Below are 112,633 nucleotides of genomic sequence, written 5' to 3'. Positions count from 1 at the left end.
CAAGTAGTCTGCATCAGGAATATTAAGGAAAGGAAAGAAAGAACAGGAGAAGGAGACAAACAAAAAGGAAGGCTGAGAGGCAGAAGATACAGTGTTGAGAGCTCAATGCAAGTTGCAACAAATGATCTGACTTGCCCTGTTCTCATCTTGCTAGTGATATCCTGAATCGCCAGCAGATGGAGATATTACCCCAGAAAACGAGGTCTCTGCCTGCCCCCTCCCCCAATCCTCCAATTTCTTACTTGGAAAGAATCAGATTTTCCTTTTCTGAAAAATAATGCTAAGAGAATTCCAGAAGTCTCTGAATTTCCAAACTAAATTTATAAACAAACATTTTGTGGTAAATCTTGCCTGTGATTACCCCTGACTCTAATTTAGAAGAGGTCACTATAGCTTTTGGCTTTTTGGTCACTGACTGAGTAGGTCAGTGAAAAAGGGGAGAGTGAAAAAGTTGGCTTAAAACTCAACGTTCTGAAAACTAAGATTATGGCATCTTGTTCCATCACTTCATGGCAAATAGATGGAGAAACAGTGGAAACAGTGACAGACTTTATTTTGGGGGGCTCCAAAGTCACTGCAGATGGTGATTGCAGCCATGAAATGAAAAGACGCTTGCTCCTTGGGAGAAGAGTTAGACAGCATATTAAAAAGCAGAGACATTACTTTGCCAGCAAAGGTCCGTCTAGTCAAAGCTATGGTTTTTCCAGTAGTCATGTATGCATGTGAGAGTTGGACTGTAAAGAAAGTTGAGCGCTGAAGAATTGATGCTTTTGGACTGTGGTATTGGAGAAGATGCTTGAGAGTCCCTTGGACTGCAAGGAGATCCAAAAAGTCCATCCTAAAGGAAATCAGTCCTGAATACTCATTGGAAGGACAGATGCTGAAGCTGAAACTCTAATACTTTGGCCACCTGATGTGAAGAAATGACTCATTTGAAAAGACTCTGATGCTGGGAAAGATTGAAAGTGGGAGAAAGGGATGACAGATGGTTTGATGGCATCACTGACTCGATGGACATGAGTTTAAACAAGCTCCAGGAGTTGGTGATGGACAGGGAGGACTGGCGTGCTGCCTTCCATGGGTCTCAAAGAGTCGGACACAGCGAAGCATCTGAACTGAACTGAGTAGGTCATCTTGCCCCATTCCAGTTCCATATGTATGTATGTATATATATATGGGATCTGCGTGTTTAGAATCATTGTTAAATAATTAAACAATATAGGTGTATACTACAGTCCCCTTCCCATTAATATTTTCCTTTTGATAGAATCTCTGTCACTTTGAACTCTTGCCTGTGGGAATCCTGGGAGTCTTTGCTCTCAAGCAATGTGTCATATTCTTCACTCTTCCACTCAGCTATAAAGCAGCCAATTCTTAGGGCTTTCACAGACATTGACTGGTAAAGATGTACCTTAACAGGGAAAGTCTTGGACTTTCCTGGTGGTCCAATGGTTAAGACTCCCAACTTCCACTGCAGAGGGTCATGGGTTTGATCCCTGGATCCCTGGTTGGGGAAATTCCACATGCCTTGCAGTGGAGGGAAAAAAAGGAAAATACTCTTGTACAACAGTGCTCCACAAACTTGAAGGGCAAATGAGTTACCTAGTGATCCTGTTAAAGTGCAGATTCGAGTTCTCCGGTGATGTTGATACTCTTGGCCCAAAGATCACACACTTTGAGTAGCAAGACCATATAATAAGTCCCTATATGCAGAGGGGCAAGACACTTCTCTCAAGAACTATAATTGATTCCTTGTATCTACTAAAGTCTTCTTTGTCACTTGTTAACCATGATTTAACTCTTCCTGTTTTATTTAACCCTCCCACATTTACAGAGAATCTGCTATTTGTAAACTGAATGCCAGTTAAATTTAAGCAACTTTACTGTTTTTAAGCTCCAGTCCCTATGCTAGGCTCCTAGGATTTGTGATGATTCAAACTTATTCCTTGGCTTGTCACTCATTTCATTCAACCTTTATTGAGGGTCTACTATGTTCCAGGCACTGCTCCAGGAGCTAAAGATTCAGCAGTGAACAAAACAAACAAATGTGTTTATTTTCAAATCTGGGAATATTTGAAAGAAAAACTAAATGATGATAGTAGCAGATTCTAATCTGTTGAATAAAATAGGAATCCACAAGTCCACACTGATTGATGTAAATAAATAAATAGGAAGTGTGATGAACAGGATATTTACTTAGTCTATATGTACCTGCCCACAAAATACCTATTAATTACAAAGGGAAAACAATACTGTGGAGAAGCCTGGTTGATAACCACTTCAGTTAAGTGATCAAAGTTACTATCAGCAGTAATGGAACAAATTGAAATTGTGTACCAGCTCACATGATATAATGAGAATAGCATCATATCTGTAATATTCCTGCCAAAGATGCATGAACTGAGATTCATAAGTTGGAAACATTAGACAAACCCAGATTGAGAGACATTCTACAAAATAAGTGCCCTATAACTGGCTTTTTAAATTTAAAATTCAAAGTCAAAATAAGAGTGAAGAATGTTCTGGGCTGAAGGATACTACAGAGCTATGATAGCTAAATGCAACATGTGGTCCTGGGTAAGAACTTTTGCTATAAAACATTACTGGGACAGTAAATGAACTTAAATGGGGCATGATGATTATATGGTAGTAATGCAGCAATGTTAGTTTCCTGATTTTGACATCTGGGTTGTAGTTATTTCTGGTGGGTCAGAGGTAAAGAAACTGCCTGCCAATGCAGGTGATGTGGGTTTGATTCCTGGGCTGAGAAGATCCCCTGGAAAAGAAAATGGCAACTCACTCCACTATTCTTGCCTGGGAAATCCTGTGAACAGAGGAGGCTGTTGGGCTACTGACCCCGGGGGTTGCAAAAGAGTCAGATGCAACTTAGCAACTAAACAGTTGTAGCTACTTAGGGATCATTGTGGTCTGTAGGAAATATTACATGGTCTTCAGGGTGATGGACATCAGGTTGATAACTTGGTCTGAAAAGATCAGGGCAAAAACAAGATTCTTTGCACTATGCCTGCAGTGCTTCGGAAAGTGTGATTGGGTAATTAGAAGAGTGACATGTGCTCAGGCAAAGGGAAGCTAGGGTGTTAAAGGTGATTTGGATCATCTTGGAGGTATGCGTCGGGGGGGAAAGAGGATGAGTCTAGGAAGAAGGCAATTTGGAAAACAGATAATCTGGTTCTTTCCTTTCAATAGTATTTCCCTTTGGGCAAAAGGGGCCTTGGCCCGGGTCATGCTCAAAGCTCGGTAGGCCATGCTTTGACTCTCATTTTATTCTAATAACTCCCGATAAAGGATGGAGGGAAAGTTGAATCCATAAGAACAAAGGGACATGCCCATAAGATTGGGTTCTTCCTTCCAGTCCACCCCAGAATCCTTGAGCCTTCTGGGCTTCTCCCTTGGTCCATCTTCACAGGGTTGATTGAGCCACAGGTGTATGCACGCCTAGGCCCAAGAACTGATCATAGCTGTTTACAGGCTTGTGGACCAAGCTTAGGGGTTTAAGGACTGATGTCCAGGTGTGTGGATGGAGGACTTGGAGAAATGCTGCTCTCTGCCAGTCACCACATTTTAGCTGGAGCTGAAGGATTGCCTATTAGTGAATTCTAAATTTGAACTCGGGCTTTCAGATCTTAGTATTAATAAGACATATTTACACAGTAGTAGAGACAGACACTGGAGAAGGAAATGGCAACCCACTCCAGTGTTCTTGCCTGGAGAATCCCAGGGACGGGGGAGCCTGGTGGGCTGCCGTCTCTGGGGTCGCACAGAGTCGTACACGACTGAAGCGACTTAGCAGCAGCAGCAGCAGCAGAGATAGACATGGAGACGGCAATGGCACCCCCCTCCAGTACTCTTGCCTGGAAAATGCCACGGACGGAGAAGCCTGGTGGGCTGTAGTCCATGGGGTCGCTAAGAGTCGGACACAAGTGAACGACTTCACTTTCACTTTTTCACTTTCACGCATTGGAGAAGGGAATGGCAACCCACTCCAGTGTTCTTGCCTGGAGAATCCCAGGGACGGGGGAGCCTGGTGGGCTGCCGTCTATGGGGTCGCATAGAGTCGGACACAACTGAAGCGACTTAGCAGAGATAGACAATACCCCACTTAGATTGTGCAGAGGAAGAAATCCCACACAACGCAAGGCTTGTAGACGCGAGCACCCTAGCAGCACACAAGGTGTAATGCGCTTTCTGAGTGCTGGGCCAATCAGGTACTGCACCTTGGAGAAGCTGGCAGGGCAAGGTGAGGACGGAGGCCACGCCTCTTGGAGAGGTGGGGCGAGGGTGGGCGGGGCAGGCGCGCCTAAGAGCTTCGGAAAAGGGCGCTTAGGGGGCGATGTCCTGTGGGGCGGAGCCACGCGTCTTTGCATGCGCGGGGCGGTGCCCGTAGAGACCACGCCTCTTCCGGTCCGCGGCACTTCCTCCGCGTGTGGCTGCCGCTGTTTTAACTCCGGTGATTGGCGGCTGGCGAGGTGAGATGGCGGAGGAGGTGTTTCCGAGCGCGAGGTGGCAGTACTGTAGGGAGCCCGACGACAGCCAGAGCGCTCTACTGGGTAAATACTGCGAAGCTGGAGCAGGTTTTCCTGTAACTTCCTCCCCTTCCGTTCCGGTACCGCTACAGCCCTCCGCTTCTCACGTCCGTCCAGCCGCATTCCCGGCTGGGTCAGGGCCCTGATAGGCTCCATGACTCCTTGGGGCTCGGCCAGGGCTCTCCTGTCATCTTGTCTCTCTGTTACTACCTCCCAGGTGGATGAGGGCATCCCAGTTACGTCCTCCCCAGGGCTGGGGCTGTATGTATCCAGGACCCTGTCATCCCCTCACCCACCAGGTCTCACACCTGCTCCATTTCCTTCTCCCCATTGGCCAGGGATTCCCTCAGCCTTTCTAGGTTTGGCCGAGGTCTCCTTAGTCAGCCCCACTCCCCTAGTTATTCCTTCCCGTGGAGGCCCGTCCCCAGGGATCCCCTCATGGCTCCAACCCCTCACCACCCCAGGACCACCTGGACCAGGACAGCTTTGGGTTAGGACCCGGGCTTCCTTGCCATCCCCATTCTCCGAGTCGGTCACTCCCTCCCCATTGACGATTAATTTCCTCCCCACCATACTCTGGATATTTCTGCTCTCATTTCATTCTTATACTGTAATCTTACAGTCCAGTTCTCCAATGGGAGGCTACAGAATCCAGGCAACATGCGCTTTACCTTGTACAAAAACAACGACTCCACAAACCCCAGGAAGAGGAGTCAGCGGATCCTGGTAAGTGCCGCTGTGGCCAGTCACCTCCACTCTGCAGACCTCAGGAGGCCCTTTGGGTGTGGGTTGATGTAGGAAGGATAGGAGAAAAGAGGGGGAATAGCAGGTGAACCTTTGAAGAATATTGTGCCCCAGCAGGCTGGGGTGTGGAGACAGGCCCCATTCAGTTTCACACTGGTGGTGAAGTGATGGCTTTTTATTAATTTGTTCAATCAACAAGCATTTATTGAGTCCCCAGTGTGACCCTGGACTGTAAGCTGCTGGGGAAATAGCTAAGTCAGACCTGGACCCACTCTGAGGAAGCTCATACTATAGAGCAGTGTTTTTCAACCTCGGCACTATTGACATTCTGACCCAGATATGTCATTCTTTGTTGTGGGGGCTGTCTTGTGCATCATTGGATATTTAGTAGCTTCCCTGGCTTCTGCCCACTAGTAGCACTTCCTAGTTGTGGCCAACAGAATGTCAGACATTCCCAGATATCTGCATTCCCTGCTCTAGAGAGGTGAGAACTGAATGTGAGGAACTCATACATAAGTAAACAAAGCTCGGGGTCCCAGGGAGAGAGAGTACAGAGCAGGGCAGAGTGAGCTGAGTCAGTGAAGGCTCTGCTTGCCAGAATGTCTTCCTGGGGGAGGGTGTATGGGAGCTGAACCCTGAAGGATGGAGGAGGGTTTAACAGCTGAAGTTAGTATTGCAGGTGAAGAGGACAAACATGGGGAGAGGGCAGGGAAGCTTGGCTCTGATTAAGGAATGAATTCACCACCTCCATGGCGCTGAGGGGCTTCCTTGGTGACTGGCTCAGTGGTAAAGAATCCACCTGCCAATGCAGGAGACGTGGGTTCGATCCCTGGGTCAGGAAGATCTCCTGGAGAAGGAAATGGCAACCCAATCCAATATTCTTGCCTAGAAAATTCCATGGACAGATGAGCCTAGTGGGCTATAGTCCATGGGGTTGCAAAAGAGTTGGACACAACTTAGTGACTAAACAGCAATAGCAGTGATCCTGAGAGCAAGTAAGGAGCAGTCATGATAGAGGTGGGCAGAGAGGTTCAAGAAAGTGGGCTTTATGTTGCCTGCAGAATCATTTTGTTGCATGCCTCTAAGCTATGGAAGCCTAGGGCCCGTCTCCGAGTCCTGAGGTGCAGCTCCACCAAGAACTTTCAGACTAGCTAGAAGCCAGCACTACCTGGAACTTTTCAGAAGTCCTCTTGCCTTTCCACCAGGGACACCCCAGACTCACTTAGAGATAGTGGAGCTGGATCATCTCAAAGAGGTTCTCTTGTCTCATCCACTGCAGTTTGGATTCTAAAGCTTCTGCAAACTTGGGAAAGGGCGTCAAGATGTTTACTGTCTTTCAACATTGGTTGTAATGGACCCCTTCCCTCCTCTACATTTTAGGCAGCTGAAACAGACAGACTTTCCTACGTGGGAAACAATTTTGGGACTGGAGCCCTCAAGTGCAATACTCTGTGCAGGTAGAGATGGGGAAATTGACTGTGGGAAGTGGGAGTAGCGGCGGCGGCCGCCCTGGCGCCGCTCTTCTCTGACTTCGTTTTAGCTGCAGCGGGGGAAATCCAGAGGGGTTTACCAGATTCCTGTGTTCCCAGACCCAGGGACCTTCACATCAGCATGTAGACATTCTCAAAATTGAAAAGTGACTTACATTTATTTAATTTCCTAAAAACCTCATTCATTTGTAATTTTTTTAAAAGTTAAGATGTAATTGACATATAGCATTAGTTTCAAGTTATGATAAAATGATTCAATGTATGTAATGCTGCAAAATGATCACAACAATGTCTAGTTAACATCCATACAGTTACAGTATTTTTTTCCTGGGATGAGAACTTTAGAGGCTTACTCTCTTAACAATCTTTCAAATATATAATGCAGTATTATAGTCACTGTGCTGAACATTATACCTCCAGGATTTATTTATTTTATAACTGGAAATGTGTGCCTTTTAACCTTGATTAGTTTTGACCACATCATTAACTTGAAATATTCTTTGTTTATAGCTATCTTGTTCCTAAAAGGCAGCCGTCTCCATTATTTTTGGATGTGTGATTAACACACCAAAGTTTGCCAGAAGTCTGCCTTGGAAGTAACCACAAGAAAAGGGTTTAGTAGTGTCCAAGGCTCCAGAATTTCTGTCTAGTTCTGGAAAGATTACTGACTTGGGCAACTCCGCCATTTACTGATCTCTGGTTTTCTTCTTGGTACAATGAAGATTGTTCAGCGTGTTCAGTCTCACTGTCAGGCATTGCATAATGCAGTGTCCCTATGAAGATATCCATCCATGAACCACAACCAAGGCCCTTTTAGAGTCATCTCCCCCTTCCTCCACCCCAGCAGCTGATAGAACTCCGATGAATGTGTTTGTGCTTGAAACTTTTATCATCTCTTTTCAAAGCTTTTCTAGTTTAAACTAGTCTTCTCGTAATTACCAAAGTTTTGTATTTGCCTCCATAGAATTTACCCATGGAGTAAATTCTAGTGTAGTTCTAGATTGTTATATCCCAAAAGGTTTTACCACTACACCAGTGACCCCAAATGTGATTGGCTATAAGAATCACCTGGTGACTTCCCTGCTATCCTTCCCGTTTCCCCTTCATTACCCTCTGCTTGCAGAAAATATCTGCTGTGGGGGATTATTGTTACTCATGTGTAAGTGGTGCCTTTTAAGCAGAAACAAGGAGATTGCATAAACAATACCTTTTGAATGATCCATTGTCACTGATATTCCTTTTTTATTTAGGCACTTTGTGGGAATTTTGAATAAGACCTCTGGCCAGATGGAAGTATATGATGCTGAATTGTTCAACATGCAGCCACTGTTTTCAGGTAGGTTCTAGTTATGAAGGCTCAAGGAAAGGCTGAATATTTTAGGTTTGCTGGATGCATCAGTTTGACTTGTAAACTACATTTTGTAGCTGTTTTTTTAAAGGTTTTTTTTTTTTCACTTGACAAAGTTTTAAAAGTGCTTTTACTCAACAAATATTTATTGATGACCTACTATGCCCCAGGCACAAGTTAGGGGCTGTGAATATACCAAAACAGACACAGATTCTGTCCCTACAATGTTTACAGATTGACAATCAAAATCTAATCTTAGTTTAAGCAAGTTGAGCAATGATCAGAGCAGAGTAATGGAGGGCAACTCTGATACTCTTTTTCATCGAGGGCCTTTCTTAATTCTTAATGGTTCTAGTTGGGGTAGAGGTTTCAGAGTCTCTGGTAGGTTGTAGAAGTTGCTTATAGGTTGGACAAAGGTTGATGCAAAGTCTCTACACTTTGTAATTTGGGAAGAGATCTATTTTTTCTCTAACCCACTGGGAGAAGTTGCAATACCTCTCTTCTCTGGCATTTTAGAATGTATTGGGCTAGAGTGGGATCTTTGAAAATGATAGATAAGATGGTCAAACTCAAGGGGCTCCTGTTTCTAAATCTTAAATACTGAGAACCATGGTTGGGGAGGGAATTAGATAAGGATTATTAGGATCATTGTGAATCTGCTTGATACCTTCAGAGGCATTAGTTCTATTCTGGCAAAGCAGTGGTCTCAGCGTTTCTTGTAAAGAACCAGAAGTACTTCTGAGAAACATACATAATATACAAAAAATATGAGATTTTGCATATAATTTTAAAGGGCTCTTACATCCCAAAGGTCATCTGTGAATTTCCTAGCGGTCCATAGTCTTCTAGGTGAAGAATTTCCTCTTTGCAAACAAATAAAACAACATATAAATTATCCGTCAAATGCTCTTCTAACTTCCAATGAACAAAGAAAATTGTTCATTAATTTGTTATTTAAACACATTTGTAAATATTGATTAATTCCAACCAGCATATATTAAAAAGACACACACACATTTATTGGGTCCTTACTATGCTCTGGGCACTGTTGTAAGCACTTTCAGTGCATTATATCGCTTACTTCACTTTTTAATCAATGATGAACCTGAAACAGAAGTTAAATGACTTTGGCAGGAACATAAGTAAGAGACCTGGGATTTAAATGCAGGCAAGGTCACTTCAAAGCTTATACTCCTGTCCACTAGATTATTGCCCCTTATATGAATACTCTGGGAGATCAGAGAGCTTCATATAAAATAATACATACCTCATGTTTATGCTTCCTTTTAGGTCTTAAAGTTAAAAAAAAATTTTTTTATTGAAGCATAGTTGATTTCTAGTATTTTGTTAGTTTCAGGTGTATGGCATATGATATATATATATTGTTTTTTTGGCAGATGATATTCCAGTATAGCTTATTACAAGCTATTTGGTAAAATTCCCTGTGCTATACAGTAAATTCATGTCACTTATCTATTTTATGTATAGTAGTTTATATCCCGGAGAAGGCAGTGGCAACCCACGCCAGTACTCTTGCCTGGAAAATCCCATGGACGGAGGAGCCTGGTAGGCTCCAGTCCATGGTGTTGCGAAGAGTTGGACACGACTGAGCGACTTCACTTTCACTTTTCACTTTCATGCATTGGAGAAGGCAATGGCAACCCACTCCAGTGTTCTTGCCTGGAGAATCCCGGGGACGACGGAGCCTGGTGGACTGCCATCTATGGGGTTGCACAGAGTCGGACACGACTGAAGCAACTTAGCAGCTGTAGCAGCAGCAGTTTATATCTATTTTTAATCCCATACTCCTAATTTGTACCTCCCCTACATCCAGAGGCTCGTTTTCTCAGATCATGTGCCAGGCTGTGGTATGGAGAGCCCATGCAAACCTTCCTTTCCTTTCACATCCCTTTGAATGGGCAGTGGTGGGGTCCCAACCCTACTACCTGGTTACCTGGAAATCTTTCTTCTGCCAATTTTCAGTTAGTTTTCCACGAGAACTGTTCCGCATATAGATGTATTTTTGATGTATTTGTCAACGGGAGGTGATCCCCGTGTCCTCCTCCTCGGCCTTCCTGATCCCTCCTCCTCATCCCTTTTACAAGAAGGGCAAAGCTGTATACTGGAAAGAGCATAGGACTTAGTTTCTAATCTCATCTCTGCATTGCCTAGGGCAAGTCATTTCACCTGGAGGCCTCATGTTTCCTTGGATCCCTTCACTTGATTCCATAGTTTATTCTCCAGACCCTCTATCTGTATACTGAAGCTTCATATTGAATGTTCATAGTACACATGCATGTTAAGCTCTGGGAAGTCCTGTAGTAGAGAAATCTGGTTTTCTTAGATTAACTGTTAACCAAATATTAAACACTCTTACTGTCTGCAGGCAATGGAGAAGGCAGTGGCAACCCACTCCAGTACTGTTGCCTGGAAAATCCCATGGACGGAGGAGCCTGGTGAGCTACAGTCCATAGGGTTGCTAAGAGTTGGACACGACTGAGCGACTTCACTTTCACTTTTCACTTTCATGCATTGGAGAAGGAAATGGCAACCCACTCCAGTGTTCTTACCTAGAGAATCCCAGGGACAGGGGAACCTGGTGGACTGCCGTCTCTGGGGTCGCACAGAGTCGGATGCAACTGAAGCGACTTAGCAGCTGTCAGCAGGCAAACTTAACAGTTTGCTTTTTTTCTTTGTTTTATGTTTTGTAGATGAATCAGTTGAGAGTGAATCAACACTGGATAGTCAAGCCAAATCTTTCAGAGAAAAGGTAAGTGTGACAGAGCTAAGATGTGAAGCCTAAAGTGAGTTCCTTCCAGGCCTTGAGTTTCTCCATCAGTAATATAAAAACACACAGTTCTCCCTGGGTGCTCCCAGTTCATTCAGTCTGTGGCTCTCTGGACAGTTCCTACCTGCAGAGGCCTCTGTGGCCTCACAGAGAGCAGATGCCGTATCTGGGGCAGCTGTGCACAGGTGTGTGCCAGCATCTGGAACTGGTTGTCTGCTGGGCTGTTGCTACAGGTGTAGCATAGCACTTATTTTCAGGATTTAATCCAGGTTTCAGAAAATACTGGTTATAGCCTGGAAACTTCACATCAAGACAAAGTAAACTTTAGGATTGTCAATGTAGTAGCTTCCTATAGGCTCATCTCATCCTAGGATGGCAGACTGATTGGATCTTCAGGACTGCCTGAAGCACTGTATTGAGAAGGCTGTATTGAGAAGCACTGTGAGGCTGTCTGCAGGCTCAGAGGGGGAATGAGTGATCTGTTAGCAGTGTCTGTTGTGGGTATAGGACTGGAAAACGGTGAGCCGTGTGCCCCAGATTTACTGACCCTAATTCTAGTCAAGTCTTCATTTTACAGATGGAAACACTGTTGATTTATAAATAGTTCATTATAGTTTATAAAACAAGCACTTCAGATCTCTTAATATCTTTTGGTTCTTACAATAAGCCTATGAGGTAGTTTATGAGTCAGCCCAGTTTATAGGTGTGATATTGATGGCTCAGAGAAGCTGAGAGTCTCCTCTCCGTAGTCACACAGTTAGGAGTAGCAGTGCTCAGCCTGTCTCCAGTGACCAAATTTGTCTTTGGCACAGATGGATTCTTGCATTGAAGCCTTTGGTACCACCAAACAGAAGCGAGCTCTGAACTCCAGGAGAATGAACAAAGTTGGCAGTGAATCTTTGAATCGTGCAGTGGCTAAAGCTGCGGAGAATATAATTGATACAAAGGGTGTGACTGGTAAGCAGCTGAAACTTGGGGTTAGAGGCTGCTCCTAGAGATAGCTGTCCCTTCTCTTGAGATCCTTTACCTGCCTCACAGATGGACACGATGGGAATTAGGGCTGTATTCCTTCCTGCTTCTCCCTGAAGGCCTTCTTTGGAATGGACTCTGGGAATTATAAGAAACAGCTGATATGGCCTGCCCTCAGTGAGCTCAGTCAAGTAGTTTTCCTATTAAAATGGGATTTTAGGAAATTTTAGAAAACCTTTCCATACCCTGCTAATTCACTTCAGTCGTGTCCGACTCTGTGCGAGCCCATAGACGGCAGCCCACCAGTCTCCCCCGTCCCTGGGATTCTCCAGGCAAGAACACTGGAGTGGGTTGCCATTTCCTTCTCTAATGCGTGAAAAGTGAAAGTGAAGTCGCTCAGTCGTGTCTGACTCTCAGCGACCCCATGAACTGCAGCCTACGAGGCTCCTCCGCCCATGGATTTTCCAGGCAGGAGTACTGGAGTGGGGTGCCATTGCCTTCTCCTTTCATACCCTATGATTATATAAATATTTTCCTATATTTTCTTTCACTACTTTTACAGTTCTACTTTTGACATTTACATCTTTCTTTTTTTTTTTTTAACTTTTTTTTTAACATTTACATCTTAATGACCTTTTTTTTGGTCTATGGTACAAACCTCATTTTACCTTTTCCAAATGATTAGTGAGTTGTCCCCAACTTCATCTTTTCCTTGTGTAAAAAAACGATTTAAGAAGTCATCTTTATCGTTTTACCACATTCTTAATTGGATTCTGTCTCAGCATTCTGACTGCCTATTCATCTAACAGCATATGATCCTTCTAATTATAGTAGCTTCACCATCCAGTTTATTGTCTGATGGGGCAACTTCATCCTTATTGTTCACAAATGTATGCTGTTGTAACATACTTTTTCTTCCAGATGATCTTAAGAATTATTTTGTCAAATTCCCTCAAAATCCATTTGGGATTAATATGGGGAAAATCAGCATCTTTATAATACTATATTTTCCCATTTAGAAACAGAAATATGTCTCCATATGGTCAAAGATACAGTTTAATGTCTTAAGTAAATTTTTCAGTTTTTTTAATTCAGTTTATTCTCAGCTATTAACAGTAAACTTAATAGCTGAAGACATTTAAAAAGAAAAAAAATTCACCCATTTTCCTGTCGTTCTACAGGACCAGCTGTTACAGTTTTCCTCTCTCTTCTTGTCTGTGTGCATACTTAATTCAGATGTGGTTATTCCTGTATGATAGTTGCAGTTTTATAATTTGATCTTGCTCTTTCACTGATACTACGTGAAGAAGTTCAGATGAGGGGGTTCTGGGCCGATGATAATCTCAAGTGCACAGGTTGCAGAGAGCATTGGGGGACCCAAAGCTGAGCAGGGTGACACTGACGCTGACTCTTGCTTTACTTAAAAGCCCTGGTCAGTGACGCCATCCACGATGAGTCTCCGGGTGACTCTGTCTATCTCCCTCCCTGCCACGCCGATGCAGCCAAGCCTGAAGACGTGTATAAGTTTGAAGACCGTATCCTTCTTGCAGCAGAGGCGCCACCTGATTTCCCAAGTAGGGGTGTGTGGATGGCAGTGCCATGGCCAGGCTCTCTAAGGATGTTGATGGTCCTGTGATCCTCACAAAAGCTTGCCCCAGACGCTTGCTGTTGCCCCGGCACTGTTGCTGGGAAGTCAGCGAGGCTTCCCCAGTAGCTGAGGACAAACCCATCCCTCAGCAAGGTGCCCACAGCTCGGCTCGGTGGGTGGGGCTCATTCTCCACAAAGAGTCAAAATACGACTTTTAAGTTGGCCAGTGCCCAGAATCTAGGGCAGGCTGATTTTATAAAAGGAAATGTTAGAATGTAGAGTTTCCATACTTGTGATTCTACTCAGATGGAAGATGCCTGCAGCAGCTTTGTGATAAGAGAAGACAGAAAAGTCCAGGCAGACCATGAGCTCTGGGCTGGGAGTCGGGAGAACTGAGTCCCAAAAGCTCTGCCCAAACATACTGTGTTATCACCCCCTCTCAGCCTCCGTTTTCCCATTTCTAAGATGAGGCTGTCACAGCATGATCCAGCTAGTTGATGTTTCCACTTCGGTTGGGTTTTTCTTGACCTGTAACTAGTTCTTTCCCCTGTGGAGTATGACGCTCTTCAGAGCCCATCTGAAGCTTTCAGGAATGTCACCTCAGAAGAAATACTGAAGATGATTGAAGAGAACAGGTATCCCACTTGGGTGGATGGAGAGTCTGGGTTGTGGTGTTGGGACACACACTTAATGTAGTCAGACATGAAGGAGGCCTCGGGTGTCAGTCAGGGAGGACATCTGTCTCCAGCATTTGGACATGAGTGAGCTAGTGTTTGCTCCAGTGCTTGGGCTCCTAGGCCTATTGCCCCTAGCCTGTGGGTGGCATTCAAGGGAGAGCATTGGCCTCAGAGTGCAGGGATCATATGGCTGGGCAGAGGGTGGTGAGGCCTTGTAGACGGGCTGAGAACTGGAGCTGACCTGTGTTCCCCCCACAGTGTTACGCCAGGTCCAAGGGCTGGCCTGGGAGTAGGTGCCTGCTGAAGTGATAGTTTATCTGTGGTGATATGTTGAGTGAGCTTTTCTAAAGTTAAATTATATATATAATTTTTTTATTGGTTTTTTAATGTTTATTATTTTTGGCTGTGCTGGGTCTTGCTGCGCAGGCTTTCTCTAGATGTGGTGAGCAGGGGCTAATCTAGTTGTGGTGCTCAGATTTCTTATTGCGGTGACTTTTCTTGTTGCAGAACAGGGCTCTAGGGTGCCCAGGATTCAGAAGTTGCTGCAAGGTAGTTGGGATGCACGGGCTTAGTTGCCCCAGGGCATGTAGGATCTTCCCAGACCAGGGATCAAACCAGTGTCCCTTGTATAGCAAGATGGATTCTTCTTTTTTTTTTTTCATTTCTTCTTGCTCTTTCATTTTTTTTTTTAGTTATTTATTTTTTTGTTGCACTGGGTATTCATTGTGGCATATGGGATCTCATTCCCTGACCAGGGATTGAACCTGAACTCCCTGCATTAGGGAGTCTTAGCCACTGGACCACCAGGGAAGTCCCGCAAGATGGATTCTTAACCAGTGGACAATCAGGGAAGCCCTGAATTATGTTCTTTAAATATAGTATGTTTTATATAATTCAGAGATGATTGCCTCTACTCCCCTCCCCCTTTTTTTGCCTTTTAAAACAGCTTTTCTTATATGATGATAGTGGGGGATTTTTTTGCTTTTGAGTTTTTCTTTTAATAATTTTATCTTGAAAAAATGTTGTCAACCCTAGGTTGGTTCCCTAGATATTTGGAAATTTTACTGGTCAGTGAAATCCAAAGTCTTAGAAAATACATTTTTTCCCCCCTCTCTAAAGATCCATTTCCAAAAGAAGCTTCATTGCTGGTTCTTCATTGTCTTAATGTGATGTGGCTCAGGGCCAGGTACTGGAAGGAGCTCTGGGCTGGGATTCTGGAGAACTGAGTCCCCATCTGCCTGATGGACTATGTGGTCTTCCCCTCACTGAGCCTTAGTTTTCCCATCTGTACAAGGAGGCTGCCACGAGATGACACCGAAGAGCCTTTTATGGCTGCGATTCCATGATTGTGATAGTGGTAGAACAACAGTATGTAACAATAACAGCCAGCACTGATGGGACTCTTCCCTGTGCCAAGCGCCACTTTAATTGCATTGTCTCATTTACTCCACAAAAATCCATAGGGTGAGGGTATTTAATTTAGGGGCAAAGAAACAAAAACAGAGACGTTCAGAAACTTGCTCAAGCCACTGCATGGCAGAGAGAGGATTCAGACCCAGGTAGGTGAGAGCCCGTGCTCCAGACCACCACATCAGGATTGGGCAGAGTGCTGAGTCTTGGACACTGCCTGTGAATAAAGTTTTATTGGAACATAGCTTCAGTCATTCATTCCTGTGTTAATCAGTGGCTGCCTTTGCACTGCAGTGGCAGTGACCATTTGCTCACGAAATGTTTATTTACTGTCTAGACCTTTACTCCCCCTGCACTAAATTCATGCTCCTCCTATTGTAAGGAGCTGGTGGGATGGCCCTTCCTCAGCTGTTGACTGTATACCAGGTGTGGGGTGCCTACTGGCTGGTCTTACACATTTCCCCTTTTCCCTCCCCTGTTGTAGTCACTGCTCCTTTGTCATAGAAGCGTTGAAGTCTTTGCCATCAAATGAGGAGAGCCGAGACCGCCAGGCACGGTGCATATGGTACCTGGACACCCTCATCAAATTTCGAGCACAGAAAGTGATTAAGCGGAAAAGTAAGTCCATGATAGACTTTTTTTTTTAATTGAAATACAGTCGATTTACATTGTGTTTGTTTAAAGTATACAGCAAAGTGATTCAGTTACATATGTATTTATACATATATATATTCTTTTTCAGATTTTTTTCCATTATAGATTATTAAAGGATACTGTATATAGTTTCTTGTGCTATACTGTGGGTCCTTGTTATTTTATGTATACCAGCATGTATCTGTTAGTCCCAAACTCCTAATTTATCCCTCCTTCCCTTGCTTTTCCCCTTTGGTAACCATACATTTATTTTCTATGTCTATGAGTCTGATTTGTATCATTTTCTTTAGATTCCACATAAAAGTGTTACTATATTTGTCTCTCTGTCTGGCTTTACTCATTATGATAATCTCTAGGTCCACCCATGTTGCTGCAAAGGGCATCATTTCATACTTTTTTATGGCTAAGTAATATTCCATAGAAATATATATACTACATCTTTATCCATTCATCTGTTGTTGGACATTTAGGTTGCTTCTGTGTCTTGGCTATTGTAAGCAGGGCTACAATGAACTTTGGGGTTTATATATCAGGATAGGCATTTTATTCTAGTTATTTCCAGTCTGTTATCTGTCTATAACTATTAGACTAATTCTAGTGAAGAAAGCTGAGCGCTGAAGAATGGATGTTTTTGAACTATGGAGAAAACTCTTGAGAGTCCCTTGGACTGCAAGGAGATCCAGCCAGTCCATTCTAAAGGAGATAGTCCTGGGTGTTCTTTGGAAGGACTGATGCTGAAGCTGAAGCTCTAATACTTTGGCCACCTCATGAGAAGAGTTGACTCATTGGAAAAGGCTCTGATGCTGGGAGGGATTGGGGGCAGGAGGAGAAGGGGACAACAGAGGATGAGATGGCTGGATGGCATCACCGACTTGATGGACATTGAGTTTGAGTGAACTCCGGGAGTTGGTGATGGACAGGGAGGCCTGGCATGCTGCGATTCATGGGGTCTCAAAGAGTCGGACACGACTGAACGACTGGACTGAACTGAGAGAAGAAATGGGCATGTCTTTCCAGGTCTTCATTTATAACTGTGTAACAGAGGGGGTACTGCTGATGTGCTGAGAGAACTTGCCAAGCTCTTTCCTCTGAAAATAGGGTCGAGTTGGATTATATGATTGCTCAGAGCTAACATTCACTACTTCTGTTCTATGTTAGGTAAAGTATAACATCCAGTCCAATCAAGTGAATATTCTAGGGGAAGGTTAGAACTAGTTGTATGGGGAGAAAAGTTGGCCTTGCTTGTGAAGGCCTGTGGCACAATGTTGTGTCAGCTCTTTCTGGCTCGGAGGGAAGTCACTTTCTGCTGGTAACCCATGTCACCTGTCACCAGGGCATGGGTGTCTGCCACACATGCACGGCCACCCAGAGTTGGAAATCCAGAGAGAGACACCTGTGATTTGAGGCCTAAGGTGTATACAGTTGTGTTACTGTGACTGGGCACCTGGGGTGTATACAGGAACACCTCGTTCTGCCATTCTTCACAGATACCATGGTTTTTACAAATTGAAGGTTTGCAGCAACCCTGGGTTGACCAAGTCAGCACCATTTTTCCAACAGAGTCTGCTTGCTTTGTGTCTATGTATCACATTTCATTGTTTGTGAATATTTTCAACTTTTACATTGTTATATTATGGTGATCTATGATCAATGATCTTTGATGTCACTGCTACAACACACTGAAGGCTAAGATGATGGCTAGCAATTTTTTAGCAGTAAGGTATCTTTTAATTGAGGTATGGACACTGGTTTTTAATTTTTAATTAATTATTGGACACTTAAAAACACGTGATATGACTGCACGCTTAGGAGACTCCAGTGTACTGTAAACCTAACTTACACGCATTGGGAAACCAGGCAGTTCATGTGACTTGCTTTATTGTGGTGGTCTCAAACCAAACGTGCAATAACTCTGACCTGTGCCTGTACTCATGTTTCTCAGTATCTGCTGAATTCTTATTTTCACATTCCCATCTCCCCTCCTTTCCCTCTCCCTGAGCTTTTTCCACAATCTGTTTCTCTTTCTAACATCTTTGAATCATGTGTCTTTCAGCCCCATTGGAGTCCGGTTTTCTTTCTCGTCACTGCCCTGTCATGAACATCTCATGCACACATATGGTCTGCAGGTGAAAGACACCTGAGCCTGTGTTCGTTTGAAGGTGGCTGTTCTGTTTCACGGGCCCCTTTTTGTCTTCCTACATGCCTCTGTTTAGTCCAAGGGCCCACTGTTATCCTTGTCTCCCAGCTCATAGGTGAGGCATGGCCTGAGAGTTTTGAAAGAAAATGATCAAACTCCATTTTGTCTTGTAGGTGCCCTGGGACCTGGAGTCCCCCACATCATCAACACCAAACTACTAAAGCAGTTCACCTGCCTGACCTACAACAACGGCAGGTCAGGGGGCTTGACTTCTTGGCTTTTGCCTATAAAGGAGAGAGCAGGATTGGGGGGGAGGGGGCTTGGATTGCAGTCCATATTCTCAGAGTCACTGTGCTGAAGTGGGCACTGCTGCTTGGCAGGGTCTTACTTACTTAGTAAACTCGTAAGTGAGTTTAGGCAGCACTGTAGTGCACACTGTCCCTCTGGGAGAAGTTCACATTGAGTCTCTGGGAAGTCCTGCAATAAAGACTACACCAAACACTTTTTCCAGGGATGCCTTCCCAGTGCCCCCAGAACCAGTGTTGTATGGAGAGGTGGTGATGCAGGCAGGGGCAGGCCAGGCGGATGACTTTGGGGAAGCCCCCTAAGCAGCACAGCTGGGCTTCCTTCTTGCTGTTTGCTTGCTGTGTCCTGCTCTGACTGCTTGAAGAATCATGGGCAGCCAAGTGTGGAATGACTGTTTTCCCAGCAGCCCTGCTGAGCAGGCTGGGATGATGGGGATGGTCTGCACCAGTGCAGGCTCCAACTGTGCCTGGGGAAGGTGGAGATACAGCCTTTTTTGTCCTCCCTGGAGGGACACTGGGATCGGCTCCACTGTGTGTGAAGGCTCGGGCAGTGTGACAGGATGAGGGATGTTGCTCAGATTCCTTTTCCTCTCCCCGAGATGAGAAGATAGTTGAATGCATATGGGAATAGGCTTGGATGTTTTTCCTTTCCTTTTGCAGAAATCATCTTGGAGTTTAATTTTGTCTCTTTTTTTCTACCACTGATTTGCAGTTTGCGGAACTTAATTTCAGACTCTATGAAGGCAAAGATCACTGCCTATGTGATCGTACTGGCCTTGCACATAAACGGCTTCCAGATTGACCTGACAATGTTACAGAGGGACTTGAAGCTCAGTGAGAAAAGGTGAGCATGACAGAAGAAAAAGCTCTCTTAGGGAGCCTTGATGTAGTTCTGGTACTGCTGGAAAGCGGGAGACACTATTGGGGGCAATCTTTAGATGAATGAATGATTGAATGGACGGGCAACCAGACATTACTGTGTGTGTTAACTATGCTAGGCACAGTGCCAAATCTGTCATAATCTCCCAGTGATTTCTCTTAAGAATCAGTGGAAGAATCTTTGGTTCAGAGAAAGCAGTGACTTTCCCAGGGTCACTCAGACAAGAAGGGGAATAGTTGGGCTTCAGAAATGCGCCTTCCATTCCCGTGTAACAGAGCAGCCTCCAGTCTCTGAGTTGCTGTCACTGGAAAGAGGGATTCTGTATGATTCTGTTGGGCTAACCTGGGGGTGGAGGTTGTATAAGAGAACGCCAGTTTCAGCTTAGCAGAGAGCACTCTCAGGTGGAAGGAGCTGCCAGAGGAGGTGTCTAAGGCAAGGCAGAGTGGGAGTTTGGCAGGGCTCTCACATTCACGCTTCTCTGAGCAGACTGGAAAGGTTGGCAGAAGTGGCGACCCTTTCAGGCCCTTTCTAGCCTTGGTAGAAGGGATTCAGGCTGAGTAGGGAGCATAACCTCCAGGGTGCTGAATCGCAGGGTGTGTTGGCCTTTGTCAGTGATTAAGGAGTATCTGACACCCAAGGACCCTGGTGGTGGTCCAAGAGCGCCTAGGAAAACAGTTTCATCTGGACTCTTCCAGCAGTCTGGAGCAGGATTACTCTGAGGGCTGTCCACACATGGCCTTCTCACGGATAGTGAGGTTGAACATTAAAGAGAAATAGATTCTTGGAGTCTGTAAAATTCTGGTAAGTGCTTGATCCTTGTCATAGGAAGTAAACAGTTATCAATAGGAGCCAGATAACCTGGTTTTCTATCACTTGTATAGGCATTTTCTAACCACTACACATTGACACAGGAATCTGATGGCTGTCAGCGATCTTGTTGGTCTCTGCTGGAAGCTTTGCTCCTGTGTCCACCTTTGGGATTCTGTCTTTGAGGCATGGAGCACAAATGTGTCACCCTCTCCTGCCTGCCAAGCTTCTCTGAGCATCGCATTGAGGAGACTCTCCCTTGTTTTATGTGTTTCTTCCTTAGGATGATGGAGATAGCGAAAGCCATGAGGCTGAAGATCTCCAAAAGAAAGGTTTCTCTGGCAGTGGGTGGGGAGGAGGAGCACAGACTGGGCACTCTCTCCATCCCGTTGCCTCCAGCCCAGTCCTTGGACCATCAGTCAAAGCGAAGAAAAATGACCTAGAGGTGTGCTTTCCCAGACACAACATTTTTGCCATTCCTTCTGTTCATTTGCATTTTTATTTTTAAAGAAAGAGGGTTAAAGAAGAAGCCTTGCTTTGGCATGGGCATGAAGCCAGATGCCACCACCTGGCAGAAGCAGAAACATAAAGCAAGGCCCTGTTGGACTCTATCTCTCTGCTTTGGTGTCATTGTGACTATAAATGGCAGATGGTTCATGTGTGGGATATGGGAGGGTCGGAGGCAAAAGATCTCTCAGGCTGAACCTTGAACCACATCTGATGGATAAACGTTAACATTAAGAGAAATGTGAAATGCTGTGCTTAGGTCTGAAAGGACCAGCGGCGTCCATGGTGAGGACAATGCCCAGCAGGGCTGGGAGAGGAGGCTTCGGGTCACCAGTGTGATGGGGTTGCCCAAACAAGCTAATTTAGTTCGGGGCTACTGAAACAAAGCAGAACCAAATCAGAAGTGATTAAATCAGTTGTTCAGCTTGGCTCAGGCCACACACAGGTGAGCTCTGAAAGCCAGTGAATTGGTCAGAGCTCAGTACAGAAAACAAATGGTCCTAGATGTTCTTAAGGAGAAAGGAGTTTAACACATGGGTAAAATGGTACAAAATTGTTAAAAAGTTGCAGGAGCTGGTGTCAAGGAAGTTGCTGCTAGAACTACTGAGTTCAAGAACACAGCTTAGGTGGCCAGGCAGGCATGAAGAAGCCACTTGAATTCATGAAGCTTCTTGAATTCAGCTGCTTCCAGAATTCATGAAGCTGGTAACTTGACACTGGAATACTGGTTCAGCCACCCATACTTTCACTATCCAGGCTTCCACCTCCTGGCTTGTCAGCATGGACAGCCCAAAGATCAAGAGGCTGGCCTCCCATCTTGCTTGCTTCCTCTGTGAGTACACATGTAGGGATCTCATTTTGTCCAGAATCCTAGCAGTGAGGGTGTCTTAGAAATAGGTTTTAGCTCTCCAGCCTCTAGTTAGAGGAAGCCATACCAGAAGCAGATGGGAAGGGGTGCTTACTGCCACCCATCTTATCTACCAGGGGAATATGGAGAAGTGTTGCTGTGAGGAACGGGGCTGTGACACAGACTCAGGTATATGGCTGATGCTCAGACTCAGCTCTTCAAAGGTTCTCTTGAGGCAGTGGGAGCAGTGCAGTGTGTGGGGCTCGTGCTGGGGGCCGGGGGCAGTGGAAGAAGGAAGAGAAAACCCAGCTCTTTCTGAAAATGAGAAAGGAAGACGTTTACACAGCAGCTGAGCCATCTGTTAGGGAAGACATGGTAGAAATGGGCCTTGGATGATTCATTCAGGGCATGTGATCCTTGTATTTCTTCGAGTACTGGGGTGCGGTTGTCAGAGACACTTCTAACGCCAGGCCTGAAATGCCCATTTTCCATGTTGTTCTTGTCTGGCTTATCCCCATTTGTGTCTGATCCTGGGAAGCGGGCACTTCCCTCCAGCAGAGGTGTGAGCAGGAAATCTAAATGCCTGTTGTTTTTCTTTATCTAAGTTGTTGCAAAAATCAGGTATGTGACTCTGCATCAGAAAAAATAATCATCCTGATTTGACTCTGGGAAAAGAATCCCTAGTGTGTTTGCGGGTGTCATCATGAATATGTTTAGATTCTGATGGTTTTGACACCTTGAGCCTTAATTTCCAGCAGTGATTAGATCATAGCATATGACCTGGCCTCTGAGCAGCCTCTGTCCTCATGGGGAAGCAGTCACTGTGTGAGTCACTTCCGTCACTCACACTGAGGGGTGGTGTGGATGGGGAAAGGCCTCAAGTGGTAAGTATACTGCTGACCCTTGAAAACATGGATATGAACTGCTTGGGTCCACTTAGACGTGGACTTTTTTCGGTAGTAAACACTACAGCACCACATAAGTGGTTGGTTGAGCCTGCAGCTGTGGAACCATAGATACAGGGGGCTGGCCTGAATCATATGTGGATTTTGCAGCTGTGTGGAGGGTCGGTGCCCCTAACCTCTTGTGTTGTTTAGGGGTCAGCTGTATACTTGTCCTGGGTGACAACAGGTGTGCTTTACTAAGTGTAGGCGATGCAGTCCCAAAAGACTGAAAAGCCAGTTTTCGTACATCAAAGGGTTTGTGGATCAGAAGGCTCAAGAGAGGGCCCTTTCCAACAAGTTTAGAGAGAGGGCGCCTAGCACAGTGCCCAGTATATAAACAGCAGTGTCTGGAGTGAGCCAGAGTCAAGGAGTGGCACCTTCTTTCCTTGGCAGAGCTATCTGGCAGTACACACTTGTAGAATAATGGGATTGTACTAGGTTTTTTCTGGCTCTAAAACGCCATTTATTTACTAGTGCATTCCCAGAGGATTCCTTGATCCCACCAAGTTACTTGTCATAATGTCGCTTGATGATCTCTTAGAAGAGAAACAGACTGTGGGCTAGAGGCTTATACCCTTAATAAGATTTTCAGTTTGTGGAATAACTTACAGAATGTTAACAGAATGAAGTCTGTTCCTTGGAGGGACATGGCCCTGACCTGCTGACACTGTTAACAGTATTGAGATCAAAGAAGGAATATTTAACATCCTTGCAGAGGACTCAACATGAAAATAGCTAGTTAGGTAAAATTTTTTAAAGCATCTTTGAAGAACTTTATTTTTGTATAATGTCATACTCAGAGAATAGTTGCAAGAATAATTATAGTCGTACACAGAGAACTCCTGTATATCCTTTACCCAGGTGCTCCAACTGTTTATGTGGCATCCTATTTATTATTTGCTTTGTACACTTACATATTTCCTTTTGAACCATCTGGGACAGTTTGAGAAAAGCACCCTTTTTATCTTAAGTACTTTAGTGTGTATATCCTAAGAATAATGAGGACTTTCTCTTCCATAAGCACATTACACTTACCAAAAGCAGGAACTAGGATCTGGCCCACAGCTCATATTCACATTTTGTCCATCACACTTCATTGGTCTTATTTCATCTGAAGCAATTCCTCAGCCTTTGCCGTTCCTAACCTTGACATTTTGAAGAGTAAATTAGCCATCTTGCAGAGAATCCCTCAAGTTGCTTTTGTCTGGCATCTCCTTATGGTTAGATTCAGGATACACATTTTTGGCAGGGAATTTACAGACGTTTGCTCTGCCCCATACGCATCACAGTCACAGCATGTGATGTTGGTTTGTCTTTAAGGTTATAATTTCTCCACTTTGGAGTTACTACTTTTCTGTTTGTAGTTAATTTTTGGAGAAATACTTTAAGCCTCTAAATATCCTGTTCCCCATCTAATTATTACCCATGAGTTTTAGCCTGGATTGATCATTTTTGCTGAATGAATTACCATGATGGCTACAAAATGATGAGTGATATTCTCACTCCCATAGTTTCTTACATATTTACTGTTGGCATTCTGTTGTTAAGGAGAAGCTTTCTTTTCTCTTACATTAAAATTTTTTTTTGTTCATTTAGTATGGACTCATGGATTATTGTATGAACAGTTACCAATTATTTTGATGCTCAGATTGTACCACATTTGGCCAATCTGAGTTCCTTCAAGCTAGCTCTTATATCCCTGTATTTTTAAGGATGCTTCCTTAATTTCTGGCACAAGATATTCTAGCCGCCTTGTACTTTCCTGCTCTGGCCCTGGAATCAGCCTTTTATCCAAGGAGCCTGGGTGGATGACATGAATGATTGGCCCAGACTAAGAAGTGAAATGCCATTCTGACAGTCAAGACAGACGGCATCTTTGGCTGCAGTCAGGCAAGAACTGGTTTCTAAGCAGGGGTGACAGGTCACTCAAGCTGTACCAAAGGCCATGCTAGGCTTGATTTCCATTTAAAAGGATGATCACAGTGCATGGGCCCAATGCAGTGGCCATAACTGCACCCTGTGAAGTTCTGGACAGGAAGGGAGAAGAAACCAGTGGAATGAGGGTGTTCCTACTGGGAGAGACTACTCAAGGTTGGAATAAGACCAGCAGGCCCCAGGTGAGTCCACCATGAGGACTGATCAGAGAAGAAACTGCTATTGGAAGGAGAGGGAAGAAGGTGGGTCCAGGGATGTTGTTGGACAGGTCTCAGCTCATGTGCTATTCCAAGACCCAACTCTGGCTCTTGTCTGGTCTGGCCACAGCATGCCCACCATTCAGTATAGCCAGGGCCGCCTCTGGCTACAGGGAGGTCCTCAATAGGACCAGGAGGCCTCGGTGATGAAGCTATATTGGTTTTTTTTTAAGTATGGTTGATTTCCAATGTTTTAGGTGTACAGCAAAGTGATTCAGTCATACATCTATATCTAGCTATCTTCTTCAGATTCTTCTGTTACAGGTTATTAATAAGATATGAGTGCTGTTTCCTGTGCTATTCAGTAGGTTCCTGTTTATTTTACATGTCATAGTGTGTATCTGTTACTCCAAAATTCCTAATTTATCCCCTCCCCCCATATTGGTCTTTGTTGTGCTTATACACTCCCATCAGCAGGCATCAATACTGAGCCTGACTGGCCAGAAGGGAAGGCTAGGGAGGCCGCAGTGTAAGCTGCTTGGGTGGGGAACAGCCAAGACCTGTGAGGTCCACACAAGGGTTAAACCTTCACCTGTGGCAAGGCACCCTCGGGAGGAGACTTAGCTGCTGCAGACAAGCAAGCAACCCCAGGGAAGCACAGCTTCCTTAGAGAACCCTATCTTCTGATCCATGCTTTCTGCAAATAAGAGCTGGGACATACCTCCTGAGGTGTAAGACAGGACTCCTAAACTCTATGTCTTCCTTGAGCTTTCCAAGACCTGCCCGGGGCCACTGGAGTGGATCTAGAAAAATGACCAGATGGTGAGGAGACAGTCTGCAAACTGGCATGTATGAACTGAGGGCAGGAGAAAGTGGACCCGAAGGGGATAAAGATGCTGTCTATAAACCTCTGGAGAGTCACCACAGAGGGAAAAGAGATCCTTTGGGGGCTTCAGAAGGTAAAAGTAAAGATACTGGGAATGGGGTTGGGCTTGTTCCCTTGTCCATCTATCCATGTGTCCAACACTTAGGGAGTTTGCTTTGTATAAAGGACCAACAGGGCATGACCACACATCTTGAAAGGGGGAATCATACATATCATCAGTGTGAATGCAGAGGATTCAGTGTTACCATGGGGATAACGTGGTTGGGTAGGAGAGCCTGGAGGAGGGGCACGGAACTAGGAGATCAGGCATGTAACTAGGATTTGAAGGGGTCAGGAAGTAAGGGTGTGGCTAGAATTTAGCCAGGGTGACAGATTCTGGCTCATTTAATGGCTGTCCTGGTGGCTCAGAGGTTAAAGCGTCTGCCTCCAACGTGGGAGACCTGGGTTCGATCCCTGGGTCGGGAACATCCCCTGGAGAAGGAAATGGCAACCCACTCCAGTATTCTTGCCTGGAGAATCCCATGGACGGAGAAGCCTAGTAGGTTACAGTCCACGGGGTCGCAAAGAGTCGGAAACGACTGAGCGACTTCACCTTAGGTTACCTCACCTAAGGGAAAAATACCCAGATAGAATGGGTTCTCTTGGGCAGGCCTGGCCTGTGTGGGAGAGCAAGCAATGCACTCAACCAATGCTTGCTACTTGAAGCAGTCTCCTTCCAGATGCTTCCCCAGCCACGGAAGAGCCAAGAGAGGATGAGTGGCCGGTGTTCCACTTAGGCCTCCAGATGACGTGGCAGAACATGGGCATTCTATGTGTGTGTGTCCTGGCTGTTCCTGTTATGGAAGCCCTAGGTTAACAGCCTTACTCACACCTCTTCTGCATACAGCCTCTTTAACGTTTGGTAGGGAACCTACTGAGCCTTAACAGGCATCACCATTCAGAACACAGTTCCCTCTAGGGAGAGCAATCAAGATGGTGAAGTAGTACAATGTGAAGCTTACCTCCTCCCACTAACATCAAAAATACATCCACATGTGGGATGGTTCTCACCAAACATCTACTGAACCCTGGCAGAAGACCTCAGACCCCCTGAAAGAGCAAGAAAATCTCCACCTAACTGGGTAGGATGAAAGAAAAAGGGGGGAGGGGAAGGAATCCAGATTGTACCTGTGCTCTTGGAAGGAAGCTGTGAAAAAGGAAAGGTTCCCACACCCTGAAGGGCCCTTCACCAGCAGAGATCAGCCGGAATATAAGGGAGCTTCAGCGCCTCAGAGGAGAGCACAGCCATCAGTCTGCAGCTGCTAGAACAGATAGAGACCCGTATAGACAGTCAGTGCCATGGGTGTGCACTCCCCAGCCTGAGAGGTGTCCACTGGAGTTATGTCCCCAGTCTGGGCGGGGGCTGGGTGCAGAAGCTTAGGCTTCAGAGATTAGACTCCATAAGGGGACTGAGGTGAACTTCTTGGAAACAGCCTGAGGGGGTTGGGGTCTGGTGGCCCCACACCTGAGGGTGTACTCGAGGACGCCTGGGCCACCTTAGAGGGCAGGCACCATTGTGTGGGCAGTGAGAGGGGAGGAGCGAAACCCACTGCTAGAGCCTTTATCACTGCATCAGCTCTCAGGCAGCAAGACACCATCTAAAAGAACAGGATCTGTCACAAACTTTGAAAGCTGCTACCTCTAGTAGCTGACTCGGCCCTTCTGGGCTCCAGGAGACATTTCTCCAAAGAAGATATACAAATGGCCAATAGGCATGTGAAGAGATGCTCAACATTGCTAATTACTAGGGAAATGCAGATTAAAACTATGAGGTACCACCTCACACTGGTCAGTATTCCATTCCTCATAAAGCTAAAAACAATTACCGTATGACCCAGCAATCCCATTCCTGGGCATATATCCAGACAAAACTAATCCAAAAAGATACGTGTACCCCTTTGTTCATAGCAGCACTATTCAAAATGTCCAGCGACAGATGAATGGATAAAGATGTGCATATATACCATGGAATACTATTAGCCATAAAAGAGAACAAAATTACGGCATTTGCAGCAACATGAATGGACCTTGAGATTATCAAGTGAAGTCAGAGAAAGACAAATACCCTAAGATATCACTTACATGTGGAATTTAAAATATGACAAAGGCTGTAGGTCCCTCAGTTGTATCCAACTCTTCGACCCCATGGACTGTAGCCCACCAAGTTCCTGTGTCTATGAATTCTCCAGACAAGAGTAATGGAGTGGTAAGACATTCCCTTCTCCAGGGGATCTTCCTGACCCAGGGATCGAACCTGAGTCTCCTGCATTGCAGGAGACTCTTTATTGTCTGAGCCACAAGGGAAACACCTTATGACAAAACAGAAACAGACTCGTGGACATAAACTCTCAGCCATAAAAATGAAAATTTGCCATTTGTAACAAGGATGAATTTGGAGGGTAGCATGCTTAGTGAAATAAGTCAGAGAAAGACAAATGTTGTATAATAGCACTTATATGTGGAACCTAAAAAATAAACTAGTGAACATAACAACAAACATACTCTTAGCTCTAGAGAACAAATTAGTGCTTACCAGTGGGAGATGGTGAAGGACAGGGAAGCCTGGCGTGCTGCAGTCCATGGGGTCGCAAAGAGTCTGACATGACTGAGCGACTGAACAAGTGGGAGAGGGAACGGGGAGAAAGGTAAGGGTAGGAGATTAAGAGGTACAAACTAATATTAATAAACTACAAGGAGAATAAACTACAGGATATTGTATAGCACAGGGAATATAGCTAATATTCTATAAATGAAGTATAACCTTTAAAAATGCTGAACTATGCTGTACACCTGAGACATACATCCACTATACCTCAGTTAAGAATATTTAAGAGAAAAATTCTAAAACTATCCTAAAAAAAGTCTTTTAATTAAAAGAGCACTTAAATACTAAGTACTGGCTTTCTACTGAGGTGACGTGTGGATGCTAAATGAGTAAACTGGGGAAAACGTGGTCGTGGATCTGAAATCCCTTTGCAGACCATCAGGTCATCCACACCAGGAACTTCAATGTTGCTCTTCAGAAAGCCCATGGGGCAGACAGGCCTGCACCACGGTCCCTGACCTGTGAGGACACAGATGTTAAAACCTGGGATCCTGTGGGAACAAGCTGAATGGGCAAGATAGCCCTGGGTCTCCCGCTGCCTTCAGTGGAAGCTGTGGTACCTCTGGGAGGCAGAAAGGTGATGGGTCTGCATCCAGCGCTCAGGACCCCCAGTAGATACCCAAACCAAGGAAAGTACCCCCCAAAGTGCCTCTTAAAATATAGAACTTTATTTTGGTTGCTGAGATTTTCATAAGCACTTGGTTCACAGAAAAGTCATTTGTTACAAAGTAATAAAAGGCAGCATTTTGTACAGCGACTCACACTGGGGCCACAGATAAGTGCAAAGAACAGTGCTGGGGAGTGGAGGGACCCACACACTTATGCCCCAAGTCCTCAGGGAGGAGACTGAGCCCCTGACTCCCTCTAGCCACACCCTATCCCACCTGGGAGAACAGCACCAGGGGCCTGGCAGAACCTGCCTGGGACGCCAGCTGTGGGCATACAACCATGACCTTACCAGGCTGCTGAGGCGCCGCATGAAAGGCTAGGTTGGCGGGGGACTGTTCAGGCTGAGCTGAGCCTGCGTCAGGCCCCCTTCCTTGAATAGTGGGTCTGAGACTGCCTGGCTCTGGAACCTTCACACATTCACAGTTGAGCTTAGCAGAGCCTTCCTGTCCCTCTCCTCAAGCTACTAACCCTCCCCATACCCTGGGCTGGGGACACAGGTGGTGACCTTCACGGAGCTTACAGGTGAGTCAGTGGACAGGGTTGGACCTGGGTAATTTCTAAGCAAGACAGAGTGTACCCTGTGGGGGCAGACAGGGCAGAGGAGGCTCAGAGGGCACAGCGCTGCCATCCGCAAGGTGTGTGGAGCCTGGAAGGATGGGTGGGACCTGGGCGTGCATAGCTGGCGAGGAGGGCGCGCCCGAAGGTGAGGAGAGCGTGAGCCAAGGCACAGAGTGGGAAACCACGGTAGGGTCTGTAAAGGCAGGTGGCTGGTCATCCATGAGAATGTGGACATAGACAGGGGCCCCAGGCACCTCCATCTCCACCTGTCTGGCGCCCAGCAGTGGCGGCTGGTCTGGGTGTGCTTGTGGGATTCAAATCCTCCCTATGCTGCAGGCACTGAGTCAACTATGTCCTCCTGAGTCTGGGGGCAACTAGAGGGTGGAGAAGTCAGGTGAGTCCTTGCACTGCCCAGCCCTCACCTGCACACCTAACCACTTGAGGGAAGCCTCCACACGCCCCTCTTGCTTTCCCAGTTGTCCCTGAGGCAGCCTGCCAAGAGAGGCTCCTTATCTCAAGCCCCTCCTCCCTCAGAGGTCCACATCCAAGAGAACTGTGTCCTTGAAAGGGGATGACTCTGGGGTTCTTTCCATCTCACTGGAATCACTTCTGTCCCTTAAAAGTAAATTCATTCTTCCCTGAGAAGATTCTGGGTTTGGTGTATATAGTTCCCTGTAACTCAAACAGAAAACCCTGGCCAAGGTTTCAGAATCAATTTCCCCAACTCTTTATCATCTCTACAAGAGCTTGAGGGACTAGAAACCTACCAATTTCTGTTTCCTTTTTCTTGAAAAATAATTCCATGGTTGGGGATCTGAGATCCTGCAAGCAGCACGCATGGCACAGCCAAAAATACCAACTAACCAACACAAAATCCGAGCTCCTTCCTGCTGAGGGCTATGGAGCCAAAGGGCTTTGGAGATATCTTGTTCTCAGTCCCCAAAAGACTTGAGAGCCTGCTTTTCAGGGAGGAGGAGACAAGATGAGCAGGAGCCTTCACAAGCGCTACTTCTTCCATCCTTGAAGGCTGCAACTCTTAGCTCAGCCCGGCAGGGCCCGAGCCTGACAGCAGGGTACATGCCTGCTTCCTGGGGTCTCCGGACTCTCCCCAGCTGCCGCCTCCTGCAGCTCTCCATTCTTACAGGATGGTGCAGAAGATGCTGCGTTTGCTGTGGTAACCACCTTCCACATGGGCTGTGATCCTGGTCGCCATGGCTGTCACCTTCTGCCCACCATGGGCAGCGGAGGGGCCTCGGAGAGAGTTTTCAAGGTGAGGCCGTGCTGGTGGGTTTGTCAGGCGCCACGTATCAGACCTGAAGGGGCAGAATGAGAATGCACTCTTTGAGGGTCTAGAGTATTTGCTGAATGCCCCATACAACCTTATCTTTGGTTCAAGATCCAAGTGTTTAAATTGGGGCATAGGTTGTATCTCCCTAGTTAAGTGATAGCAAAAGGGGGTGGGACATGCATGAAGCTAAATCTGGTTCTAGCTCTGCCTTCAGTTCTGATGCAACCCTGAACAGGTTCCCTCTCATCCTCTATTCCTCCATCTTTAAACAAGGATCTAGATAAGACCAGTGACTTTCTCTTTTTTCTTTCATTCCCCCAGGCCTCATTTTTTTCCCCATTATATATGACCATGAATGTTATGCAAGCTTCATTCATTCACTTTTAGTTTTTGGCTGTACCCTGCGGCATGTGGGGACCTTAGTTCCCTGATGAGGGACTGAATCCGCACCCCCTGCATTGGAAGGCGGACTCTTAACCACTGAACTGCCTGAGAAGTCCCATACAAGCTTTATTAATCATCAGCAAAAATTAGAAGCTACCTAAATATTCCTCAGCTGATGAACAGATAAACCAAGTGGTGTGTCCATTCAGTGACAGAATGAATGACAGGCGCGACACCACAGGGGAGTCCGGGATCCACTGGGCTGAGTCTAAGCAGCTAGGCTCGAAAGACTACACACTGCATTCTTTCTTTAGATGACGTTCTGGAAAATGCAAATCTACGGAGGGCAGAAACTGATGGGTTTCCAATCTCTTAAGCTTTTGTGGAGGTTATGAAGGGTTGGGGAAAATCAAATGATAGTGATGGTTTGAATCACCTCTAATACATATCAAATCCTAAACTGCTTAAACCAGCAACATTGTCTTGTATTTTTATGATAATATTACAAGTAGGGCTGGCAAGGTGTGAGCAGTGTCAGAGGCTGGCTACTGTGGGGTGAGTAAAAGCCTAGGGGTATTTGTTCAAGGGGCAACAGTGGCCACAGCAATAAACACTCATGGGAGACCTCAGATATGCTACTAGGTCACAGCACCTTATTTTATCTTAAGTTGGTGCTACAGACATTGTTAAGTGGATTTTACTAAGGCTCAGAGATGTTGAGTAAATTGCCCAAGGTTGCATAGCCAATAACTGGCAGAGGTGAGATTTGAAACCACATACCCAGATTCTTTGAAAGCTTATTCGCTCCCAGACTTCCCTAGTGAGTCAGGCTCAGGTCCTCTGCCCAGGCCCAACACAAAGGCCAAGCACAGGCCTTATCTGACCAGTGCTGAAAGCTGGCATGAGAGAGCTAGGGAGCTAGAGAGCTAGGGTTGCCACAATCACTAGGCCTGGCTTCCCCAGTGACCTCGCGGTGGTTCTAGAAGATTGGTTTAGGCACCCCATGCACTTACTTCTTGAAGACCAAGAACCTGTTGTTCTGTATAATGCATTCTTGGTTGTTTGAGCTCTGCTGGAAGATGGTCTTGTTGGTCCTGCCCTGGAAGATGGTGTTGTCCTGCACCAGGGCCTTGGCGTGGCCCTGCACTGCAATGCCGGAGGCCCGGAATGAATGGATTCGGTTCTTTATTACCTGGGAGAGGCAGCCAGAGCTTGTCACACCTCAGGGACTGGTGGGGAGCCAGGTGAATGAATCACCAATGATAAAACCGAGGGGTACAAGCACGCTAGGTAGGTCAGCACTGAGCCAAGGGAACTCATGGAAAGGCTGTCGAGGCCAGCCAGAGAACCAGAGGCGGCTTCCTGGAAAAGGTGATGGATAAGCTGTAGGAGTTTCTCAGGCACAGAGCAGGGAGAGATGTTCCAGGAAGAAGGAACAATGTGAAAAGGGCCCTCAGACTGAGGAGGTAGTGCCGGAAGCAAGGGCCACTGACGACCCAGCTGAGGCGACAATGACCCCTCCTCTGCCTTCCCACAGTGCTTGGATGCACAGCCAAGGAGTTCTTTACTCCTTGCCAAAGTCAGGGACTCACGAAGCCACAAAGCCAAAAGGAGGCTCTGGGACTGTAATTTCACAAGGGCAGGGACTGGGTCTGCTTGGCTCAACAGTGAAACCCTAGCACCCAACTCTGTGCTTTGCTTAAAAGTGGAGCTCGGAGCTCAAGGGCCTGTGGGGAAGACAACCAGGTGAAGGAACAGACACAGCACTGAGGGAAGTGCCCTGCGAGGCAGGGATGGGCACAGACCCCTCAGAAGTCAAAAAAGGGGCACCTCCCACAGCCTGGGGGGCCAGGGAAGGCTTCCAGAAGACAGTGACAGCCAGTGGGGAGAAGGCTACTCTGGGTAACGGGACAGCGTTGCAAGGCCCCAGGGCGAAACGGGTCCTGAGTGAGATTCCTCTAGGAGGAGAAAGCTGAAACACACACACACACCTTTGTATCAGACATGGGCAGCAGCTGCAGCCCACTGCCCCGGTTGCCAATGATGTCATTTTCCATGATGGTGCTGTCACCCTTGGTGATGATGCCATGGCCTCTGTTGTCATAGATACCATTGCCCCGGAGCTCCACCTTGCACTGGGCCTCGATCTTGACCCCACTCTGGCGGTTGCAGGAGATGCTGTTGTTGGCCACACGGGTGAGCTGACTGCTTTGGGCCACAGTGATGCCCCTGACTCTGTTGGCGTGGATCACGTTGTTTACAATGTGCAGTGCCTCACTGCTCTGGATGTAGAGTCCTGAGGCTGTGAGGGGAGAGGAAGCACAGGGTGGCCCCAGGGTCACTGCTAACCAGACCAGGAGGAAAAGCCTTCCCAGAACTGTGCACCCAGGAGAGGAGGTGGGGAGGAGAGGGAGAAGCAGCCCTGGGGACTTGCATCTTCCAAGCTGGATGAGAGCAGGAGGAAACCTAGGACCAGCAAGGAAACTCCGTTCCTTCTGAGAAGTGCTCAGTGATGGGGAGGGAGACATGTGTGAAGAGGCGCCTAAGACTCAGCTGGTCCTCTGGCCCAGGCGCTCATCCTGCGCTGGAACGCCTCCTACAGTTGCCTCCCCTGACCGCTGTCTATACCTCCTGGGACGGGGCGCTCACTACCTGATCAAGTCTGCCCATCCTGCCTCTGGACAGACAGACTCACCTGAGCCAAAGTTCTGTTGCTTTTGTTCTGCTTCCCATTCTGAGCTAGAATCTGCCTCCCTATTGTCTGGGAAATTTCTTTCAGATACCATAGGGGAAAAAAAGCACAAAATCAGCAGGCTGAGAACCGCAGAATGTGGTCAGGAAGAGGCAGCATGGCAGGCGGACCTGGGGTGAGGAGGACTCCCAGTGGTGATGCCTGCCACACCCCCCCAGGAGCAGGAGGCTCGGGCAGCAGGGGAGGAGGCCGAGGGAGGGTGATGACCAGCGGTGATGCCTGCCGCACCCCCCAGGAGCAGGAGGCTTGGGCAGCAGGGGAGGAGGCCAAGGGAGGGTGATGACCATGGGCTCTTGTGGGAGCAGTCTGGGTTGGAAGCCCTGCAGGTCTGAATTTTTTGGTGCCACCCGCCTGTTGCTTCTCTTGGCTTGGTTGAGAACCACAAAAATAAATCAAGTGTTTTGAATTTACGTGGCTTTGCCTGTCAAACTGGACTGTGTGGCTACAGGAAGGAAACCCTGAACTGGGAGGGAAAAGAACTCATTTTCCAGGTAAGTAAGTGGGCTGGGGCCACTGGCCCCCCATTTCCCTGCCTCAGCCACTCCCAGGGTGATAAGCTTCCTCAGGGCCCAGGGGTCTCTCTTTCACAAGCCTTCCTCCACCATTCCCCAGAGTGATTCTCATAATCAGCCAGGTGTGGGAGCTGTAGAGTTGGATGAATTCCACAATAATTTTTTTTCCCATTCAATAAACATCAAACATCCATTTTTATCAATTTTAAGATAACATGGATTTTAAATATTCTTATTTTCTGTATCTCTAAGAAAGAAAAAAGAAAGTGAAGTCACTCAGTCGTGTCCAACTCTTTGCGACCCAATGGACTGTAGCCTACCAGGCTCCTCTGTCCATGGGATTTTCCAGGCAAGAATACTGGAGTGGGTTGCCATTTCCTTCTCCAGGAGATCTTCCCGACCCAGGGACTGAACCTGGGTCTTCTGCATTGTAGGCAGACACTTTACTGTCTGAGCCACCAGGGAAATCTAAGAAAAAAAATCACTGCCAATTAAACCATGATATGCCATCAACTGTAAGATGTATCTCATCAGAGATGTGAAAAAAATATGAAAAATGTGTCTCAGAATTGACTGTAATGTATATGCCAGGTGTGGGACTGGTGCCAAGGCGCAGGGGGCACCAACAAGAGTGGGATTCAGTTCCTCGCCTCAAGTTCACTGCCTGTCAGAATTGATGAAACAGCCACAGAAACAAATACAGTCTCAGCCCCCATGCTGGTGGGGCTGGGTGAGGACCCGGGTGGAGGGAGGGAAGGATGGCCGGTAAGGGCTCTGAGGTCTGAGTTGTTTGGGACGTGTGGATGGGAGAAAGGGAATTTCAGGCAAGAGAAAGGCAAGGGTGGTGGTGGGAGGAGAGAATGGATTGAAGTCCAGGGGGTGGGGGTACCAGGTGAGTGGCTAACGTGGCTGATGAGGCTGAAGGGTCTCAGGGCAAGCTGAGCATGGGAGGCCTTGCAGCAGGGCTGCCAGGAGGGGTGCTCACCTCCGTTGTGGTTAACACTGTTGGACTCGACCAGAGCTACAGTGATGGGCCGGCGCAGCGGGTCGTCGTCCTTCTCCAGCTCTGTCTCCCACAGGATGGCATCCCCGTCCTCGCTGAAGTTCTCCTGGCCCCCGTGGCCTCCAGGGAATTCTCCGGAGCCATCCTTCTGGCTGAACACTGCCACTCCATACAGGCCATTGTAGCTGACATGGTTGCTGGTGACGTGGGGCAGGCTGGAAGCCATCATCCACACACCACAGCCCTTATTAGCTGTAACAGTGAAAGGAGCTGGTCATTAATGCTGCCAACAGGCAAGGCAGTACCCAGTATCTCCTCAGGCAGGGAAGCAAAAAGGCACTGGCCTGGGAAACTGGGCCACTGATTGGTAAATGGCCTTGAACGAGTCACTTTAGGGCTTGGCTGCTGCAGGCTTCTCCTTCATACAAGGATTCTCCTTCATACAAGGGGTAGTAACAGTCAGGTTAATCTCACAACTACTGTCATCCCACGGGGTGTAAAAGTGCTCTGGGAACTGCCACGCCTCCACTTCCAGATTGGAAACACACAAGTCCATGGCGACAGTACCCAAGGGGCCCTCAGAACTCATCCAGCCCAACCACACCCTGCACAGAAATGCATGGTTTGAGTCCCAGCCCTACCACTCCCTACCTGTGTGATCCTGAGCAGGTTACTAAACTTCTCTGTGCCTCAGTTCCCTCATCTTAAAAATGGGGTTACTAACTGTACCAACCTCAGAAGGGGTCCTGAGGACTAAATATGATAATGCACAGAAAGGGCCCAGAATGAATCCAGGACCTGAATGTAGGTTAGCTATTATTATTATTAGAGATGCAGTCCAGAAAGACTGAGGTGTGGCCCAAGGTCACAGAATGAATGAGAACAGTTTTCTTTCTATGATTACCCTATTTCTCCATTATATTTTTAGTTCTCTGGATCAAAAGAAAGAGTAAGAGGGGTTAGATGTTCATGTATCAGAAATCACATGGCCCTGTCCTTACATAAGATCCACTCCTGCCCTTGATTGTTTTAAGTGGGGATTAAAGCTCTCTGCTTTGCTGACCCCATGGGGTCAACCTGGATTAGAAGGTGATTTGTGAAAGGCTCATGCCTTCTGAGCGGGGCTGTGACCTGAGATAGAGGCTGGTTTTTAAGATGAGGTACTGGGGGCCCAGGGAAAGGCAGTGACTCTCTCAGGACCTACAAGTTAGAGATGGAACCTGGGCTTCCTGCCTCCAGGCTGCACTGGCCCCCAAACCTGTCCGCAAGGAGAGCGGCTCTCACCGTAGATGGTGTTTCCTTCTAGCAGGCCTTTGCCTTCATCCCCCACAACCACACCATCCGAGTAGCCAAAGCAGATGAGGTTGCTTCTGAGGATGGGGACCCCTCCTCGGCGGATGTCCACACCTCCCCACTGATTCTCTCGGATGACATTTTCTATGGAAAGAGGTGGAAAAGAGGGTCATGGGCCACCTACAGTGCTGGCATGAGGACTTGAACAGCTGACAGAAAACAAGTCCAGACAAGGACACTGAGGCCTGCCCCTGTCAGGAGTTAGCACCCAGAATCTTGTCTGCTGTGTGGCTTCCCAAGGACGTGTCTGCTGTCTGCTTTCCCCAAGGGCAAGGTTTGTGTCTGCCTTGTGGTGTCCTGTATCCCCAGAACTCACTGTATCTAGCGGCCTGGAGGACTGATAACTAAGAACAGGCTGGCTTTAGAGTCCCTGGACCAAGGCCAGGCAGGGCTGTCTGTCCTGGGGGACTGTCCTCGGGAGCACTGACGCAGAATCCAGCCACCCCTCACAGCCTTCCTCTCCCCTCCACCATGTCTCTGGGAGGGGGTGGGCTGAAGGGCCACCAGTGAGAAGGGGTGTCCTGCGACACTGCTGCCGCAGCACCAGAATGGGACAGACTCTCAGCCTCTTGTGACAGGAATGCAGTGATTCAGGACACCCTGTGTGACCAGCTCCTGCCTGCCTCTGGGACCCCTTCTCATACTCCTTGCCCCTTGCTCACCACACTGCAGCCAAATGAGCAACCTCTGTACTCCTCAGGCCTGCCAAGTCTGTTCCCACAGGTGGCCCCATTTGGAATCCTGGTTCTTTCCTGAGTTCCTTCCCATCCTCCAGCTTCTGGTTTACATGTCACTTTTCTGGAAGGCCTGCACTGACCACACAGTCCTAAATACCCACACAGTTTGTCTATCACCTTGTTTTAATTATCTGTAGATGAAATTTCCTGGCAGCCAAACGGTTAGGACTTGGCGCTTTCACTGCCAGGGCCAGAGTTTCATCCCTGCTTGGGGAACTAAGATCCTGAAGCTGTGTGGTATGGCCCAAAACAAAAAATATGTATCACCCTCAGAGATGACTCTTCTTGAAAAAAAATACATACTTTTATTATTTTCCTCTCCTAAAATGTCAGTTCCTGACAGCAGAAATCATTTGTTTCCTTCACTGCTGTATCCCTAGCTCCTGCATACACTGTGTGCTCAAAAAATGTCTAATGAAGAAAGGCAGGATTCAGTCAAGAGGAGTTACTGGCCCAATATTTACTGGATCTCTTTACTGCTCCAGATATGGCTATGTTCTGTGCTGAGGCTACACTGACGTACCAGATGGACATGATCCTTGCCTTACAGAACACAGCAAAGGAGGCTGTCATTAAATGGATCATAAGAAATTAAGTACAATGTCCTACAGAGTAGGCCTACTTGGTGGACTAAGTGGGTGGATGTATAATGGGAGGTCAGGGCAGGCTTCCCCCAGCAAGAGACAATTGGGCTGAGGCTTGGAGAATGACAGGAGCTGGCCAGGCAGAGGGGGAATGGGGATGGATTGCCAGAGCAGGAACAAGCCTAGAGAGCCCAGAGAAGGGGTTCAGTTCGTGTGGTGTGAATATTTCTGACAGTGTTCTGTGAGCCACCCACTCAGATCCTGTAAGCACCAGGCCTGGCAAAGAACGGACGTGACCTCCCTGCCTGGTGAGCACAGCTAGGGCGTGGAACCTGTGTCCCCGAGTGCTGGTCACCATCAGGAGGCCAGTCTGTCCAGGAGAAGGACTGGGTGGGTGGCAAGCTGGGGACGTTGGCTGAGTTGTGGCTGCCTGGCTGGCTACAGCTGCAGGTGTCTCATGCCTACCTGTGATGAGGCCTCTGCCATTCTCGTTCACAGCGATGCCGGCTGCGTGGCCCTTGAAAATGTGGTTCCGGCTAGAATGAAAGGAAAAGACAAAAGGTGAGACCAAACCAACATCATGCATCAAAGACAATGCCCATCCAAGGTGCCTACCCATCTTCGTGGGCTTCCCAGATGGCTCCGGTCCACTGGGATATGGAGCACCTCTTTGAGGCCCAGAAGCCAGGCAGAAAGCAATCGTCAGTTACCACTGCCCCCAAACCACCTGCAACTATGCCACAGAAACAGATATCCCTGTCTCTGGACTATTGGCCACACTCAAGCACCATTTTATTTGTATTGCCGTTGTTGTACAGTATTATATGATTTGAAGGTGTACAATACAGTAATTCACAATTTTTAAAGGTTATGCTCCATTTGCAGATATTGTAAACATTGACTATATTCCTGATGTTGTACAATATGTCCTTGTAGCTTATTCTATACGTAATACTTTATACCTTTTATACCTCTTAATCACCTACCCCTATATTGCCCCTCTCTGCTTCCCTCTCCCTACTGGTGACCACTAGTTTGTTCTCTATATCTGGCTCTGCTTTTTTATTATACTCACTAGTTTGTTGTATTTTTTAGACTCCATGTGTAAGCGATATCACACAGTATTTCTTTCACTGACTTATCTCACTTGGCATAACGGAAGATCTAAGAAAGCATGCTCCTGACTCAAGAGACACACATGGCCCTCCTGCCCTGGAAAGTCCTCAAGAATGAGTTCCCTAGAGTAAGACACCTGAGTGTGTTAAAGGGCCTGCATTGCTCTAGTCTCTCAACTCTGGTTTCCTGCCTGTAAATACAGAGACACTCAGACACTGGCAGAACTGGGTTATTTCTGGAGGATACACATTAGCTGTTTGGTATTTTTACTAACAGGAATACTGTGTTCTCCTTCTATACTGGAGAAGTACCTGCCCCCTCTCTTAGGAGGTGCCCTCCTACTTCCTACCATGCAGCCGAGGGATTTAGATCCAAATATACAACTAGCTGTTCAGAGCCTGACACAGGGCCTGGCTCCTTTCACAGAACCTTACTGATCATGAGTTGGCTGATAAGTCTTCCCCAATGTAGGGCAGGATCCAAAGCATTTACCACATGTTATTATTGTTTAGTTGCTGAGTCGTGTCTGACTCTTTTGTGACCCCAAAAACTGTGGCCTGCCAGGCTCCTTTGTCCAGGGATTTCCCAGGCAAGAATACTGGACTGGGTTGACATTTCCTTCTCCAGGGGAATCTTCTTGACCCACAGATCGAACCCACGTCTCCTGCTTGGCAGACAGATTCTTTACCACTGAGCCACCACCAGGGAAGCCCGTACTTCCTTGTGGGGAAGCCAAATGCCAACTGTACCTACAGTATGCATTTGGAGTTGAATAAGTGAAATTGTTTGTTAAAAAACATCCGTATGTTTTACTCAGATATGAAGCAACTGCTTTGATGTGATTATAATTCAATCAACTGATGGTTACTCTGGGCTTCTAGAATTCAGGGTCAGATGCACTCCCTGGGCTCAGGCAAACCTCATTCATATTTCTGAGAGCTGCGCCATGGAAGCAAATGCATGCGTGTTATACTTTTAACACAAATCTCACTTACTTTCAGAAAGAATCCATGGCCCCTTGGAGAAACATGTATGTGTGTGTACATAGGGTAGGCAGAACAAAGAAAAGAGACATCAGAAAACATGAGGAAAAGGGGACAGAGCATTGTTCCAAGGACCAAGGGTGGTGTATTAACACAGTTTGAGTCCTGTGCTTCCTTGCAGCCAAGGCAAAAAACAAAAGCAAAAAACCATAGGTTATGTAACTCTTACCAGCAAAAAAATATGCTCAATGGCTTGCCTTATTGAGGTCACATCAGGGACCTTGAAATTCAGGGACCTCCCACAAATCCCTGTCCTCCATCACAAAGAAACATAAAGGAAAAAAGCACAACCTAATTCTCTCAAAGCGACTGTTTTATTCAAAAATACTTTTTACTGAAGTATATTCGATTTATAATGTTGTGCCAATCTCCGCTGTATAGCAAAGTGACTTACTTATACACATATAGACATTCTTTTTCATATTCTTTTCCATGATAGTTTATCACAGGATAGGATATTGAATATAGTTCCCTGTGCTGTACAGTAGGACCTTGTTGTTTATTCATTCTGCATATAGTAGTTTACATCTAAATCCAGAATTGTTTTTAGTGGGGGAGGCTCTTGGCTTGTGGGATCTTTGTTCCCCAACCAGGGGAAACAAAGGTCTTCAGCAGTAAGAGCATGGAGTCCTAACCACTGGATCACCAGAGAATTCCCTCAAAGTGACTGTTTTAAAAAGCCTAAAATAAAATAAAATAACAACAACAACCACGAAAAAGCCAAGACACTGATCTGCTTGTAATATTCCTTGCTCGAAACCCTTTAACAGCTCCCCAGCACCCACAAGGTTTGGGTATATGGCTGCAGTAAGGAATTACCATAAACTTGGTGGTTTAGAACAACACGAATTTATTATCTTCCAGTTTAGGAGGTGAGAAGTCCAAAATGGGTCTGACAGGGCTAAATCAAGGTGCCAGTAGACCTGCCTTTTTTCTGGAGACTCGGAAAGGATCTGTCTCTGACCTTTCCAGATCCTAGAGGCGGCCCAGGCTTCCTGGTCTGTGGCCTCACTCCTCTGGCCTTGCCTCTGTTGACACATTTCCTTCTCTGACTCTTCTGTTCCCTCTTCTAAGGACGCTGTGATTACACTGGGCCCACTTGGGTCACCCAGGTGCTCTCCCCATCTCAGCACCCTTAACTGAGCCACATCTGCAGAGTCTCTTCTGCCTTATAGACAGTCTATACACAGGTTCCAAGGATTAGAAAGTGGATAGATTTGGGGGGCCATTATTCTACCTACCACACGTGGTATTCGAGTTCCTCCATGCTCCAGCATCAACCCTACTTTGTAGGCTGACCTTATGCCCAGACATACCACACTTTTCCCACCACTTTCCCAGGTCATACTCCAAATTTCACTGCCCCAGGCTTGTAATGCCTTTCTGAGGCCATAAAATCCTACTTGTCCTTCAGTAAAAGTAAAGTGTTAGTCGCTTAGTCACATCCAACTCTTTGCAACCCCATGGACTATAGCCTGCCAGGCTCCTCTGTCCATGGAATTTTCCAGCCAAGAATACTGGAGTGGGTTGCCATTCCCAGGGCATCTTCCTGACCCAGGGATTGAACCTGGGTCTCCTACATTGCAGGCAGATTCTTTACCATCTGAGCACTGCTCAAATGTCAGCGCCCCATGTGCCCTGTCCTGACTCACTCAGTGGCGATCATGACTGGTTTCCTTCTGCACCTGCATGAAGACCTATAAAAATGCTCACTTTAGTGAGTCCTTCCCTTATAGCTCGCATCTGTAGAATGACAGTGAACACTTCACAGAACAGAGACTGTTCATACACCCTTTATACTGCTAACCCCCTTATATGGAGGAAACACCTAAATGTGTGTTTAATGAATAATGTGCACACATACAAACCCATACTCTTAAGGCAGTAATGTAAAAGATGGGTAAACAGCTCCATAATCACGTGATCACTAATTGTTTTTAGTAAGCTGCCTATTGGAGAAGGAAATGGCACCCCACTCCAGTATTCTTGCCTGGGAAATCCCATGGACAGAGGAGTCTGGTGGGCTACAGTCCATGGGGTAGAAAAAGAGTCGGACATGACTTAGTGACTAAACAACAAACAAAAACAAGCTGCCTACAATAGTGAAAAAATAGAAGCCTAACAGTAATAGGACTGGTTCAAAAATGAGGGAGTATCAAAACAACGGAATGTTCTGAAACTGACCAAAGTGATAAATACAAGATCCTGCAACAACATGGAAAAGTACACACAGGATAATGCAGGGAAAAACTCTCAGAATATATTTGCTGCACAGTAATTCCAGTTATTTTTGTAAAGTGCAGACATAACATGTGAGTCTTCCACTCAAAACCTTTAGTGATCCCCCCTTATCTAGACAGAATAAACTCCACCTTTCCCACTGGACTACATAAGGCCTTCCTCATCTGGCCCAAGGCTTTCTAGCACACTGCCTGGCAGAGATGGACTGCCACGGGGATATAAACACTCAGGCTGCAGTGACCACAGGACCCCAGATGATCCGGGACAGTCCCAATTTGAGATGTTTTACAGCAATGTCACAACTTGTGTGAGACTTTTTCTCAAGCCCCAGAGGACGGCGTGCTCCCTGACTCTGCTATGTTCGGCTGCCTCTGCTCACACCACTTCCTTCTCTAGGAGCATCTACTCCCCAGCTCCACAAGGGGCCAAGCCCTACCCGTATTTCAAAGTCTTAACACCAATGCCAGCTCCCAAATGAGGCCCCCCACAGCCCCCTCATCAGAATAACTCCCCCTCTCGGTACCACTTTGACAGCATTTATCACAGCCTGCACCACGTGATGGGTGGGAGGGCAGATCCACAGCCCCACTACCTACAGCTTACACCAGTGATGGATCACGGCATGCTTCCATGCTGAGGTCAGATGTAGCCTCCAATCTTAATACAGCATCCCACATAGCCACTAGCAACTGATCAGAGTCATCAAGTGAGTTGAAATCTCTATGCCATATAGGATAATAATGCTAAGATAGGACTCAGCATTATTTCTGGACACACATGTCCTTTTCCAGACTAGAGTAAGCTCTGAGGGAGCAGAGTCTGCCTGGTTTACCTTTGTTATCATTATTAGAAGTGCCCAATAATTCTTGCTGAATAGAATGGCCCCACATAATTAACTGGAAGGGAACACAGACACAAAGGCACAGAACACAGATAATATAACACAGAAGGCTGTGTTACTGAGGTGGGATTGTGGGTGAAGTCTGTCTCTTCTCTGCTTGCATGTATACAGTTGCTTTAGTAAACAAAAATGGTTTCCAATGAAGCAAAGACAGAAAGCAGGGAACCAGAGATGAAAGAAGAAGAAAGGGACCATGGGTGAGCAGGGTGGTCTGAGTACAGAGGCATGTACATACCTCACGACTGGATTTCCATGGTACAGGATGTAAATGCCAGCCTCCTTGTTTGAAAAGATTTGATTGTTCCGGATGATGCCTTTCCCATTGCCCAGGACAACAATGCCAGAGCGAAGGCCGTGGTGGATCTGGTTACACTGCAGGTGAACAGGAGACACCACAGAAGGCAGATGAGACATGCCGGTGAGCAGCAGAGGGCTCAGTGCTGCCCCACGGCAGGGCCAGGATGCAATAGCAGAAGAAAACATGTCACTGCGGGATCCCAAGCACAAAACAAAGGGAATGGACTGGGGGTGGCCCTGCCTCTATGCACAGGTGCACACATGGATACCTGTCAGAGAGACGCCCAAGAGAGGACTCTTGGGATGTATTAACAGTTACATCCTGACACTTAATGCTGAGGGCTCTTGCCTTCATCTACAATGCATAGTACTGAAAATTTCTGAGCCTCCAAAAAGCATGATCATCATCAAGGCCACATCACCCCAGGGCCCCGGGGGCAGAGCCCCAATACGTGGGACATTGACTAAGCACAGGCCTCAGGGACCGCTCAGGGAAGGGAGGGGAACTGTGGAAGGTGTAGCCCCAGGGAGCTTAGGTTTCCCATGAGCCAGGAGGCCACCAGAAGGTATACGAGCTACAAGGACCCCTGGAGGTATTTCTGCCAAACTCCTCTGTGCAAATGGGGAAAGAGACCCAGGGTCATACAGTACATTTGTGGCAGAGCCGGATCTGAAACCTAGCTTTTCTGTTTCCCAGTTAGTTGCCTTTTGCATACTGATTAAAATCTTAGGTTATTATAATTGTTTCACTCTGCTAATTTACAGCCTAAGTACAATCATATATTTAAACCAAGAAGCTAGCTGTTTCTTTTCCAAAACTATTTCACAAAAACAAAGTTTGTTTTAAAATGTTTCCTGCTGCAGGAGCTCCTATTCTTATTGGTTTCCAGATTTCCCCCTGAAGGATCCGGCAGACTCACCAGGGTAACCAAGTGTTTTTCAGGGCAGACATCATATCTTTATTCTTACTGAACTCAAAACCCACAAGAGCATATCCAGGCTGCAGGAAGGAAGGCCCTGTGAACTTCCCTATCTGCTGGGTCCTCATCCTTGCTGGGGGAGACTTCAGGGATGTGATTTATCCAAAGTCACCTTCAACACGCGGAAGAAGAGACCAGAGTCACAAGGACACACAGAGGAAAGGACAGGAATGACTTGCAAGCAGGAAGCAACAGGAATCTAAAATGGTCGCATTTGCTTCAACATCCTAGAAAAGGTTTCTGAGAACTAGGAGCCACCCTGAAAGGGGCACCAAGATGGAGGAAGTACCAGAATCAGAGGGTTGGACTTCTTCCGGATGTCCACACCGGCCTCCGCGTTGTGGCAGATGTTGTTGCCAGCGATCAGGCCGCCACCCTCCAAGCGAAGAAAGATGCCCGATGCTCTGCAGTGGTGAATGTGGTTCCTGAGCATGATGATCTAGGCAGAGAAGAAACAGCCATTCATTTTCTGGTTATAAAGGTTATTTTTAAAAACCTGCTCAGGGAGCACCTGAGTTTCCTCCTTCCTGTGTGGTCTGTGCAGATCTGCCCGACGCCAGCTCAGTTGCTCTCGCCATGCGCTCACAAGGAGGGAGCATCTCGATGCCCTTCCCGGTTTGGTCCTGCAGCCTCTGTACCAACCTCATACCTGTTCTGCACTAAACCCTGGATGGAAGCTTGGCCCTGGGCTCCACATCCACAGCCTCAGAGTAGGATGGAAGGGATGCTTAGATGAGATGGGATTAGGCAGGCTGCTAACTCCACATGAAGAGTTCCCCAGAGGTCTGAGGGCACAGCTACTTTAAATGGAACCAAGTGCCAATTCCACAGGCACTTCTGCTGGACTTCACCTGCCTAAGGAAATGCTAGAGGGTAAGGTAACTCACAGGCACTCCTTGCCCACCTTCCCTTTGGCTTTTCACTTGTAAGACAAATACCCATTCTTGCCCACTCTGCATCTCTCTTAATGTATTATCTTGGGGTGGAAAACCCACTGGAATTCCAAACTAAGAGACAGTTAGAAATGTTGGTATAGGGATAAGGAAGCCTCTTTAAAACAAGATACCATAACCTGGCACACAGCTTATTAAGAGGATGTACTGCCACTTACACTTTCTTTTTATATTTTATGTTTTTTTAAAAACTGTGTATTAATAATAAAATATATTATGTGAAGGTAAATTGTGTACTAACAATAAACAATATATTACATTAGAGATAAGTCCTGGGAGGGGTAAAGTATAATACAAGTACAGTTTCAAGGAGACGCTTTCTGCTTATGATGGAGAAAGTTAGAAAGAGTATTGCTCCCACAAGAAGAATCTCTGAATCCATGAGAGCCGAGGTTGCAGGACCACCAACGAGCCTGGAATCTAAGGGAAAAAGGTACCTCCAAGGACATGACACGGGAGTACCTGCTGGTTTGAAAAGACACAGGTGCCATGCTAGCCAGAAAGAAGAGTTTGGCCAACTGTTTTCACAACTTGTTAAAAGCCAAGTGTGAATCAGTGAGAGCACAGAAGCCCCAGGAGTAGTTGCATCTGTTCATTTCTCCACAGATCATCCCAGGTGCTCATGGAGAAAGGCTGAGGGCTGGACAAGAGGCCAGAGATGCCTCCCTCCTGCTGGGCACTTGGTGGGAAAGAACAGTCACTTTGGAAAAAGCACTAAGCCCCTCTTGGATTTCCCCCCTCATTTTCCCAGAGAACAAGCTTTAAGCAGCTGGGTGAAGAGCTGCAAACCCTGTGGCTCTCATGGGGGGTGGTGGAAGACAGAAAAACAATAAATCCTTTATCCCTCAGGGATGTGGGAGGAAAATGTTTTGGTCTTGATGGGTTAGAATTCCCCTCCTAGTGCAGGAGGTGAGGCAGGACCACTGCAAAGGGCCCACTGCCAAGGTCCTAAACCCATGGACACACCTACCCAAGACTAAGGATGAATGGGGATACCAGAAACTCCTTACCAGGACAGCTCTGCCTCATTCAAGACAGATGATGGACATGGGGCAAGTGTGCATTATAAGCTTAAGAGATGATGACTTTTAAAAGAGTACAGACTAGCTCCATCCAAGCCCTCCTGCATACAACCACTGAAGCCCTCTCACTACTCAAAAATCATGTTCCTGGTGACCTAGTGAGGCCTCATGGGTCTGCACAGTAAGCCTATGACAGCACCTTGCTATTATGTATACACCGCACCGCATAAGTCAGGTTCCGGAAGATGTTTCCTTCCATCTTGGCTCGGCCATAAGAGCAAACAAAAACACCTCCCTTGCCGTCCCGGAAGAGGCACTTGCGGATGAGGCAGCCCTGCACAGAGCTGGCCAGTGCCATGGCCTCCCTGTCCTTCTGCAGCTCCTGCTGCAGGGAGTTCAGCACCAGGCAGCTGGGCAGCTGGATGGAGGCTCCGGGCAGCGGTGGGCCCAAAAAAGAGCCCCCCAGGACCGGCCGTGGGCCCTGCACTTGGTAGGACAGTCTGTATGTGAGCTGGTCCTCGTCCTCGTCCTCACCGCTGGGACTCAGGCCTCCATCGCTGCTGTCTGGGGTCCGGGCCACCCTCTCCCCATTGCTGCCCACCTCTGCCTCCTGTGAGCCAGCCGTGGGGGAGCTGGTGGCTAGGCTGGTGGGGCTCTGGCTGCCCTCAATGACAATGCCACAGGTCCTCGGGCTCCAGGCCTGGTCCCTGCTCTCCAGGTCGAGGGACATTATAGAGTCTGAGTCCTCGGTAGGGAGCACACCAGGAGAGGACCTGATGAGCCCTAAGAGGTGCGTGTAGGCCCAGTTGTTCTCTGAGGATGGGTGGCCCTCGACAGTCACTGAGTTGTTTTCACTGCCCACGAATTCACAGTTTTCCAGGACACACAGGGGCACGTTGTGCAGAAAGACATGAGTGTTCTTGAAGGAGCAAAACTTCACTTGGCAGGTGCCCGGGCCGTGGACCTGGATGTGCCCATTCTCGAAGTTGCAGTTGTCAAACTGGACGTGACCTGAAGTTGTCTGGGGGATGAGAGAGAGACAGTGGGTGTAACAGGGATAAGATCTGTTTTGCTTGTCAGAGCTCTGACTGCTCCAGAGCGGGTGGTGCCTCGGGAGGCCTTCTGTTCTGCTGGTCATGTTCCCTTCCCTACAGGGTGCATGTCTGCCAGCCCCGGAGGAACCGGGAGCTGCTCTGAGTGATGGAAGCTGCCTGCCCTTCTCTCTCTCCAGTCCCAAAGGGCGGGGACAGGAGTGGAAATGAACAGCAGAAAAGTTCACTCTGCAGCAGGGCCCTTCCCCAACCCCTCAAATCTCAAGTAAATCCTACCAATGCTCGTGAAGCACTTAGGATAAGGAGTGTGGGGGTGATCTGCAGAAGGGGGAAGATGCTGAATGCTCAGAGGGATGATGGGGAAACGGAATCCACACATGTTAATACTGGACGTGAACCAGGAAACTATCACTCTAGGGATGGTTAGAAATGATGGGGATGCTTACAATTTCCACAGACCCAGGAGCTGGCTGGGATGCAAGCCCAATTTTACCAAGCCCTCTGATGGGTAAGGGTCCCACGCGGTGCCTCAGTTTCAGAGAGACTGGGTCTCACTCTCCAAAGCACTCTCCCTTCACTGTCATCCTCCCATGGTCCTGCAAGCCAGCCTCCACCTGAGCCTGCGGACTGCAGCTCACCAGAGGTCAGCCTAGTGTCTGCACTCAGGACGGAGTCGGCGAAGTGGGAGGGCTGACAGAGGCCAAGGTGGCCAGGAGGGGCTGTGCCAATAATGGGAGGAGCTGGGAGTTGCGTGGGAACTAAAGCTGGTGCACAACCAGAGCAGGAGACAGCAGGCTTGCCACAGCCGGCAGCACAGAGGCTAATGAGTGCGGCCACAGGGCCCAGCTCCCAACTCTGCCTCTCCCAAGGGTGTAACCTCAGGCCGACGTGTCACTGCTCCAAGCCTCAGTTTCTCAGTCTACAATACAGGGCTCACAAGCTAACAAAGCACCAGGCATGGAGCCAGGCACAAAGATGGCATGTGATAAAAGCCAGCTATTATCACCGTGGAGAGTAGAGTCCTCTGGGGTAGGGGAGTGCTGAGCCCCACGACACAACTTACTTGAGCCCTCAGCTCTGCAGGCCTCACAGAGAGGCCTGGCTGCTCTGTATTTCTGAAGAAGAACTGTTTCTGGATTTCACACCAAGTTCCATGAGATGTATTTGAACCATAAAAGGAGGGAAGGTCCCATGATCCCGTTCAGTAATCCTTGGACAATTTTACATTCTCCAGCAGTGGTCTCCCTTGAGAGCTTGTCCCAGGACTTAACTCCCCTCAACCTGTCTAGTTCTTCCCTAGGGCTAACCTAACTTTTTCCTGATGCAATTAGAGTCTATTTTTTCTTACTTGGTCCCTTCTGTAGAAAACCACGGGCTCTCTAGAGATGCAAAGACACTGCCAGGGTTCTCCTCAAAAGTCATATAAACAGCTGTGAAATCACCCTGGCCTTGGCATTTTTTCAGGCAGGGTGATTCTGGCCCCTTGTCCTGTTGTTGGTTAAAAGACAGTCATGGACTGAGCACTAATATATGCCAAGCACTGAGGCAGGAAGTGGGCTGAGCTACGAAGACATCTACGGCCAAGACCTACCCCTTGAAGATCTGTGGCTACACTGATGAGGGGGAAGCAGAGGCTGAAATGAACATCTTACTCCAAGAATAAATGTCTATGAAATGTGAAGGGTGCGGAAATGAACAATTCTTTTGGGTCTGTAGATCAGCAGTGGAAGACCTCATCAGTCCTTCTGAAATGTTCTAGATCTAATTAGCAAGCAGCCTTTCAAGCTTCACGGAAGACAGTACAATGTAATTTCAAAAGTGCTTAGGCTCAAAGGTCTAGATTTGAGGTCTAACCTAATTATCCACTTGAGAAAGTTACTCAGTGTCTCTGAGCCTCAGTGTCCCTCATCTGCAAAATGGGGACACATCTCCTCTACCACAAGTTTGTTGTGAGACCACCGATGCAAAGTCACCTGTATTATGATTACAGGTTTTGAACCCTAGTTCTGTCCCTTACAAAGTCTGAGACCCTTGCTGAGGCTCCGTTTGCTTGTCTGTAAAGCCAGCTGACACTACCCATCTTAATCGTGCTGTAAGGACATGCCTGGCACCCAGTAAGCACATCGTCAATGAGCGGTGGCATAAAGATCATTATGAACCTGACAGATAATCTGGTCGTTACTGGTAGAATAGAGGTGGTGTAATTTTTGTTGACAAGTACAAAATCCATGCACTGTAGTCAGTTTCTAAGCAATGTAAAAGCTGCAGACTGTTCTGCCAGGAGCTACCAAAAAGCTACCGTGCTTGTCTCTGAAAACAACTGCTCTGTCCCTAGAAGGACTATGTTCTGATATTTTCCGACTCTCCCTCCAGTCACTCTTGGCAAAAACCAGACCTTCCTTGACCCTCCCCAGAGTGGGGCTAACTTTCTGAAGGTCACTGGCCTGCAGAGTGTCCCCTCTTTGGCCATCTCTCTGGGAAGGCTGCCTGTCACCATGCAGCATGCTCCTAGAGCCTGGCTTTCCCACCTGGCTGCTGTAGCTGTGGCCCCAGGTGGTCCAGTTTGGAAGGGAAGAAGTACAAGGCAATTTTGACCTCCAGTGAGGGAACAAAGCAGAATGTTGATCTTTACTGATTCCCGCGCCTCCTTCTCAACTGGTATAGAACTCAAGAGGACTGTGTTATATAGGAATAATGACTGAACTCTCAATTCCAACAAAAAAGGGGTTACAAACCCACTGAGAAGAGGCCAAGACTCAGGGTCAGGCTGGGAGAGGCCATCCATCGGAGGTGGACACCCACCTTAAACATGAAGGGTGAGAACCAGGCCGGCATGAAGACAAGGTTGCACAGGCGTGTGGTCGAGCACTGCTGGTCAATGCTGGCCAGCAGGGCCACTTCGCCTAGCTTCCCGTGGCCTACAATCTCCACAGGCACCTTCAGGATGATTTCACCTTGCTCTTCGTGCAGACCTGGGAACAGCAGGATTCGGTCAAACAGGCTGGACATGGCCAGGGCACTGCCTAGGCTGTGAAACTCATGGCCTGGCCCGACACTCAGGGTCCGGCGCGTCCTCCTCCGGCGAAACAGAGAAAAGCAGACAGAGGTCTCCAAGATGGCAGCATTCTTGGTCCAGGTCTTGGAGGCAAGGTAATGCTGCTTGAAGGCCTCCCTCCAAGACTCAGGCTCCACATCGGGCTGGTTGGGCCAGTTGGGATGGCGGCACTCAGCACAGCCCAGATACAGCTGCCGCCAGCGAGTCCTGTCGAGACTGAGGATCAGTTCACGCCAGGCCCTGCACACCAGGCTGCAGCGGCCCAGGTCAGGAAGGGGCAGGTAGGCTAAGATCATGCGCCACAGCTCCAGGGGGAGGCCGCCAGCCTCCATGGTCACCTGGGACACAGACACAGAACAAAAGAGGTTTTTGTCTACCCTGCTTATGGTCCCCTTTCCTAAAATATCCCGACACCATAGAAATACAAAGGATTGTAAGAGGCTACTACAAGCAACTATGCCAATAAAATGGAAAACCTAGAAGAAATGGACAAATACATAGATAGGAACAATCTTCCAAGACTGAACCAGGAAGAAATAGAAAAACATAAAAACAGACCAATCACAAGTACTGAAATTGAAACCATGATTAAGAAACTTCCAACAAACAAAAATCCAGGACCAGATGGCTTCACGGGTGAATACTAGCAAACATCTAGAGAAGAGTTAACACCTGTCCTTCTGAAACTATTCCAAAAAATGGTAGAAGAAGGAATACTTCCAAAATCATTCTATGGGGCCACCATCACTCTGATATCAAAACCAGACAAAGATACCAAACAAAAAAAGAAAATAAAACTACAAGGCAATATCACTGATGAACATAGATGCAAAAATCTTTAACAAAATACTAGCAAACTGAATCCAACAACATATTAAAAGGACCATACATGATGACCAAGTGGGATTTATCCCAGGGATGCAAAGACTTTTCAATAAATGCAAAATAATCAGTGTGATACACTACATGAAAAAATTGAAGGACAAAAACCATATGATCATCTCAAAAGATGCGGAAAAAGCTTTTGATAAAATTCAACACCCATCTGTGATTTTAAAAAAACCCTCTTCAAAAAGTGGGCACAGAGGGAACTTACCTCTACATAACAAAGGTCATATATGACAAAGCCAAAGCTAACATTGTCCTCAACAGTGGAAAGATGAAAGCATTTTCTCTAAGATCAGAAACAAGACAAGGATGTCCACTCTTGCCACTTTTATTCAACACAGTCCTAACCACAGCAATCACATAAGAAAAAGAAATAAAAGGAATCCAAATTGTAAGGGAAGTAAAACTATCATTGTTTGCAGATGACATGATACTATACTTACAAAATCCTAAAGATGCTACCAGAAAAATACTAGAGCTAATCAATGAATTTGGTAAAGTTGCAGGACACAGAAATCTCTTGCATTTCTATACACTAACAACAAAAGATCAGAAAGAGAAACTAAGGAAACAATTTGATTTACCACTGCATCAGAAAGAATAAAATACCTATTAATAAACTTACCTAAGGAGGCAAAGGGGCTTCCCTGGTGGCTCAGACAGTAAAGAATCTGCCTGCAATGCACAAGACTTGGGTTTGATGTCTGGGTTGGGAAGATCCCCTGAAGAAGGAAATGGCAACTCCAGTATTCTTGCCTAGAGAATCCCATGGACAGAGGAGCCTGGTGGGCTACAGGTGCATGGGACTGCAAGAGTTGAACCTGACTGAGCAACTAACTTTTAATTTTATATGCAGAGTACATCAGGAGAAATGCTGGGCTGAATGAAGCACAAGCTGGAATCAAGATTGCCAGGAGAAATATCAATAACTTCAGATACTCAGATGATACCACCCTTATGGCAGAAAGTGAAGAAGAACTAAAGAGCCTCTTGATGAAAGTGAAAGAGGAGAGTGAAAAAGTTGGCTTAAAGCTCAACATTCAGAAAACTAAGATCATGGCATCCACTCCCATCACTTCATGGCAAATAGATGGGGAAACAATGGAAACAGTGAGAGACTTTATTTTTTCTGGGCTCCAAAATCACTGTAAATGGTGACTGCAGCCATGAAACTAAGAGACACTTACTCCTTGGAAGGAAAATTATAACCAACCTAGATAGCATATTAAAAAGCAGAGACATTACTTTGTCAACAAAGGTCCGTCTAGTCAAGGCTATGGTTTCTCCAGTAGTCATGTATGGATGTGAGAGTTGGACTATAAAGAAAGCTGAGTGCTGAAGAATTGATGCTTTTGTACTGTGGTGTTGGAGAAGACTCTTGAGAGTCCCTTGGACTGCAAGGAGATCCAACCAGTCAATCGTAAAGGAAATCAGTCCCGAATATTCACTGGAAGGACTGATGTTAAAGCTGAAACTCCAATACTTTGGCCACCTGATGCGAAGAGCTGACTCATTTGAAAAGACCCTGATGCTGGGAAAGATTGAAGGCGGGAGGAGAAAGGGACGACAGAGGATGAGATGGTTGGGTGGCATCACTGACTCAATAGACATGAGTTTGAATAAACTCTGGGAATTGGTGATGGACAGGCAGGCCTGGCGTGCTGCAGTCCATGGGGTACCAAAGAGTCGGACATGACTGAGTGACTGAACTAAACTGAACTGAGCAACTAACACATATAGACCTACACACAAGGAGGCAAAAGACCTGTGCTCTGAAAACTATAGGATCTTGATGAAAGAAATTGAAGATGACACAAACAGATGGAAAGATATACCATGTTCTTGAATCAGAAGAATCAACACTGTCAAAATGACTATTCTACCTAAGGCAATCTACAGATTCAATGCAATACCTGTCAAATTACCAATGGCATTTTCCACAGAACTAGAACAGGATTTTTAAAATTTTCATGGAAACATAAAAGACTCCAAATAGCCAAAGCAATCTTATGAAAGCAAAATGGGGCTGGAGGAATCAGGTGCCTTGATTTCAGACTATACTACAAAGCTACACTAATCAAAATAGTATGGTAGTGGCACCCACCAAAAAAAAGAAGTATAAACCAATAAATCAAACAGGACAGAAAGCCCAGAAATGAACCTAGCACCTATGGTCAATTAATCTATGTCAAAGGAGGCAAGGATATATAAGGGAGAAAAGAGTCTCTTCAATAAGTGATGCTAGGAAAACTAGACAGCTATATGTAAAAGAATGAAATTCAAACATTCTCTAACACCATACACAAACTCAAAATGGATTAGAAATCTAAATGGAAGACCAGCTACTATAAAATTTTTAAGAGGAAAACATAGAACATGCTTTGATGTAAATCACAGCAGTATCTTTTTGGATCCACCTCCTAGAGTCATAAAAATAAAAACAAAAATAAACAAACGGGACCTAATTAAACATAAAAGCTTTTGCACAGCAAAGGAAACCATAAACAAAATGAAAAAAACACTCAAATAATAGAAGAAAATATTCGCCAGTGAGGTGACCAACGTGGGATTAATCTCCAAAATATACAAACAGCTCATGCATCTCAGTATCAAAAAAACAAACAACCCAGTCAAAAATAGGCAGAAGACATTTCTCCAAAGAGGACACACAGATAGCCAAGAGGCACATGAAAATATGCTTAACATCGCTAATTATTAGAGAAATGCAAATCAAAACCACTGTGAAGTATTACCTCACACCAGTCAGAATGGCCAATGGCCATCATCAAAAAGTCAACAAACAATAAATACTAGAGAGGGTGTGGAGAAAAGGAACCTCTCCTACACTGTTGGTGGGAACATAAATTGGTACAACCACTAAGGAGAACAGTACAGACGTTCCTAAAAAAAAACTAAAAATAGAGCTACCATATGAGCCAGCAATCCCACTCCTGACTGTATATCCACAGCAAAATGTAATTAGAAGAAATACATGTACCCCAATGTTCATTGCAGCTGATAAGTCTCCCTTGAGGAACTCTCTGAGCTCAGAGACGATTCCCTTTCTTGCAAATGTCACATTCTTTGTTGTTCCATTTGGCATTCTCTGTTGTTCCATTTGGCATTATTTACTATATATTTACAACATTAATCCATGGGGATCCATGCAGCAACAGGGATTTCTATAACCAGGTAACTCTTAAAAAACATATACATATTCCCACAAGATCATCTCAATATACACAGAAAAAGCATTTGATAAAATCCAACATCTATTCATTGGAGAAGGCGATGGCACCCCACTCCAGTACTCTTGCTTGGAAAACCCCATGGACGGAGGAGCCTGGTAGGCTGCAGTCCATGGGGTTGCTAGGAGTCAGACACGACTGGGAGACTTCGTTTTCACTTTTCACTTTCATGGATTGGAGAAGGAAATGGCAACCCACTCCAGTGTTCTTGCCTGGAGAATCCCAGGGACCAGGGAGCCTGGTGGGCTGCCGTCTATGGGGTTGCACAGAGTCGGACACGACTGAAGCGAATTAGCAGCAGCAACATCTATTCATAATAAAAAATCTCACTAAGGTAGGTATAGAAGGACTATATCTCAACATAATAAAAGTTATTAATATTTACGGTAAACCCACAGCCAACATAATAAACAGTAAAAAGTTGAACAGTAAAAAGCTGAAAGCCTTCCCACTAAATTCAGGAATAAGACAAGGATACCCACTCTCACACTTCTGTTCAACATTGTATTGGAAGCTCTAGCCACAAAAATCAGACAACAAAGAAAATAAAAGGTATCCAAATTGGAAAAAAGGTAAAACTGTCACTATTTGCAGATGACAAGATACTCTCTCTATACAAAGTCTCCACATAAAAACTATTAGAATAAATGAATTTAGCAAGGTAGCAGGATATAAGATTAACATAGGGAAATCTGTTGCATTTCTTTACACTAACAATAAAATATCAGAAACAGAAAGTAACAACCCTGTTTAAAACCATGTCAAGGCAAACAAAAAGCAACTTAGGAATAAATTTATCCAAGGAAGTGAAAGACTGATATGTTCAAAGCTATAATACACTGCAGAGAAGGCAATGGCACTCCACTCCAGTACTCTTGCCTGGACAATCCCATGGGCAGAGGAGCCTGGTAGGCTGCAAGTCCATGGGGTCGGTAGGAGTCAGACACGACTGAGCAACTTCACTTTCAATTTTCACTTTCATGCATTGGAGAAGGAAATGGCAACCCACTCCAGTGTTCTTGCCTGGAGAATCCCAGGGACGGGGGAGCCTGGTGGGCTGCCATCTATGGGGTCGCACAGAGTCGGACACAACTGAAGCGACTTAGCAGCAGCAGCATAATACACTGATAAAGGAAACTGAAGATGATTCAAAGAAATGGAAAACTATCCAATGCTCTTGGACTGGAAGAATGAATACTATTAAAATGGCCATACAACTCAAAGCAATCTACAGGTTCAGTGCAATCCTTATCAAAATACCTGTGAAAAATTATATTTTTCACAGAACTAGAACAAATAATCCTAAAATTTATATGAGCCACAAAAGATCCAGAATTGTCAAAGCAATTCTAAGTGAGTGCCAATTCTGAGAAAAAAAGAACAAAGCTGAAAGTATAACCCTTCCAGACTTCAGACTATATTACAAAGATATAGCAATCAAAACAGTATAGCACTGGCACAAAAACAGCCATATAGACCAATGGAACAGACTTGAGAGCCCAAAAACAAACCCACACACCTACAGTCAAATTAATTTATGACAAAGAAGCCAAGAATATACAATGGAGAAAGGACGTCTCTTCAACAAGGGGTGTGAGGAAAGACGGACAGCAACATGTCAATCAATGAAACTAGAGCACTCCCTCATACTACATACAAAAATAAACTCAAAATCGTTCAAAGACCTAAAGGTAAGACATGACACCATAAAACCCCCACAAGAGAACACAAGCAAAACATTCTCTGACATAAATTGTAGCAATGTTTTCTTAGATCAGTCTTGCAAGGCAAAAGAAATAAAAGCAACATTTAACTTTTGCACAACAAAGGAAACCATCAACAAAATGAAAAGACAATCTACAAAAGGAGAAAATGTGTGCAATGTGGCTGACAAGGGGTTAATGCCCCACATACACAAACAACTCAATATTAAAATGAAACAAAACCAAAACTACCCAATCAGAAAATGGACAAAAGACCTAAATAGACATCTCTCCAAAGAAAACATATAGATAGTCAACAGGCATCTGAAAAGATGCTCAACATTGCTAATTATTAGAGAAATGCAAATCCAAACCACAATGATGTGTCATGTCACACAGTCAGAACGGCCATCATCAAAAACTCTACGAATAAAAAATGCTGGAGAGGGTGTGGAAAAAACAGAATCTTCCTACACTGTTGGTCGGAATGTTGATTGGTGCAGCCACTATGGAAAACAGCACGGGAGTTCCTTAAAAAACCAAAAATAGAGCTACCATATGATCCTGCAATCCCACTCCTGGGTATATATCTAGAGAAAACTTTAATTTGAAAAGATGCATGCACCCCAATGTTCACAGTAGCATTACTTACATTAGCCAAGATAAGGAAGCATTCCAAGTGTCCATCAACACATGACTGGCTTAAGACGTGGTGTATATGGAAAATTCTTGGCCATTACGACTTCCCTGGTGGCTCAGACTATAAGGAATCTGCCTGCAATGCGGAGACCTAGGTTCAGACCCTGGGTTGGGAAGATTCCCTGGAGAAGGGAATGGCTACACTCTCTAGTATTCTTGCCTGAAAAATTCCATGGACTGAGGAGCCTGACAAGCTACAGTCCATGGGGTTGCAAAGAGTTGGATACAACTGAGCAACTATGCAATATTACTCAGCCATTTGCAACATGGATGGACCTAGAGAATATCATACTTAGTGATGTAAGTCACACAAAGACAAATATATGATACCACTTACATGTGGAATCTACAAAATAATACAAATAAATATATACACAAAACAGAAATAGACTCACATAGAAAACAAATTCATGGTTACCAAAGGGCAGGGTTGGGGGAGTAATTTATGAGTATGGGATTAACAAACTATCATACTATACATAAAGCGGGCTTCCCAGGTGGCCCTAGTGGTAAAGAACTGGCCTGCTGATGCATGGGTGACATGGGTTTGATCCCTGGGTTGGGAAGATCCCCTGGAGGAGGGCATGGCAACCCACTCCAGTATTCTTGCCTGGAGAATCCCCATGGACAGAGGAGCCTGGCAGGCTAGGTCCATGGGGTTGCAAAGAGTTGGATACAACTGAGGGTCAAAAAGAGTCGGACACAACTGAAGCAACTTAGCACTCAGCACTCATACATAAAGTAGACAGGCAACAGGAATTTACCATATAGCACAGATAATTATATTCAGCATCTTATAGCAACATAATGGAAAATAATCACTGTCCTGAAACTAACACAATATTTTAAACCGACTATATTTCAATTCTAAGAAGAGTATACAAGTTTTTCCCTCTCCCCCTTTTCTTTGTCACTGGGGCTTCTGAGCCATGGAATTAAAAGTAATAAATGTTCCCCAGGGCTTGTGCCTGTAAATAACTGATAACAATGGGAATCTGTTTAGATGGGAGGGAGCAGGTCCCGAGGAAGGGCTCAAACTGTTCCTTTTAAAATGTGTTCCCAAGAGTGTGAGAACTCAAGGTTTCTGTGAGGTCCCTACCTAACCACACTGGAGGGATCCACATGCCTCTGGGCCACCTGAGTGTCCCCAGTCTCAGTGGGGAAGGCAGGGGCCATTCCCTTGGGAGATGAATCCTATGAAACCTGGCTCTCAACAAGTAAACTCTCCCTTCCTAGTCCCATGACTTGAGGCAAATCCTTTAACATCTGTGAGCTTGTTTCCTTATCTGTAAACAGGCTCACGATGGCTATCTTGCTATCCTTCATGGGGGTTTTGAGAATTTCCAAAGGAAAATAAATCATTTATTCAACAAATATTCATCAATTGTCTAATATTGTGCTAGGAAGGTCTCCGAGGAAGTGACATTTGAACAGAGACCAGAATGCCATTTAAAGCTATGGCGTGAGATCACGAGAGACACTGAAGGTGACCAGTGCCTTGCCAGCCTAACCTCTAAATGGCATGAAGTGGAAAAGGACTTGATAAAGGAGAGACTGGCAGCGAATACCCTGAGAAAACCATACAGAATTCTGGTCAACGTAAGGTACCGGAACCGAAGCACTGCTGTGCCGTCCAAGCTGCCACTGCTTCCAAGAGGGTGGTGGCTGTGCCATTTAGATCACTGCATATCATGGCGGGTCAGCAAGTTGGGGTCAGGAATAAAACTTCGAGTGGCATCTCTGCAGCTCACTAATGCTCTTGGGAGAGTGGAGTGTGGGGTGGGTACAGGGGATGGGAGGAAGTACTGAGTTACGGCATAGGGACTACCCATGTGAGGAGCGAGGCGGCACACGTAGATGCAGGTGGCCAGGTGATGCAGCACCTGAACACCTGCTGTAGAGAAATTCACTGCAACCAACTAGACACTCTGCCCTCAAGGAGCTTATCATTTTATTTAAGGCTTCAGCTTACTGTCTGTCTCTCCTGAGTAAAATGAAAGCTGCTTTGTAAGATGCCTAGAACCATGCTTGGCCCGTAGTAGGTGCTTAATAAACACTTGCTGAATGAATGATCACTATCATCAGTTATCTGGTGTACAGTATTAGAACAGCCTCAGCTATAGAATCCACACTTTGAGACAGATCCTTGTGGAATTAAAAAAAAAAAAAGTAAATAAAACCCAAGTATGTGGTCAACATTTGCTATGTATAAGACTCATGGTAAGCACTGTGAGAGTCAGAAATAATATAAAGACCTCACCCTCAAGTCTGGCAGGAGACGAAGATATCACTACCACCACCTCCCCCCACCCTCCTAAATCCACAGTACAAGGAAAAAGTGATCCGTGCCATAAAAGAGGGAAAGCCTGTGTGTAAAGAATAAAACTGTGGCCCCTAGCTGGGGGAATCAGCCAGTCATAAGAGAAGGCAACAAAAACAGCAAGAACTACTGTTTACTTAGCATGACTGTCTGAAGGGGACACCATTAAGCATGTTTCATAAGTTATTTCCTTTTATTCTCTCAGCATCTCTTCAAAAGCCTTACAACTCAGAATGTTGTTTCTAGGGCCTATAAGAACTGGTTAGAAATGCCAGCGCTTGGGCACCATTCAGTAACTATTGGATCAGAATTGGCATTTTAACAATTTTACAGGGAATTCGTACGTACTATATGTTTAAGAAGCACTGATTTAAAATTATTATTGTCTTTATCTTACACATAAAGAAACTAAGTGAGAGAACTTAGGTGACAAATGGCTTACTCCAAATCACTCTGCTAGACAGCCGCTGCTGCTGCTGCTAAGTCACTTCAGTTGTGTCCGACGCTGTGCGATCTCATAGATGGCAGCCCACCAGGCTCTCCCGCCCTGGGATTCTCCAGGCAAGAACACTGGAGTGGGTTGCCATTTCCTTCTCCAATAATGAAAGTGAAAAGTAAAAGTGAAGCCGCTCAGTCATGTCCAACTCACAGCGACCCCAGGGACTGCAGCACCAGGCTCTTCCATCCATGGGATTTTCTAGGCAAGAGTACTAGAGTGGGGTAGAGAGTTGCAGAGCCCCGTTTTGAAGCCAGACAGTACCCCAGTGTCTGGGTTTTTAATCATTAAGTTAAGATTCATGGAAGAGCTGATGTCAGAGATATGGGGTGATGTTGGGGCATCCAGAGAAAAGATGAATGGGGACTATGGGCAGAGGAGAGGGTCAGCCAAGCCCCCAGGCAGGAAATTTCGGCTGGGCTTCCCTGGTGGCTCAGACAGTAAAGAATCTGCCTGTAATGTGGGAGACCTGGGTTTGATCCTTGAGTTGGGAAGATCATCTGGAGGAGGGCATGGCAACCCACTTCAGGTTTCTTGCCTGGAGAACCCCATGGACAGAGGAGCCTTGTGGGCTGTATAGTCCATGGGGTTTCAAAGAATCAGATGTGACTGAGTGACTAATCACAGCACAGAGGATACAGGAAGAAACTCAGTCTGGCTGAAGCTCTGGGAGTCTAAAGGGGTCAGGGAGAAAGATCAGTTGGTTCAGTTCATGCAGAGTTTTTGTTAACTTGTGGGCAGTAAGGAGCTGCCGTGAGTCCCAGCAGATGGCCCTACCCATCCTGAGAAGAGTCCGACAAAAAGGGCTGAACCAGCTTCCAGTCGGGGTCTGTCTCTCCCTCACTGGATAGCCCTGAAGGTGGGGTTCAACAACCCTGCGCTCCTGTCCCACGTTTGTATAATGAAGAAAATGCACCTACTTCCTACCTAAGGAGGCCCCAGCAGTAGATGAAAGCGGCGGGAATTCTGCTTTTAACAAAAAGGCAGGGGAAAAGAGCCAGGACAGTTCAGGATTCTAGTATTTTCAAAGGAAAAACGAAGAGATTTTCCTCCCCTGTTCTGAAGCGTACTAAATACAAACTGTATTAGCTGAGGAACCATAATAGGTTAATAATTTTGGAATTTTTCTTCAAATCAAGTACATTTCCTAGAGCTTTGCTGATCTTAGTTTGAAAGTACATAGAGATTAAAATACAGTGAACCATGAAAGAGCTCCCTACATATACCTACACTTACACACATACAGATTCTACTGGAAAACGAAACAAAGCTTAAAACTTTGAAGAAGACAGATCTCATTTGGGCTTTTTATCATTTCTTCAAACCTCAGTATTCTTCAGCCTGAGAAACAACCAACTGTTTCTTACTTTCTGCTTTGAAATTTGATGACACAGACAAGAATTCTGTGTTGTGGCGCATTTACAGGGCTGAGTGTGGCTGGGAGCTATAAGGACCCGCTTTTTCTCCTTCAATGCACTGCCATTTATTCTCACCTAGGAGAGTGCACTGGGTCAGGGAAACCCAAAATCTGCATTTGAATCAGATTCTAGTTCACTGGGTGATCTTGAGGGGGCAGGGAAAGGTTGAGGGCTTATTAAATGCCAGGTGCTTTTTATATGTCATCTCAGTAAGCACTTCTAACCACCTGAGAGGTGGTAGTCTTCTCATACCCGATTCCAGGAATAAAGGTTATCCCATCTTTTATTCAGCAAGCAGTACAGCTGCCATTCCCAGCCTGGACTGAGTCCAAAGCCCCTGCCTCCTAGTTTCCTTCCTGAGGTTCTGGGGTTCCTAACTCGTGCCATGGTGGTAAAGGACCTTCTAACCTCACCGTTACACAAAACTCACAGATCATCAAATAAGCATGAATTTACTCCTGCAATTATTATGCATTAGAGTATCACACAGTGTCTGAGCTGGACGTGACACAGCAAGACTCAGTTAGGGAGCCTGGGCCAAAGATTTAGGACCTCAAGCCAGTATTTGTGACAATCAAGGCACCTGTGCCCAGCAGCAGCCCTCTGGCCAGCAGGCAGCAAGTGCAGCAGCAGGATAAGGAATGAACAGAGACCTTCGACTGACCCCAACCAACCCAGATGTTCTGGCGGCCGCCCTCTGGCCTCCTCCCAGGCGGCTTGGTCTGCGGAGGAAACAGATCTTATGTCTCTTTCTCACCACCTCCTGCCTCTCAATCCGCCACATATAGCTTCCCAGAAATTTCTCTTCAATCACTCTCAGCTGGAGACAATTCCACACCAAGTGATTACTATTTTACACCCGAGATCACATGTTCAATGGAGTCAGAACATCTGGGTCTCAGCTTCCTCATCTATTAAAGTGGGGTGGGGGGGGGTGGATAATAAAGCCCTCGGGAGTTGTTGTGAGACTACAATGAGACAATGAATGGAAATCATGTAACATGGCGCCTGACACATAGTAAACACACAATAAATAGTGATGAATTCCCTCTCTGTTACTGACTCTTTCCTTTCTCTAAATTCCTTACTCTTTCTGTACTGCCTTTGAATCAACCCTCCCAACATCTTAGAAAAACAAATCATAGTAAGTGATGGTTTTCTGTAGTCAGATAAGATACAAGGAGAGAAGAGATGGAGTGGAGGTCACGGCCGCCCTTCCTGGCCTACAAAGCAGACAGTCCAGGCCAAGCAGCGGGTGCAGAAGATTCTTATTGCAACTGAGCTACCTGATGCCATTTGATGGCAAAGAGAATGAGGTTTCTTTTCAGAACAGCATCACTGAAAGAGCACTGGCAGCAACAGAAATCCACCCATGTAGGCACTGACTCTAAGTTCTGAGTGTCTGTTCTAGTGAGTCTCTTGACTCCAGGAGCTAACAACAGAGAGCTTATCATAAGGGTTCATGTGGCATTTAATGGAATGGATTTTTAAAGGAAACACAAGAATAGAAACATAGTAAGTCTGGGTTTCCCAGAGTCTAAAATGATCTGGATCAATGGCAGCCCCAAGGCCATCAGCAGCTGGAGTGTGGGTCTTCACTCATCACATGACTCAGCCACCCTCCAAGGATCTCCTCTATTCTCCTCTTGTTTGGAGTCTACATAACATTTCTCTCCTTCATGGTTTCTGCTTTCTCCTAAGATCAGTTAGCCAGGGCTTGACTCTACCTCATGGCTTCTCTCTAGATACCATTTCAGCTTCAGTTTCTGTAGCCAAGTGTCCTTCTGTATCCCCAGTTTAAATGTCTAAGAGAACACGCATCTTCCTTTACACTGGGTCACATCACAGGTCCCTGGTGAGGCCAGCAATTGGCTGCTCTTGGGTCTGACGTTCATCTCTGGTTCAGTAAGTTTTGACCAGGGTGTAGGGGCAGAGCAAGATTCTATGGTAGAAACACAGCTGTCTGAGGCTGCCACTCCATGAACAGCAGTTATGGATGTAGAAGTTTCTCTTAGAAAGGGCTGTGGGAATGGCAAACACGGCTGACATGTCGAAAACATCTATACATACTAGAGCCCCACGTGTCTGCTGCTGTCAACCACCGAGATGTCCTCAGCCAACAATGCCAAGGTGCCCAGAGTGGGTAAAGGAATTGTTTGACCAGCCTCCTCCTTCCCTGTGGACTCATGAATAGGTGATGTCCTCCCACTTTTTTCTTGTAAAGATTAACTGAGTTAATTCTAATTGCAACCTCTCTAACCCTCTTCTTTCTTTGTATCTATCAGCCATTACTCAGTGCAGTGGACTGTGGTAGCTGTAACTTTCGTCTGCCCAGCACACTCTCCCTCTTCACAGCTTTTATTTACTGTTGGCTGTGCTGGGCCTTTCTTGCTGCACATGGGCGGTGTGGCGGGTCTTTGTAGGGTGTGTGGGCTTCTCACTGTGGCGGCTTCTCTTGTTGCAGAGCATGGGCTCTGAGGGCACACACTTTAGTAGTTGTGGTGCATGGGCTTAGTGGGCCCTCAGAATGTGGGATCTTCCTGGACCAGGGATCGAACCTGTGTCCCTTCCACAGGCAGGCAGATTCTTAACCACTGGACTACCAGCGAAGTCTGTACCTTCCCTCTTTTGGTTTTTTTTCTTAAACCCCACTCCCACTTCATTTAGTCCTGAGTCTAGAGGCTGTCATGCAAAGTGCTTCAGCCCTTCATCACAGAGGATGGATCCCTGGCCCAAAATAGATGATCAGAATAAACCAACCCCCCTTGCCAGGCACGGGGATAACTCAGACGAGTCCATCTGAGGAACAAAGCCAAACTAAGACAAACAGGTTAAGTGACTATGAGAGATGGAGAAAGCACCCTAAGAATATTTTTGGGCCCCTGGATCCAGCTATGCAGTTTTATAAGCCAATAGAGTTTCTTTTTAAAGTTAAGAGTGCCTAAGTTGGTCATGTGCAACCAAGAGAGTCCTGACAGGTATACACAGAGTTTTCTCAAGGAAATTCTTTGCTCTCTCACTTTTTTTCCTCCCTTATCTCATTTGTTCCATCTCCCGGTCCTTAAATGACTCTAATCAAAGCTGACACACTGTATAACAAGTTTACTATTAAGCGGCAAAGGAAAAGACAGTTCAAGTGGCCTAAGGTTTTGTACCATCCAAAAGAACACTAGAGATATTTATCATTTCCATCATTTATCAACTTTGGTTAAATTAAAATTTCATGGGTAACCATTAAAAGAAGAGCAAGAAGAGCATAATGTCCATTTGAAACTAGAAGAAGGGGGGGAAAAAGCAGTGATTAAAAACAACCTCCCCAAAAGGAAAAAGAGAGCTAAAATAAAGGGAGAGCGAGCAGGACAAATGCACTGAAACATAAAATATGATGATGAACTTAAACCTAAACACATCCATGGCGGTATTAAGTGAATAAGGACTAATGTTCCAGGTAAGAGACAAAGACTATAAAAAACCAAACCCAACTATATGCTATTTATAACAGACATTCTTAAAACACACAGAAACAGAAAGGGTGAAACAAAAAGGATAGGAAAAGATATACCTTGCACAAATTAACCAAAAAAAGTTGGTATGGCTATAGTGGTATCAGATAAAATAGAGTTTAAGGCTAAAAAAAATTTCTTTACTAGAAATAAAAAAGAGCAAAATCATAAATGATAAAAGGTTAGTACACCAAGAAGTATAACAACTTCATATTTATATGTACTTGATAATTGGGCTCAAAGATATAAAAGCCAAAAATTAAAAGGTAAAACAGACAATTTCATTATCATAGTTGTATATTTTAACACATTTCTCTATATCTAAGATAAGCAAAAAAATCAGTAAGGATCAAGATGTGAAAATAATTAATAAACTTGATCTAATGGCATTACACAGAACTATTACAGAGAATCCAGTAATTAAATACAAATTACTTTTAAGCACACATATAACGCTTATAAAAACTCAAAACAGAGCCCTAACAGAAATTTCAGCAAATTTAAAAGATTAAGATTATACAGAATAAGCTCACTGACTACAATCAATTAATAAAAGATAACTAGAAAATACTCATATCCTTGGAAATGAAGAAAACATTTCTAAGATACCTATGAGTCAAAAAGGCAATCACACTGGGAACTAGAAAGTGTTTAGAAATGAATGATTAAAATACTACATATCAAAATCATGAGCTCTGGCTAAATAGTATTTGGAGAAAAATGCTTAACTTTAAATGTAAAGAATAAAAATAAAAAGTATAGAATTTAATGAACTAAGCATCCATTTCAAAAAGAGGAAAAAATAAAAAAATACAAGGAAAGTAAAATTCTTTTTTAAAAAAGCAGAATTTAATGAAATAGAAAACCCAACCATGGAGAAAGCCAATGAAGACAAAAGTTCGTTCTTCAAAAGGAACCTCTATTGAAGCTCAAGAAGAAGAAAGAGAAGGCATAAAAATGAATTCAGATGGAAAGAGGATATCGCTACAGACATTGCAGACATGAAAAGGGAAAGGAAGTATTACAAACTTTATATAAATAAATTTGAAACTTTAAAAGGGACAAATTCCTGAAAAATATTACTTAAGAAAACTAACTTAAGAAGAAATTGAAAAACTTGTCCTGCTGCTGCTGCTGCTGCTGCAGCTAAGTTGCTTCAGTCATGTCCGACTCTGTGCGACCCCAGAGATGGATTCTCCAGGCAAGAACACTGGAGTGGGTTGCCATTTCCTTCTCCAATGCATGAAAGTGAAAAGTGAAAGTGAAGTTGCTCAGTCGAGTCCGACTCTTAGTGACCTCATGGACTGCAGCCTACCAGGCTCCTCCGTCCATGGGAATTTCCAGGCAAGAGTACTGGAGTGGGTTGCCATTGCCTTAAACTTGTCCTAGAAGCATTAAAAACATTGAATCTGTGGTTAAAAATAACATAACAAAATAAACTTCCAGATCCAGGTCACTTTGTCACAGAGTTCTCTCTTACATTCAAGGGACAAAGGAGGGAAACTAATACGGATGGTGGAAGCGGAAGTTGATGGGCATGATTTGATCTTTGGACCAGTGGTAGTGGCAGGGATTGTAGCTTGTCCCACTAAACTTATACTTGTGAGTTTCCCCAGAAACTGTAACTAACCAGAATCCTGGAGAGGTTGTCGCGGGATGGAGTGAAGCTGACGTAGAAGGGAAAGGTTTGACTACAGGGAATACCACTGGTGCCCCACCCAGATCCTCTTTACTGCCTAGCACACCCATCCCCCAGACAGAAGTGTCAGCTGCTAACAACATACTGATGTCTCTTCTCCAGAAAACTGCCACCTCACCTAGTTATCCTTCTCTTCCTCTCCTCCCTCCATCCTGCTTCCCTCATTCTCCTTTTCCTGACCACTTCTTCCAAAGCATCATTTGAGTGTTAATCCCCACTAAGGTCCTGCTTCAACAGAACAGGGTCTAAGATAAACAGCTAGGAGGATGAAAAGTGTCACAGAGCAGGAGAAGGTACTTTTAAAACATATAACTGACAAGGGACCACTACCTAAAATTTATACAGAACTCAGATAAATCAATAAGAAAAGCTGAAAAATAGGCAAAAAACTGAATAGGCAGCAAACAACAGATGCTACCTGATTAACCAATAAAAAAGTGCTCGTCAGTAGTAACCAAGGAAAGAAAATTAAAACCACAGATATCAATAAAAACCACCTACAAGAAGAGTTTAAAATTTTTAAATCGACAATACCAAGTCATTGCAAGGATGTGAAAAAACAGGAACTGTTATATATTGCTGGTAGCAAAGTAAATTGGTACAATCACTTGGAAAACCATTTGGCATTATCTAGCAAAATTCTACTTCAACATATATAACCTAAAGAAACTCCTTCACACGACTTCCCTGGCTATCCAGTGGTTGGCACTCTGTGCTTTCACTGTAGGGCGTGCAGGTTTGATCCCTGGTCAGGGAACTATGATGCCACGTACTACACAGCATGGTCACAAAATTTTAAATAAAACAAAATGGTTAAATGGTGAATTTAGAAAATAAATACAAAAAAAATTTAGAAACTCATTCACATACACAATAGAAAATGTCTAAGGATGTTCATGGCGGCACCGTTCTTTGCATTTAGAAACTATATCATAAGATACTTGTAAATACAAGGATGAATAACACTACTGTGACATATTCACATCATGAAACACTGTGACAATGAAAATAAGTGCAGTCATCACATGGATTCAGCTCACAAACCACCTGAGTAAAAGAAGCAAACACAAAAAGCAGACAATATGATTCTACACATGTAAAGTTAGAAACCTAGTAAAAAGTAACTGTATTGCTGAGAATGCAAACATAGGTGACAGAACTACAAAGAAAAGCAAAGAAACGATTATCACAAAGTCAAGATGGTTTCTTCCCAGGAGGCGGTTTTGATTTGGAAGGGGTGCTATGGACTACTGGCAATGTTCTATTTCTTGACAGAGGCGGTAGTTACATGAGTATTTTCCTTAGAACTGTTAAACGGTACATTTATGGATTTTACCCACATGCATTCTTGTTGTATTTCTCTCTTTTTTTAGGCTCTGCCTGAGACATGCAGGATCTTAGTCCCCTGGCCAGGGATTGAACCCGTGCCCCCGGGAGTGGAAGCATGGAGTCTTGACCACTGGACTTCCTATGTCACATACTTTTAAAAGTTTAAAACAAAGACAATAAAATAAACATATTGATTACTGTTTGACTCTTACCTATGAAAAGTGAGGTGAGTTGGCACCCAAAGTCCTGGGGGAGCTATCTGGTTGAAGGTTGGCATTCCTGAGTATTCTTGGTAGGCAAAATCCTGGAGAGGAGTAAAAGCGATTTGCCAAAAACCCATGGTTAGGGTTAGGACGAGAAAGGATTCAGCTCCCAAACCCTGAGAAAAGCTTTGAAAATACGTAACATGGTCTGAGGTGACCTCAACCAAGGCTGCCTCTGTGTGCTTCCCAAATAGGGGAGACTAGGGGAACCAGCTTAGTGTCAAGCTCCACACATGGCCCAGAGTTTGGCCCTTTGGGAGAATGGCTAAGCACAGTGGCATAAATTTAAAAGGCTCCAACCTTGGAATCCAAGCATAGGATCAACTGGCAGGGCCGTGGTCCAATAAGGGCACTGAGCAGCAGCGGACACACTTCCTTAGACAGTGCAGGACAGCTGTTCAATAGTAATGTGATACAGCTGTGTCAGAAACAATATGGGTAGACTGCTCAGACTACTGTTCTCTCCCCTCTGGAGAGTAAGACTGACTTCTTCGGACTGTCTGAGCCCCCAGGGGGCTTGGAAGTAGAAGACTTCATAATTCTCACTAATGGGGGCATGAAGAGACTTGGGAGATTATTTGGAAAAATAAAGAAATATGGGGCTGCTTAGAATCCAACTGGTTTTGAAATGAAATATGTGGCTAAACATCCAAAATGAAAGACAAAATCTTAACCAAATGAGTCTGCTTATCTACCTTTATGAACATATTAGCATGTAGGTAGGAACTAATACATCCCTAGGCTAAAAGAAAGACTAACAAGAGAAATAAGGAAACATTTCAAAGCAAGCCCATGATAGGTGACTTAAGAGAAGGTTCATTCGTTATGGTAAACTGAAAGGACAAAATGCTTCTTGTACTATTATTATTATGTGCCTGATACACGCAGAAGGAACTTGTGTCTTTTACATCTTCCTTGAAAAGCATCTCAGTATATGGTATATACTTCTCGGTTGCCCAGGACACCATCTTTACCACCTCTGAAAGCTCTCACTTGCTCCCAATCTACATCTTTATCAGAGCCCCACTGATTTGCCCCTTCAAATTATCCCTCTAAAGATTCTGAGATACCTAAACCAGGGTCTATACGTGTTGTTGTTCTGGGGTTTTTTTTGTTTCTACTTATTACCACTCCCCTTGGCCCTGCCACTGATGGATGTTTGTTAAAGGAAAGAAGGAAAGAGGCTGGGAGGGAGCAAAGGATATTATGGCCGCACTGCAACTGACAAAAATAGAGAACCACCATCAGAAAACAAACTGCAGGGAACTGGGGACTACCTGACCATGTATTACTTAACAGCTACGTGTGCTATCATAAAAATACAATTCATCCGATAACCATGGAAACCAAAATGAAGGCACCGAGGTGAGGGTGGCTCTTTTCAGAAATCTAAAAACAATAAGAGGGCTGCCTGAAACCAGAAAAAGAAATCCAAGCACTGTACGCCTGAGGAAATCCTTTAGTAAAAGGCCTGACAAAGCGGTGTTTTCTCCGGTTTCTAGAATCTCACCAGGCTTCAACAAGGGCCCTGGGACCACTGGGGCTGATCATGAAACTATTCAGGCCTCTGTGTGCATCGGTCCCTTGGGGCCAGCTGCTATGAGGAAGGCTCACTGGGGCCTATTGTTATTTTAAAATGTACTAAGAACTGGCAGAGGAATATGTATGTGTGTATTTCTTCTCCAGATCCTACTAGGTACACAAGCACACAGTAAGTGCTCCATATATACTTGTTGAATAAATGAAGAAATCAGGTTAAAATTCAGGGAAAGTACAGCATCTAGTAAACTGTGTGTGTTCTTTCCACCACCCAGTGCCAACATCCTGTCGGGTTCTGAGAAAATCAAAGTCCTGTCCTCAGTTCTGGGTCCAGTTTCTCCATTTGCCCAAGGAGACAAGCGGAGTAGACGGTTTCCCAGGCATCTTCCAGCTCTGACAGTCAATCACTGTATTGTGCTTTTTTTGGTGGCAGCACATGCCTGGCACTTCTCTTTCCCCTCAGAGGGAATCTGATACCCATCTGCTCCAATACACTAATGTTCCCATCCTGACTGACTCACTTGGTAGAAACAGCAGGTTTACATGCCAACTGTAAATGAGAAGGCAAAGGGGCCCAGACAGAAATGGGGAAGAACTCCACTTGGCCCCGTTCTTAGGAAATCAGTACAGCACTCCTTTTAGGAATAAATATACAGAAACCGAAGTGTGATGATTCTAAACATCCCTCACCTGAATGACTTTCTAGCTTACTAATACCTCTACTAATAGCAAATTATTGAGCATTTCTGTGCCCGACAGGGTGCTAAGCCCTATTACACTTAATCCTCACAACAATCTCATGAGCTAATTACTGTTGTTATCTTTTTCTAACAGATAGGGTTCTATCCGGCTGGAGGTTGCACAGTAAGTGGCAGAGCTAGGATATGAATCCAGGTGTAACTGACACCCTGAGTTCTGGCTCTTCAGATGGCTTTTCCACCTGTTCTTCATTGTAGTCCTGTGAGCGAGGCATGGCAGGAGTGATCACCTTTACTTTAAAGATGGAGAAACCAGTCTTGGGTGAGGCTTTGCGATTTCCACAAAACACACAAGACATAAAAGGTGCCTGGCTTCAAACACTCGCTCCTGCGTTCCGAGATGAGGGTTCTCCCCATCTTCCTCTTCGACTTCACTAACAGACTCGCACAACCTCCAGCTGAAGGCAACAGCAGAGATCCACCTTCCTGGCCCCGTTTCACAAGAGGGGAAACCAAGGCACAGATGTTCTCCTGTGCAGCTGAGCCTCCAGGTGCCAGCAGAGCGCGGGGCCGCGGGCGGCCTGAGGGCAGCCCTCCCGGTGCAGGTGCTCAGACTCCTCGGCCGGCAGCCTCGCGAAGCGCCCAAGGTCCCCGGGAGGCAGCCCCAGGGCGCCCGAGCCCCCTCCCCCGGGCCGTCCCCCGCTCCGGGGCCAAGGCATCCCGGGGTGGCGGGCTGTCTCCCCCTTACCTCGCCGGGAGCTGTCCGGGGCGCTAGCCCACAGCACCGCGGGCCTCGGGCGCCGGGGCCGCAGCCACCTGAGCGGTGAGGACTGCGGCGCGGGGCCAGGGGCGGGCACGCCTGGAGCCCCGCCTAGGGGCGGTATTTGCCGCGCTAGTGCGGGGCGGCAGCCGTCACGTGACGCTCGGGGAGGGGATGCCGGGAGCGGCGGGCGCGCGGCGGGGCTGGGCTTCTGGACCACCGCGGCGGAAAGGAACCTGGAGTCTCCTCAGGGAGGGTAGGGAAAGGGAGACGTGAACGGGGCTGATGAGGCTTCAGACGCTACGAAGTCGAGCTCGCGGAAGGACGATTAAGGCTGGTACTGCATGGCCCCCTGGAGCAGAAATAGAATCGGTGGGTGGAAATTGCAGGCAGGCGACTGGGGTCACTATGAAGAAGATTCTTCCAGTCAACAGTTATCTATCGGCTGTTCTAGGAGGTAATGAGCAACTTAGTAGGTGTGCATAGAGGGGCTGGTTCATTCATTCAACGAACTGACCGCTGGCTATGGTCCAAACAATATGCTGGGAGTATAGATTAAATAATTTTACGTATACACACTACCTGTCACATAGTGTTGTTGCTGCTGCTGCAGCTGTTAGTATGGGCACAGACGTGAACAAAGCTGATGTGGCTTCTATCCTCCTTAATTTCTGAGTGGAGAAGGTAGACATTAATCAGATATCATTTAAGTAATTTGTAGTAAGTGCATGGGAAGGACCCAGATTTAAAACTAGGGGGCAGGGAGGGTGGTCAGGAGTTAGCCCGACGGAAGAGAGGCCGGTAAAGCCTGTATGAAAGCTCTTGAGTCGGGTGGGGCAGAGAAGAGAAGATTGCTCTTTGGGTAAATGGAAGATGTCCAGTTTGTCTGAAGCTTATTGTGTTGACAGAGAACACTGTAAGTGAAATTAAAGCCAGGTAGGGATCAGATCAGGCAACATTTCAGTTCAGTTCAAGTTCAGTTCAGTCGCTCAGTCGTTTAGTAAGGCACAATAAGGATTTAAAATTTTTATGTAAAAGGAAGGCAAAGAAGGGGTGAAGGATATGGGTGATTTGAGACCCCCCCTCCCTTTTTTTAGTGTGATAGGAGTCATGGGGAAGATCCCTTGAAAAAGGAAATGGCAACCCACTCCCATTTTCTTGCCTGGAAAATTCTGTGGACATAGGAGCCTGGCAGGCTACAGTCCATGGGTTCACAAAGAGTCAGACCAAACCTTAATAAAAAAAAAGAAGTATGCCAGCTACTATGTGGATAATAGACAAAATAAGAGTGGAAGCATGGAGATTGGTTAAAACTTGGACTGGAGTGATGGTAGTGAAGATGGAAGTAGATTCAAGGAACTTTTTTGAGGTAGTGAGCCTCAAGGCTTGATAGGGGAGACTAGGGGGATTCCCCAGTCTTTTAGCTTAACGTGACTGGACCCATGAAAATGCTATTTTGTGAACTACTATCAGTATCAGTTCAGTCGTGCAGTCGTGTCCGACTCTTTGCAACCCCATGAACTGTAGCATGCCAGGCCTCCCTGTCCATCACCAACTCCTGGGGTCCACTGAAACCCATGTCCATTGAGTCGGTGATGCCATCCAACCATCTCATCCTCTGTTGTCCCCTTTTCCTCCTGCCCTCAATCTTTCCCAGCATCAGGGTCTTTTCAAATGAGTCAGCTCTTTGGATCAGGTGGCCAAAGTATTGGAGTTTCAGCTTCAACATCAATCCTACCAATGAATATTCAGGGCTGATCTTCAGAATGGACTGGTTGGATCTCCTTGCAGTCCAAGGGACTCTCAAGCATCTTCTCCAACACCACAGTTCAAAAGCATCAATTCTTTGGCACTTATCTTTCTTTATAGTCCAACTCTCACATCCATACATGACAACTGGAAAAACCATAGCCTTGACTAGACAGACCTCTGTTGACAAAGTAATGTCTCTGCTTTTTAATATGCTATCTAGGTTGATCATAACTTTTCTTCCAAGGAGTAAGTGTCTTTGAATTTCATGGCTGCAGTCACTATCTGCAGTGATTTTGGAGTCCCCTAAAATAAAATCAGCCACTGTTTCCACTGTTTCCCCATCTATTTCCCATGAAGTGATGGGACCATATGCCATAATCTTAGTTTTCTGCATCTTGAGCTTTAAGCCAACTTTTTCACTCTCCTCTTTCACTTTCATCAAGAGGCTCTTTAGTTCTTCTTCACTTTCTGCCATAAGGGTGGTGTCATCTGCATATCTGAGGTTATTGATACTTCTCCTCGCAGTCTTGATTCCAGATTGTGCTTCCTCCAGCTCAGCGTTTCTCATGATGTACTCTGCATATAAGTTAAATAAGCAGGGTGACAATATACAGCCTTGATGTACTCCTTTACCGATTTGGAACCAGTCTGTTATTCCATGTCCAGTTCTAACTGTTGCTTCCTGACCTGCATACAGGTTTCTCAAGAGGCAGGTCAGGTGGTCTGGTATTCCCATCTCTTGAAGAATTTTCCAGTTTATTGTGATCTATACAGTCAAAGGCTTTCACATAGTCAATAAAGCAGAAATAGATGTTCTTCTGGAACTCTCTAGCTTTTTCGATGATCCAGCGGATGTCGGTAATTTGATCTCTGGTTCCTCTGCCTTTTCTAAAACCAGCTTGAAAATCTGGAAATTCATGGTTCACGTATTGCTGAAGCCTGGCTTGGAGAATTTTGGGCATTACTTTACTAGCATGTGAGATGAGTGCAATTGTGCAGTAGTTTGAACATTCTTTGGCATTGCCTTTCTTTGGGATTGGAATGAAAACTGACCTTTTCCAGTCCTGTGGCCACTGCTGAGTTTTCCAAATTTGCTGGCATATTGAGTGCAGCACTTTCACAGCATCATCTTTCAGGATTTGAAATAGCTCAACTGGAATTCCATCACCTCCACTAGCTTTATTTGTAGTGATGCTTCCTAAGGCCCACTTGACTTCACATTCCAGGATCCAGGAACTATTATTATAAGGGGAACATATCTGTGCAGGTAGGGGGGTGGTCAAGAACTCAATGTTGGACTTGTTAAATTTTAAATGCCTGTGTGTCAGCCAAATGGAGATCAAAAGATATTTTGATACAGACCTCTGGATTTTGGAAGAAAATGTCAACTACATAAATCTAACCTAAGAACCTCGAAGACCTACAAGACTTTCTAGAACTAACACTAAAAAAGATGCCCTTTTCATCATAGGGGACTGGAATGCCAAAGCAGAAAGTCAAGAGATACCTGGAATAACAGGCAGATTTGGCCTTGGAGTACAAAATGAGACATGGAAAAGGCTAATAGAGTTTTGCCAAGAGAATGCACTGGTCATAGCAAACACCCTCTTCCAACAACACAAGAGACAACTCTACACATGGACATCACCAGATGGTCAATACCAAAATCAGATTGATTATATTCCTTGCAGCCAAAGATGGAGAAGCTCTATACAGTCAGCAAAAACAAGATCAGGAGCTAACTGTGGCTCAGGTCATGAACTCCTTATTGCCAAATTCAGACTTAAATTGAAGAAAGTAGGGAAAACCACTAGACCATTCAGGTATGACCTAAACCAAATCCGTTATGATTATATAGTGGAAGTGACGAATAGATTCAAGGTTTTAGATCTGATAGAGTGCCCGAAGAACTATGGATGGAGGTTTGTAACATTGTACAGGAGGCTGTGATCAAAACCATCCCCAAGGGAAAAAAAAAATGTAAAAAGGCAAAATGGTTGTCTGAGAAGGCCTTACAAATAGCTGAGAAAAGAAAAAGAAAAAAAAAAAGGCAGAGGAGAAAAGGAAAGATACATCCATCTGAATGCAGAGTTCCAAAGATAGCAAGGAGAGATAAGACAGCTTTCCTAAGTGATCAATGCAAAGAAACAGGAAGACAAATGGGAAAGATAAGAGATCTCTTCAAGAAAATAGAGATACCAAGGGAACATTTCATGCAAAGATGAGCACAATAAAGGACAGAAATGATGTGATTCTAACAAAAGCAGGAGATATTAAGAAGAGATGGCAAGAATACACAGAAGAACTATACAAAAAAGATCTTCATGACCCAGATAACCACGATGGTGTGATCACTCACCTAGAGCCAGACATTCTAGAGTGTGAGGTTAAATGGGCTTTAGGAAACACGACTACAACCAAAGCTAGTGGAGGTGATGGAATTCCAGTTGATCTATTTAAAATCCTAAAAGATAATGCTGTGCAACTGCCGCACTCAATATGCCAGCAAATTTGGAAAACTCAGCAGTGGGCACAGGACTGCAAAAGGTCAGTTTTCATTCCAATTCCAAAGAAAGGCAATGGCAGAGAATGTTCAAACTACTGTACAGTTGCATTCATCTCACAGGCTAGCAAAGTAATGCTCAAAATTCTCCAAGGCAGGCTTTAACAGTCGTGAACCAAGAACTTCCAGATGTTCAAGCTGGATTTAGAAAAGGCAGAGGAACCAGAGATCAAATTGCCAAGATCTGTTGGGTCATGGAAAAAGCAAGAAAATTCCAGGAAAACATCTATTTCTGCTTCATTGACTACACCAAAGCCTTTGGATCACAGCAAACTGTGGAAAATTCTTCGAGATGGGAATACCAGACCACCTGACCTGCCTCCTAAGAAATCTGTATGCAGGTCAGGAAGCAAGAGTTAGAAACGGACATGGAACAACGGATTGGCTCCAAATTGGGAAAGGAGTATGTCAAAGCTGTATATTGTCACCTGCTTATTTAAGTTATATGCAGAGTACAGCATGCAAAATGCAGGGCTGGATGAAGCACAAGCTGGAATCAAGATGCCAGGAGAAATATCGATACCACCCTAATGGCAGAAAGCAAAGATGAACTAAAGAGCCTCTTGATGAAGGTGAAAGAGGAGAGTGAAAAAACTGGCTTAAAACTCAACATTCAAGAAACTAAGATCATGGCATCCGGTTCCATAACTTCATGGCAAATAGATGGGGAAACAATGGAAACAGTGACAGACTTTTATTTTGGGGGGCTCCAAAATCACTGCAGATCGTGACCACAGCCATGAAATTAAAAGAGGCTTGCTCCTTGGAAGAAAAGCTATGACCAACCTCGACGGCATGTTAAAAAGCAGAGATATTACTTTGCCAACAAAGGTCCATCTAGTCAAAGCTATGGTTTTTCCAGTAGTCATATATGGATGTGAGAGTTGGACCATAAAGAAAGCTGAGCACCATATAGAATTGATGCTTTTGAGCTGTGGTGTTGGAGAACTCTTGAGAGTCTGTTGGACTGCAAGGAGATCAAACCAGTCCATCCTAAACGAAATCAGTCCTGAATATTCACTGGAAGGACTCATGCTGAAGCTCCAATACTTTGGCCACCTGATGCTTAGAACAGTCATTGGAAAAGACCCTGATGCTGGGAAAGATTGAAGATATGCGGAAAAGGGGACGACAGAGGATGAGATGGCTGATGGCATCACCAACTTGACGGACATGAGTTTGAGCAAGCTCTGGGAGTTGGTGATGGACAGGGAAGCTGGGGATGCTGCAGTCCATGGGGTCACAAAGAGCTGGACACAACTGAGCAACTGATCTGAACTGAATGTAAGAATGCTGTGAAAAACAAATCATTGCACCATACTGAGGTTTGAAATAGCTGATGTCAGTGATACTACTGACATATCTCAGTCCTTAGTTCTATACAGTGTATTCTCTAAAAATATATTCCATCTATTAATACCATATGATGAATTGTTATTATTACAGATTCTGGGTGAGGCCTGAGTTACCATGCAGCTTTTCTTTTATAAATGGAAAGAAAAACACAAAAACACACGCACCCTAAGCCTAAGGCCAACAATTTATTTTAAGCAAAGTCAAAGTTGTACACACTAGCTAGATACAAATAGCAGACCACTCTGACTTAGGTCAGATCAGAACAGGGGAAGTTCAGACTGCATCACACTACAATGGGCGTGATGATTTAACTCATCTTTGGGCAAAGCTATAACATGTTTAATCCTTTGAAGGATGTCCCATTGTATGAAACTGGCAGTCTTGATGTCTATCAAAAAGCAGTCAAAAGCCTGAGTTTTTGGATTTGTGCCTGCCAACATTATTGTTTTGGCATGTCTATGAAACAGTTAAGCCTTTCAAAGGAGTACAACAGCTTTCTACAAGAGCATGCTGTCTCTCTCATTGGTACAAACATCACTTGACACATGGAAATTTTGTTTTTAAATACGTGCTTAAATACAAGAACATCATTTGTAAACTGCAGTTGAGTCCCCTCTTCTTTCTGCCCTCACCTCATCTATGCCTGCCTCTATCCCACCACTTGATGTGTATTGGTTTTTCTCCTACATTAGATTAGAAAGGACCTGCGCATCTTTGCATTCTGGCACATAGTTGGTATTTATTGTAAAATGAGTAAGTACACCTACATCATCGCCTTAACCATGTGAACGTTATTTCCCTTGTGTTATAGAAAAGTGAGGCTCCGAGTGATTTGTCCAGGGTCAATACAGTAGACATCTGTCATTCCTTTTTGGCTGTCCAGTATCTGAACTCGTGCCTCCATTTGGGAATTCCCCATCCTGTGAACTTGCTAGCAATCAGAGCATGCCTTTCACTACAGAAGCTGAAACTGATTTTTTTCTTTACTTTTCCACGTGACCCTGATGCTATAAATATTCCTTGGACTTGGAATCAGATACAACAAAGTTGTATCTTGGAGTAATTCTCTACGGCAACCGTAGCAAATGCAGCAAGATGTTTTCTGAGCAATACTGGCTGCCATGATAGTCCAGGGAGCTGTGGCTTGGTAGTAAGTGGTGGCATATAATCCTCAGCAAAGGTGGCGTCCTCACTGCTCCAGTTGCATGGAGTGACAAAGGGGGATGTTCCAGTTGCCTAGTCTCCAGGCTGATGCTACCTAGAATCCTTTATAATGAATTACTTTTCTCCTTACATCTACCAAAACTGGATTTTGGTGTTTGCAAGTTAAAAAATCTGACTCATAGAGTCACATAATAGAACTGAGGACTTTGAACTGATTCTAGTGTTCCTTCCTAACATAAACCTGTACTCTTCAACAGCCCACATTTTCTGCATTACATTTTGATGTCTCTGAATCACCCCTTATTCACCAAATTTATCTTTTAATGTCAGGGGATTGTTGAATATTTCAGTCACACAGTGAGGCAGCTGCCAAGGGAACATAGTTTCAAATGTAGCAGCATCACTGTAGTTGTTCACGTAATATTAAAATTTGTTTGTATTCTTGTCCTTTATAGGCCTAAGCGGAAAATGAGAATACTACTCATGTGACTGAGAAACAGGTGAAATAATCAGAAGTGCTTAGAGCAGATCTTTAGGTTTGGCAGAATGCTTATTGGACTAAAGTCAGCTGTGTGTTTCTGAAGACAATTTAAGAACCTTTTATTATAACTGAAAATATTTCATAAGGTACTGCGTTTAAAGGAGTGTGTAAGTGATTGTGTAATGTGTTTACATCTCAGCAACAAGTCGCTTCAACTTTTAGACGTGTACTTTCTGTTTTTGTGAACTTGCACAAAAGCAGGCAAATGGCACCATCTAAGCATAGCTGTAATACTGAGTGCACGCAAGTAGCAACTGTTCACGTCTCCTGGGTGACGTCTACAATAGAGTAGGGAAGAATCTTGGTGCTTTATTTATAATCTATTATTGTAGCCTTTAAAAAATGGTTACTGAGGCTTTCTTGTGTTGTATAACTTGGAATTGCAGTATATATACTAGCCAGCAGATGTCAGGATGGGATCTCTTTCTTAAGACTAAAGTATGAAAACACAGTAAACAACAGGAGTTCCTAAAAGAATCAAAGGTCTTCTCGCTCTTCAGTGCTTAATACACTTCAGTCACACTTAACAGTCTTATTTAACACATATATTTTAGCATTTTTTAGACCCCTTCTCCCCCCAACACTTTTATGTAGACAGTTCCTATTCATCCAAATCTGTCACTTCCACAGGGAACCCTCCCTGCTTCTTCCCCATCCCAGAAGGCCAGGGCTCCTTTACTCCATGTTCTTACAGCCACGTTAGTTTACTCCATAGCAGTTTACATAATGACTTAATTATTGATGAACTTAGGTAATATCCAACTCCCCTGCTATTTTGTAAGCCTCTTATGGATTGGTACAATGACTGAAATCTTCTCTCCTGTATTCCTCACCCACCACAGTGCCTGGTCCTCTGTAGTCACTAAATAAATCAGTATCTGTGAATGTGAACACCTCCACCAAGGAGACTGGGAATATTTTTGGAGGCCTAGACAACAGGCAATGGCACCCCACTCCAGTACTCTTGCCTGGAAAATCCTATGGACAGAGGAGCCTGGTGGGCTGCAGTCCATGGGGTCACTGAGTCAGACATGACAGCAACTTCACTTTCACTTTTCACTTCCATGCATTGGAGAAGGAAATGGCAACCCACTCCAGTGTTCTTGCCTGGAGAATCCTAGGGACGGCGGAGCCTGGTGGGCTGCCGTCTATGGGCTCGCACAGAGTCGGACACGACTGATGCGACTTAGCAGCAGCAGCAGCAGACAACAGGCAGTGTCTGAAAGCCACTGGTTGCTTTAAAAAATAGATTTCCTAAGCTCCACCCATAGCAGTTCTGATTCAGTAGGTCTTTGTTTAAAAGCTTCTTGTGTGGTTTGCAGCCTGCTTTGGAAAAGCCCTCTGCACACGGTGCCCAACACTGCCAGTGTTCTTTTCCCTATTATACTTGAACCTCTCCTTTGGCAAGAGGCATCTGTGTATGAAAACTGTCCCTAGTATGCATTCTTTGATTCCCAAGTACCTGACACCTAGCTTAGTATCCACTGACTCTTAAAATTTTATGTGAAAAAAACATCAGTTACCCATAAACATGAAGACGTATTTATCCTGAGAGTCCTTTTCCTACCAAGAAATGAGTATTACGAATATGCTATTTCACTCTCTTATTTACATATGGAATTGGAAGGAAGGAAATAAGTGGCGATCTGAGTCTACAGTATCTAGCACCATTTCTGGCACTCCGCCCCCCCACCCCCACCCTGTTCTGCCTCTGCTAGTCACTATAAACTCAAGAAAAGTGAAATTACTAACAGGGGTCTAAATTTGATATGCTTAAGAAAACAGGCTGAAAAAAATTTTAAGTGCTTTCTGTCAGATCAGGAATAAATAAGCACCTTGCAACTTAGGGGACAATAAAGTAAAAAATACGAATTCTTTTCATGGTGATGAACTTCTAAGCAGTAGAATGCTTGCTAACAACAGTGAGGGTTTGGTTAGAGGAAAAAGTAGATGTTAAATTAAATGCCCTTCTCTTCAGCTTCTTTAACAGCATCATTGTTTCACTAGGCTAACAACAGTATTTTACTAAGAATGATTTTCTCAAGATTTACTAGGTTTAAGGTTTAACTTACACTTTTATTTTTATGTTCAATAAAGAATCCATGTCTTACACTTGTGACCAATGAAAACAATGGTTATTACAAAAGTTGAGTGAAATTCTGTAATTGATGTGAAGGTTCAATACAAAGCTTATTAAATTTTATTCAAAAGTATACCGAAAATATATAGATGCTGAATTTTACTAATGATGGTAAATGAGCAATTCATTAGATCATTTCCTGGTTCTAATTTTCATCTAGCACATTTCTAAACATTTTTTTTGCAATATCTTTATTATTTCAAGTAATTTATATATTGTTTTTCTTCTATCAGCTCAGATAATCAGAGACAATGCAATTTGAATTTGGGGAAGAAGAGCATCACGTACGTTCCCACTGCTCTATCACACCCAGCAGGAGTCTTCATTATGTTTCCACACTGTCCCATAAAAAGTAGTCTTCAGTCTCTTGGTATCACAAACATATGTGCACTTAGCTACTTTCTTCCCTCCTAAATAAACATACAAATTGGGGTAGAGTAAGTTATAGTAGGTCAACTGTGGTCCTTGTCAGATGACTATATATACCTTAGCTATAAAACCAACAAGCTGATCTAATGGAAACAGTTCAAAAGGTCATGTTAGTGATACACATCTTTTTGGAAAACAAAACTAAAGGATTCTGTTTTTCAGAACAGGAACTTTCCTCTCCACTGAAAGGAAAGGAAAGGTATTTTGGGCCAAAAGATCAGATAGGAAAACCAATAGTCAGTGCAGGATCTCTACTGTAAATAAAGAGGACCGAGGAGTGAAGCCTGGGACACCACCAGTGTCAGAGGTTAGAGATGAAGAACCAGCAAAAGAATCTGAGGAAGGATGGGTGAGTGGAACAGAAAGGGTAGATAAAAGGAAAATCAAGAAGGCCTGTAAGGTGGTTAAAATAGTAAGGAAGTGTGTTGAATGCTGCTGAAAGGGCAAGACAGGTTAACCTTGACGAGCAGTTTCAAAAGATTGGTGGGGATGCAAACCTAACTGGAATGGGTTCGGGAGATAACAGGAGGAAGGAGTGAAAATAGAAACAGCCTTCTTAAGCATTTAACTGAGAGCAGAGAAATGGGATGGAAGACGGAGAGGGGTGAGGATTCAAGAGGATTATGGTGGATGCTATGCCGAACCACCCAGATTTCAACTCTGGATGAAGGAACTCGATCAGCCAGCAGCTATAAAGGTTGGCTACAGACACCACACAGCTGCATCCCCCTCAGGAGATGCTTTCAGTTGAAGGAAGCTGCCTGCATATAGTACACCGGCCCAGCAGCCCCTGTGCGGTGGCTAGGCAATGCAAGGGCAGAAAGGCCCTGCCCTCTGGCCTTGCTCAGGACTTCTCTGAAGGGCCATCTAGCATCAGATACCTGTGGGACTGACTGAAGCTGCTTTTTCAACCAGGGCGACTATTCTGGCTTGCCCAGGACTGAGGTTTCCGTGCTAAACTGGGATAGTCCTGCATGGCTGATACCCTATTTGTAGCTGCACCACAGTTCAACTTCTCCTCCCTCCCAGATTTGTTTCACTTGCTCTCAGAAGTGCTTCCCCATCCCCCCAAATACTTCCCCTAAAACCTCCTGTACAAAATTTCAGCATCTCCTCCAGGGGAACAAATTTGCAACAGGGCTTTTTTAAAAGTCAAAGGAAATCACAGCCCTTTTGAATCCTATAGGGAATGATCCAAGAGACTTGATGGGTCATGATCGTCGGGTAGCTGATGCAGGTGGGATTGAGGAGTTTGGTCTTAAATAGGAGAGGGCTTTCCTAACGGAATCTTCCTGATCTAGGTATCAAACCTGTGTATCCTGCATCTCTGCCTGGAGAAACCCATGGACAGAGGAGCCTGATGGGCTATAGTCCATGGGGTCGCAAAGAGTTGGATGCCACTCAGCGACTAACACTTTGACTTTCCTAATGGGAGGGAGGGTACAGCTACTGGTGGGTGGGTCATCACGGGGTAAGTGTATGGGAGCTTTCCTCTGGATGCCGCTATTTTCTCGGGGAAAGAAGAAGCAACACTGTCACCTGAGCTTGAAGATAAGGGGAGATCCTAGAGGTCCGAGAAGGTGTCACATGTCTATCTAGTGGATTAGAATGAACTAAGGAAATGCAGTGGTTCTACAGGACCCAGTTGACGACGTTCAACAGTCATCATTTTCCAGGTAGAGCTTGTCAGGGTGTATCTTTCCAGACACTTCAGCTGCAGAGAGTAGGATTTAACCAGGATGGGGTTTTGCCAGACAAGTACACTGACACTACAGGGAGGGAAGAGATTTGAAGGTGTATGCAAGAATGATCACAACACTGGCTAGTGGAGTGAGCTGAGGCATGAAGGTGGTGAAGGACAGCAATGAAGGGGCAGGATAAACATTATGAGAGGGTCTAGTGGGGCTGAACTATTTGTAGTGGAGGAAAGAAATCAAATCTAAATCTAGGCTATGGCTGTGGGGTTGAGTGATTAAGGAAGACTGAGGTCTGAAAATGACTTTCCAGAGAAAAGCAGATCTTGGCAGGAGGACACTTGCAACTTTTCCCCACCAAATCTAAACCTTTATTAAAGTAGCAGGCAGAATGCCCCCACCCCAAAATGACTATTGTCCTAAACTCCAAACCTGTTGGTATGTATCTCATATGGCAAGAGGGGGTTTGGAGATGTAATTAAAGATTCAAGGAAGATTCCCTAATTTGTAGTTTAAGCAGCTATGTTGATGGAGCCATTTACTGAATTTGAGCAAAAAATTTCAAGTGAGAAGTACTGGGTCCAGTTTTGGACCTGCAAGCTGAAAATACCTGAGATGGAGTTGCTAGGTGGGCAGATGGATAGCCAAACATGGCCAACACTTCAACTTGAAATAAACAGTGGGACTTTCTGCTAGATAGATGGTAAATAAAGCCATGGTCACAGCTGAGGAAGTTTATAAGGAAAAGATAATCCAGGACCAGAAAGTACTTCAAGCCTGATCAGTGAATAATAAAATTCTGCCAAAGATGGTGGAACAGATAAGGGATTTACCCTAGATCTGAAGAGGATGAGGCCACAATACAGGAAATGAGGGAGGAGTGGTATAAATGTATTGGTTTGCTGCTGCTGCTCTAACAAATTATTCAAACTTAAAACAACACAAATTACCTTACGGTTGTGGTCAGAAGTTTGAAACAGGTCTTGAGGGGTTAAAGTCAAGGTGTCTGCAGACCTGCGGCCCTTCTGGAGGTTCTAGGAGAAAATCTGTGCCCCACCCTTCCCCGCTTATGGAACACAGAGGCGGCCCACATTCCTTGGCAGGCGGCCGTATCATTCCAACCTCTGCTTCTGTTGTAACATCTCTGACCCCGCTTTCTTTCTCCCTGTTCTAAAACCCGTGTGATTACACTGGGTTCACCCAGATAATCTAAGATACTCCCTGCACCTCCGGAGTCTTCCCTGAATTCTTTCTTTCCCCTACATTACATTCCTCCCAATCAACATGTACTAGTCTGCTCATTCCATCCTGTTTGACCTTCCTTTCAAATCTAGGCCCCACATTGCATCTAGGTTTAAGTAAGCAATTTTGAATTCCTCTTGATCAATATGATTTGAACACCTTAATCAATTCCTACCTGGCTCCCCCTTCTTTACCCTTTCCCCAGAAGATAATGTAGTTATTCCTTCAAATCTGAACCAGCAGCAAGGTGAGGTCCTTCAGATATCCATTTGTGTGGCATCCTTTGGTGAATTATAGACCCCAAAATGGCAGTCCCATGATTGTCCATTCCCAGCTTCTGGCACAAGAGCATGGCATATAATAGAAACTATTAACTGATAAATGAGTTATTAATCTCTGGGACTTTTGTCCATGGAATTCTCCAGGCAAGAATACTAGAGTGGCTGCCATTCCCTTCTCCAGGGGATCTTCCTGACCCAGGGATCAAACCCAGGTCTCCCATATTGCAGGCAGATGCTTTACCATCTGAGCCACCAGGGAAGCCCCTAAAAGCCAGACCTTATGTTAGATCATCTTCCTTATAAATATCTGCAAGAGAACAAGCATCTCACTTTAACAAGACAGTTCTGTAATGCTGGAGGCTATTTCACACTTTGCCAGATTCTGCCCTGTACTTTAGAGCAGGTGTCCCATAAGCCAAATTCAGCTCGCCGCAAATAAGCCCTTTTTGCAGGAAAGACTTAAGACAAAACAGCACCCCTCATGACACTGAACACCGAGCAATTTAAATACATGGCAAAAAGTTTAGCTGATTTAGTGTGATAAGTTCAGAAAACTAAGCCTAGGAAAATCAAAAGGATATGCAGGAAAAGGCAACAATAAACAGTGTTTGGAGTCCTAATGAAATCAATCTAATGAAAATCACACTAATAAGTACACAGAAAGGAAGCAGAAATGAGATGTGTGAGAGACAGAGGTAAGGACAGGAAAGAGACATAATCCTCACATGCAGAAGTCAGCAGGCAACATCTAAAACAGAAAATTCATAAAGTAACAACATAATTGTTATTTACAGACAGGAAGGTAAACTCAATGTAATTCTTGAAAAAGAGGTGAATGTCATGGTATCTGGGAGGAAAGTTAAGGACTCTCCCCTTCTCCCAACAAACTTGGAGAACTGCCTGACTTTAAAAATACAGCATTTTCCCCTTTGGTGGTATTACATATTCTCAGCCTCAAGCAGTAATGCTGCCTTTCGTAAAGACTGCTTAAGAATAGAACCATGTTATTTTATCAGGACTAGCAAATTCTCCAGTCCCAAACAGGAGGAACTCAATGTGGTTTGCAATAGTCTCAGTGTTACAGTAGTCTCACCAGTGATTGTTCGTTTGCAGCAAAAATGTGGGTTAAGAAAAATAAAAGCCGTATTTTTCTTATTAAAAATATAGACTAATAGTCCCATGCTTAAACAACATGTTTGTGTGCTGGCTTCCATAAAACATAACTAATGGAGAGGAATTCTTCAACAAATATACTCCAAACAGAAGTAAAAAAGTACACAGAAATGACTCACAAGACAGGGCCATTGCAGACATAATTCCCTTATAATTCATACTTGCTAGAAAATGGAGTTTGACATCATGATGTACAATTACACCCACATTCATTGAGGCTGATATCACAGGTATAAGGGAATACTATGACTGTAAAACGTCTCTTCATACTTGCCAAAGAGTTTTAGCTATAAAGGTCAGGTACCAGCGCCAAAATTGTTCTCAACAAGTAGAATTTTTATGTCCATTCAGTCGAAGAGTCTCTTACATCTTTCTGGGCCTATTCATTTCCAGATAGGAGAAGAAACTGTAACCAGGTTCTTCATACCATGCATTCACACGTGACACCCACTCTTCATATGCTGTCCAATTTCTTTAAGATAAAAGGAGCTGAAAGGAAAATAAACCCAGAATTTGTTCTCAGATCCAGATCATCATAAGTTACATTATGGAATTACAGGACTGGGAGATAAATTTTACAGTTCAACACATTTTTCAAACAAACGATGGCTAAGCCTTGGCCTGTGCACCCAGTAAAAGCAAACTGCTGTCTTTCAAGGGAGCCCATCCCACTGTCGTGCAGCTACAAGTATTATAAAGTTCACTCTTACACTAGATAAAATCTTTTCTTCATGTAGTTCTCCTCTTACGACATAAAGAAGAAATCTAATCCTCCTTCAAATGACAACTTTTTACTTTGTGATGTTACTGTCAAAGGAACAAAACTCTGGAAGGAACAAAATGGCATTTCTCACTTAAAAAAAACACATTTGAAAGGCAGAGAGTGGGGGAAAACACTGAAGTAGGGACCTAGAAAGCTAGACACATATGTTCGTTCCCCCACTGATTAGTCATATATTATTTGTGTGCTTCAGTTCACATCTGATACAGTCCTATTTCAGTTATTATGAGTAGAGTGGTGTAGATAAAAACGTCTAGCACACAAGGAAGTGCTGTCATAGGGATCTAAAGAAGTGATATTTTTGTCTTGTGTAACAGTGCTGTGGCCAAAATAAGCATGGGAAAAGATGCTCAGCATCATTAATCATTAGAGAAATGCAAAACAAAACTACAGTGAGATATCACTTCACACCCACGAGGATGGCTACTGTCAAAAAACTTGGCAAGGATGTGGGAAAATGGTACTCTTGTACCCTGTTGCTAAGAGTATAAAAATGGTATTGCTGCTATGGAGCACAGTATAGTGGTTCCTTAAAAAAAAAAAAAAAAAAAAAAAAAGGGATGAGGGGTGCTGCCAGCAGCTAGGAGGAGCAAGGAATGGGGAATTACTGTGTAACAGCTATAGAGTTCAGTTTTACGAAAGAAAAAGTGTTCCAGAGATGGTGGTGATGATTACACAATATTATTAATGTATTTAATACATTAAATACTTAAAACCCCAATTCTTATCAGAAAAAAAAGTAACAGTCATCCAAAGAATGGATCAACTGTGGTATATCCATACAATGGAATAGTATTTGGCAATAAAAAGGAAATACTGATACATGCTACAATATGGACAAACCTTGAAAACATTATGCTAGACATGGTCATATACTGTACAGTTCCATTTATAAAAAATATCTGGAATAGGGAAACCTCTAAAGACAAAAAGTCCCTTATTGGTTGCCAGGGGCTAGGGAAGGGGGAAAATGGGAGAATGACACCTAATGGGCATGGTGTTTCTTTCAGAAGGGAAGAAAATGTTTTAAAATAGATTGTGGTGATGGTTGCACAACTCTTGACTACACAAAGAACCAATGAACTGTATACTTTAAATGGGTTAAGTGGATAACATGCAAATTACATCTCAATTTAAAAAGTGGTAAGGCTTCCCTCGGGGCTCAGAGGTTAAAGTGTCTGCCTGCAATGCGGGAGACCTGGGTTCAATCCCTAGGTTGGGAAGATCCCCTGGAGAAGGAAATGGCAACCCACTCCAGTATTCTTGCCTGGAGAATCCCATGAACGCAGGAGCCTGGTGGGCTCACAAAGAGTCGGACACGACTGAGCGACTTCACTGTCACTTTCAAGGATCAGTATTCTCTTTTGTTTTGTTTTTAAACTGATTCGTCTCAAACACAAAGGTCATTGAAAAGCAGCAAATGTTTCACTGGCAACTAAGTCAACCAAAAAAAAAGGCAAGAGGAGGAAATTAGTCAAGTTGAGAGTTGCAAGCTGTTGAAGGAGCAAAATGACTTGGTAGTTTCCGTTTTCCAAGGGCTCCCTCTCCTGGGGAAGCAGAGTAACACCACACACAGTGAAGGACAGAGTAAAAGAGACCCGACCTCAAGAACTCTGGCCTTAGGCCCAACATGAGCCTTACACAAGATGACCGTGGTATGGTCGCCATTTATCTGAATCAACTCTTCCTCTCTATCCAGACCTATCAATAATACAGAACAAGGAACAATGAAAAAGTATACTGAACTAGAAATCTAGCAACAGGGGCAATTCACTTCTGAGATTCCTATCAGTAAAACCAGAGCACTGATCTATAAAACTGTATCTAGCTCCAGTACTGTGTGCCTATAATTCTACTACTTGGCGAAAGTCCCTTCTGAAAATGGAGTTCTTATTTGCAAAGAGGATATACAGAGACTTAGGCCAAAATCAGGCAATGCAAATATTTTCTACCAAACGTAAAAATCAAATAAATGTTCAGGTATTACCATTAACTCTATCGATCCTTTCTTCTTCTAAAAAAAAAAAAAAAAGAAAAAGTAATCACCTATTTCACTCTCTTTACAAATAAAAGGAACAAAATCTAGATTTCAAAGGTTAGCACTAATGGAAGGAAACTTGGCAGTCAGTTAAGAACTCTGGATTCTAGGTCAAGATCATTCACTGAATCGCTGAATGACCTTGAGCCAGCTATTGCTCCACTCTAGATACCAGCTTTTCTGTTTGCAAAACGAGGGGCTTGCTCCTGGGGATAAAGTTAGTTTTGTTTAGTTGCCAAGTCTCATCCGACTCTTTGCGACCCCATATACTTTAGCTCTCTGTCCATGTGACTTCCCAGGCAAGAATACTGGAGTGGGTTCCCATATCCTTCTCCAAGGGATCTTCGCGACCCCAGGGATCGCACCCGCAAACCTTAGAGGCTCTTTCAACTCAATCGTCCTTAAGGAGGGGCTGAGTGATTAACCTCGTGGTCCGGCTCGCCGCGTGCACTTGGTACCCCCACCCTGACCCGTAAATCCTAAGCCTTGCCCGCTTGCGCCCGCCGCCCTCAGCGTGCACAGCTCTTGTTCCTCGCAACTGCTTAGCTCTTGCTCCAAGGCCCCCACAAGGCCGGTGGGACCAGAGCCGGGTGGGCAGGTGGCGGCGAGCTCCCTGCGTCTCGCGGCCACAGCCCGGAGGGTACTTACTGACTCGCAACAGGGCCACATAGATGAGGAAGTTCCGTATGGAGGAGATCACATCCTCGCGCATCTTCCGTTTCATCTCCTCTGGGTCCAGCTTCGGCGCAAGGCCTTCGATCCGGAACATCTCAGCTCTCGCTAACGGCTCCCAGCTGCCAACCTCTCGGATCTTCTCCGCAGCCTCCCGGCGCCCGGAATTCGGCCCAACCCATTTCCTGTTCCCGCCCCTCATTTTTACGCGTGGCGACGAGAGCCTGCGAAGGACAAACTTCCTCCTTAAATTGAGCTGTTCTGAAGGAGGGTGGCCTGAAGAGGGTGCTCGCAGTCTTAGCGACGCAGGACTCCTGTTCTTCCAGGCCTTTTGTTTAACAACCTCTGTCCTGAACCGGGTGCGCGTAGCTGAAGGGAGCCGGTCAGAGGGGGAGGTGTGCATAGGTACCATCATAAATAATAATAGTACGGAATACTCAGTACAGTGCTACCCCATGAATTCGATGTTATAATCTTCATTTCCTAGATGAGAAAACTGAAGCACAGAGATCTTTAAAACAACAGCTTGCCCAAATGTGTTTTAAAATACCTCGGAGCGGGGGAAGTGTTGGGAGAGATGAAAGGATATTAGCAAAATACTGAAAATTACTTAAGCTGGCGATAGTGTATCACTTTAGTTAATCCCGGCCTTCTATTTTGAGTATTTTTGAACTTTTTAATGATAAATAAAAGATAAAAATGATGAAACTTGCTCGAGATTACACAACTGATTAGTTGCTGAGCAGGGTTTTACACCTAGTTAGACTGGTAGGATCCCAGACACAGAGTGTTTAACATTTTCCATATTATTGTTGTCTTCTCATTTCTGGAGTTAACCGATCATCAAATTATGGTATTGGTCCAATACCATAATTTGATAGTATTGTCAAAGTATAGTATTGGACCAATAATAATTTATATATGAATCAAGTTTATATCTGTTCAACATCTTACAGATTTACAGATTACGGGAGAGGCTTAGAAACCACCAGTATTAAAGTCGGTCTGCTGGTGATGGACAGAGACAAGGTTCTAATGCAAATAATTATAATGTCAAGTTGAATTCTCTTTCCTGTGAACCCTGTTGTTCCTCTGTTAGTCGTATTAGCCATTAGCTGCTTAGATGGACATCTCTGGGGCCAGAAGGAAGGAATTTAATGCAGCCAGATTTCCTGTCGAAGAATCATCAAACAGTTGTTAGAAGGATGCTGCCCCAAATTATGCACGCCAACCAGCCATATATATAATTCTTAGACACGAACCAGATGACTGAACTGGTCACATATTTCAAAACCAGAATGCTCCTTCTTCAGTGTGCTATGCACAATGCATAGTGACAGTGGATTTTAGATGAATTAGAACAAGAATTTAACTATCGGAGGAACTGATAACTCTAAGTGTTGCCGACCGACCACCTTCCTGATTGACAGAATGGGTCGAGAAAGGGAACTCATCTGCCTATTTAGGCTTTAGTAATTTCTTGCATCTATAATTCATGCAATGGAAGAGCAGAGGCAGCTCTGAAATGGGAGGGGCTGACTCCTAAGGAAGAGCTCCACCTCACCCTTTGAGAGTGTTTAGAAAGCCTGCAGTGATGCTGGAAAGTAGCAGGTGCTGTGGAAAGAGCTTGAACCGGAAGACTGGAGACATAGCCTTCAGATCTGGCACTACCATTATCTAGCCATGTGCTGCTGCTGCTGCTGCTAAGTTGCTTCAGCTGTGTCCGACTCTGTGCGACCCATAGACGGCAGCCCAGCAGGCTCCCCCGTCCCTGGGATTCTCCAGGCAAGAACACTGGAGTGTGTTGCCATGTCCTTCTCCAATGCATGAAAGTGAAAAGTGAAAGTGAAGTCACTCAGTGGTGTCCGACTCTTAGCGACCCCATGGACTGCAGCCCACCAGGCTCCTCCGTCCATGGGATTTTCCAGGCAAGAGTACTGGAGTCGGGTGCCATTGCCTTCTCCTAGCCATGTGAGGAGGGACAAGACTCTGTTCCACTGCAGCTGTGTTTCTTCAGTTATAAAGAGAGGAGATATGATTCAATTCTCTTGAGAGTCCCTTTCGCTTCTAACAGTCTGTGCATTTGAATTCTAATTATATCATCTAGGGCTTCTGGTCTGGAGGGTATGGACATCAAAATATTATCAGATGTGGTGAGCTATCAGAATGGCCAATGTGTGTGTTTCCCATGGTAGGAAGAATATAGCATCCCACATCCGGATTGGAAAGGGGTGAGTTCTTAAGTGATTCCAGTAACTTGGGTCTCTAATGCTGACTGAATTTAGATAAACCGTTCTCATATGGAACTACCCATTTTTTTCTTTGCTAAGATGCTCTTGAGTAACTTCCCTGGATTCATAGGGAACCAAAGAGGGGGGAAATTAATAGAAAATCATGCTTCTTCGTGAAAAAGAACAGATTGTTAGCATTTGCGTTTTATTCATCCAAGGTTTATTTGATGATATGGTAATTCGTGGCTGATTTGTTAAAGGAAAGTGTTACTCTCATGACAGTTCTCTTCCAAAGGTCTGGTGCTTGCCTTCTTGTAGACAGGAAAGTAGTGGGTGGCAATATGGCGCAGCTGTGTCTTGGGGTGAGGAACTGGTTCTGGATGCAGGCTGGAAGGTGAACAGTTCCTGTCTCAGAAACGTTCATCCTGGTTAACTCTCTCCCCCTTGCATGGCTCCTCTAGTTGTAATGGAGGAAACAGTAAAAGAGGTTTGGCTATTTGTTTTTTCTTTTCATGGTTTTTATTTTTTTGGCTTGTTTGTTTGGTATGTAAGTGGTGGTATTGTCCAATTATGGTTGACATAGGTGAGGTAAATTGAGAGACCATGCTTCAGGAAGTTAATACTGGAATTAGCTTTTTCACATCTTGGACCTCTCATTTTGTTCCTCATTGAAATGATGAGGGACTTGAGTCAAATCTTTAAAGTCACTTGCAGTTCTAAAATGCTGAAATTCTGTGTCTGTCTTTCCTGTTCTTTCTTTATAATCTTGCATGAAAGGCTAGAAGCAAAGAATTCCCTGTGCTTTGCCACAGAAGGCAAAAATAAAAAGTATGCGCACATAATTTAATATTGATATTTGTGTTATTTAGTCTGATCAAATGGTAGTTGATGTCACAACCTGTCTTGTTTTTCATTTCAACCCCAGGAGGGTTTCAAGAGCTATTTCCTTTGCCTCAGCTTCCCAGATGGTACTGCACACAAGCATTCATTGTGTACAGACTACCCATAAAATAATTAACCTTAATTTCTATCACTGGGGAGGAATTTGTATTTGCAAAGTCAGAGATGTGAGATGACTCATGATTGGGAAATAATTCCAGCATATAATCACAGGAACTTTGTGGTTTCTAGTTTATAGAGGATGTGTAGTTTTCACATATTGAACCTACAGCCCCTTCAGATGAGAAAACTGAGGTCCAGAGGGAAGCTAGTTAGAGGCAGAGCTGGCTGGGGCTGGGGTAGGAGTCTGTGCTCTCAAATATACATATACATTTTGTGTGTGCATGTATGTGTGCACTTCTTTATATATCTATTTTTTACCAAAATGGATAACATGGTATATACTATTTTAACTTGCATTTTCCATTTAAGCTATATTGACTGTCTTCCTACATCTTTAAGTATTCTTCTAAATATCATTAATGATGTCTCTGTGGTATTCTCTATATGCTGCTGCTGCTGCCGCTAAGTCACTTCAGTCGTGTCCAACTCTGTGCGACCTCATAGGTGGTAGCCCACCAGGCTCCGCCATCCCTGAGATTCTCCATGCAAGAACACTGGAGTGGGTTGCCATTGCCTTCTCTGATTCTCTATATGAATGTACCATAATTTATGTAATTAACCTCTACCTTTGAGCATTTAGATTACTTCGATATTTTCCCTATAAATATTACTCTGAGAAACATTATTGTAATAATCTTTGTGGACCTTTAACATGTTTTGATCATTATAATTATTACCTTAAATTCAGAGTTCTCAACTTCTCTCAGTGACACTCCCCACCTTTTTTTTTCCTAAGGGAAAAAAGCCCTCTCTGGCCAAGAGTATAGGTGTCAGATTTCCAGATCTCTGGAAATTACAAACAAGGGATGGGAAATTTTGTTTGTTTTCAGAAGAGGTTTTCTTCCTTGTGCTGTAAGTTCTTATTATTTAGCAGCAGGAGAAGTAAAATATACTCCAGGGTTTAGTTTGCATTGACATTATTTAGAGCACATAATAATTACCAGCCATCTCCTTGGCAGAGGTTAGATGATTGATTTTGCCACTACTCCCACCTCACCCCCATCACACAAAACACACATAGTATGTGTTGTAGAAATGTGCTTATACACAGCTGGATATAGTTTCTTGCCTATTAGTAAAAATGTAGAACCTGTTGTATGATAAGCACTTAATTAATATTTATCAAGTGAAAGAGCTAGAAGGAAAAAAGAATCTTTCATTGGTTTAGTGACAGCACATCCACCTTTGTTAGACTTGTTTTCATCCCATGTCAGGAGACCTTTGCAGAAGCTGGAAATGAGCTCCTTACTTTTAACTTCCACAGGAAAAAAAGGACGAGGCTACCAGTATGATTTCTCCACACCCTGTCCCCAGCATTTTCCAGATGACACACCTGGCTGATCAAAGCAAACAAGTAGATACCCACAAGCATATTTTCTCATCTTAGAAAACATAAAGCTTCCTAAAGGTAGGAATATATTTTGCTCTAGCATATCAAATTTGGGTAGCTATATGTTGTTTGCACAGATTGTGAGTGAAGGAAGTGCCAGTGAAGGCCAGGCCTTAATCTGTGAGTTGTTGTTGTTTAATCACTCAGTCATGTCTGACTCTTTGCAACCCCATGGACTACAGCACCCCAGGCTTCCCTGTCCTTCACCATCTCCTGGAGCTTGCTCAAACTCATGTCCATTGAGTTGGTGATGCCAACTAACCATCTCATCCTCTGTTGTCCCCTTCTCGTGCCTTCAATCTTTACCGGCATCAGGGTCTTTTCCAGTGAATCAGTTCTTCACATCAGGTGGCCAAAGTATTGGAGTTTCAGCTTTAGCATCAGTCCTTACAATGAATGTTCAAGATTGATTTCCTTTAGGATTGACGGGCTTGATCTCCTTTTGTCCAAGGGACTCTCAAAAGTCTTCTACAACACCACAGTTCGAAAGCATCAATTCTGTGGCTCTCAGACTTCTTTATGGTCCAACTCTCACATCCATACATGACTACTGGAAAAACCACAGCTTTGACTATATGGACCTTTGTTGACAAAGTAATGTCTCTGTTTTTTTTTAATACACTGTCTAGGTTTGTCATAGCTTTTCTTCCAAGGAGCAAGTGTCTTAGTTTCATGGCTGCAGTCACCATCTACAGTGACTTTGAAGCCCAAGAAAATAAAGTTTGTCACTGTTCCCATTGTTTTCCCATCTATTTGCCATGAAGTGTTGGGACTGGATGCCATGATGTTTGTTTTTGAATGTTGAGTTTTAAGCCAGCTTTTTCATTCTCCTCCTTTACCTTCATCAAGAGGCTCTTTAGTTCTTCTTCGCTTTCTGCCATAAGGGTGGTGTCATCTGCATATCTGAGGTTATTGATATTTCTCCCAGCAATCTTGATTCCAGCTTGTGCTTCATCCAGCCCAGCATTTCTCATGATGTACTCTGCATATAAGTTAAATAAGCAGGATAACAATATACAGCCTTGACGTACTCCCTTCCCAATTTGGAACCAGTCTGTTGTTGCTTCTTGACAGGTTTCAGGTTTCACAGGAGGCACATAAGGTGGTCTAGTATTCCCATTTCTTTAAGAATTTTCCACAGTTTGTTGTGATCCACACAGTCAAGGGCTTTAGCATAGTCAATGAAGCAGAAGTAGATATTTTTCTGGAATTCTCTTGCTTTTTCTGTGATCCAACAGATGTTGGCAATTTGATCTCTGGTTCCTCTGCCTTTTCTAAATCCAGCTTGAACATCTGGAAGTTCTCAGTTCATGTACTATTGAAGCCTAGCATGGAAACTTTTGAGCATTACTTTCCTAGTGTGTGAAATGAGTGCAATTATGTGGTAGTTTGAATATTCTTTGGCATTGCCCTTCTTTGAGATTGGAATGAAAACTGATCTTTTCCAGTCCTGTGGCCACTGCTGAGTTTTCCAAATTTGCTGGTATATTGAGTGCAGCACTTTCACAGCATCATCTTTTAGGATTTGAAAAAGCTCAGCTGAAATTCCATCAGCTCCACTAACTTTGTTTGTAGTGATGCTTCTGAAGGCCACTTGAGTTTGCACTCCAAGATGTCTGGTTCTAGGTGAGTGATCACACCATCATAGGTATCTGGGTCATTAAGATCTTTTTCATATAGTTCTGTGTATTCTTGCCACCTCTTCTTAATATCTTCTATTTCTGTTAGCTCCATACTGTTTCTATCCTTTATTGTGCCCATCTTTGCATGAAATGTCCCCTTGGTATCTCTAAATTTCTTGAAGAGGTCTCTAGTCTTTCCCATTCTATTCTTTTCCTCTTTTTCTTTGCATTGATCTTTGAGGAAGGCTTTCTTATCTCTCCTTGCTATTCTTTGGAATGCTGCATTCAGATGGGTATATATTTCCTTTTCTCCTTTACCTTTAGTTTGAGCAAACTCCGAGAAATTGTGAAGGACAGGGAAGCCTGGCATACTGCAGTCTGTGGGGTTGCAAAGTCTTGGATACAACTTGGAAACTGAACAACGACAACAAAAAACTAAGTGTAAGATCTGAAACCATAAAACTTCTAGAAGAAAACACAGGTGGTCAACTCTTTAACATTGATCTGGGTTAATATTTTTTGGACATGTCCTCTCAGGTGAAGGAAATAAAAACAAAAATAAACAAGTAGGACTACATCAAACTAAAAAGCTTTTGCACAGTGAAGGAAATTACCAACAAATGAAAAGGTCATGTACTGAATGGGAGAAGATATATGCAAACAGTGTCACTGATAAGGGATTCATATAGAAAACGTTCCAAGAACTCATACTATTCAACATCCCTTCCACCCAAGAAAACCTAATCAAAAAATGGGCAGACAATCTGAATAGACATTTTTCCAAAAAAGACATACTGATGATTAACAGGTACATGAAGAGATGCTCAACATCACTAGTCGTCAGGGAAATGAAAATCAAGACGAGATATCACCTCACACCTGTAAGAATGGCTATTATCAAAAAAGACAACAAATAACAAGTATTGGTAAGGGTGTGGAGAAAGGAAACCCATATGCACTGTTGGTGGGGACAAAAAATTGGCACAGCCACTGTGGAAAATAGTATGGAGAGTCCTCAGAAAATTAAACATGGAAATACCGTACAATCCAGTGATTTCACTTCTGGGTGAAAAGCATGAAAACACTAACTAGAAAAGATATGTACACTGCCATGTTCATTACAACATTATTTATAATAGCTGAGATACAGAAGTATCCTAAGTACCCGTTGATAGATGAATGGATAAAAAAGAAGTGGTATAAATACACAATGGAATATTACTCAGCCATAAAAAGAAGGAAATCTTGCCATTTCCAGCAACATGGATGGACCTAGAGGGCATTAAGCAAAGTGAAATCAGAAAGAAAGAAAAAGACAAATACCGCATGGTTTCACTTATAGGTAAAATTTAAAACAAACGAACAAAAAATAAAACAGAAACAGGGTCATAGATGCTGAGAACAAATTGATGATTGTTGAAGAGGAGGGGGTTTGGGAGAGAAGAGAAATAGGTAAGGGAGATTAAGAGATACAGAATTCTTGTGAAATAAATGTGTCGCACATATAAAATGTACAGTGTGGAGAATATAGTCAAGAGTTATATAATATCTTTTGGCGTACAGACCACATATTGCGGTGATCAGTCTGAAATGTACAGAACTATTGAGTCACTATTTTGTGTAACAGGAATTTACATAATCTTGTAGGTCAACTATACTTCAAAAACAAACGCATAGGAAAGGAGATAGGATTTGTGGTTACTGGAGATGGGGTGTGGCAGTGGGGTGATTGAATGAAAGCATTCAAAAAGTACAAACTTCCAATTATAAGATAAATAAGTTCTAGGGATGTGATATACAACATGAGAAATATAACACTGCTATATGTTATATATGAAAATTGATAAGAGAGTAAATCCTAAGAATTGTCAGCACAATGAAAAAAATGTTCTTTTTTATTTCTTTAATTTTGTATCTACATGAGATGGTGAATGTTCACTAAATTTACTGTAATAAGTTCATGATGTATGCAAGTCAAATTAGTAAACTGTTTGAAGCATATATAGTGCTTTCTGTCGATTATATTATAGTAAAATTGGAGGAACTAAATTAAAAACAAATAAAATTAAAAATTAAGAAAAGCCTTCGCTAACTCTCCTGTGCTGGCTTAGCTGTGTGTCTGCATGATCTGTTCCTACTCCTGTGAGAGTGTCAGAGCACTGAGCACAGTGTCTTGCCACTGTGTGTGTGCTCTTCTCTGTCCCTTAAAAAGGATAGCCATCATGTTTTGCTCATTTTTAATCTCATAGTACCTAGCAGATGGGAACTGTTCAGTAAGTGTCTCCTAGGTAAATGCTTGTTGTCAAATAAGTTGATTTTGAGGAATGGTATCAAAGCTTTTGTTGTTGGGTAACCTGAAATTGTAAGCCTAGAAAAGACTTAGAAGTCTGAGACATTATATATGACTCATAGGCTCTGCTTCCTTCTCAGCCTGATGGACTTGGAAGACATGCAATGACTGATACACGTGAACGTCACATGCATCCCTACACAGTGTGTATTTCCAAGTCACATGACACCCATTCCTCTGCAGGGAAAGAGCCCTGGGCCAGCTGAGCTAGGTTAGTGCACTATGGGTGAGCTTCACAGGCTGCTGGCACACCTCAAGAGGGTGTGGATTTTGTGTCAAGTGTAGGAAAGCCAACTAGGGCAGAGAGTATAAGAACCAGTTGGAAGAAGGATGATACCCCAGGGAGATGAGTCTCCTGCTCATCAGTTCTAGTCTCAACTCTTTCATTCATGAGCTGTGTGATCTTGAACAAGTGTTTTCCTTTTTGTAGGCTCCAGTGTCCCCGTTTGTAAAATGAGGGCTTGGATTGGCTGGTCTCTAAAGTCCCTTCCAGGACTGATACTCTGGGATTCTGTGAAGTGTGAAGACTGCAGACATCAGTGGAAGGAAGCAGGTGAGTGTATATTAAGAGCATGTGGCAATCAGCCATCTGTTCCAGGCCTTCAGCAAAAAGGAGCCAAGCTAGTATACAGATTTACTTTAAGTCACCCTAGAAGTGGAGACATCTGAGGCACAATGGCTCACCATTGTGTCTTATGGATCTAGCTCAGGTCTGTCAGAAGGAAGCATTTCCAAGGATTGGAGTCGGGGTGGGTGGGTGGCAAAGCAGTGTTAGTTTTCACTTCATAATAAAATGATCACATTTGGGACAAGTTTTTATGTTTTTTTAGCCAATAGTTTTGATTAATTTTTTTGCACTGAAATTATCCCAAATTTGAATGTTGGAAATGATGCAAAGAGTACCACCTGGAGCTTAGCTGGGAGAGGCCTGACAGCAGCGCAGTGTTTTTGAGACCTCATGAACTGTAGCCCACCAGGCTCCTCTATCCGTGGGATTCTCCAGTCAAGAATACTAGAGTGGGTTGCCATTCCCTTCTCCAGAAGTGTTTTTGAATGTAACTGTTAAGTGGATGAATTGAGGTGGGTTTTTTTTTTTTTTTGAGTTTGAGGCTATGAACCATTGAGTCATAGAAACTCATAGAAACTTGCCTTAGCCAAGTGAAAAACATCCAGTTTCTTCTGAAGTCTTAAATAAGTGGTGCCTTTGATAATTAAATGAAAGATTCCTTGAGAAGCATAAAGAAAGGTATATATATATATATGCCTAATTAAATAAATGCTTTATAACCAACTCTTACTAGGTCTAGTACACTGGTGTCAGAATCTCTGAGAGGTGTATGGAAACTCCCGCCTTTGTTCCTGAAGTAACTGGAAGCACGTAGGCACAAGGTGTGCTCAGGAAGTCAACCTTCTGGCTCAGGATAACTCCTTTCAAGTCTTGTCCTTCCTTTGTGTTGACCAAGAGTTTCTTCATCTTCTTAGAAAAATGCCTGTGTGATGATTCACTTGGGTTCAGAAAGATGGATGCATAATCTCTTAATTCTTGAGGGTATATGAGTTTGTATCCTAGTGGACAAAGCACAAGTGTTGGTGTGGCAAAGTTCTGTTTTTGGCTCTCAGGATTAAGTTGAGCCAGGAGCAAAGTAAAGGCCCTCCTGAGGGGACCAGCCAGATGCAGAAAGAAGGAAAGGAAATGGACCTCCAGGAAGAGGAGCCAAAACACAGAAATAGTAATAGTTAAATTCACTGACTGTTTACTCTGTGCCAAGCAGGATTCCAAATCACAATGATCATAATCAGAATTACACTATTAAGAGTTCTCACACCAGCCCTCTGGGGCAGCCTCTCTTATTCCATTTTCTAAATGGAAAACTCAGGTAGATAATGGTGATTGTAGAGCTGGGATACAGACCCAGGTAGTTGGGCTGTAGAGTCCTTGCTGTTTACCCCTGTGCCCTGCTGTGTCCATAACCTTTCAAGGTCATATACAACTCTCGCCATGTATCTCCAGCATCCATTCTAGGGCTGGGGAGGTAATGGGCTTTGTGGAGCGTTTGTGAACCGAATGGAACCCAATAGACCCAGCCTGTGCACACCTGGACTCTGTGGGAAGCTCTGTTTGACTCAGAGCAGTACTTGAGAGGAGCAGAATGCTAGCTGGTCCCTGGGGGTTGACAGCTGAAGCCCAGTCCGACCAGCAGATGTGAGATCGTGTGCAGGGTTCCCTCTTACTGCACAGATATGGGGAGGCAAACCATGGGTAGAGAAGAGCCTGGAGCTGGTGGGTGTGAGGGAGCAGAGTTCTGGTTCCATAGCATGTACTGAGAACCCTCTGCACCAGCCGCTGTACTGGGCGCTGGCCACTGTGATACAGAGTTGGATTGTCCATATTCCATGCCCCGGAGGAGCTCTATGCTAGTATTGGGAAGGGCTACCTATCTGATGGGACCCAGAAAATTGCGTTAGGACCCCTGTCCTGCTTTGCAGGGCCAGAGAAGACTAATTCTCAATCCCATTGTCTTTCTTACAGAGTTTTAAAATTCAGCTCATTCCCACTAACTGGATTCAGGATATGGGTTATGTAACTTTCAGGCCTCTGGATGAACTTTCTGGATCAAGAATGTAGAGCTAAGATGGTGGCAAGGCCGGGTAGACAGAACTTGGAAAAGGGCTCTGCAATTAAAATGACTAGAGAGATGGTTGGATAAGAGAAAGGAGGAAAAGAAAGATAGCTGTTCATGTGTTCATAAAACACTGCTGCTGGTGCTAAATTGCTTCAGTCCTGTCTGACTCTTTGCAACCCTGTGGACTGTAGCTCGCCAGACACTTCTGTCCATGGGATTCTCCAGGCAAGAATACTGGAGTGGGTTGCCATTTCCTCCTCCAAGGGATCTTCCTGACCCAGGGATCAAACCCACATCTCTTAAGTCTCCTGCACTGGCAGGCAGGTTCTTTACTACTAGCACCACCTGGGAAGCCCCACATGAAGCCCCCCCATTGAAGTATAAACACTAGGACCTATTTACCCAGTAGGGAGGAGAGGACATTTAATCTCCGTGTTAATTATGGAACCATCTTTTGGGTCAAGTGTCTTAAGTGATGAAGCAATTTTGGCAGACAGGGACTCATTTGGTGATAAGTGATGAGGGTGATGTCTGTCTGGTTTGCCTGGATAGTCCCAGTTTATGCTTGTTATACTGCTGGCATTATTTATTTATATTGCCTTGTTTCACTCTAAAAAGTATCCTGGTTTGGATGGTAAATTTTTTGGTCATGCCGCCCAAGGACCAAAAAACACCTGCATTTTTTCTGGTGGGCTTGAGTTCTGCATTTTAAGGCCAAAGAGATTGAAGTATAAACATCTCTTGCTAGACAGCCTTTTCCTCTGTTACCATCATGCCTGAATATGGTCAAAACTCAGTCCTCTCCCCCCTTAGCCTGGCTGGAAAATGTAAAACTAAAATTTACTCTAAAAATTAATAGAACCTCTCCCCACTTCCAGAAATCTCTTTAGAAATAGAAAAACACGGGCAAGGTACAAATTCATTCAGCTTTTGCCCTAGATCTCTTTGACTAGCTTTAGTTAGACTTATCAGTTCTCAAATCTTTTAGTTTTCCTCCACTTAAAGTTCTGGGGCCCACAGCAGACAGAGGCTGGAGTAAGGTGCTGGCAGGCAACCACAGATGTAGAAGGGTCCTGTCAGCCTCTCACATGTCCTGCTGTTCTATAGGACCTAGTCCTTGAGATGTCATCTCCTGACTCCTCGGGGAAGAGAGGGAGAAGAGTTACTTTCTCATGTGGAGCCACCCCTGGAGATCTGCTTGAAACATATCACTGTGACTGTAGTAATTGTTAGAAACTAGCAAAAGAATCAAGGAAAAGGAATGAAACTGGTGGTGTTTCATGAAATTTAATTGAGCATTGCCCTGCTTTTTAGCATCCCTTAGCTCAGTTTATGTGGCCTCATTTACACATGGAAGAAAACAAAGATTTGGAGAAGGAGCCTCTCTTGTGTGTCCTTTGCTCTCTCTCTCCCCTCACTGGTACATCTACCCTTGCCTGTGTTGTTGTGCTGCTGTTGCTAAAGCCATCAAGCAAGACCTGTGACTGTACGTGACCTTGCTGCTGCTAAGTCACGTCGTGTCCGACTCTGTGCGACCCCATAGATGGCAGCCCACCAGACTCCCCTGTCCCTGGGATTCTCCAGGCAAGAACACTGTAGGGGGTTGCCATTTCCTTCTCCAGTACGTGACCTTAGTCATCTATTTGTTACAGAAGCATTTTTGGACTGTTTGAATGGCTTCATCACCTCATCCTTTTGGGTACAGCTGGAGATTAGGAGGAATAGTAATAGACAATTATTGAGCATTAGGCCTGTCATAGATGTTGAAGGGAATTACAGGGTCAAGAAATTATAGTCAAAATTCAAAGGGATGCAAAAAGAAGGAGATATTGTTTAGGTTTTGATGCTAGAAGCTCATTGTTTCAAAGATCTACAAGTATGTAATAAAACCATGCCAGCTCTTGTTTTCACCTTCTCAATGTAAAACAGCTAAAAAAATCAGTGAATAATAAGAGACAGCGAAGGTGTACTTTTTCATGGAGAATACCCCTAGGAATCTTGCTGTTTCAGGGAGACATTGGTTGTGGGTTTTGTGAATCAGCGTTAAGAGGAGCTAGGTGAGCCTGTGACTGGCAATAACATCTGTAGCTCCTGAAGTCAAGATGGGGTAGTCAGTCAGTTCTCATGCTTCCTCGTGTCACAGTCATATCACCGGGGCACACAGATGGGTTGGAAATGTTTCCCTGCAGGGTCTTTGCTGATCCTCAGTTTCCTCTGATAAACTGCCTCATTCTTCACATCAAATTCTCTTTAAAACAAAGTGAACTCTGGGTTGATGAAACAACACACTGATTATTTAAGAAACGTGACATAATACCTGTGAAGATTATTGAATGTGTGCAGAAGCCTTCCAAATTTTAAACTCTGGGGGATAGAAACCAATTCCAAACCACTGCCGTTGCAGAAAATCTTGTTTTCCTTTGCAAATCATGCTCGAGAACTGTCGCTAATAACGACTTATCAACCTTAAAAGCAACCACAATCATAACTTTATAGTAATGATAGAAGTACTGAAAGTATTTAAGTTTTAACAAAAACAATAGTTAAAATGTATCAAGGGCATACTGTGTACCAGATCCTGCCCTGAGAGCTTTACATGCATTGTCTTGTTTGGAGTGAAGTGAAGTTGCTCAATCGGGTCCAACTCTTTGCGACCCTGTGGACTGTAGCCTGCCAGGCTCCTCTGTCCATGAGATTCTCCAGGCAAGAATACTGGAGTGGGTTACCATTTCCTTCTCCAGGGGATCTTCCCAACCCAGGGATCTAACCTGGGTCTCCTGCATTGGAGGCAGATGCTTTAACCTCTGAGCCACCAGGGAAGCCCATTTAATCATCCCAATAAAAAGTATTCTTATGTAGGCATTATTATATTATTATCCTAATTTTACAGATGAATATTATTACAGCCCAACCTCTCTCCAGATATCAACTGTCTACTCAGCATCTTTGTTTGGATATTTAATAAGCATCTCAAGTTTAAAGTCCAAAACTTGGTCGCTAATATTCCCTTTTTCTTTCCCCTTCTTCCAGCATACTTGCATGCCTTCAGTGTTCCTCATCGCAGATAATGGCAATTCCAACCTTCAAGTTGCTCAGGCCAAAAATCTTAGAGTCATCTTTGACTCCTCTTTTCTCACTCACACACCACATCCCACATGGTTAGAAAATCCTGGTGCTGTACCTTCAAACCATGTCGGAATCTGACTGCTTCTCACTTTTCCACTGCTACTACCTGTTTCCAACTACCATCCTCTCTCACCTGGATGACTGCAGTGATCTTCAAGTCTATGCCCTCGCCCCCTTCAAGTCTATTCTCTTCACAGAGGCCAGACTGCCTCTGCTAAAAGGCAAGTTCAAAATCCTCCAGTGGTTACTCATCTGATTTAGAGTAGAAATCAAAGCCCTTCCAATGGCTGCAAAGCCTCAGTCAGGGTTAACTTCTTTTCTGATCTTCACCTTAAGTTCACCAACCCTGAATTTTTTGCAGTGTCTTGCACATATATAAATCTGTGCATTCTTCTGGAAGAACCTATCTAGTGGTTACCAGCTTCTTGAAAGACTCAGCGCCTCCCCAAAGCTTAAGAATCACTGCCTGGAGGAAACCTCATATTTGAAAATCCAATTTAAGGAAAGCATTTATTCAAATTATAAAATGTTTTGAAAAGGATTTTTTATTTGATAAAAGGAATCACTGAAAATGTCTTGTGCATTTACAGTACAATGAAATCAATATGTTTAATTATTTTACTAGACTCTGTGACCCAAGTGTATCAGTTCTAAGAGGATTCAGAGTATATCTGACTATAGTAAAATCTATGTGTAACAGATAGATGTTTAAGCCTTAGCTAACAGTTCTCTTATTCCTGTTAATATCAAACCTATAGGCACAGTTTGGGAGCTGTTATATGTAAGGTGTTGTATTTGGAAATACTTTTGACATATTTCAGTTCACAGAGCCTAATGTAAAGCTGGGCACAGCTTTAGAAGTCTATCTTTAGATGTCTATCTTCTGTATGCTCATCCTGCCTTTAACCCTTATCCTAGAATTTGAATCATTTCACAGATCAGCAAATTGTAAAATGAGATTGGAGCCAAAGTAATTCTCTTGAGCAGGGAGAGAGACCAGCAGTGTTTGCAGGTAGATCAGCCTGGGTATGGGCTCTTGAGTCACTGAGACCCCAGGACTCAATCATCCTCTGCATCTCGACCATTTATAGACTGGAAACCCTGACATATGCCAGGGGTGTTGTGTGGATTAACCAGTAAACCATAGTCAGTTATGAAGTAAACATTAATTATTGTTTTCATGGTGAGTTCTGGTCTGGGTTCCTGACCTGGAGAGAGGACTTTCTTGCACAGTAGCCTCTGTTGGAGTTCAGAGCACCCTACAAACCTGTGAGGGATGTATCCTCCTTTGCCATATGTTGGGAGTACTCCAAAGAGTTGTGGAGCACTTGATTTTGCACTGGAGACGTGTCCTGTGTGTGACTACAGGGAACCCAGTCCCTGTCTCCATAAGAAGGGCTGCTGTCGGGCAGAGGATTTGTTCTTCTTGGACCCAGAGGGCAAAACCAGGACCAGTGGGGAGGCAGGTGTTAGCCCAAGAGTGGGAAGAACTTCAACAACTGGAGCAGTTCAGCTGTGGAACCAATGCCTGAAAAGGCAGGGAGTTTTTCCCAGCCATGGAGAAGTTTAAGGAAAGGCTAGATGACTTATTTTCAAATAACTTACTGATTTATTACATACCCTATGTAGGACATTATGCTGAGTACTGGAGGAGGCCAGATGTGAACTAGACAAGTACTGTGCTCTTAGCACAGATGTAAGAGGGAAGATAAAATCCATCCATCAATCCAGTGAATCTACAGTGGTCCCTCAGTATTCATGGGAGATTAGTTTCAGGACCTCTGCCCTTCCCACAGGTACCAAAACCCAAGAATGCTCAAGTTCCTTGTGTAAGATGGACAGTACCATCTGTAAAACAGTATAGTCTGCCCTCCACATCTGGGGATGCAGAACTTTTAGATACAGAGGGCCGACTGTATATTGAGGTATCATAGCACTGGGTGCTATACAGTACTGAATAAAACAAAGAGCTTGTGTGTCTTACAGCTGGTAGATGAGTTTGACAATAAGAACCCCTTAAGCATGAAGTTAATGTCAGTCTTCGAGAATGAAACTAGGAAAAGTTAACATGAAACGAAAATCAACTGGCTAACGGCAATGCAATTTTAACTGAAAAAATTTAAACAAAAACAAATCATACTTTGGCAACTGTGAGGACCGTGTGAAGGGAGTGGTCTGTCTGGAGCTAGAGGACAGGGAGTTAAAGGGCAAGTGTTTGTGAATTTGTTCCTAGCAAGATCTGAACACAGGCTTGTGGACCAGGGACTGAGAACATCAGGCTGTTACAGCTCAGCGGCACTGGCCACTGAGATCACACCACTCGTACTCTTTTCAGGGAGATCTCTTCTCCCGGCTGACTCCTGCTTATCTTCAGGTTTTAACGTAAATGTGACTTTCCTGGAAAAGCCTCATCTGTACTCTCACAGTACTGAGTACTAGTTCTCCTATGTGGCACTTATTCCAGCTGTAATTTATTCACCGTTCGTTGGCATCTTCCTTCCGCACTAGACCAGACGCTGCATGAGGGTAGAGTCCTATCAGTCTTATTCACCCCTGTATCCCATTGCCTGGCACATAGAGGCACTCAGTAAATACTTGTCAAATGACTGGATAAATAAATGAAAGATGGAATAAATCTGACTTCCCAGGAAGATTTTTTCCTATAAGGGAAGAATTTTCTGAGCAGAGAGATGACTTTTATTTCTGGAACTCTTGGAGACCTCACTTACAGAAGGATTCTAACATAAGGTAGAAATGTGAGTGGACAGGATATGAGCTATGGGACTTTAGGATGGAATAGCAATGATAGAAGCGGTTATGTAAGAGAGGGCACCTGACCTGAGTACTGAATCAAAGATGGGATTTGGCAAGTGGAACTGAGAAGTAGATGGAAAAAGACTATTCTAGCTAGAGATAGACAGCATGAGCAAAGATATCCAGTTTGGAATTCAGAGTGTATGTACAGGAGTGATGAAACATAACATGGGGAGGGCAGGCTGGGATCCCACTGAGGCAGGCAGGATAAAGGGTTTAGATTTATTCATCTATTGGCAGGCTTTGCCATAGGGCTGCCGCCTATGGGGTCGCACAGAGTCAGACATGACTGAAGTGACTTAGCAGCAGCAGCAGCCACAGAGGGGACCCCTGCATTGCATAGGTGTCAGTTCCTCTTGTAGCTTTTCAAAAGATATGACATGGACAAGGACTGGGTGACCTCAGGAGAAGGCCAGCTGTGTGTCTCCTTAAGTGTCCTCACAGTAGGGTGTAACTATCAGGGATCTCATAGGGTTCAGGTTCTTGCCCTTTATCTGTCAGGCTCAAAAATCTGTTTATCCATACTCAAAGGTGGATCAAAGCTCACAAGGCTACCGTATATAACCAGGATGCTGATTTAGTAATTCATAAGGAAAACTAGCATTGCTACGGGTATCATATAGTCAAGTCCTAAAATGTTCCCGTCCTGTAAGCAGATCACATAAAAAGTCATATATAATTAGGTGTTAGTTTGTTAACTCACAAGAAATACATTCCCCAAGAATGCCCAAGCCCAGTAGCTAGGGAGTCGTTTTCTGTCGCTACATTTAGATGGGAGGCCAAACTACAATCAGTTGCTTGATAAACTTGGAATTTAGAACAAGGGAAACTCATTAGAAGAATGTTTCAAATGAACTTATTTACAAAATAGAAACAGACTCACAAACTTAGAGAATGAATTTATGGTTACAGGGTTGGGGAAGGGTAGGGGGGGAGAGATAGATTGGGAGTTTGAGATTGACATGTACACATTGCTGTATTTAATATAGATAACCAACAGGACCTACTATATAGCACAGGGAACACTGCTTTGTATTCTGTAATAAACTAAATGGGAAAAGAATTTGAAAAAGAATAGATACATGCATATGTGTAACTGAATAACACAATGTTGTTAATCAACTATTTGTTGTTTAGTTGCTAAATTGTGTCCAACTCTTTTGCAACTCCATGGACTGTAGCCCACCAGACTCCTCTGTTCATGGGATTTCTCCAGGCATGAATACTGGAGTGGGTTGCCATTTCCTTCTCCAGGGGAATCGTCCTGACCCAGGGATCAAACCCTGGTCTCCTGTGCTCCAAAATAAAATAAAAATTAAAAGAATGTTTCTAGACATCTGACCTCTGTAATAGGCAGGTACTTGTCACCAGAATTACCTGGGTCACGTTTTTAACCAGAATCCCTCTTCTCTAGATGGTATTAAATGGACGATGCCAAGGTTTGCTTGTCTGACCTCCTTTCCTTGCATTTGTATGGATGGTTAACCTCCCTTCTGACTGATGCTTGTCTTTTCTAGCTATGTTAACACTTTCAATTTGATTCCATCAAGTTTTCCTGGTTTGAGAACCATTCTGTTTCTTTAGAGTGATTTAGCAAATCTCTCCTGTAATTGATGTTGTGTTGATGTCCCAGTTTAATTCTCAGAGGACAATCTCATTTCTCATTCTTTCAGGATCACTCACTGTTGGCCCTAGTACTGACAACACTTTCCAGCCCAAGCCTCTAAAGGTTTGAAACAATCTTATTTAACATTGTGAGACTGTTACAAACTAGATGAAGCCTCAGTGATAATAACTATTTCCATTCCACTCATGTTCCTTTTTGCAATCAAAACACAGGCTCATGTCTTTTATCATTCTAAGATGAAATTCCTTTCCTCTTGAGGTAAAGAGGGCAGAGATTGAGTTGCTCATGGTCACATAGTTAACAAGAGACAGAAACAGAGCTCAAATCCCAGGCCACTTTCTAGTATATCCCACTCCTTGATCATGTAACAGAAGTTTTCTTTTAAATTCCATTTACGTTGAAAGGAAAAATAAAATTACACTAACATTAATTTATCTAACTGAAGATCATGCAGAGAAGTCAAGTCAATTCTCCATCATGAGTGATGGAGAATTCTAGTATCAGGATCAGGGGTTGATTAGCAGTAGATATGAAAATCCCATCCCTACCTCAAGGAGGCAGAACAATGAGATTAGACAGACCCTGTGGCACAGCTGGCAGGAGCAGTAGGAACAAAGACCAGATCACAGACCAGAAGGCCCTTGGGTGAGCCCAGAGTTGGGAAAAAGGGGCTGGTATTCCTGAGGGATGTTGCCACTGTGCCGCAGGGAAAATTGGGTGAATGGTGCCTCTTAGCCTTTCTGGAATCAAAACACTCTTTCATTGCTGGAAATAGGAGGATACATTCACACTCTTTGAGTCTTTAGCCCATACTTTATACAACCCACCTCCCTTTGTGATAATTCGGGGCTAGGGACATTATTTTGCTCCTAACAAGGGTGAAGATTGTATTGCTTCCAACCTAAACCCAGGAAACTGTAACCCTTAGATGTTAAGTAACTTAAGCAAGGTCACTTAACTAATATATGTTGGAAATGGTTTCTAAGGTAGGTTGGTTTGGATGTAAAACTCAAACTTCCCCATTGTCCAGTGCTGACTCTCAATACATTCATGTCTTTGAATGAGAGTTTACAATTCAGGCCTCTTTTGTCCTCCAGTCCTGCAGGAAACAAAAGACAGGAGAAAGGCAGGAAAGTGCTGCATTCAGTATGTGCTAGAGCTGTATCATCTGGGTTCAAGTCCTACCACCTGCCAGCTGGATGACCTGGGGCAAGCCTTACCCTCTCTGTGCCTGTTTCCTCACTTCTAAAATGAGGATAATAATAGCACTCAGTTAAAAAAAATGATAGTACTTACTTCACAAGATTGTTGTGAGAATCAAATACATTAATATAACTATAGTGCTTAGAAAGGGGCTTCCCTGGTGGCTCAGATGGTAAAGAATCTACCAGTGCTTAGAAAAGTATCTGGCACATAGTACATGCTCAATAAAATTAGCCATTAATATCTTGATTAAATTGAGGTCTTGACCTTAGTCCAGTCTGACCCCTTCAGCGGCTTTGGGAGACACTGCAGCGTCATTAATTCCATAATTCTAAACTCAACATTCAGAAAACTAAGATCATGGTATCTGTTCCTATCACTTCATGGCAAATAGATGGGCAAACAATGGAAACAGTGACAGACTTTATTTTGGGGGGCTCCAAAATAAAGCCATGAAATGAAAAGAAGCTTGCTCCTTGGGGGAAAAGTTATGACCAACCTAGAGAGCATATTAAAAAGCAGAGACATTACTTTGCCAACAAAGATCCATCTTGTCAAAGCTATGGTTTTTCTAATAGTCACCTATGGATGTGAAAGTTGGACTATAAAGAAAGCTGAGTACTGAAGAATTGATGGTTTTGAACTGTGGTGTTGGAGAATACTCTTGAGAGTCCCTTGGACTACAAGGAGATCCAACCAGTCCATCCTAAAGGAAATCAGTCCTGAATATTCATTGGAGGGACTGATGCTGAAGCTGAAACCCCAATACTTTGGCCACTTGATGTGAAGAACTGACTCATTGGAAAAGACCCTGATGCTGGGAAAGATTGAAGGCAGGAGGAGAAGGGAATGACCGAGGATGAGATGGCTGGATGGCATCACTGACTCGACGGACGTGAGTTTGAGTAAACTCCAGGAGTTGGTGATGGACAGAGAGGCCTGGCATGCTGCAGTCGATGGAGTTGCAAAGAGTTGGACACAACCGAGCACTTGAACTGAACTGAAGCCACCTGTTGGGGTAGGTTGCTTTCTAGATGGTCATCTGAACTATTTTAATGGATCATCTTAACCATTTTAACACATCCCTACTGACGTAAATCCTAGACATCATCTAGAATTCTAGGGTCACATCATGGGTAGCCCCTACAGTTTGCCTCTGTTGTACCCTCTGCCCCCCTCTCCTAGAAATGCTTGTCTAAAGTGACTGATAAATTTACTGGAGATTTGCCCTGATGAGGGTGCCAGCAGCTCACAGGTGGCTAGCACTCCCCAGAGAGCCCATTCCTTGCATGCTTTGTAGCTTAGCAGGCTCCTGGATCTTCTCAGCTGGTGAGATTCCAGATGCCTAAGCTGGCAGGAAGGGTGAGGCTGCCCCAGTTGACTCCAGGAAGGGAATCAGCTCTGTCCACACAGACAACTGCAGACCAATTAAAATGGTGCATAAGCTAATCAAGGACTGAATGAGGTGCCACTTCCCTGAGGTGCCACATGCGTGCCAGACAATGACAGCCTTGAGCAAGAACCTTCTTGAGCAAGACTTGAAACTGAATGGCTTAGGTGACAAGATTAAAGCGAATAGGACCACAAAGTGCAAGACATAACTTCATGCTTTCACATGGAATCTTTAATACCGTTCAATTTCATAAGTATTTATGAAATGTGAATGGGGCAGGAAACATTGCTAGACATTATGGGAACACACGTGGGTGACAGTCAGTCCCTGCCTCCAGGGTGTCAGTTCTCCAACCCTACTCCCACGTGTCATCGGTACCTGCAATTCGTCTCACACGGACCATTGTAACCTCTCTTAACTGGTCTCCCCGTCTCCTTTGTTTCCTCAGCCACAATCTGTACAAACAAACTTTGGTCTCATAACTCTTGACTCAAAATGGTTCCCATTGCCTACATGTTAAGTGCAAATATCTTGCCAATGTTAAAGACCCCATAGATTGGTCCAAATTAATCTTTCCAGGTTTTTCTCTAACTGCATTCCCCTCCTCCATGTCAGCCTTATTGGTCTCTCACGGTTTCCTCAAACATGCAGTCTTCATTTGCCCCCCATCTTCCTGCTTTCCCGAGTCTGTTACAAGGCACAGCATGCCTTCCCCTTGCATCTCTGATCAGAGAGATCTTGCCTCTAGGCTTCAGGGCTCATCTCCAGTGCCACTTCTTCTCTGAAGCATTGTCTGATGCTGGCCACCTCTCATGGGATGTCAACAATCCCCATGTTATCCTCCATTGTACTTGGTTTATCCTGCTCTCATGCCTGAGTTTTCTTCCAGCAAGTCTCCTGAGGAACTGGTCCTGGGGTTAGCTTTGTTATTTTCCTCTCCCACAGCTTAATGAGCATGGTACTCATGTGGAGTGGATTATACTGAATGGTATGGGGCAGATAAACCCAGCCCAAAGTGACTATTGTCAGCCAAAATGCTACAAGGTTCTATGCCAGAGCTCCGAAGTGGAATAGAATTCCAAGTAGGAAAGACCGGGAAAGGTTTCATTTTTTCATGTAAACCTTCCCTGATTTCTCCTCCTTTTGTGACATGTGTCTTTCTTGTATGCCGCCCCCCTACACTGTGGTATTCACAACTTGGTATTTTAATTGTTCCCTTATATTAATATATCTGATTTAGGCTTCCCTGGTAGCATACCAGTAAAGAATCTGCCTGCCAATGCAGGTGATGTGGGTTCAATCCCTGGGTTGGGAAGATCCCCTGGAGAAGGGAATGGCAACCCATTCCAGTATTTTTACCTGGTAAATCTCATGGACAGAGGAGCCTGGCAGGCTATAGTCCATGGGGTCACAAAGAGTCAGACATGACTTAGTGACTAAACAACAACAACAAATATGTCTGATTTATCTCCTAGACTAGAATATCCTTAAGGGCAGGGACCAAACTTTAGTCCCTGTTACATTTTTGTACCAAGCCCAGTGCTTGGCACATAGTAGGTGCTCAGCAATTATTTGTAGGAGGAGGAAAAAGAGGGTGGGAGAGAGGGAAGGGAGAGTTTATTCATGCAGAGATGGAAAAAGGTGAACACTATAAAGAAATTGAATCCAAAGAGGTATAGTCATAAGTGGGGCTCTGCCACATTGTCTTGGTGGGGTAGCTTGATGTAATGAAAGTGCTCGCTTCTTACATGCTGCTTTTTGTAGGTGCTAATTGGCACTGAGTAAATAAGGAAAAAACCCAATTCAGTATTCCCAGATCCTTTTGTCCCCCTCTTCCTCTCACATCCTAGAGTTAGCATGGTGATACTTTCCTCAATAGAAGATAATTAGGAGGGAGTTGGCAGCCACAATCCATTCCTTCTTCATTACAGACAATCATTGTGATTGCTGGAGCTTCCACCAACACAAAGACCCTTCAACTGGCCACTTAAGGTAACTCTT

At 44.5% G+C, this 112,633-nt stretch overlaps 3 protein-coding genes and 1 non-coding gene across 7 annotated transcripts; 1 reads left to right on the top strand and 3 right to left on the bottom strand.

Moving 5' to 3' along the window:
- The first annotated feature begins 4,305 nt into the window (after nt 1-4,305).
- On the top strand, nt 4,306-20,952 carry POLR1E (RNA polymerase I subunit E). Of its 2 annotated transcripts, none has more exons than XM_069576144.1 (12): nt 4,306-4,568; nt 5,167-5,270; nt 6,669-6,745; nt 8,029-8,114; nt 10,838-10,896; nt 11,727-11,871; nt 13,311-13,418; nt 14,010-14,106; nt 16,043-16,176; nt 18,523-18,604; nt 19,367-19,498; nt 20,625-20,952. In XM_069576144.1, the coding sequence occupies exons 1-12, from the start codon at nt 4,493-4,495 to the stop codon at nt 20,782-20,784; spliced, it is 1,260 nt and encodes a 419-aa protein (XP_069432245.1). In that variant the 5' UTR covers nt 4,306-4,492; the 3' UTR covers nt 20,785-20,952. The 2 variants fall into 2 exon arrangements, with proteins under 2 accessions (XP_069432245.1, XP_069432246.1); XM_069576145.1 differs by having other exon boundaries at nt 4,382-4,487.
- A 7,995-nt stretch (nt 20,953-28,947) lies between these two features.
- Nucleotides 28,948-71,441, bottom strand: FBXO10 (F-box protein 10). Of its 2 annotated transcripts, XM_069576142.1 has the most exons (12): nt 71,353-71,441; nt 68,317-68,408; nt 50,549-51,139; nt 46,894-47,715; nt 45,009-45,158; nt 43,678-43,814; nt 38,607-38,677; nt 36,752-36,904; nt 35,450-35,719; nt 33,192-33,502; nt 32,214-32,392; nt 28,948-30,841 (listed from the first exon to the last, which is right to left on the bottom strand). In XM_069576142.1, the coding sequence occupies exons 3-12, from the start codon at nt 51,131-51,133 to the stop codon at nt 30,667-30,669; spliced, it is 2,853 nt and encodes a 950-aa protein (XP_069432243.1). In that variant the 5' UTR covers nt 51,134-51,139; nt 68,317-68,408; nt 71,353-71,441; the 3' UTR covers nt 28,948-30,666. The 2 variants fall into 2 exon arrangements, with proteins under 2 accessions (XP_069432243.1, XP_069432244.1); XM_069576143.1 differs by lacking the exon at nt 36,752-36,904.
- Nucleotides 71,442-80,795: 9,354 nt separating this feature from the next.
- Nucleotides 80,796-89,562, bottom strand: TOMM5 (translocase of outer mitochondrial membrane 5). Of its 2 annotated transcripts, none has more exons than XR_011446569.1 (3): nt 89,167-89,562; nt 85,819-86,188; nt 80,796-81,290 (listed from the first exon to the last, which is right to left on the bottom strand). XR_011446569.1 is itself a non-coding variant. In XM_070292223.1 (3 exons), exons 1-2 carry the CDS (start codon nt 89,390-89,392, stop codon nt 86,154-86,156), a joined length of 261 nt encoding a protein of 86 aa, XP_070148324.1. In that variant the 3' UTR covers nt 80,796-81,290; nt 86,127-86,153. The 2 variants fall into 2 exon arrangements, 1 of the variants encoding a protein (XP_070148324.1); XM_070292223.1 differs by having other exon boundaries at nt 86,127-86,188; nt 89,167-89,392.
- A 13,654-nt stretch (nt 89,563-103,216) lies between these two features.
- TRNAW-CCA (transfer RNA tryptophan (anticodon CCA)) lies at nt 103,217-103,288 on the bottom strand. The gene has a single exon. It is a non-coding gene; the product is annotated as a tRNA-Trp (tRNA).
- Between the last annotated feature and the right edge of the window lie 9,345 nt (nt 103,289-112,633).

The sequence above is a fragment of the Ovis canadensis genome, chromosome 2, assembly GCF_042477335.2.
Source record: "Ovis canadensis isolate MfBH-ARS-UI-01 breed Bighorn chromosome 2, ARS-UI_OviCan_v2, whole genome shotgun sequence".
NCBI classification, from domain to species: Eukaryota; Metazoa; Chordata; class Mammalia; order Artiodactyla; family Bovidae; genus Ovis; species Ovis canadensis.
This window is presented reverse-complemented; position numbering and strand designations above follow the sequence as displayed.

Excerpts from the sequence above, each read along its gene's own strand:
- TOMM5 (XM_070292223.1), bottom strand. The coding sequence starts at position 89,392 with ATGAGGGGCGGGAACAGGAAATGGGTTGGGCCGAATTCCGGGCGCCGG. Across the intron at positions 86,189-89,166 it reads TGTGGCCCTGTTGCGAGTCA|CTCCTTTTATCTTAAAGAAA; the intron begins GTAAGTACCCTC and ends TTTTCCTTTCAG.
- POLR1E (XM_069576144.1), top strand. The coding sequence starts at position 4,493 with ATGGCGGAGGAGGTGTTTCCGAGCGCGAGGTGGCAGTACTGTAGGGAG. Across the intron at positions 4,569-5,166 it reads CAGCCAGAGCGCTCTACTGG|TCCAGTTCTCCAATGGGAGG; the intron begins GTAAATACTGCG and ends GTAATCTTACAG. Across the intron at positions 10,897-11,726 it reads CCAAATCTTTCAGAGAAAAG|ATGGATTCTTGCATTGAAGC; the intron begins GTAAGTGTGACA and ends TCTTTGGCACAG.
- FBXO10 (XM_069576142.1), bottom strand. The coding sequence starts at position 51,133 with ATGGAGGCTGGCGGCCTCCCCCTGGAGCTGTGGCGCATGATCTTAGCC. Across the intron at positions 47,716-50,548 it reads TCTCACCCTTCATGTTTAAG|ACAACTTCAGGTCACGTCCA; the intron begins GTGGGTGTCCAC and ends CTCATCCCCCAG. Across the intron at positions 35,720-36,751 it reads AGAAGGAAACACCATCTACG|CTAATAAGGGCTGTGGTGTG; the intron begins GTGAGAGCCGCT and ends TCACTGTTACAG.